Source organism: Cupressus sempervirens, chromosome 9, assembly GCF_028749045.1.
Source record: "Cupressus sempervirens isolate cs-2001-9-10 chromosome 9, ASM2874904v1, whole genome shotgun sequence".
Classification (NCBI taxonomy): Eukaryota; Viridiplantae; Streptophyta; class Pinopsida; order Cupressales; family Cupressaceae; genus Cupressus; species Cupressus sempervirens.
The window spans coordinates 112,776,030-112,920,208 of record NC_143126.1 but is presented as its reverse complement, the minus strand read 5'-3'; the positions used below and the strand labels follow the sequence as shown (position 1 = coordinate 112,920,208).

Below are 144,179 nucleotides of genomic sequence, written 5' to 3'. Positions count from 1 at the left end.
AACCATGTCATTTTGGTTGTTTTCCTTTCTTGTTTATGTTTGCAATTTTGAGTTTTTCCTTGCATGGGTGTTTTGGTATTACTCACCCTTGGAGAGGGCAGAAGTGACCAATTTTGGGAGAGGTTTGTTTAGTTGGACTCCAACCAGTGTAGAGTCTCTTCTCAGAATGAGAAGAGGGATAAAGGGTAGGGTGTTATGGGCCCCTACCCGTCAGCACAAACCTGGTATGAGTATGGCATGTTTAAATGAAAGAACGGGAGTTCTTGGTTATTAGCCCCGATTGGGCATCTAAATTAGTGTTGTGCTTGACTTCTCCTGTTGGAAGAATCCACCTTTCCCTAGTCTTGATTCATTGTGAATCCTATTGTGTAAACCATGTATGATTATGCATGTTTGATTTTCTTTTGGTTCTGCTTGGTTGTCACCCGATCAGATATTGGTTTCCTCCATGGTTCTTGAAATGAGATTCAGAAAACATTACAAATTCCTTGACTTTGATCATGAGAAACAATTTGATTTAATTGTTGAAATTTGGGATTGAGATCCTATTGTAAATTGTATTTTAAACCTTATTGTAAATGGCAACAAAGCCGGGTTTTCTTCCTGATTCTTTCCCGGCTGAGCCTTTGAATCAGGTTTGCTAATAAAATTGGTGTTAAGCATATTTGGTTATCATGTGATTTAATTGTGTATTAAATTTAATATGGTTGCACATTAAAAAAAATAAGAATAATGGATAATTTCATGAATTGTGATATTTCAAGTTCTTAAATTGTTAAGGAAGAGCAATTTGATAGAATGAAATTTCCAAGTGGATGTATAAGTATTAGATGAATTAGGATTCCTACCTTGAGAACTCAAATTATCTTTTCTTTGTTAAATTTCCTTATGAAAGAATCAATTGGACTAAGAGACTGAGTATCTCCTTAAATTTTTAAAGCATAAATCAGTTAGTTATCTTTAACCTTGCTATGGATTGCTTATCGGCTGCATTAAGTTTTATGTTGGTTGTTATATGAATTATCATCCTAAACTATACTTAGTCCAATGAGTAACTCACACTATCATTGTAATATCTTATCATGATTAACTTAGACTATTGGAGTAGGAAACCAAATAGGAAGGAATTGATGATGTTAAATTTGACAAAATTCCAAGCTTTCATATATGTTGAAAACGAAAACTATGATCATGCATGCAGTTTCACTTTTTATGATTGTTAGATCCAAATGATAAAGTATTGCATTATTGAATGAAACGAATAATTCAAACTCTTGATAGGTTATGGTTGTATCAAGTCATTATAGATTTTCCTATAAAGAAAATTAATGACTTATTTAGTCCTTGAATCAGTCTATTTTAGAGGTGATAGAAATTGTATTGAATCCTACCTTAATCATCTAGTAGATTTAAGAGATGCTCTATTAGTTTTGTAAGCCATAAGAAATTTTAAGAATTAACTTGGGATAATGTTTGCAATATGTTAGCTCTTCAAATTTTGATCCAACTTAAAGAGGATTAAATCTACTTTTCATACCATCCCTAAGAAAAAAAATTTCCAAAACACCCACCTACAAGATGCTGGAAATTGTATGGAGAAATAATTTATTCTCTTGTTGAACAGAGAATATTCCATTTTGATCCTTTATTTCAAATTTAATTAATAATCAATAAATTAATTGTGAATAACCAAAGTAACTTATTATGGTCTTTAATATCCTAAATATCTAATTTTGCAACCATAAAACTTTGTTACATAAATGCCTTACCTCCTTCTTTAACATCAGTATCGAGGGAGGAATAAAGTAATGTTTAAAATTTATATGTAAGTCTAAGTCATCATAAACGATGACGTCACCCCCCGTCCCCTCATCTCGCCTTGGGCCAAGCGTCCTGGAAAAATGCTAGTTCATGTTTCCTTTGGGCTTGGAATGCATTAGTTTAAACTTATTCTTTTTTACCCCCCCTTGTTTATCGCCTATCTTGGAGGCTCGTCCTTGCTTGGATGGGATGGTGTACCACTGACGCAGGTCAGTGAGCTTGGGCAGCGTGCTCAGCTTTTGGTAAGAGCGCAGGCCTTGGGTAGAGGGGGTAGGGGGTGACGTGGCGGCTGGGGGGGGTTTGGTAGGGTTAGTAGGGTTGAGGGCAAGGGAGTTAGTAGGTTAGAGTTAGTTGTGTTAGTTTAGGTTAGATGTTGTGTTATTTTAAAGTTAGTAGAAAATTAAGTTAGCTTACTAGTATATTGTTTAATATAATAAAGTTTAGATTTTAATTAGTTGGTAGTGTTTCTTTTTATATATGCATTCGTAATTTAATGATTATGTAGCTAAGTGTTAATCGATTAAGTTTTAAATCTGTTTAGTAAAGTAGCTTAATTTAAGGGTCATTGGTTAAATAAAACAAGTTTTTGTTTTTTAGTAGAATTTAATTGCTTAGATATTTGACCCAACAATCTCGTAGTCATCTACACTTTTAATTTAAACAATTTTAGCTATGATGTTGTATAGACACGTAAGAACATAAGTTATCATTATCAATCTTAAAACAACGTTTTAATATCTTATCGATATAATCGTCCTCATGTTTATAATCTTAGGATGTAATGTAAAGAACCTGTACTAAAACTTCTATCTCAATCATTTCAAACTTAGAGCATGTTTAATTATTAGTTATTATATTTAAAAAAAAAAAAATTGTGTGTGTTTTTCCCTTGTAGTCTGGGCATGACAGATATGTTATTTTGTGAGAGAAAACCATCAATGTTGTAAAGATAGTGCATAAATGTGAGAGAGATTTGAATGATTTAAATGGAGGCAAAATAGAAGTTTGAAAATCAAATAAAAATTTTGAGACCATTCCTAAGATCTATGTAGGTTGGCAGAGGCATCGTGTCACGAAAATGTAGGTAGCACAACACTTCAATGGTTAGTGTAGTTACATGGATGTTTGTGCATAGCACTATTAGTGGGGGAAATTCAAACTTAGTAGTCGAGAATCATACATGTTTATCAAATATGAGCATTTTATTATTATATTAAGGATTATATTGCGTAATTTGAAGCGGAGGCGTACATTATGTGAACTTATAGGCGATTTAGGACATTGCATTATGCCTTGTGTTCTATCAAATATGTGAGCTGAAGTAGAAAATGGTGTCAGAGAGGATTCTACTCAGGATATGAAGGGCATTGCAAGTCTTCTTTCAATATAATGTATTGGAACAATTTAGAGTCCTAGTAAAGTCTTCTTACACTTAATCACTGCCGTACTGGGAGGGGATGCTCTTATATATATTTGTTGTTGCAGTAAAAAATGATTGAACAAAAAAAAAAAAAATTCGAGATAATAGGAACCTTAATTTCAGCAAGCCTTGTCTGGTTCTTTTCGCAAGAGGATGTAAGTATTGTACTTTGTTTTCTCATGGCCTTTTGTAGTTTGTTCTCCTTCCAACAGTGAAGAGTTTGTGCTATCCTATACCCAAATCATTTGGAATCTTTTGTTTTTCATTGTTTTATTTTACATTTATGTAATTCTTGGCACTAAAAATATCAAGCACAAATTCAAACCATTCTTACACTCTTAAGATTGTTGTATATCAAATGGTTGCTCTGAATCACATTATGCTCTATAAGAAGGAAAATTTAATTTAATTTTAGCACGTCCTCTTGTTGTTAAATTTCTTTTAGCATTTATCTTCCCTTTTAGAAAGTCCAAGAATACCAGAAAAATTAAGTTATTTTTAAATCACGATGTTTTGTAAATTGTAATCCCACATTTGTGAAACTTTCTAATTAAATAGCAGAAGTATTAAGTTATTTTTAAATCACGATGTTTTGTAAATTGTAATCCCATATTTGTGAAACTTTCTAATTAAATAGCAGAAGTATTAAGTTATATTTAAAATTACGATGTTTTGTAAATTCTAATCCCACATTTGTGAAACTTTCTAATTGTGATTTCTTTAGTGTGTGCTTTAAGAATCAACAATATGTTCCTTGTGTTTTGAAGTTCTCTCACACCCAATTTGTCGGTGTGACTATGGTATGAATCTAATAAGTATCCCAACACTTTATTCAATACAAATTATATTCTAAGTAGCCACTTCCTTTTTTTGTCTAAAAGTTTGTAAATTTAGAGAAGGATTATTAAGAAAACTTGGGTTTTAATATTATGCCTCTTTGTTATTTCTTTTTTTTTTTTCCCTTTTTTTTCGTTTTTTTTTTCACTTTTTTGGTTAAATACCACTTTGTGAGATTAATGAAGCAATGAAATTGAAAACCTTGACTCTCCCCACAATAAAATTAAAGAAATATTTCACTAGTAGTTTAGGATTAACATATAGGTTCATATGTATTCCATGTTCAATTTTATACCCACTGATTAATATTCAGTGAACACTATTAATTTTTATTTTGGCAAATCATGGTTTACATGTTTGTGTCAACTTAGTGAGGTTCACAACAATATATTAGCATTTTTTGTAGTGATAGAGTTTGGGGTCAAGGTGTGCATTTGAATTGTAGTTTACTTATAAGCATAATATATTTAGTTAGAACCAATTCTTGTTAACTATTACTTCTAAGAACACCCTCATGAATCTACCCGGCCCTTAAGTGAAGGATAGTTTTTTCTACTCGTAAATTGCATGTTATCACCCAATCTTTGCTAATGAGAACATTTGTCCACCACTAAGAATAACATATCCCTAGCCTTGAGTTGAAGAATTTCTTCTATCTGTGTGTGATGTAATTTTAGGATGCAACACCTAGCATGAAATACTAAAGGTCTACTTACTTTCGTAGTACCACACATTACATGAGGATTCGTCTCCAATGTTGGACACTTATCTCTTCCACAAGTCATAGCAAAAGACTTAATCCTTCTTATTGAATACTTACATGAGATTGTGAATCACTGTGTAATTCACTATATTACAAAGGAAAGTATCATGCTTAGACTACATGTCTTTTCATTCATAAATACATCACTTAACAAACTCCAATTTTTGTGACCTTTTATCAATAGTTGATTGGGTCAATCAAACCAAGTGTCAATTTAAAAATTAAAATAAAGGGATATCCTACCTTGTTTCTTGAACAAATTACTACTATGAAGAGTACTTCAATGGAAGTGTTAAAGGTTTTTAACAATGAACTTAAAAAACCTAATGATAAAGTTCAATCAAGCTGTGTTTTGATTAAGTAAAAACACGTTTTGAAAGGACCTGAAACCTTTTACAAAGGAAAATAAAGATACAACAATGACGATCTTTAAAAAAAAGTGGAAAACCACCCGACAAACTAGAGGGACACACCAGAGTTCCCAACAAGAGGGCAAACATCCTAAGAAGCCAAAGACCATCAAGATTTACATTTTGGTGCAGTCTTTTGAGAACGTAAAGACATATCAAATGAATGTTTGGAAGATTTGTCTTTTTCCCTTTAATTGATGTTCAACCATCCACCACCTTCCCAACAACCTTCTGCCAATCCCCACTACCCCCCAAAACCCTCATAGCAGGAGAAGCACCAATAACAGTGTTCTGGACAGAGTTAGCATCAGAAAAAGGGACATCATCAACATTCTGACCCGAAGCCGCCAAAGGGACAACAAATGAATCAACAAAAACAACAGCAAGCAATGAGTTAGAAACAACATTTTGATTCAAATCCGTTGTGGGGACAACATTTGAATCATCGGAAACAACAACTGAATCCTCAGCTAAAGTGAGATCAATATGAGAAGAGTTATCTGGCCCATCCTCGTCTGTGGATACTTTTTGAACCATACAGTGATCATCTGAAACCCCCAACCACCAAGAAGGTGATTTCTTTGATCTAACCTTGTCAGAGGAGCAGTGCACAACGAGATGGATGGTCATATGAAATTTCCTACATCTGAAAAGAATACCCTCATAATCAAGAAGCTGAATCCAAGAACCATTTGGAGAAGCCAACTTCAACATTATCGGGAGCCCCTTGGAGACATCCATCCATTCAATCAAGTTATGTTATTAAGTATGGAGTCATAATAAAAGGAAAGATGTAGCAATATTGTGATGATAATTAAGTTGAACAACAAACCTTTATGCTAGATGAATATGGTGTGAGCATTTCCACTAAGAATGACAAAAGATTAGATTGGAAGTTGGACCTCACCCACCCACTCCGTTGTTCCATAACATCCCCCCTAATGTTGATTTTCACACTCATATTGACGATGAATTCATCCCCATAAGATCATTGTTGGATAACTATTTTTTTGAATTTTGAACTCATAGCAAACTTTATTTGTTGAAAAGTTAGCTAAAAACTATGTTTAATGAGGGACTTTTCATCAAAGGTCGACAAAACAATGAATATAGACCATAATATTCCTATAATCAACATCCCTAAATCCAACCATTAACCATCTATCCAACAAGGTATTTTAACTTTTCTAGAATGACCAAGAATCCAAGTAAAGGGCAATCCATGTTCGAATTGATTGCCAACTAGTTTAGGTTAAACAACAAACATAGTAGATCTCATGTAATCTTAAATAAAGATCTAGTTGTTGACCAATTAACTATTTATTAGAAGCATTTTTTGTGTGTTACCCTTATTCAATATGTCATACCACTATCATGTCTTGAAACTTTCAAATCCAACTTTTGTTTTGCTTTGGCTATAATTTAGTTGGTTATCAAGTCACCTAACATCCTCTGGTAAAGAAAAACCTAGAACATCAAAAATTGTAGTGTGCTTAAATAATATATTGAATATAGTGAATCCTATATAGTAATTTATCCCACCATAATTGATAAACCCTTTTAATGCCTTTTTTATTGTTGTGCTAATCTTTTAATCCTATAAGGACTACTGAATTTTCATATGAAGTACATAATACTTTTGAATGTTTATGACCTTCATTAGGCCTGATGGATGTCTATATGCATGTCTTTGTTTATTGGTATACAAAATGAAATGTGGTGATTATCTTGATGTTGAATGTTTGTCTGGTTAACATGTTTTACAACAATAAACAATCAAGGGAATGACAATGTAGACTTCTTGTAGTGGAGTGAAGCGTACAAGCAAGGATGTTCCAATAGTTGAAAAAAAAACATAAACCTACAACGATAGAAGTATTGAATCCCACATTGATTTATGAAGACATTGATATAAGAGGCCTATTATGGATTGATTGCAACATTATGATCTCATTTTTAAAAAAATTATTGATGTTGATGTTTAGTTGTGTTCTTGTTTTCATCATCACATCCTCTTCTATGACGATCAATAGATTTCCTATAGGAATTTATTTTCATCTTTTAATTTTTCTCTTCCAATATATAATCCTCATCCCTATTGATAAGGATGGGTGATAGATTAAGTCAAGCTAATTAAAATAGTAAGTAATTTTGTACAATTTTTGACTTATTTATTTCTAATTAAAAATTTTCAAGTATTTTCTCATGGATGAATTTGCATGAAGCATTGGGGTTGTATTTTGATCATTTAGCCTTATGATACTACTTAGGTGCTAGTCATAGTAATTTGTTTAAAAATTTACATTTTGTTATTCAATATATTTAGTTATTGATAGTAGAAGTCATTTAGCAATTAGTAAAAATGCACTCTATGTGTCTTTAATTAAAATTGTAATTTGTTGCAACTATCATTCATTTTCACTCATAACTTGCATTTGCATATAATTGAGAATTGTAGCTTATAAGTTTTGGTTATTCATTGTAGTCATTTACCAACATAATTTAGACTTAGATTAACGAGTTCTTGATTTTTAGAAGCCTAAAAAAATCTCAAGGATACCCTGATGTATAATGTATGCCTCATTTTTTTAAACAAGTGATTGGTGGCATTGGCATGACAAATCCTTTGACCCCACTTGAAACATATTTTACCTACAACTATAAGCAGTTGAGGTCAAATACAAGGGACCTCATCCCGTTGAGGCTCGATGTTTGACCAAGGCACAACCTTGCAATTATAGTGATCCAATTTGGTTTTGAACCTTCGTGATCATAATAACAACATAATATGGGAAGGACCTACTACAAGTTTCATCTTGAACTTACATGTTTGGTTGATAGCTTAATGTATCTTATCTTATAATAATGAAGATTTCTTAATATAGGATTTTCATTTCCCCCTAAGTTGCAGCATTAGAATATACAACTCTAGATTGTTAGTTGTAATAAGAGACCATATTTTTTTTACACTGCTACTGGGATGGTGTCAAGCTAGGAGAGTGTTTAGGTCTTTACAAATCATTTCTATTTTTATATAGAAATAATTACTTTTATTTCCCACACTAAGGACCAATAGTTATCACATCACATATCAAACTCTCTTCTAACATCATGCAAGAAACGAGGCCATGACATACACTTCTCTTAAATAATCTACCCTATCAATGTTAACTATCAACCCCTAAATCTAGTCTCAATTCTAGTACCTTGTTTTTGACTTCTCTATTATCTACTTTATTCCACCTTACAATATAAGACTATGAAAATGTGCACCAAGATATTAAAATAGTTACATCCCACTTCCCATTATTAACCAACATAGGAATTTTTCCATGAAGATTATACAATCCTCAACTTTCCAAATTTTCATGGTCGTATGAGAGGATTCTAATGCATTTAAAAAAATTGATGTCTTCTATAGAAGTTATGCTTATACCATAGATGCACATATATTGAAATTGTTTCCTACTACACTTGAGGAATGAACATTAATATGTGGTTCGAGGGACTAAGTAGAGATGCAATGGATGTCATGCCCAAAAAAAATTAGGGTAAAACCACACCAACAATTTTTTTTTTTAAATGCTTAATAGCACCACTAAGTTTGATATGTTTAACTGCATGTGCTAAAGTATAAGTTTAATGAGGAGCAAATATAGGATCTCCTAGCAATGTCTTGACCTCCTAATTAAGTTAATAATCGTGAGTAGGAATAGATCGCTAAATTTAAACTTTCGTTATTAAATCGATCGATTAAATTAAACATCCCAATTTCAATAAATCAAAGGTTTAACACATTATCACATTTATTCTCCTTTGAAGTATGAATGAACAATACATTTAAATTATATGGGAATCAATTAAATAATAAACAAAATAGATTTAATTATTTCAAAGGATTACAATCATAGCACTAACTCTAATTATTTGAACATTTGATATAAAACGAACCCATCGAGTAAAATAGTATCTAACATCCAATTACTCGACTTGATTTCCAACTGACCTAATAATGTCATCATTACCCTAAGGCTAAATAATAATTCAATTTAAACAACTAACTAATATTTGTCATTAACTAAATTATATCCACTTCAAGTTTAAATATTAAGACAAAAACTATATCCTGTAATACTAACAATGTTAATTTAAAACATTTTAAAGATAACTAATCTAACAAAATCTAAATACTTACTATACTAAATTTAACTTAAAACATTTGAACTTAAATCCAATTAATATCCTAAAACTAAATACTACATAACAATTACTTAATAATTAGAAATAAAAAATCTAACTACCTTTAATTAACAAAATTTAAAATGACATATACTAACTACATCACCTTTTTATCATTCAGTGATCTCCCATTATCTATTAACTTAACGTATTAAATTTTATAGATTAATTAAAACACTTAACTATATTCACATCAAAATATTAAAAAAAACAAACTAAACAAAAAAAAACACATAGCCAATTATACTAACTAAATAAAATGGATAACAAAACTAACATTTAACACAATATTAAAATTTGGACTAATTTAAATAACTTTTACTATAACTAAAAGAATATAATTATTAACATTGCTAAAATCTAATGCTACTAATCTCCTAATTCTGACTAAATAACATAATACTAATATTTAATATAACAACCAAAATAAAATTATTTAAACTAACTAATAAATAAACTACACCTATACATACTTACATAAAAATAATAACTAACAAATATCTAACAACTTACTATTCTAACATCATGACACCTACTCGTTTACAACTTAATCCCTAACTACACCATCTAACTTAATCTTCTAACATCATCTAATCTTAACAGGTAATGCTAACCTAAAACTGATTTAAAACCTAACAGTAAAATTAAAAGGATCAATGACTAACTTTATCCTAAACTAACTTTTACTAACATATAGCTTCTACCTAAAAACTAACATACTAGCCCATACCATTTCCAAGCAACACCATGCTGCCCAAGGCCCTAGGTTGGCCCAATCAAGAGCTAGGGCACATGGCCCAAAAATTGACACAATCTGCCCAAAGATATGATGCCAAAGAAGGGAGGTACACCAGGTTTAGAAGGCAGAAAGGTAAGAAGGAAAAGGGGTTTAAGTCTTACAATCAAATCTACAAACAAAACAATATCATTTGCTTTGAAAAGAGTATGTCAGACAATCCATCTGCCACCAAGTACACGTGATCCAAGTCAAGTCGACTTGTGTTGCAAGGAGTAAACACATGGGGATAGATATTAAGTTTTAAAAGTCAAATCTACCTTTTTACCTTTTTCATGGTAGGTGAAGACTTAGGAAACCCCTAAAGTTTAATTTGAAGAATCACCTTACACCAAGGCAAGTGCCTAGAAAGGTGGGAATGGAGGTTTGGGGTCCCAAAAAGAAGTTTATTTTAAAACAATGTCACAACCCCACTTGCCAAATCGCCTAGGGAGCAATGATTATAGCTTGGGAAATACTTTAGGAGATAGGATAGGTAGTAATTGCCAAAAGTTTTGTTGTTGAATCTAGGATACTTAGGAATATATTAAGGATATTTAGATACAAAAAGTATTTTCTTTTTCTAAATTTTTTTTTAAAGCAAAATTAGATTTTAAACTAAAGGATCCAGGGAATATTCTCTGTTACAAACATGGGTCTTAAATCATTTTGCCCATACAAATTCCAGAGAGTGTTTTTGCTCTTAGGGAATTTTTTTTTTTTTTTCAACACCATATTTTTCTCTAAGTGTTAAATTTTTTTAATGTAATTTCATCTTTGACAAGGGAATATATATACTTTTGTTTTCTAAATAGATTTAAGCCAACTATTTCTAATAAATCAAGGGCCATATTATTGATTTTCCTTCTAATGTTGATTACGTTCATCGAGTTCAATTATTGTGCTTTAAACCAAGACATAGGATTACTTTGATTTCTGAGAAATTACAAAATTACAATGAAGTCCAAATCAATCATCGAATTTTCTTTAACATACTTTGAACCTTAAATTGTATAACAGTACATTGTCATTCTATCAAATTAGTCTAGACTAAATGAATATGATTACCAATCATGAAAATGCCGCAGTGAGGTAGAATTCTCATCACCTCTAATATCAAGTAAACGTATGCAAATTGAATATGAAAATCTCATATGCAAGAAACATTTCTCAATCTTTTCTCTTCTATTAATCAACCTGATTCAAGGCTCCGTCAGGAAACAACTAGTAAGAAAACCCGACATCCTTGCCACTTCAACAAGAGTTTAAACACATTTTTGCATAATATTACAATACAATTTGAATTCACTTCTAAGTCCTTATCAAGGGATCCTTTTCAATATCTTCAATGCATCATGGGGATCATGGAGAAGACGAGAACTGACCCGGAGGTAAAACAAACATAACATGAAGAACAAATCAAGCATGCATTCCCATCCCAGTTTGCACAATAGGTTCAACATTGAACCAGACTAGGGAGAAGGTGGATTTTCCCAATAGGAGATGTCGACCACAATACCATAACATAGCCCTTTTGAGGCTAAAATCTCAAGAACTTCCGTTCTTCAACAAATGCCCTTTCGAGGCCAATGATACAATGATTTTCATTCTTTCACTTCTTCAAATTTCACAATTTCAAAACATGGTATGTGATGACAAGTAGGGGCCCATAACACTCTATCCTCTTTCCCTCTTCTCGTCATGAGAAGAGACTCTACACTATAGGAGTCCAACTAAAGCCCTTCCCCCATACATGGCCACTTCTTCCCTATCCAAGGGTGAGTAATGCCAAAACAACCCACAAAATCCCTTTGAAAATCAACAAAACATGAAGGAAAAACACTCAAGGAACATGTTTCAATCCCTCCCAAGCATACCCAACATACATACATACATACCAATGAAAAAACAATAACATATGCATGAACAAAGCATGAACAACATAACAAAATGAGCCAAAGAATCCTACCTTCACAACAAGGTTATGGCCAAATGAACTAGTTTGAGATGAGCTTTCTTTCCTTCCTTCAATCTTGAGAATCTCTCTCTAAAACTAGAGATTGGGTAACAACCCAAAACTTCTCCAAAAATGCATCTAAATATTATCCTAACTCAACTAGACATTAGGTAAACCTCAAGGTGAGGTTTAAGTCACCAACTCATGAAGGAGGCAATCAATTTTCGCAATCAAGCAAAAGTGGAGTTTTTGAGTGATCATAAAAGTCAACAAAAGGGGCTAAGGGGGTGGAAAATGTCCCCAACCCATACCCATACCCCTTGGGTACTTAGATTTCATGATTTTAGGCTTTTAGGATTAATTGGAGACCTATCAAAAGCTAGGAATATTTTACGATTTAATAGAAACCCTTAAAATGCAAATTAAATGCTAATATGGATTAGGGGTAATTAATCTCAAATACTAACTAATTAGCAAAAAGGTCACTAACTAGTTCGACTTAGATCTTTAGGTCACTCGGTTAACCCTAACTATCATGTTGGAATGCATAAACAATTTACGAGAGTCAAGTGACACTATAAAATCACTGTTACGAAACATTAACATTTGCTGAATATAGAATGATACATTCATTCAATCCACAACACAAATAAATTACGAACAACGAGGTTTGCATCTTTCATCAAATTTAACCCTAGTTTCCATAATTAATACATAGGGTTTAGTTTTGTTTCTCTATTAGATTTCCCCACTAAAATATTTTGCACACTCATTGCACACATCAATAACTCAAGAAAATCACATGCATGTATTCAAAACCTATTTGGATAGTTACATAAATCAAAATATGAATCTTTCATATAATTAACTATTTAATTCATTTCGACTCACATTTAATCATCAGAAATCACATATTCTATATAACATAACATATTCATTAATTTAGATTAAAATACTAGAATAATCGTCAAGGTATCAAGTCAACATCCTTATCATCAAGTGAAAATGCTTCGTATCATCGTTAGTGAAATGTTAATGTTTTAACAATCGAGATAATGTAGTAGTTCTTGAATCACTAAGTATTAAAACATGGCTATATCAACTACTCTAAATTTCTTTAGGACATTCACAACATATGCATTACTTCATATCCAATTAAATCTTCTATAACAGTTTTTTTTTAACAAAGAATTCATATTTTATAATTACATATGAGGAGGGTCCTTACAATCGATACTTGGGATACCTAGAAGGATAAGTCTTTGAAGAAGTATAACTATTCTTGTAGAGGAAACATGAGAGGTGATGTCATCTTTAGGATGAGATAAAAATACGATGAACCTTTGAAAGATTATTTTGAAGGTTCATGTTTCTCCTTCACAAATTCAAGCAAAGGTATATGATAGGGGGCTTAAAGTAATCTTACGAAGGGGAGCTAATGTGGAGTGTTTGGATGTCTTGGACTTGTTAGAGTAAGGTATATAATTCTTTTATCCCATTCAATATTGGTTAAAGACTATAGCCATTCAAGATCAAGGGACTCCATGAAATACAAAGTGAGATTTTAAAAAATGACTAAGTAATGATATTTTACCAAGGATGAAAAAGATTCAACATAATGAGATAGATTATGTTGCAAATGGGACCCCATGGTAATATAGGCCAAGATGAACATGAGATGGCATAAGATTATGACACGGGTCTAAATTATAGTGACTCAAGACATAAAGTGATAGCTTATCATTCATTTAAGTTGAAAAAGTGATAATATGATAACTATGCATTAAAAGTGAAGGTTCTTATGTGTTCCTAATGCAAATTAAGTAACACATTTAATTTAGGACTTAAGTGTTGAACCACACTAGGTACAATACCTCTTCTATACCAACAACCCCCCTTTAGTGCAACTTAGGAGAATGTATACAAATATAAACATGCACAATGCAAGATGGGTCTTGGCTAACATGTCATGTTAGGTATACATGTACAAATGATGTGAGATCTCTCACAAACAAAGAAGAGGAGAGAATCGAGTGGGTCATATCTCCCCTTAAAAGGAGATGAAAATACAAAATACTCTTAATGAAGAATGAGATGAACGAAACCCCATGTAAGAAAAAGCTCCCCAACAAGAGAGTAGGAGAGAGACCGTGCAACACCCCAAATATAGATTCTTTTGCAATGATGGTAGATTGTTAACATGGAATGTTGAAGATGATATAATGTTGTTAAACAATGTCCCTCCCATTAGGAAGAAACAAAACCAAGTTGATATGCAAGATGTCTTCCCATTTATGCAAGGAAGATAAAGGAAGGAGGATGTGATGTGATGCCTTAGGAGTATGCTCTAGTGTCTCCATGTGGATGGCAAAAGTTGTCACCATCTAATGAGGTGTTCTAGACCACATTGCTGAAATGACAATCCAGAATCTCCTAGAAATGAATGTAGAACATCACCCAAAGATTCTAAAGATAAAGATACCTTCTCCATATGGTGTACATAAGTATCCATTTTTGTATCATACTCGAAAGAATGACCATTCATAGAATGAACAAGAGGTCAAATTGTTCCCTTGCACCAAGTAAAGAAGGATCATGTCCCTCAAAGAGAAGATGAATGTGATTAACAATGTCTCCAAATTTTCAAATGTGATATTCTACAACCAAACTTGCAATGCATGCTTGGTGAGCATCCCATGAAGCCACATTTAGATGACTAGGTGTGTCATATTGTGTTGAACCATAAGGAGTTTGAATTGTAGCAACACAAGTGTCATGAAATGCAACAATAAATGGGGATAGAATCTCAACACATCTCTAGAACCACAAAATATGAAATAATTATAAGCTTTAAAGCTATATCTCCTCAATTATGTTCACCCTAGATGGTATAATGGGTACATCACTTGAATCAAAAATAGGACAAAAATAAGAAAATGTGTAGATTCATGATTGGTGGTTAACTCCCTAATTGTACAAATATCTCTACTTTGCAAATCACATATTTTGATAGAATCTAGTGTAAGCTCAACACTATTTTCTACTACACCATGTATGATTTGATAGATATAAATTATATTGGCTGACAATGAAGATAGTCAAATAACACCATTAAACATCTTTTCATCCATGTTAGTAGATGCCTTCGCACAAACACGCACACACACACACACACACACACACACACACACACACACACACACACACACACACACACATATATATGTAGTTAGCCATCAAGTTGTGAAGTCACAAACACGATCCAATGAAGAGAAAATACTCTTTGAAGAAGCCATATGATATGAGTAAACCCTTAATCACATATCCATCTATCTAAATTGGAATCTTTAGTTGCAAAAAAATTTCTTTCACCTTATGTTTCTCTAGCTTAGAAGATGACAAAGAAGAAGGAAGCCCTTGACATAGTTGAAGGCACATTGCTTTGAGTCCTTTTAAGAAGTTGCTTCAACTAATCAATTTCTTTTAAATTAAAATTGTTATTCATCATGGCATAATTTCTTGCTCTATGCACATTTAGACTTTTCATTCTTTGGTGATTCCCCTTGAGAGGGAGATGATTCATATTATTTGTTTAGCTTGTTCTTTTTCATCTTATTAGAATACCTTATTTCTTATTGTACCTTTGGATCAATTGCAATCAATGCCTAGTGTCTGGAAGACATGGTTAGATCTGGATGTGAAATAACTTTTCTTTTTCTTGGATTATGAGATTCACAAAATTACCAAACTTAGGATCGATATATGTTGCTTCCATAGAATATCGATAGGTATGATAGCCAAAAACAAACACCAAAACTTAGGACTAAGTTTAGAGAGCACATTAAGAATCAAAATTAGTCCTTTTTTTTTCAATATTGCACTCTATTAGCTATGTTCTTAATTTCTATATATAGTTGTTGTCAAAACTTCTTGGATCAAGATTCATCAAATCATTATCAATTTGATATCCCATAATCTCATAACTTTTACCATATATTTTTTCAAGAATCTCCCATGGTTCCTTAGGTGTTTTACATGATTTAATTTGAAACTAAAAATCAAATGAAACTAATTAACATATATATCCAAGTGTCTTTTGCCTTTCAATCTCTCATCTTGTAATTGTGTTAGGACGAGGTGTTGAGAAGTTGTTTCCTTTATAAAGATAGCTAACATAACTCTTTGCCATGATATTATTTGATATTGATTTCTCCTATGATGCATATGTATGTGATGGTTGGAGTTCAGTATGTGATTTCCCCAACATTTAAACACATAATCATGCAAAAGAATGCAATCAATAGTTGGAATATACTCCCCATTGCCAGATTACACAAACAAGAACTCCCCAAATAAAAATGATTTGGCACTTGGTTCTCACTACATTTAGAGGTTCTAGATGCCAAAATTCTAGAATTGATCTTAGTACGCACAAATGCTTTAATATTCTAGATAACAATAAATGTGTCGAGTTTAGGAAAGTGCCTACAACACAACGGTAAATTGTGAGCCTCTCATCTAGGAGGTTTTGGGTTTGAGTCTCCTCAAGCTTAATACTTACTAATAATTAATTTCAACAAATAATAATATATAAATAAATAATACTCAAGGCTTTGGCCCATTACCGATCCAAAAAAAATTGAACTTGTCAATGTTATCCCTTCCTCTATGTTTCATCATTATCTTATTAAACATACTATAATTATGAAAGCTAATAGTTATTCATAAGAATGTAAGGAAGATAGTACTTGTATAAAGTGAATTTGAATTTTTTTTTAAATCTTGATTGCAAATGGATGGTGTTGTTACTAATAGAAACAATAATAAAGATTTGTTTTGCTTGGACTCCAATAGTGAACATCAAAATATTGTAAATGGATTGAACAATTAAGTTAATAATATAGGTAAGAATATGACTTTTGGTAGAAGAAAATTTGAAAAAAAATTACGTAAAGAACTTGTCTTTTGGGAAATACGACTTCAAGATGATCTTAACAATGAATTTTTAATTAATAATTCATTGGTATTTTTGTAAAGTTTTCAAATCAAGGGGCTAACATAAGAGCTAAGATAAATTGATTGGAAAATGAGGATAAAAGAATAAAATATCTTTTAATATCTTTAAATTAAAAATATATAAAAAAATCTATTGGTCCAACGTAGAGTAATGGATATTTATTTGATGATTTAGAACATATGAAGAATATGTTCTAGTATTTTAATAGTTATACCTTTTTGGTTCTAAGAAATGAAAATTTTGAATAGGATAAAGATGATAGAGAGTTATGTTCAAAGACTTCCCAAGATGCTCAATAAAGAGGAAATTTAAGAACTCAGATTAGATTTAGTCAAAAGTGATTATAAAAGAATAAATAAATAAAGTGTGGATTAGGGCTTGAGAATTTGAAAATAGAAGATATTATCCTCATTTAGAAGATTATCAATGCTCTCAATGAAATTGTGAGGAAGAAAAGGTAGGCGAAATTTCTTCCTACACAAATCTTGAAATGATGATTATGCAAATTTCAACTTTACTATAACAAAGATTTCAAGAGACAAATAAGAGCATAAATGGAATAACAATGAACACATAACACAATGATTATCATGGGAAAGGCCTTAGGGGAGAAAAATCTTACATTGTAAGACCTTCATAATGTATTATCAAATCAATGGAGATTGCAATACACTTGCAATGTAAGTTCCTATTAGAGTATTACCTCAACCCAAACTTGGAGGAACTTTACAAGCATCGTTCTAACACCCGATCTTGCTAACAAAACTCCAACTCCTCCCCAAGCCCTTCTTTTATAGGTTTCACAAGGTGGAAACCACTTATTGTTTTACAATGCCATGTGCAAAACCTCTTTGACATATGTTGCACATCCTTGACTTGTGTTGCCCAAGATAAGCATGAATTGGGTTGAAAATATTGTCTCACATCCAAAATCTTAGCCCCTATTTACAACTCTCATAATTTCCATGACATGTGTATAATAACTTCTAAAAATGACCCATAATATATTATACTATGGACATGACATCTTTAGACAACTAATTTTACCTTTCCAAGGCATCACATGAAAAACTCCTAACTACATTTTGAAACCAGCTAGAAGTTATCGCAAGGTTGAGACACATGTTTTTCCAAAAAAAAATTGATCCTTGATTTTTTTGTTATGAATGTTGTGAAAATTATTGTCTCGGAATAGCTAACCAATGGAAAGGGGTGCACCCATATGATATATTGTTTGGAGGACATAAGAGGTAGTTAAACTCTTTTAAAATGCCATCATGCACTTATCAAAATTAAGGTTATTCTTTTTTAACTTTAGGTCCATTTTGTAAATCTTTATTGGCATAGCTATTGCTATCTATTTTACAATAGTTTTCTTCTTAATCTTGGGTTGGTAAGGGGGTTAATAAATTTAAATCATATTTTAAATTTTAAATAGTTGAGAAAAAGGGAATTCTTCCAAATCTCTTATTCTTTGTTGTGATATTCAAAATAAAGCCATATTCAATGATATACTTCTTATTAATTTAAAGTCTATTATTGAAGTCTTAGATAACATAAGTTGGTAAGGTGGGGCCATTATTTATATTAGTGCTAGCAATATTTATAGTATGTTAGCTAACTTATATTCTTTTAGTTCTAATACCTAGTGGAATATGAATGTTGATATCAATTAGTGCTTATTTATTATTAATATTTGTTGTTAAAGTTTTTGAATGAAGCAAAAACAAGTTTTGAAGGGCCATCAAAGCCCTATATAAAAAAGGGGGGTAAGAATGAACCATACAAAGACAAAATGTTTCCACACACACGTGCACGCACGCACGCACGCACACACACACGCACGCACGCATGCACGCACGCACGCACACACACACACACACACACACACACACACACACACACACACACACACACACACACACACACACACACACACACATGTTTTCCCACCTAACAGCCCTAAACTAACGAAACAAAGAAAAGAAAGGATGTAACAACAAAGCACCATCTACTTTGAACATCAACAATAGGTAGTCAAAAGTAAGACATCTAAAGCCCAAACTAGCTCTGAGGGTTTGGATTGTAGGCTCCCATGACTTGTAATAAAATGAGTCCAAAAGAGGCCCCTTGAGATTTACCTTTGGCACCCTTCTTATGGGAATAAAGGGTCATGTCAAATGAAGGTGAAGACCTCTTAGAATGTTTGCCTTAACTGAAATCAACCATCTAAATTTTTTGCACCATCTCCTGCCAAGCCGATGAACCCCTCACAGAGAGCCCATCACCCCTAGAGAGGCAACTATGTTGAGAAATTCCAACAAGACTAGGGCCAGACTAAGGCCCAAAGACAACACCAATCTCTTGCATAGAACCATTAGATTTACCAACAAGAGCACTATCAACTACCAAAGTAGGAGAACCTAGAGAGGATTCAACAAAAAACAACATACACCATAATTTATTGGTAAAGTTGTATTTATCTTGAAATATCTTATTTCAGAGGATTTTTGTTACTAAAAATTTCTTGTTGGTTTTTCTTTCTGATTAATGCCTAAATCCTCTTTTTTTTTAGTTTTTACAATGTTGATGTGACTCATTATACTTTAGGAAATAGTGAGGTGTCCTAGGCCATGGGAAGGTACTTTATGGAGTCTTCTAGTATACTCACCTTACAAAGTCCTCTAGTTGAGTCATATATTTTGAGGTGGTCTTGACTACTATAATGTAAGACATTTTTCTACATTGCTAGATGAAGGTTCAACCATTATCTACAATTTTTTAAAGAAACCAATGCTCACTTCTAACCTCATCATACAAGGAATCTCAACCAAGAAGTTTCTTACAAACATGTAGAGTTGTAGAAAGATCACATGTAAAAATACACAATGTGTTATTCTTAAACATGATTAACATAGTAATCCACCTATTAATATGGAAATTATAAATCAAAATTATACAATAATGAATCCATACCTTCCTATCAGTACCTTGGAGTTTGATACATACTTCAAGACTAATAATTTCAATAATTGTTGCGATTTAAAAAAATCTTTAGGTCTCATTTCAATGTTGAGTATTACACTATTGTTTTGTTGAATATGCTATATTTGTATACACAATTTTGAAAATTGATCTCTCTAGTTCAAGTTACCTTTTCATTGAGGTTGTTGGTATAGTCTAATTCACATAGCTTGCATTAATATGCTTGTTTTAGTAATCTATTAACAATTAAAAATAATGTTTTTGATTAAGTAAAACAATTTTTGAAGGGTGCCTGAAACCCTATACAAGTGTAAAGATTTTCAATGAGTGCATAAACAAAAGGTACAACAAACCAATGCGGAACTGGTCACCCCCCAAACTAAGGTTAACCAAGGTGACAAAAAGCTAGTCACCAACCAAAAGAAAAGATCCAATAAGGAGGCAGGGCTAGATACATCACGATTTTCCCTTTGATTTAGAGCCTCCCTTGCATGATCGTAGATTCATTTCTAAAGGACGAGCGGATGGCCTAGTTTTCTTTCTTTTTGCCGCAGTCTAGCCATCCTCCGCCTTAGCTACCTCAGCAATCTAATCCCCTGAAGAAACAGAACAATGGATCCCAGGGGAATCCAAGAAAACAACAATCTCCCTAGAAGAGCCCAAAGCCAACTGGCCCCCCACTGAAACAGGAGGAAAGTCCAATACAGGGGCGGGGGCAGGAGAGGGAATAGGGTCCTGGCTCCCAATAGGACCAGGAGGAACATCTAGAATAGGGGCAAACTCCTTCTCTACCAAAGGATCATTGGTAGAGGAAACATTTGCAGACAAGGGTAGAACAGAGGAGGTCTCCAATGAAGGGGCAACAGGAGAGCCATCTGGGACAATAGTCGTGGCAACCACCAGAGTGTCCTGAGAAGAGTCACCATCCCCAACATATGGGACTTTGAGAACAATGTAATGATCAACCGAAACATTCTTCCACCAAGAAGGAGTCTTCTTCAGTCTAGGTTTTTCAGAGGAGCAGCGAGCAGCAAGGTGACTGGTCTTGTGGCACTTCCTGCATCGGAAAGGGATTCCTTTATAATCAAGACACTGGATCCAAGATCTAATTGGAGAGGCCAAACAAATTATCACTGGGAGACCCTTGGAGATGTCAACCTCAACTAGGATCTGGGGATATGTGGTGCGATACACATTGGAAGAAGCATAATCTACTAGCAAGAAATCCTCAAGGGCCTCTCCCACTGCCTTCAGGACAAAATCCACCCAAAGGTGAAGGGGAAGATTTGGCAACCTGACCCACAAAGGGACCTTGTTAAAGGATTCCATCGATGTGTCAAAATCCTTGAACCAGGGTTTAGCCATCAAGGGATATTTCTCTTCCCAAGAGAAACCCCAACGTAGAATAGCATTTCTATCTTCAGTAGAATCAAACTTCACAATGAAAAACCACTGGCAATTGGGTATATCTGAGTTGTACCTAAAATGAATTGTTCCCATACACGACCAATCCATGCGTACAGGTCCAAAAGGGAGGGCCAAAAACCCTTAAAGCCAAAAATGACAGCAGTAGAGGAGAAACTATCCAATTGTTTAGAAATATCCTCAACAATGTCCAGATCTAACTCCAATACCAACAAGTTGCCAACAGCAATAGGCTCAACAACCCGGGACCCCGACCTCACACTCGGACTACTAATGCCGCCCGGGAAGCCCGTCCTCACATTCTAACCACCTAAGTTAGCCTTGTAAGCTAAACATCTGCATAAGATAAGGCAGATCTACGAGCCTCAGTCGTCGACCCAGTAGGATCAACCAGAGGAGGGGTTAGGGCACCACCGCGCAACCCAAAAGCCGAGGCAAAAAATGATTTCAGGGTAGAAGTGGCAAGGCCAGGGCCAGAAGCAGGTGAATGATTCCTGAGCTTCAAAGGCCCATGCACTGGCAATGTGGACATAACAGGCCCGTCCACATTCTGCGCAGGCGAAGCGGGCAATGAGAGCAGCGAAGGGAGCTTCTTCACCATAGGATTGTCAATATTGCAACACGATTAAAAATAATGTTACAAAAACTTAATAAGCTAGTTGAGAAGATTGTTAAACTTGAGGCAAGACAAGGAGAGATGCAAGCATACATTTTAATGCACATGTGGTTCATTAAAAATATCTTCCATTTGAACAACAATAATGGACTTTAGAAATAGGAGGCATCCACTAGGAGTATAGTTTCTATTTTTATTGAAGTGTTTGGTAAACTTTTTATTGTGATTGGTAATGTTGGTACCAACACACCTTATGGGTCCATGTGAAGTGCTTTTGACTTGGAGCTATGAACCAACGAGGCCACAACTGAGGGACCTTACCCCCTTATTACAAAGTTGAGGCCCAAACCCGCAAGCAAATTGGATCAACGAAGGCTCAAGCCTGTGATCACAATGACCTAGTGGAGGTTTGAACTTGGGTGGGGACAACAACACCACCGCCACTTAACCAAACCACTAAGTGGTGAACCCCACGAGTATGATAAATTTATTTATGCTATGCACAATATTGGAGTTTCTTTAATACCCAAAATAAACATTTTAACTTACATATAGAAGATTGTTTATATATAGTAAATGATAAAAAATTGTTTGAAGGTGAGGAAACTACCAGGTAGGGTTCCCAATGGTCTGTGTACACACTCATTTCTTAGAAGAATAATAGGGTTTAATTTAATTTTTCTTTGAACGCTAAGTTGTTTTCTTTGTAGCATACTCCTCATATAGATTTGTGTCCTTTGTCTTCCTTGTAGTTCTTTCTAAGCTTCTCTTCTTTCTTTAAAACATCTTCTATTTTTCCTTTCTCTTTTGCTTCTTTGATTTGTGAGTGGAAAATATGTCACAACTTGTTTTATGTGTTGTTTCTCCATAGATTACAAAAAAAAAATTAGTGAAAAATCTTTTTGAAAATTGTAGCTACATAAAAACTATAAACTTAAATTATGCTTTGTGTGTACGATGGACGTTGTCAGTGTAGAGTGATAATATTCATCAAATGAGATTCTCTAGGGGAAAACATTTGTTAGTGTTGCATCCCAACTTTGTGTCACTCAAACTTATAAGTGGTTATTGGAAATGATAATTATGCTGAGTAGCTTACTTCACATGTTCATTATGAAACCTAAGAATTCAAGTATGCATCACCAATTATTATTTGATGTTGTGTCTACAAGTCTAACTATGAATATAATTTCTTATTATCATAATGTGGTATTTTTGTGCTTAAAACTGACTAATATATCTAATACAATACAATATTCTCTAGTATACATTTTACTTTGAATAAATACATATATTAACATCTAAACATTAAATTTAATATTATATATAAAAATGAAAGTTTATAATTATTATCATATAATTTTAAAAACATATACTTCAATCAAATATCAAGTAATACTTATCTAAGACAAATCTAGAAATATCAACTCTCACCTAAGGAACATGTAGAAGAATTGAGCCTTCCTAGCTATGATACTACAAAAAGATTGTAATTATAAAAATACACTCGTTCATCAAATTGATGCCCATGAACAACACCCTTTGCAGATATATGCTTAAGTGTATATGACACCCCAAATTGGATCTACATTGTATACCCTTTCTTCAGTATCTATAGCCTACAAAATTATCTTCTTTATTGAGTAATTTCCATGTTGTCTTTATGTCTCACATTACTTATTTATATAACACATCAAAGTGTAGTTTTCAAACAATCACACTCTTTCCTAAATAATTATATTCTTTTTTAGTATTCAATCTTTATTTTTTACTTTTAATCATTTACTTGTCAAGCTTTTTTTAAAAATTATTAAACAATTTCCCCATTATTCCTCTTTTCTTTACATATAACATTTCTTTTACCTCACCCTTCAAACCGTCTCTCTTTCTTTTATATTTTTTTTATTAGTAAACTCTTTTGGTTAGAGCTATGGACTAGTGACGCACAAATTGGGGAACCTCATCCCTAAACAATCTAGACCCTTGAGCATGGAAACCTAGGAGGCACCCTAAGCTCATAGGAGCAAAAGACTTGCATAGGTCAAATATATAAACACTAGCAATGGAAGGGTCTGACCAAAGTTCACAACAACACCTACCAAGGAAAATTCAGATCCTTAAGCAACACAAACCTACAAAGTTTGGTTCAAGATCTGCAAGCACTCCAACCTAGTGAGAGTCTAGCCTAGTTAATCCTTAAGATCCTCCACACCTCCTCATGCAACCACCACCTTTGAATTCCTCTTGCACAGCAGCTAGTACAACTGCTAATGCCTTACCTATCATCAACCTCCTTGAAGCCCACGAAGGTGGGCTGAAACTAGTATTAACATTAGTTTTGGGCTAAGTGACAATTTGAAGCTTTGATTCACAATTAATAATGCAATTGATTGACAAGTACACCACAAAATGACACTCTTTGAACTTATTTCTCTTTTAACAATATACATAAACAATATATTTTTATCTTATGAAAAAGTTGAGATAATGTTATTTTTTACTTGGAGCAAAAAGCTACTTAACAAGTTCAATAATGATATTAATGTATTTTCATCTTGGTATGATAAATATAATGCTAATTAGTAAATGTCTTAGCTTACATTTCCATATCAAGTATTTATGTTAATTGCACTATATCATAATTGTGTTTGATAACAAATTTACAATATTAAGTAAATAGTACAATTTATAAATACATTACATGTTTCTATATATCTCAAATACCTTTAAAATGATCATCAAAGTTTATAAATATGATTTACTAAATAAAAATAAATAAATATATACAAAGTGACAATAACTAATTAATAACATTTGTAGATATTAATACTAATTTGAAACGTACATACTTATACCACCACTAATTGTGCAAGTTTTTTTCATAATCCACCTCTACAATGTTGTAAAAATATAAAAATTAATCAATAAAATATAATGTATTATATAAATTTGTATTTTTATAATCCTACTACTTTATTTTATATAAAAATATATATAAACCATATAAAACAAGAGCTCTAGGAGAGCTTGAGTCTCTCTTATTGGTGAAAGATATTATAATTTTTTAATATAATATAATAATAAATCTAAACCAATAGTTGTACGCTTTTGTGCTTGCAACAATAAGCTGATAGGTGCTCATTAATAAAATTATTTTAAAAAATATAATCTTATGTGAACAAATTAGATTATTAATAAATTTTAACTTAAATAACATAATATTTACTAAAATATTTTAAATGGATTAATAAATATTATTTATTTAAATTCAATTTACTAAATATGAAATTTATAATCATTTTAACAAATCCCATCAAAAAATCTATTATAAAAAATTAATAAGAGACACAACAAAAAAATGTAAAAATAACATCTCTAACAAATATTCTATTAGCTAAATAAATTATAGAAATAAAAAAACATTTAAAGAAAAACTAAACTAATATAAAAACTAAAACCTAAATCATTTTTTTTCTATTAGATATAAGAGATTCAGAAAAATACAAAGCAACCAAAGTAACACCACAAAAATCAACAAGGAGGCCAAGCCTCACTATGGAGGAACAGAATCAGTTGTACAACATAACAAAAAGAGGAGAAGGACTATCTAACTAAGAACATCATAGTAATTGACCACCCAAGCAATCCAACCTAAGGGACCCTCCATCCAAACGATACTTTTACGTTCTTGAATTTGCATTAGCCTGAATAATTCTTCTTTTCTAGTAGTAACTTTTTTACTGATTTCCCTGTTCAGCCTAATGCAAGCTTGCTCAAAAGCTTACAGATCATCCAAGGTTCTACGCCATTGGTATCCATGCTTCAACTCATAGTAGAAAAAAGTAGCATGCCCATCATGAAGGAACCTTCTCATCTTGTCTCGCTCGATCAGCATAGTAGCTTGCACCTGCAAAAAAAAAATTAAAATAAGTGAGTTTTCGAAAAAACTCAATAAGATCCCTTGGCTTACCTTAGTACCTTTCCTCATTCCTGCACTTTCAGATCTGCTAGAGAATGTTAGACGATAATATATTGCAAAATAAATTGGTATCTTTAGGAAGACCATTAATATGACCAATGATAATATCAAGAATATTAACATCAATAGGATAAACAATGCCAAACATTCTCCATATTTCTTTAGCAAAAGTACAATCTAAAAGAATATGTCAACTAGTTTCAGGAACTCTGCATAAATTACAAATATCAGAATTAGATAAATCTCTCTTAATAGGCAGCTTGTCCGACATGACTAACCATCTGAAGCATCTAATTTTAGGCTCAACAGAATTCTTCCATAAGATATCAAAGTAATTTTTTCCAAACATCAGCATCATAAGAAGAATACCAAACAACATTGACATGATCAACAATATCCATATTACAATCAAGGATTCTATATATATTCTTGGCCTTAAGCAAATTTGTGACAACTCCACCAGGCCAGTTACATTTAAGGTGCCTTTGAGAATCAACATGGCATATAGTGGGACGACCATTAATGGCTTGCATAATCATGTTATAAGTTCTTTTATGGGAATCAAGGATATCATATTTATTTTTAAGCTCATTCCAAGGAGTGATTTGATTATGCTCAAAGAGGTCTATGAGCTGCTTAATACCTTTCTTAGCCCACAGTCTGGCAGAACACCCTTGGGTAAGGACCAAAGGTTTACCATTTAGGTGAAGGTTCCACCAAATGGATCTTTCACCATGGAGTTGATTATTACAATGAAAATCCTTGTTAGTGATGAATTTCCCAACATGGTCCCAAGCCTTCCAAATAGATCTAAAAACCACGAAACCTTGGACCATGACAAGAAAATTACCAATAATGAAGTTGCAAAAGGGGAGATTAGTCCAAGATTTGACTTTCTTTAAATAAATAAAGATTACAATATAAGCTAATTTAAAATATGATCTTATGTGAACAACTTAGATTATTAATAATTTTCAATTTAAATAACATAATATTTACTAATATTATATTCAGTGGTTTGCCCACTTTTGCCAAAAAATAATAATAATATTTATTGGTTCTTTCGCAGTTGAGCACTTGAATCAAATTCTTTTAATAATATATATTCAGTGGTTCACCCACTTTTGTCAAAATATATATATATATATATATATATATATATATATATATATATATATACTAAAATCTTTTGAATAGATTAATAGATATTATTTATTTAAATTCAATTTATCAAATATTAAAAAAATAATCATTTTTAAAAATCCATCAAAAAATCTATTATGAAAAATTAATAAGAGATACAAAAAAATAATATTAAAAAATGTCTCTAACAAATATTTTATTTATTAGGCGGACTGATGAAACTTTTAATAGGTTTGATGCTCTTGAAAACATGGACCAAGAGGCAGGTATCCCAATTGAGCTCTCCCTAGAGGCCATTATTCAGCAGGAGACTCATGAAGGAGATATGCAGAGAGAGGGTCAGCTTCTTGATACAGGGGACCTACAGGGCAAGCAGTGGGATAATGATGGACCTCCTCTAGTTCAGAATATGGGGGATCTTAGCGGAGCACAAGGCTTATAGGGACCAGCAGGGGTGTTCAATGAATCCCACAAGCCTAAAGGGGCATCTGATTCTGTTAAGAGTAATAAGGCTTCTCTTGCTTTAGGCATTCAACATAAGTCCTTCAAAAAGGGGCCTTTAGATAAACCAATAAAAAGTGGTAGGAAGACTAATCAGGAGAAAGTGAAGATAATGGGTGAAAATTTGATGGAGTCTAGGTCGGTACGTCCCATTGATTCTCATTTCTCTCAGCCTCATAAATGATTGTGCTATCATGGAATGTAAGGGGGTTGAATAGCATCCCCAGACAAAAGGTTGTTCGTAGATTAATTGAATCTCAGTCTCTTGATATGGTTTTTATTCAGGAAACTAAGCTTTCTTTGGATGGTTTGGCTAAGTGTGCTGCATATATTTGGCCTCGTGGCTCTTGGCAGGGGGTGGGGGCCTTGAAAAGTTCTGGAGGGGTGGCTTGCTTCTGGGATCCTAGGAAAGTCTCCCCTTTATGGTGGTTCTCCAGTCGGTCATCCATTTCTTTGATAGCCACTAGCTTTGAAAATGGTGAAAGGAGCTTCTTATCCAATATTTATGCTCCTACAGACTTTGCAGGTAAAGTTCAGTTATGGGCCCATATTAGATTCATTCAGTCTTTGGAACCTCTTCTTCCATGGATTATGGCGGGAGACTTCAATGCAATTATTTGCCTGGAGGAAAAAAAGGGGTGGGCTAGCAAAGCTGGATCAATGTTCTAATCTGCTCAGAGATATGATTGGCTTATTATTTCTCATTGATGTGAAGCCAAATAATGGAGTCTTTACATGGAATAATCAGAGATGTGGTAGTGAGGCTATCTCAGAAAGGCTTGATAGATTTCTGGTCTCTTGCTATTGGATGGACAACAGGTGGGTTACCAGTTCTGAAATTCTTGATTGGAGGGGATCGAACCACTGGCCTATTAAGCTTTCCATCATTTCAAACAGGATTACCAAGAATCCCTCTTTCAAATTCCAGTTGATGTGGTTACGAGACTCATCTTTACCTAATCTAATGGTTGACTGGTGGTATGAGGGGATGCTTGATCATGGTACAACAATGTATACTTTTAGTAAGAGGCTCCAACATGTGAAGTACAGGCTTAAGAGATGGAATAAATAATGTTTCGGCTATCTACAGGTTCAAAAGACTGCGGCTCAAACCAAGCTCGATAGTATTACCTGGCAGATTCGGGACCATGGGTTGAGCTCTGAGATGAGTGAAGCTGAGACTCTAGCCCTTAAAGAGCTGGAAGAATGGGAGCTTCGGGAGGAAATTTTCTAGAAGCAGAAATCTCATATTGATTGGCTTCAGGAGGGGGATAGGAACACTGCTTTCTTCCACAACTCAGTTAAGGCACGACGGCAAGGAAATTCTCTTTTCTCTCTTGTTTTATCAGATGGAAGTCAGATCTATTCTCGTGAAGCTATCTCTAGGGAAGCAGTCAAGTACTTCTCTATTCTCTAAATGAATGAAGCCCTATTATCTCCTATCTCGCTTTCGAAACTAGAGAAAATTGTGTTCAATATGAAGAAGGGTAAAGCCCCTGGTCTAGATGGGTTTCCAATTGAATTTTTCCAAGAATCTTGGGAGGTAATAAAGTATGATCTTCTAGATGTGGTCCAGGAATCACACAGGAATAAATAGATGTTGAAGTCTTTGAACTTGACCTTCTTGGCCCTTATAGCTAAGAAGGAAGGTGCTGATAGGTTGGATTAGTTCAGGCCCATAGCTTTGTGTAATGTGGTCTATAAGATCATCACCAAGCTGATTGCTGAGAGGCTCAAACCATTCCTCGGTCCTTTAATCTCTGTGAAATAGGGTGGCTTTGTGGACAGAAGACAAATTTTGGATGGAGTTGTGTTAGCAACGAAGGCTATCCATTCTATGGCCAACTCTAAGGAGAAAGCTATGTTTATAAAACTCAACATGGCCAAGGCTTATGATCGGGTGAGTTGGGAGTTCTTACAACAAATTCTTTTGAATTTTGGGTTTGCAGTGGAATGGGTTGAATGGGTTCTCAGATGCTTGACCTCATCCTCCTTCTCTGTTCTCATTAATGGAGAATCTTCAGAGCTGTTTGGTGCCTCTCGAGGACTTAGGCAAGGCGACCCTTTATCTCCCTATTTATTCATTATCATGGTAGAAGGGCTTGGCAGATTTTTAAAAGCTCAGGTTCGGCAGGGGTTTATCCAAGGGTGGAGTTGGAGCAATAACCTTCCTTCGTATTCTCATCTTCAATTTTTGGATGACACTAGACTTCTAGGTAGGGCTAGTATCAGCGAGGTAGTTAATATCAGGAAAGCCCTAGATATCTATTTGAAGGCCTCAGGTAAGAAAATTAATGATGATAAGTCTTCTATATTTTTCTTTAACACTCCAAGGCTTATTCAGAACAGGATTGCTAGAATTCTTAGGTTCCAGATTGGTTCACTCCCCTTGATGTATCTTGGGGTCCCTCTGTCCTTGGGTGCTCAGTGGAGAGATTATTGGTAGGGGATTTTGGATAAATTTAGAAGTAAGGTTAGTCATTGGACTTATAGATGGCTTTCTTCTGCTTAAGACTGTGGTGCAGTCTCTTCCCATTTACAGGTGTGGTGTCTTGATCCCCCCTTCTAGTTTTGTGAGAGAGTTTGATGCTTTATCTCTGCAATTCCTTTGGTCTGGCAATCTTTTGTCCTCAAAGTGGAGTTTAGTCAAGTGGGAGACTGTGTGTAGGCGAAAGCATGCAGGTGGCCTCGAGCTTCGTTCGATGGATCTTGTTGTCACTGTGTTGGCTACCAAATTATACTGGTGTTGGTGTAATAATCAAGACCAAGAGTGGGCCAAGATTATCACTCACAAGTACCTTCTTGGTGCGGATTGCTCTGAGGTGCAACGACTTCCTTTGGTGGGTAAAGACTCCTGTATTTGGAATACTCTCAAGAGGGGAGCAAAAATTGTTAAGGAGGGGCTCTTCTGGATTTGTAATAGAGGCTCGGAAACTCTGTTTTGGTAGGACTCATGGGATGGCCATCCTCTTATTCTCTCTAGCTTTCCCCAGCTTATCCCCCTCTCCCAAACCTTTTCTAATGATGGGTGGATTAAGGTGGAGCATTTTAAGATGGTTAAGCACCTAGGTTAGGTTGAGATAACTTGCTGGAAGGATCCTTGGGAGTGGCTGATGGGTGGATCTGTTGAGGATCGGGCTCTCCTCTCTCGGGTTCTGGAGGGTAGGTTGTGTAGCTCTCTCAATGGGAGGGACAACTTAGCTTGGAGTCCAAGTCCAAAAGGCAAATTTATAGTGGCTCAAGGCTATGCTATTCTTGACAGGAACCTTCATGGGCAGGCTGAAGTGCACTGGTGGAAGAAAGTTTGGAGTAGCTTTTCGTGGCCCAAGTATAACTTTTTTCTTATGGGTGTTGGCTCAGAAGAAATGCCTTACTTGGGAGAATCTTTGCAAACGAGATTTTCGAGGCCCCTCGATTTGCTTTCTTTGTAGGCATAATGAGGAGTGTGTCTCACACTTGTTTTTCCTCTACCCCTTCTCAAGAGAGATATGGCACAGATGGTGGGAGGCTTGGGGTCATGGTTGCTTTCATGCTAACTCTCTTATCAAATTCTGGAAAAGCTTGGGTAGACCTCCTGCGAAGACTTCTTTCTTACAGGTGGCCTAGTTGGTTGGTCTAGTCTTCATTCTCTGGAATCTTTGGCTAGAAAGGAATCACAAGATTTTTTGTGATGCCAAATCTAGCAGCTCTCAATTGTGGAAGTTGATTCTTAATAGGATTCAGGAGACGATATATGCAAAGTGTGATATGTTTGTTAATATTGATCTTAGGGATCAAGTTATTGTGAAGAATTTGAACCTGAAGGATAGCAGGTGGGGTGGCAGTCTCAGAAATAGGCTGAGACATGGGAAGCAATGGGTGTGTAGAGATGGGAGGTCGTCCCCTCCCCCGACTAGGTTCTTGAAGATCAATAGGAATGGGTGTTCTCGGAGGAATCCTGGGCATGCCGGTATTGGGGCTATTGATAGAAGCGATGTTGGAGGTGCAGTTTTTCTCCTCTTTGTTTACAAGGGTATGCATTCTAATAGCCTGATGGAGGCCCTGGCCATTAAGGTTGCTATTGAGTGGGGTTGCTCTTTAGGGTGGCGAAATTTCATATGTGAGTCTGACTCACAGATTGTTGTGGATATGTTGAACAACCAGAAGCTGGATAATGTTAGTTGGCAACTTGCTTCTTTAGCTAGACAAATTCTTTGTCTTTGTAGGTCGGTGGACTCTATCTCCTTTCGTCATATTCCTCGTGAGTGGAACAGAGTGGCCGATTGTCTGGCTAAGTGGGCTTTAGAGAATGTGGGTGAGTAGAATATTAATGGTAGGGATGAGTTACCCGTTGAGTACTGTGAGATTATTGATCAGATGCTTTTGGAGGACAAGAGTTTGTAGTGTTCTGTTGGGCCTTGGGCCTTTGCTTTGTTCTTGATCTTTGATTGAATAAATTTTTAACCCTCTTTTTTCACAAAAAATAAAATAAAATAAAATAATTATTTATTAAATAAATTATAGAAACTAAAAAATAATATTTAAAGAAAAAGCTAAACTAATAAAAAAAATTAATTAAAATAATTTTAAAACTAAAATGTAAATCATTTTTAAAAATCAAAATTTAAGTAAATAGAGATCACAACATGAGCTAATGTGGAGATTACAAGTAATTATTTTTTAAAATAATATAAAATGAAAAACAATAGTTAAAAGTAGAAATAACAACTAATAAATATCAAAATAAGAGTTAAAAGTGGAGAGATAAAAATTGACCGAAAAGGATTTACAATTTTTTGACGAAACTGACAACTTTTTTGGGCAACTGACAACTTTTCCACCAATAATTCAATTTTCAAGAACAAAATTGCCTCAAATAACCTATCGGCTAAAAAATATTATTTATTTAAATTCAATTTATCAAATATGGAAAAAAAGTAATCATTAAAAAAAAATCCCATCAAAAAATCTATTATGAAAAATTAATAAGAGAAATACAAAGAAATAATATGATAAAATAAAGCATCTAACAAATATTCTATTGGCTAAATAAATTATACAAATTAAAAAATAATATTTAAAGAAAAAATGAACTAATATAAAAAATAAATTAAAATTATTTAAGAAGTTAAAACCTATTTGATTTTTAATTAAATAATTAGAGATCATAATATATACTAATTTAAAATATAATCTTATGTGAATAAATTAGATTATTAATAATTTTCAATTTAAATAACATAATATTTACTAAAATCTTTTGAATAGATTGATAAATATTATTTAACTAAATTCAAAATATGAAAAAATAACCATTTAAAAAAATCCATCAAAAAATCTATTATGAAAAACTAATAAGTGAAATACAAAGAAAAAATATTTAAAAACGTTTGTAACAAATATTCTATTGACTAAATAAATTATAGAAACTAAAATATAATATATAGAAAAAATTAAACTAATATTAAAAATAAATTAAAATAATTTAAATGCTAAAATTTAAATCAATTATAAAAATCAAAAGTTAAATAAATAGAGATCGCAAGATGAGCTAATGTGGAGATCACAAATAATTTTTTTTAAAAATAAATATAAAAAGAAAAACAATAGTTAAAAGTGGAGATAACAATTAATAAATATCAAAACAAGAGTTAAAAGTGTAATGAGATAAAAAAATGACTAGTAAATAATTAATTGGAAAGATTTATAATTTTTCAACCAAACTGACAACTTTTCCGTCAATAATTCAATTTTCGGGTACAAAGGTCCCGCAAATAGCCTATCGACTAAATAAAAAAAGAAGAAATTATTAGATGAATAATTAAAAATTAAATAAATTTTTAAAAAGTGCATTATGGATATAAGCAACTTTCTTAAAGGTCTAACTTAAGAATAAAGAAAGCAAGGAGAAATTTGATGGGAAATAATGGTTACGTAATGCAACACAATAATCTTTAAAAATGTAATTTGAAACAGTTAGGAAGTGTATTAATCAATTTGATTTTAATAAATTAATTATGAAGAATTGAACTGAATGAAGATATTGTCATTATAATTAATTTTACATCCTTGTTAATTATTTATCAATTATTTAACTCTTGTTTTGATATTTATTAGTTGTTATCTTCACTTTTAACTATTATTTTTATTTTTCTATTTATTTAAAAAAAATTACTTGTTATCTCGCATTAGCTCATGTTGTGATCTCTATTTATTTAACCCTTTAAATTTATTTTTTATACTAGTTTAGTTTTTTCTTTAAATATTATTTTTTAGTTTCTATAATTTATTTAGTTAATAGAATATTTGTTAGAGACGTTGCTATTTTTTCATATTATTTTTTTGTATTTTCTTATTAATTTTTCATAATAGATTTTTTGATGAATTTTTTTAAATGATTGTTTTTTTCATTTTTGATAAATTAAATTATTTAAAAGAGATTAGTAATTATTATGTTATTTAAATTAAAAATTATTAATAATCTAATTTGTTCACATAAGATTATATTTTAAATCTCCACTTTTAACTATTTTTTTATATTAATAATAGAGAAACCAAAAAAAGAGAAATATAGAATACAAAGATACCTCAGGGGGCAAGGCCTCACTTTTAACTATTGGTTTTATTTTCCTATTAATTTAAAAAATAATTACTTGTCAATGGGCCTTTGATCTACTGGTGAAGTTGAATGGCTCACAAAGAGCCCACTAGGGATCAAGTCTTGTTGAGTGCAAGGTCTAAAGATATCATAAGGAATGAGGTCGGGATTGTGCCTCAGGCAAATTTGGTAGCATGGATGCTCCTTAGTCCTTGGCGCTTAACAAAAGAGGTTTCAGGCACCCGTGGGCCCACATCGGGTACCAAAACTTGTTTGTGGATGACCTCCATAAAAATAAAAATAAAAATAATAACATATGATCTCCAGATTATTTTTTAGTTTCTATAGTTTATTTAGTGAATAGAATATTCGTTAGATACATTGTAATTTTTCATATTATTTTTCCATATTTCTCTTATTAATTTTTCATAATAGATTTTTTTATGGAGTTTTTTTAAATGATTTTTTTCATATTTGAGAAATTGAATTTAATAACAAACATTTATTAATCTATTTATAATATTATCTTTTTTAAATTGAAAATTATTAATAACCCAATTTGTTCACATAAGATTATTTAAAAATAATAATTTTATTATCGAACACCTATCGACTTATTATTGCAAGTACAAAAGCGTGCAACTGCTAGTAATAAATTAATTATGAAGAACTAAAACAAATTAAAATATTGTCATTATTATTAACTTTAGTCTCCATTTTTTTTTTACAATCATATTCTACTATTTTATGTAATTTATCATTTCTTTTATAGTTGAAAAATATGAAGTCATTTTCGTGAGATTTAATTAAGTTTTCAACTTTAAAAAAAAACCAAAAAATTCATGTGAGTGGAACTTTCTGCTTCTATCTTTTTAATTATTAGTTCTTGCCTAGGCAGGAATATTTATGGATTCATTTAGTTCCATATTTTCTAATTTGACTAGTCAATCACCCAATCAAAGTAGAATATTAAAATTTGTTGAACAAAAATACTAATGTTGATTATTATTCTTTATTTTGAAAAAGTTTTTAAAATGATTTATTTGATTTATCATTGGATAAAGCAAGGAGAAAAATTATTTATCTCCAAAGAAAATTCTATTTTTATTTTTTAACAATATGGCTACTAGGGAATGAAGATTTGGCAAGCATGGGAGCGATGGGCACGCACTGAAGAGTGGAAGAAAGCCCAAATACAACATTTGAGATTTGAAACCTTGACACGCTGAGGCGTTGAAACAATCATGAATTTCTAAAGGACTTGGCTTTAACCAGAGCCAAAGTAGAAACATGGGAATTAGTCATGGCCATGGTTGCTTGGTAGGCAATAAATTGTGCAAATTTGAACCAGCAAGAAACTCACACAGAGGGCATGTAATATAGAATGGGAAAATTTGGTAACTTTGTTGTTATGACAAGTATGACACTAAATTGTTGTTGAGGAAAAAACCCGCCCATCAAACAATTTGCCTACTACTCATTGAGCAATCTGCCCAATAATCCTTCAAGTAATCCGCTCCTCAACTAGCCACTTGTGTTCAACAATTAGTACATATTCCTGGTGAATTCTCTTTTCTCTCCTTTTCTCATAACTCAAAAATTTATATAAAATTTGTATTGGTTAATCAATCATTGGTTTTACATTTTCCAATGATGTGTTGCCTACCTCGGTGCCTAGGATGGGTGGAAAGTTGCACACGCGTCACATTAAATCAATTGCTGACTCTGTTGAGTGCTCACGTTGTTTTCGACTACAAACTATGCAAATCATGAAGATCAAATGCTAAACTTTTTAGAAAAATCCATGATGTTTTCAATTTTAACATTTTGGTCAATGGTACATTTTGTCTCGAGCTTAGCCTAGTTGCATCCCCATTTTAAAGGGCCAATGTCGGCTGCCCTAGTTATGCATCACATGGTACATTTCTTCAAAGCAATTTACAAAATTAAATTATCATATTATGCTTCGACACCAGTTCCAATGTGCCTTGTTATGCATCCAAGCATTTCTACGTAAATACCTAATATACTCCACTCTTTGATAATCAAGCGTTAATACATTTTCCCAGATAATCTATCATTATGTACCATATCAATCAAATCATTAACATAATTTGTAATTTTTAAATTATATTTTCATAATTTGTAAATTGTATAAGAGATAAGACTATGTCGATTTCACTAAAAGTTTACATTATTCGCTTACTTTTTATGTTCTCTTTTACTCGTTTTGATAACGATCACAAATATAGGCTAGTTTTCACAAAATACTTTTATACAAGAATGGATAATTGTGTTTTCATTTTACATATTAATAATTAAAATAAACCAAAACCAAGTTGTAAAAAAACTACAATTTTGTAAAACTCTTTACTTTCCAAAAAATTAAACTTAAAATTAAAATTAATTTCTGATTCAACACTAATTTATCATATTTTTTAATTTTATTTGAAAAATGTGACTTTTTATTCTACATTTTTTCTTTTCAATTTGGAATTAGAGTAAAATAAATTCACTTTGAAATTAAAAAGGTTACATACACAAATATTTATAATCCATTTACATAAAAGTGCATATTTTGATTATATAAATCCTTAAAACAGTCAATACTGTGGACTTTATGCATTTTGACAATATTTATGTTTGTCTCACAACTCATCAAATGCATGTAGTAAGGTCCAAATATGACTTGATCTAGATAGAATGATATATGGCAATCAAAGTGAAAACATAAAGTGAGTACTAACATTTAACGTGGAGTGTGAAGTGTGGTAAATGTAGAATAATAGAATATGAAGACAACCAGATGGGATACACTCATTACTTGTAGTTTCTTCCTAATCTCATCCTTAACAACTTGGAGTGCTCCATCTCTTGGCTATGGTTATCCTCTCCCTTTGTTTCTGCAAGATTGTGTATCTTCACCTCTATTGTATTTCGATGTTTGAACTTACTAAGTATATTATTAGAAATACTTGACCTTGGTCAAAGTTTTAGAAACTGGGGTATGCCCCTTTTACAAATGTATTCTAAAATGGACTTCGGTCTCGGGCAAGCCTAGAGATTTTCTTCTCCGTTCTTTCCTACCAATGCATGTTTGAATGAAGATTCTTGTAAAACATAAGATAAATATGGAGTATGATGAGTATAACTATGGATATGAGAAATGACAAAGTTAGAGGAATGTATTTAGGCTAATAGTCCTTCAGTCTAACTTCGTCTATCTCACACATTTTATAAGTTAAATGGTATATTTTCATTACTTAATTATTTTATTTTTTCAATTCAAAATAAATATATTATAAATAATTTATGAATTAAATCTATTTAATATATTTAGTTAAGAGAGATTATTTCATGATATTAAATTGGGAAAATCTAACAAAATTATTGATGAAAAAGGTAAGCTAATTAGCCAACTATAATCTATTCACATGTTTACGAATTCATTTGTAGAGTCACACAATGCAAGCCCACCAAACACGCAGGTTCCCCTTCATTCATCTGCATATATGTATTCAAATTTCCCATGTACATTTACAAATGTTGTATATTTCTCAATAAATTCAACATATATGTAATGTATCTTAAAGATGTAATCGTGACACAGATTTAAGGGCAATTTTTTATTTTGTAAATCTTAGTCATGTATACTTCTATTTTTTACAATTGTTCCTCCAATGCTTCACAGCTATGATCAATAACTATTTAACTACATTCTCACATTTCCAAATTACCTACTACCCACCTTCCTTTCAATTCTTCATTTTCCCAGCACAACACTTTGACAACTACACATATGGCAGGAACATTGGTGCTTGTGCCCCTTGTTTTTAAGTCTTTTTATTATTAACATCTATTCAATTCATTATAAACCATTGTTGAAAATGCAATACTTGGTAAATGTCTTTTGCTTGAAGATTGTGATAAGCAAAGTGCATGTGAGCCATAGATTGTGATTCTTTAGGCTAAATTTATCTAAAGTGTTTCAAATTGGATGCAATAGTTTTTGTTTCTTCTCAACTACAAATTCTTCATAATTCTCCTCTAATTTTTGCTCCCAAGAAGGTTTTGACCATTTCCCTATTAAAAATTCTTGATATTTGACTATGGAGAGTGTAATTGGGTATTCTAAGTTTTTGATGCCCAAAAAGAGTCATAGGGGAATGTAAGATAAATGTTGCTTTGAATAACATTACCGCTTATTCACACAACCTCATTGTTTTTTTGAAGATGTTAAAAAAAAAAAAAAAAATATATATATATATATATATATATATATATATATATATATGAAATTTAGTATTTATTCATGTTGGTGTAAATAAGTATTTACTTATTACACTTAAGTTTACTTAGGTTAATGCATTAGTTTATTATTTTGCATTATTTTATTATTTTTATTTGTGAGACACTTAGGAGTTTGCGCACCTATTTGAGTTGTCATGTAGACAACACAGGAGTATGCAACTCTATTTAAGCATATGGTGTCTACAACATTGATTTGCATGTCACACCCTTGTAGGCTTGTCCTCTCATCACCGCACTTACTTCCATGTTTAATGGAGGATAACCCATATCTGGTGGACATGTGCTTGGTTGTATGGCACATCATGTAGCTGATTATGAGGCATTCTAGATGTATCTTAGAGGCCTTTATATATAGGCACTCCTAGTGTACTCTCATGAATGGTATATTGAATACATCCTCATTCTGATCATACTCTTTCTCTCTTTGGTCTACTGTGTGCTTGTGTTTGAGTTCTTAGTTCCTGGGTGAATTTTGCCCTTAGGCAAATTCTTACATGGTATTAGAGCAACTTGGAGATTTTCTCATCACAAGCCGTTCGAGACCTCTTGCTTACTTCATCACCTCAGCCCGAATCTGGAGTGTTGTAGAAATTGGGAGTGTCTAGCACCATATCTGACCTCGCCATTGCGTTCAAAACGCTGAACCGATGAAAATCGACTATAAACTCGGCTACCTTGGCCCAAAGTTGATCGTGAGGCAAATTTTTTTTACAAATCAGAACCCGGAGGCCCCGATTTACAGTTCGGGTATGGTCTTTTTTAGATCTGTAATTTAATTTTCAGATCTATTTTTTCTCTATAATTTTCAAAATAATTTTTCGAATTCATTTTCCAGCAGAGAAGAGAAATTTTTTTTAGCAGACCCGGGCAGTGACATCCCAGATCTGCCATTTTTTGAGGTTTTAATTTATTGTCGCAGGCACTAGTACGGATTCAAACTGTGCAAAGGGAAATTACTTGCGAATTTCCCAGCATCTCGGCCGACAGCCACAATCTGAAACTCTCCAACAACTTACACTTTATTTAACAATTCGCGATCCTTTTCATTTATTTAGCACAAAGCGCTATCCCACAATACATGTGGGATTATACTACCACACATTTTAAAAAAAAATCGATGTAGTCTCCGAATTTTGGCAGTCGCAGACTTTCACCTGGCATTTTTGTGTGGTTTCCAACGCACTCTGAACAGTCCTGGCAACACCATTTGAAACTCTCACTCTGTTGCAGTTTCCCAACGTCGACATTGACAAATTCTAGACATTGCATTTGCTTCCCAGCATGCCTGTGATCTTCAACGTCAAACAAAAATTGGTGGTTGCTGTTGAAGATTCCCCCAGCTACGGTATATTCTAGCCGCAAATTTCCATTTGGCATCTACGAAGCAAAATTTGGAGTTTCTCGCTCGTGCCAGCTCACTGCGACAGTGTTTGGACACATGACAACACTTAAATCCCTGCCCTGCCACATCCGCGCCAGCAGAGCCCTCCACTCAACAGAAGGCCACGTGGACCTTTACACCGCCTGCAAGGGACATGTGTACACTTTGACATGCACCTCAACCCAAAATTACCACATCACCCGTGGATAGCTGGCCTTTTTGACACATCAGTATATTTTGACATGTGTACGATTCGTACAGTACAGACGACAACTTAGCGTGCCATGTCATCCCAAGGCACAATTTTTTGCTGACGTCATCTTTTGTTGAGGTTAAAATTGACGATCGTCTAACCGTCAAAACCAGACGTTTTACAACTGTAGTGACGGCTATTTGACCGTCAAATTTAGAGTTCCAATTTCTCCTCCAAACCCCTCTTCAGATTGCTTTTCAGTTTGGCAGCCTGACTTTGCGAGCCCATAACTCGGACATCCAGACTCCGATTCAGGTACAATTTTTTTTGAAATCAGGTAGAATTTCTTGAATTTTTTAGTAGTGTATTTTTTTTTGGTTTTGGTTCACAGATTTTGCAGAAATTGCATTTTTTGGCGACTGTACCTACATATTCCTGCATTTTGCAACTTCAAAAGCTCCGTATAGGCACATCTGGTCACTTTTTCAGGTTCCGTCTTTTTTGAAAGTGTGTATTTTTTTGTCTACTTTCTAGATCTGAAGTCAAATTCTAGGGTTGTGTGGACCAATTTCTCACTTTCAGAATTAGGCCTTCTTTGGCATTGTAAAGCTTTGGTTCTTTTTCAAAATTGTTGTAAAACAAAGCTATAGTGCTTAAGTGACAGATTTTAGCCTTATAAGGCAATTGTAAAAGGAAAATCAGAAAGTCCACTTTGTTCATTTTGACAAGTGGCTCATTGTAAACGCACTACTTATAAAGTGCCAACAACATCTTTTTTAGGGGGGTCTTTTGATTGAGTGAAAAGGAGGGGTGTGTATTGTGTTTTTGTGTCTCTATTTTGTGCTCTTTTCATTTTCTACATCATGGGTTTTAAATGTCCTCCTTTAACTTCACACAACTATTCTACATGGAAAGCTATTGCATGGAGTAGATTAATGGAAAAAGGATATAGTTTGTATGTTGATGGTACAATTACCAAACCTACTGATGCTAAAGAACTCATTGATTAGCAAAATCAAGACCGATAGGCTTTAGGTGTTATGAGGAGTTGTGTACATGGGGATCTTCTCTTTCACATTAAAAATTGTTCATAATCTAAAGAAGCTTGGGACAAACTTGAACAATTGTATGGTAAAGTGGATGAAGAAAAGGGATTTCAGATTGAAGATGATCTACTTCTCTTGGATCCTAAGAATTATGACACAATTCAAGATTACATCATCAAATTCAATGAGTATAAGGCACTTTTGAAAGATTGTGGAAATCCCATGAAAGATGACAGGTTGATTCATCACATCCTGAAGAGGTTACCTTCTGAGTATGCCAACTTTGTTTCGAGTTTTAATACTCATAGGTTAACCATGGGATTTTCTTATCAGAAGCCTTCCTTTGATGGATTTGCAGACATTTTGATTGTTGAACAATCTCACTTGGTGGATTTTGGACTTCTCAAGTCATCTAAGACCAAAGCCTTGGTGGCTAGTGATGCTCACAAATCTAGTCAAGGGGGAAAAAGCAACAACAACAAGAGGCAGTGGAAGCAGAAACAACAATCTGAGACACAACAATCCTCCTCTCAACAAGGTGGTTCTTCTTCAAACAAGAAGGGAAGTAATGAAAAGAAGGACAAACTCTTTTGTGCATACTGTAAAAAGCCAAATCATGATGAGCATCATTGCAAGACAAAAAGAATCAATGAGTTAGAAAATCTACTCAAGAAGAACAAGATTCAAGTGCCAGGTACTTCCCAGGATTCTACTCCTACCTCTTCAAAAGGTAAAGGTCAAGCACTTATGGCAAACACAAGTTCTTCAGAATGGATACTTGACTCAGGTGCCTCTTACCATATGGGTTCTTCAAGGGAAGACTTTTCTTCATTGAAGTAGTGAAAGGTACCACACATCTTCGTGGGAGATGATACTAAGATGGAAGTTGAAGGGAAAGGACATGTTGAAATGGAAAATGGAGAATTCAAAGATGTTCTCTACATTCCAAATCTAAGCTCCAATCTCCTATCAGTTTACCAAATCACTCACCTTGGAGATGGTCATAAGGTTGAGTTCCTTCCAGATTCAGTGATGGTGCGAAAGTCTAAAAGATGATTCATTGGTAGCAGTTGGGAAAGTCAATCATGACAAGAGGCTTTATTCATTCTCCCACTTTGTGCCTAAGAGTCCTTCCCAAGCCTTGTTAACTCACTCTAATTCTAACATCAACCTTTGGCATGAGTGGTTTGGTCACCTTGACTTTCGCTCTCTTCAACAACTTTGCTCAAGACACATGGTCAAAGGTCTACCTAATATCAACTTTTCTAAGGGAGAGTGTTCATCTAATTCAATGGATATGAATCTCAAGGAGAAGTATGATAAAAGGAAGTCTTCTCGAGCTCTAGTTGTTCTTCAGCTAGTTCACATGGTATTAGCTAGACCCTTTGCAGTGACTTCAGTTAGCCAAGGCCGCTACATACTCACATTTGTTGATGACTTTTCGAGATTCACTTGGGTCTTCTTCCTTCATCATAAGAATGAATTGGTTTATAAGATTCAAGACTTCAAGGCTCATGTTGAACACAAGTCAAGGAAAGCCATCAAAGTACTAAGGGTGGATAATGAGAATAGATATGTTGACAAAAGACTTAAGAACTTTTGCAAAATTGAGGGGATTGATTTTCAGAACTCACCAATATTTAGTATGCACAAGACAGATGTTGCAGCAATGAGGATTAGGACTCTCAAGACCACGGAAAGTTGCATGATAAAGGCCAAGTCTCTCGATCCTACACTTGAAGTTGAAGCCATTAGCAGTGCTACTCACATACTTAACAGGTCTCCTCATCCAACCTTAGATGGCAAGACTCCTTTTGAGGCATGGTGCGGCAGAAAACCAGTTGTGAGTCACCTTCGAGTCTTTGGTTGTCCAGCATGGGCAAACCTATCCTCCAAGAGTTGCAAGGCACCGACACCTAAGCCTTGTACCTTCATCGGTTATAAAGACAATGTGAAGGCTTACAGACTGATGGATCCAGAGACTCATGAGATTTTTGTGGAGAAGGATGTTCCCTTTGAGGAAAGTTCACTGAGCTTGTCCTCTACTCCTCTCTGCACATCATACACAGTGGAAACTGATAGTGACACCAACAATAGCACTTCAACAGGTTCAGACACGTGGGGTTTTGTCGACAGTTGCAGTGAGAGGTCACATCAGTTCAGTCCACGTGCTTACATTGCCACAGTGAAAGGTCCATCACATCATGATACATCTCGTCTTCTAGCTCCAGCTTTAGTTGACTTGAGAGACAGACTTGAGGACATACATCTTCTCATTGATGATGATTCCTCTACAGTTGTTGCGAGGGCTCACTCTGACCCTCATGTCCATTCTCTACATGATCAATCTTCACAGGTTGGTGTGATTGTGGATCCTTATGAACAACAATTAGTGGAGGTCTCTTTGTCAGTAGAGGAGACAGATGGTTCAGTGGAATAGGTTCAACAAACATCCTTGCCAGATCTGCATTCATTCTTTTCAGCACAGTTGGAAGGGATGAACTTCAGCATCAGTACAGGGATACTTGAGTAGGTTTCAGGGCCAAAACACATCTTCAGGACTGTACCTTTGGCATTGTTTCTTCCTAAGGGGAGGAACACATTTCTGCATTCTTGGACTAGCTTCTTCATCAGAGCAGCTTTCACTTGTTGGCATTCTTCTTTTGGGGGGGGGAAGCCTATTCTGTCTCTCTTCCTTCTCTCATTCTCTTATGTATATATTGGATGTATGTTGTAATGGGTGGGGGGGGGGGGGTGGGCGGGGGTTCTTGATTACTCCATCCATCGATGCATCCTTACTTATCTCTCTTTTGGGGGGAGGGTTTTTTTATGCATCTTCATCCTAGTTTGTAAGCTTAAGGGCATTCCCCTAAGATGCACTTAAGGGAGGGTGTTGGTGTAAATACGTATTTACTTATTACACTTACTTAAGTTTACTTAGGTTAATGCATTAGTTTATTATTTTGCATTATTTTATTATTTTTATTTGTGAGACACTTAGGAGTTTGCGCACCTTTTTGAGTTGTCATGTAGACAACATAGGAGTACATAACTCTATTTAAGCACATGGTGTCCACAACATTGATTTGCATGTCACACCTTTGTAGGCTTATCCTCTCATCACCACACTTACTTCTGTGCTTAATGGAAGATAACCCATATCTGGTGGACATGTGCTTGGTTGTATGACACATCATGTAGTTGATTACGAGGCATTCTAGATGTATCTCAGAGGCCTTTATATACAGGCACTCCTAGTGTACTCTCATGAATGGTATATTGAATACATCGTCATTCTGATCATACTCTTTCTCTCTTTGGTCTACTATGTGCTTGTGTTTGAGTTCTTAATTCTTGGGTGAATTTTTCCCTTAAGCAAATTCTTACAATTCATAATAAAATTTTCCATGGATTTTTTTTTTATGATATATAATACAAGTTTAGTTTAGTTTTTTATATATATTTGATAAGTGGTTTATAAATTTTGATAGATTATTTACTTATGATATAATAATTTATATATTAACACTATTAAATTTCCACAATCCATGATAATAGTAATATTGCTTCTGGTTTCAACCATGTGAGATCTTTTTATTTGTCATCACGATAACTAAAAGAGCATAAGGAGAAGACAATTTCTTTGATTAACATTATTTGTTTTACATTTAACAAATTGTAATGTCTTGTTTTATATATATATAGTTTTCTTTTATAAGAATTTGGTATAGCTCTGATACCATGTAAGAATTTGTCTAAGGCAAGAATGAAATGCCAAGATCTAGAAGCTCAAGAGATAGCACAAGAGAGACAGGATATGATCAAATAAGAATGGATTAATTAGATAATTAGATAAATACATCATAGAAGTGCCTTGTATATAAAGGCAACTGATATGACTAGGAGTCAACAAAGAGATAAGCATACCAACTAAGCACATGTCCGCCAAGAGTGGATTATCCTCCATTGTGCATGAATGTACATGCAACAATGAGAGAATAAAAATGTAGAGGTGTATCTTATAAAGAGATGTAGTAGACAACATGTGCTCAATTGGAGTGCAAACTATTGTGTTGTCAACATGACAACTCATATGAATATGCAAACTCATAGGTGTCTACATGACAACTAATATGAATATGCATTAACCTAAGTAAACTTAAGTAAAGTGTAAATAGTAAATACTTATTTACACTAACATCCTTATATTATTATAAATGGTCTAACTACAATATCTTTAATCATAAAAATGATAATCATAAAACAAAAGCTTACAAATTTTTGAATATTAGTGTTAGGCACAATATACTAGTACTTGTTGTATATGAGCAATGTTAGTATGCTAATAGAAACCAAATTTAAATAAAGCTTCTACAAACTAAACAAAATTCATAAACTTCAAGATAGACTAAGATGAGCTCTCAATTGAAAATATGAGCCATTAATGGGCTCTCTCAATGAGAAGCTCTCTTGTTGAGTGGCTTTATCTAAATGGATAGGATGTATGCTCAATATGCTTCCAAAGGCTTCAATGGATGATTGTGGATTTTTGGTGTGGATAGATGGCTTTAGTATGGATTTGGCTCTCAAAATAGCATTATAACTTTACTTCATGGATTGTGTTATTTTGCAAAGGGGAAGGATCCAATTTATAGGCAAGAGGCTTGAGGGATTGAGGGCTAAGATGCAAGGATGGGAAAAAGCTCATGGAGGGCTCAGATTGCATGAGAAGAGAGCACATTGATTGTGCTTCCTTATAGCCAATCAAGGAGTGACACATGTCACATGGTGAGAGGATGGAGGAAAGGGGAAAGATGAGTCAACAAAGGAGGCTCAAGGGATAAAATCTTCATAAAGACCCTCATAATGACTTGTAAGAGCAATAAAAGGGCTTGGAAAAGTCATTTATGACCTTGTGGGCTTCATAAAGTTTTATGGTTGAGATATTTTGAGGGAGATGAGAGCAATTTTGACTTGGACTTGATTAGGAGGGTTTTAAGCTTGCTTAGGCTTGTGCAAATGATTAGAGGAAGGGTTAGAGATGGCTTAGGACTAGGCAAGTGGATGGCAAGTGGATGGCATTTAATGAGGGTGGGTGAAGGAGGAGATATTTGTTAACTTTGGCTTGGGTTAGTAAGTTTTAACCCATGTTTAGAGAATGTGACAAGGTTAGGAGGGGATTAGGATTAGGGTTAAAGACATCTTATAGAAGAGTCTAGACTTTGGATGAGGATAAAGACTTTCTAGAATAGTCTAGAATTTCCTAGGATGAGGATGAAGACTTTCTAGAAGAGTCTAGAACTTCTTAGGATGAGGATAAATTAGATTTTTAGGAAATAAATAAAATTTTATTTATTTCAAGGGTTTGGGTTGAGGAGATATTTATTAAAACTTTTTTAATAAACATGAGGATTAATATTTAATCTTAATTAAATATTTTGAGTTGGGATTAGGAGTAGGAAATGATGGGATTAGCCTTTAATCGAAATTAAAGAAGGATTAGAAGATTTTGGAAAAGGTTATTGGTCATAAGGAAATTGGCCAAGTTTTGGGCAAAAAATAAATTTTTTATTTATTTTAGGATTTTTGGTCAATTTATTAATTAAATAATTAATAAATAAGGAAATAATGTTTAAATAAGATTTAAACATTTTTGGGAGGGATTCCTTAATTAAATATTTTAAATTAAGATAAAGGGATTTAATGGCATAAAAATTAATTAATTAATTAATTAATTAATTAATAAATGATGATGTCATCAGGGATTTTTTCAAAAAATAAAAATACTTTATTTTCTAAAGGATTTTTGGTCAATTTATTAATTAAATAATTAATAAATAAGGAAATAATGTTTAAATAAGATTTAAACATTTTTGGGAGGGATTCCTTAATTAAATATTTTTAATTAAGATAAAGGGATTTAATGGCATAAAAATTAATTAATTAATAAATGATGATGTCATCAAGACTTTTTCAAAAAATAAAAATACTTTATTTTCTAAAGGATTTTTAGGTGTCTACACTTGCAAGCTTTTGTGCATGCAACAATAAGCTAATAGGTGCTTTATAATAAATTATTTTTTAAAATATAATTTTATATGAATAAATTAAATTATGAGTAATTTTTTCATTCAAATAAAATTATATATAAAAATATTTTAAATAGATTAAGAAATATCATTTATTTATGTAATTTATCATATATGAATAAAATAATCATTTTAAAATAATTTACAAAAAATATATATTATGAAAAATTAATAAATAAATAGAAAAAAATAGTTAAAAACTACTTGTCCTATAAATATTTTATTGGCTAAATAAATTAAAAGAATTAAAAATTAATATTTAAAGTAAAGTGAAAACTAAACTAAATTAAAATAATTAAAAAATTAAAACCTAATTCAATTAAAAAAATCAAACTAAAACTAGGCAAGAGCTTACAACACAACGGTAAACTATGAGCCTCTCATCGGGGAGGTCTTGGGTTCGAATCTACTCAAGATTAATGCATAATAATAATTAATCTTAACAATAATAATAAATAAATAATAAATAATCTAGGCTTCAGTTGATTGCCTATCGAAAAAAAATCAAATGAAAATTTAAAACAAAATCATAGATGATATTTTAAAAACAGTGAATTATAACTTCTATTTTTAATTTTAAAGTTTTTTGTTAATTCTTTTTTGAAAGATAGGAAAAATATAGCCTAAAAAAAATTAGGAAGAGGGATGACAATAAGGGCCCATTTGGTAATAGGAATTAGGCAGGAATAGAAAAATCTAAATACTCGCATTCGTAAATTAGATGATTGTTTGTAAAATATAAATGTGGAATTAGAATTTGTGTTTCCAAATTTTTACCCCAAAATGGGCATACGTCTCTCCCTCAAAAAAGGTGGAATAAGAATAGCTTATTCCTATTCCACTTTTTAATAAATCCTATTTGATGGATTGTCGAGTATGTCTATAGCATTTCTGAGCGACAAAGAGACATTAATTCAGTTTTTTCTTAAAATAGTCATAGAGTAATAGCCTTTCATATAGTTGCAAAATATTGTGACTTGTCACTGGAGAAGCAAAATTCGTGAAAAGATTTAGTCTTTGGAGAAAGTCATACCCCAAGGTTTGAAACTAGACACGGCCATAATGCTGGATGAAGTTAAGGTTTTGGAAGATTATGTTGATTCAAAGCTAGGCCTCAAATCAAACCCTGACATTATAGACAATCATCTCGCAAATATTTATCTGGAGCAAAATTTTAAGCTTTGTCTACCATTTCTAGGCTTCTTCTAGCATTATTGACTTCGTCTAGAATTCAGAAACAACTCTTTTGCACAGGAAAAACAATGGTTATTTCACAACAGAAGGAAACACTTGCATCTACATGACCTAATCTATACAATAATTTCTCCAATTTCTTCATTGATTAATATTTTATAAGTATCTTATTTTTCTCCTCTCAATGCATAGATCTTCCGAATTTGATCTTCAACTTTGAATTGTAATATCAACATCGTGATTGTTCTCGTATGTGGGTGGAGATGTGAGGTTTCATATGATATCCTACTGTGAAAATTTGGTAGATGGAATTTTTGGATTCTAGGTCAACCAAACATGTCTAAGTGATATTCCAAAAAAATTGATAGAAGAAATTCAAACAACAAAGAAAAAAAAAAAACAACTCCCACAAATATACTATTGGTCAAATAAATAAAAAAAACTAAGAATCAATTTCTTAATAATATATATCAATGGTGGCACAAAGAAAATTTTGAAGGATCAATGATGTTTTGTTTCATAGCCAAATTGAAATCATTAAAAGAAAAAATAAACAAATGTGATAAAGATCATTTTAATAACATATTTAAAGAAAAATAGAGAATGAAGAAGAATTGAAAAACTTCGACGATTAACTCATTAGGGTAGGAATGAATAATGAAAAATATATCAAATAAAAAGAGCTTCTTGCTAAATAGGAAAATATCCTAGTAAAAGAAGAAATATTCTGGAAATAAAAATCAAGAGAACAATGGTTGTTAGAAGGTAATAGAAATGCAATTTTTTTCATAAGAGAAATTTTAATAAAATAACAAAATTTTGGAAGTCTTGGATTCTTCAATGTCTGGCTCAAGAGTTACTATTAAGGGAAGCAAAGAGATGATCCATGTCTCAACTTTAATTACTGTTGGGTGTGTGGACCTCACCTAGGACCAGTTCCTTGACATGGTGGAAAGAACCCCCTCTCCCATTATGGTGTCTTCACTTGTCAAGGTCTCACTTAAGGAAATGTTCACTTCTAACCCCCTAGTTAATTGACAAGGGCATGGTGGATGGTAATATGAGTGGTAAGCAGGAGGTCCTTGAGGTGACTCGCAAGCTGGCTGACGATGAGCTGAGGGAGAGAGTGCACGCCCTGAAGGAAACAATGAGACTGCTGGCTAAATTCACTATCAAAGTGACACATGCTACGACCACTACTATGTACCTGTTGAAAGAGAACCAGGGCGAGGACCTAATTCATGAAGACTCCAGGATGTTGTTTGATTTCCTGGCTAAGGACTGGGCTAACATTCTCCTTAAGGGGAAGGATGACAAGCAGCCCAATTAGGGCATGTCCCTCTTGGTTTCCTTTTTTTATGGTTTGCTTGTTATAAAACTTAGTTTGGTTTAAGGCTTCTCTACCTTTGTTGATAAACTTTTTCAGCTTAAGTAGCACTGTTACAAGCAATATTAGTTTGTTTCCTGGTAAGACTTTTATTATGTTTTTTTTATTAGTAAGAGGCTAAAGCCAAAGTTAATTATTATTATTTATTTCGATTCATTATTTCAATTATTAGATAATCTCGAGTAGATTCGAACCCAAGACCTCCCAATAAAGAGGCTCACAATTTACCATTGTGTTGTAGGCTCTTGCCTAAGACTTTTATTATGTTATTTCATATGTTATTTTTGGATTGATAGTAGTAGGGGGTAGTTTTGTGTGGTGGCAATCTGTTGGTTGTTACCAGTTTGTTTGTAAGGGTCAGACCCCTTGTTTGGCTGCTTTTTAATTCGAAAACAAAAATCAAGGATAATTTAGGAAGGGTAATTGAAAACCCAAATGAGATAATGGAAACCTTTGTGAATTATTATATAGATATCCTTAATGATTTTGAATCATCAAATATTATAGCTCAGAATAAGATGTTAGGATCTATTTTGAAAATAATAACAATTGAAAAATATAATATAAATTTAAAGTTCTTGAAATTTACCAAAGAAGAAATTAATGTTGTCATTTTTCAACTTAATCCTGATAAATCTCTGTGCCTTGATGACTTTCAAGCTTTTTTCTTTTAAAAATGTTGGGATATTCTGGGAGACGATCTTTGGAAGGTGATTGAGACAACTGGGAATTATGGATCCCTTCTAACTAAAATTAATAATACATTCCTAGCATTAATTCCAAAGAAAACTGAACATATGGATCCAAGAGATTTTAGGCCCATAGTATTGTGTAATACAATCTACAAAATACTCTCAAAAGCACTAGTCAACAAACTTAAAAAAGTACTACCAAAACTCATTTTAGAGGAACAAACATATTTTGTTCCCAATAGGTCAATTCTCAGTGGTAATATTATAATTTAAGATTTAATTCATTCTATACAAATTAACAAGGAAATTTGTATGCTAATGAAGCTAGATATCCAAAAGCCTACGATAAAATGGATTGGAGTTTTTTATGTAAACACTCAAAACTTTTGGGTTCTCTCGTCAATGGGTCAACTTAATATTTAATTATAGTTCAACACCTAAAATATCCCTCCTCATAAATGGCACCCCTTAATGGTTTTTTAGCATATTTAGAGGACTATGACAAGGGGATCTTATATCACCTTTTCTCTTCATTATTATGGAAGAAGCTTTTGGCATAGCTATAATAAAGGCTCAAACTGAAAGGAAAATTAGAGGAATCACAATAATTGAGGAGGTCCCAAAAATAACACATCAACAATTTGAAGACGATACAATTTTACTAGGAGAGAGAATTTTGGAAGAAACTCAAAATTTTGAGCAAATAATAAATAATTATATGAAAGCATTAGGTCAAAAAATAAATGCTAACAAGGCAAGAGCCTACACTGCATCAATAAGTTGCAAGCCTCTCATCAGGAAGGTCTTGGGTTTGAATATACTTGAGATTAACACATAATAATAATTAATCTAACAACAATAAAAAATAAATAATAAATAATCTAGGCTTCAGTCGATTACCTATCGAAAAGAAAAAATACTATCAAATCAAACATTTTCTTTATTAATACTAAAGAGGAAGTTGAGAGAAATTTGTAGAATAATGGAATTCATAAAAGGAACATTTCCATACAAATACCTTGGTATTCAACTTGAAAAAGGCATTAGAGAAAGTAATGCTTGGGATACGATTTTAGTAAAATTAGGAAGTTGGAAAGAGAAATGGTTAACTAAAGCTAGTAGATTGACCATGATCAATGTAGTACTTTTGGTCATCCCCAAATATCATATGTCATGTCTTCCCCTACCCAAAGGTTTAAAAAGGAAATTAGACTCTAAATTTAAAAACTACTTCTAGCAAGGTATCCGAGATAAGAAAAAAATAAGCTTTGATAAAATGGGAAAAAAATGTAGACCTAAAGGATTTGAAGACCTAGACATAAAAAAAATTTGAGTTCGTAAAATGAGGTGCCAGGGAAAAAACTTATTTGGAGAATGTTTAAAGAATGTAATACTAAATGAGCCAAAATTTTATTTCATAAATATTTATACAATAATAATTCTCTATTTTTGTTTAGAACTAAAAATCCTCCAAAAGTTTTAAGAATTTGGAACTTTATGTTGAATTGTCACCCATTAATAACTAATAACTAAACTTGGGATATCAGTTTAGGGTATGATTCTTTATTTTGGGAAGAGTCATGGGCTGGGTTCCCTTCTCCAGATAGTGTAAATCTACCTATCAACATAGAAAATTCTCTTTCAGCTTTGTGGGGTAAGAACGTTAGTGATTATAAAATTAAAATGAATGATAATCAGTATGGAGGTTGGCAATGGAAAACCCTAGAAGAAACTCCACTTTCATCAGAGGAAAAGTACATTTTAAATCAATTTTTAAAAAAGTAAACAGACAAATCATAAAAATAACTCGGAAGATAAACTAATTTGGGGAGCCTCAAAGGATGAAAATTATAACATCAAACAAGGGTACAAAAAGATAATAAATTCTCAATAATGGGATAAGATTAACATCACTCTAAATCTATGTTGAGATCTAGCACGCCTTCTAAAAGTAGGTATCTTCCTTTGGGCTACTCTTCAAAAGAGAATTCTAATAGCAAATGGGTTCTTCAAGATGGGTTTTGAAGAAACATTTAGATGCCCACTTTGTGAAAAAGAATAGGAAACTACCAAACACTTGTTTAATGAGTGTCCCTTTGCTAAGAATTGTTGGTATTCGTTATGTAAGAAATTAAATTGCTAAACCGCATTACCTGATAGCCTTTTTTTTTTTTTGAAAAGTTGGTCGAAACATGTTTGTTCTAAGGTTTATAGCAATTCATGGAAAATATCCCCTTCCATACTCCTATGGGAATTATGGAAAGAAAGGAATAGAATAATTTTTTTTACTGAAAAGATAGATTTAACATCCCTTTTTAATAAATTGGAGGCTAGTGTTATTGAGGTAGGTAACAATCATCTCAAAAATTCATAAAAGGAGGAAGATTCATTTTTAGACTTGGATGCATATATGCATAAAAATTGGTTTAAACTAATTAATCCACCAATGATATACATACAATCTAACAAGATTGTTAGGAAAGAATGTAAATGGGAACCTCCTTGTGCTGGATGGTCAAAGTTAAACTATGGTGGGCCCTCCAGAGGTAATCTAGAACCACTAGGCTTAGGATATATTATTTACTCAAATAATGGATCATACTTAACTAAATGTGCCAAACCTTTAGGAGTAATGTCTAATAACTTAGCTGAATTAGAGGCCTTGATAGGAGGCTTAACTCTAAGTAGAGAGATATGTATTAACAATTTAGTTATCAAAGGAGACTCACAAACTATTCTAAATGTGTTAGGAAAAAGAGAAACCCCAAATTGGATCCTTAATTCTAAACTTGAATATGCCCTAGCGATCATTGATCAATTTGAAGAAATGATCATAAAACATATTTATAGGGAAGTTAATAAAGAAGAAGATAATCTCACTAACAAATGAGTGGATGAAGAAGATATTCTATTAAGATAAGCTAATATGATAAGTATAAGTTAGACACTTGCTTTTGGAGCGAAATTGGTTCATAACTTCTACTGTCAAAATAAATATGTTAGTTTGTTTTGATAGGTTATGTATGTCTATGTTGTATGATTGACCAATTTAGTTGATATCATGGAAGTTTACTCTTAACAAGAGACATATTCTGGTTGTTCAAAACTTCTTCTCATATACCATTTGATTTTAAAATTAAAGTTAAAAGGAGATAAGTTTTCGTTTTTTTTTTTTTTTTTTTTTGAAGGTGAAAGTAGTCAAGGCTACTAAAATTATATATAAAATAATAAAATAGAATTCAAAGGCTCCACGGGGAAAGAACTAGGAAGAAAACCCCACATCCTAGCCCCATTTCAACAATTACATTGATTTATAATTCTCAAAGCGAGAACATATAACCCAATAAAAATATTCTACAAAAGATAAGTTTCTTTCTTGATTATGAAGCATACTTCATTTCATTCTAACAACTTGATTGTAGCCAAGTTTAATTTTTAGGTTATATTCACAAGGAATTATCAAGAGCAAAGCCATAAATTTGGAAATAAAAAATAGGAACTAAAAGTGGTTAAATTATTCTAAGATATTTAGGTGAGGGCTACACCAAGGATACCTATCCATCTCTGATCTTGGTGCCCAATTGAGATGATTTTAAATCTAAACACAATCTTGTGCCTCATGACTCTCACTTATTAAAAATAAAAGAAAAAACTAAGAATGAATATTAAAATTATAAAATTAAACTAATTTAAAAAATAAATTAAAATAGTTATAAAATTAAAACCTAAATGATAATTAAAAAATATTGAATTTAAATATGTCAAAAAAAAAGAGATTTTTTCTAATTTCAAAATTATTTGTTAATTTGAAAAAATCATAGTCGGAAAAGAAAGTTTTTTTTTTGGATAGGTAATTAGTTGAAGCCTAGATTATTTATTATTCAATTTTATTATTGTGAAGATTAATTATTATTATGTGTTAATTTTGAGTAGATTCGAACCCAAGACCTCCTCGATGAGAGGCTCACAATTTACCGATGCATTGTAGGCTCTTGCCTAGCCGGAAAAGAAAGTTATCTGGGAAAATGACTCACAATTTATGGCGAGAAAAAATTATTTTCGAGAATAAAGTTCCCACACAAAGCCTATTGACTTAAAAATAGATGATTTACAATAGCAATGATTTTAGGTTTTACAAACAAATAAATTGAACAATGTTAATATTTATGATTTAAAAGATATTATCATTTAATATTATTATAAAGACTATTGACAATAATTTTGACTTATAAATATTATATTTTCTTTGTACTACTAATAATATAATTTTATAAGTATAATATTTATACACTACTTGCATACACAATTAGAACTACATCCCTAGGGTCTTTCCACAAAAGACAAATCTAGACTATATTCCCCACAAAGGCAGGGATGCTAGCTCCTCAAAGGTTCTTGTTTGATTTTAAATTATTTTTACTTACTCTTTTACAAAAGACTTTGTTTATTAATGATTTGATTTTGCCCATATATTATTTGGAGGAAACATAAAATATGTCATAAATCATTTATGAAATAATTATGTAATTACCTAAAAGGGTGCTAATGTTGGGATGTATTAATTTTAATAAATTATCAACCAATCAAATAAATGGAAATGATGAGCCCTCACTTCCATGTAAAGGAGGTTTAAAAAGGTTTATGATTTGGTCATGACCTCCTAGCCACTAATCCCATGATGAATTGGGAAGCCCTAAATTGGATGGAGGAAAGCCTTTGGGTGGCACATATAATTATTGTATTGTACAAATGTATCTTTTAATATCCAGTTGGATTGCATGTTGAATATAACCTTTTCTAAAGTTTGTTTTAAATACCCCACCACCCCCGCCCCCACAATGTGTGATGCATCTCATATTCAAATCACTTGATCATCAATTTTAAACAGTTGTTAAACATTATTTCAAGGCCAAATTGTTCCCAACGTTGAGTTTAAAATAATTGATATGTCCAGTTCTAATTATTGTGTTTTTTGAGTCCAAGTATTTTGCTATTATTTTACAATAATTGCCTTAGCTCTCTCATCTTGATGATGGATCATTGAAAATGATCCGAAACGTTGATGCTGATAAACTCACACACAATCTCACCTAGAAGCATGAACATAATAATTGCCTTACTTATGAAAATAGTTAGCCCGAGGCATGTCATCTACCACAAAAAATGCAACAATTATAAAATAATATAAAGTTGGTCACAAGGCCTGTTAAAAGAATTTAAACGATTGTTACGTACTCTAGCCAAAATGTCTTCAGTTTATTTGGAGTAATTTTAGAGGAGGTCTTGACAACCTACTATAGAACTGATAAACTACCTAGTTATGTTTTTAAGAAAGCAAAAAGCAAAAGTTGCACCAGTGTCCCCTTTTTTAGCCCCTCTCTCCTATTTGCTATTCTCTTTTGATCAACTTCTACATAGCTAGATTTGAGGTGATAAAGAGGAACGTGCAGAAAGCAGACATTTTATTTGGTTTAGCTAGGAAGGTGCGCCTCTGCTCTCCCAACAATCACCTAGGTGCTGCTGATTATTTCTAGAAACAAGGAGTGTTTAGAAAAACTTCTTAAATTTTATTATTGTTATTTTTGAATGAGAAATATAATAAAACCCCTAAAAAATTTAAGACTAACCATTCAAAACGAATAATTAATAGCTAAAAATTAATTTAAAAATGAATCAATATAAATCTATTCTCATATTTAAAAATTTCAAATATTCAATGTGACAACTAATTAATTAAATATAAGCAAATGATATGAGGGGGGACTAACAACCCTCCTAAAATTTATAGGTGAGAAGAATATAACCCTTGAAAACGACCTACACTATTTCCTAGTGGGGACAACCGGGTGGACGGTTTGGAAAAATAAATGAAGCCGACCATACTTTTAATAAAAAATAAATGATGCGAAAATAGGAAAATAGAAGAGCCGATCTCTTGGCGCTATTTTTATCGAAAGCAAAAAGATCCCAACAAAACCCTCGCGTCAAGGAAGCGAGGTGATTGAAATGGAAGTGTACATTGTAAAGGTAAACGAATAACAACGACACGTGAGCGCTTCATGCCTTCATTAATTTCCTCCAATACTGGTTAGATCACAACTTGGCAGGCTAGTTTTGTTGAAACATTCCGCTATTTTACACCCGGAATTCTCCAGCCGTTCAAACAATTGTGCCTGCTGTTGAGACCTCGCCAACGCAATGTTTCAACCCTTCTGGTTCGATTTCTTAGCTTTAATTCTATTTCAAATTTATCAGAATATGATGGAATGCAACGTGGACGGCTTAGATGTGTATCGTTGGGTATTTCCAGCCTTTTTAAAAATTCTTTGTTTGAGGACTGTAATTTTGGCTTCACGATTTCGTTAGGTCTTATCACCTTTTTTGTTGTTTTGTGCAATTGGAAAACTGTATTGTGCAATGAGAAAACACGTAATTTTATAGTTTTCTGAGCCCTAGTGACTGGACCACGAGAGTTAGTGTTGTATGGGAGCCAGACTAGGAGCGGCACACACTTAAGTATCGCATGAGGGGTTGTTGGAAGAACAGGTTTCACTTGAAATTATAGTTAGCATATTTGTGGGACTGCTTTTGGAAGAACAATTTGCACGTGCAGTTTAACTTCAGGAAGTGAATAGAATAGCAATTCAGTTGTCGAGGACCGAGAAAGAATTGGAAGAACATTGAACGCTCCAGGGTTTGAAGGAATCGGTGTTTTTAGTAGTATAGTAATCCGCGTTCCAGGCAGTAAAAGAACTAGTGGCGCAGTTGTAGGGCATCTTGGAGGACTTGGAAGATCAGTGTATGCTCCATTCTGTTAAGGCTCTAGAGTACCTTGGCCTTGGAGGAATTGAAAGAGCAACAGACACTCTAGGCTGCAGTGCACCCCAGAGGATGTAGAAGTACAATTGTCACTCCGGGCTTTATAGGCACCAGCGTGTTAATGTTAAGAGTGATCTGTTCTCCTTGGGCTAAAGAAAATAGCAGCTTCATTGTAAAGAGCAACCTAGAAAGATTTGAAAGAATAATCTATACTCCATGCTGTAGAACACCTAGTGGAATTAGAATCACAATCTAAATTCCTTTTTTTTTTTTGGATCAGTAAGAGGCCAAAGCCAACAAATCACAATCTATATTCTTGGCAACAAAGGTACCTATATATTAAATGAAGAGCAATCTACACTTCAGGATGACAAAACAATGAGTAGAGCCGTTGTTGATCATCCTAGAGGAATTGAAATAGCAATCTGGGCCATATAACGAACAATAGCTTTGTGGAAGAGCATCCTAGGGGCAAATGGGATATTCTAGGTTTCAGCTCTAGCCGGTAAACCTAAATTAATGCTACCTTTTCTTTTAATTTCTACCTTTTATTCTAAAATGCTGCGGGGATCATGCTACATCTCTCAAATTAAATTTCTTGCTGTCACTGCTGAAATTTGGTTCCAACTACACGGTTAGGGTTTTGTACCTTTTCATGCTGTTATTTCTACCCTTCAAAGGTGCATGATTTTGTATGAATCTTGAAGAGATCATTGCTTGAAGAATTAATATTAGCTTAATTGGATATCTTAGGTTAACCCAATATTTGTATATTTTACATTAATCTGATTTCATATTTAGTTAAATTGTTGCTTGTTGAATGATATCTGGACATAATTTTCCCACACTGATTAAATCAGTTTATAACTTTATTGTGCTCATTGTGTGGAAATATATTTTTCCATTTTTCGCAATATGATCAAATTGCAGTATAATCGATGGAGACACACCCCTGTTCCTGTAGACATTAACACCATGTCTAATTCCTTTGATCGTGTCTAATTCCTTTGATCCAGCAACTTGTATCTGCACATTGAAAACTAATTCTTATATAATACAAAAAATATATCTTTACTTAGAATAACAAAAAAAAAACATGCAATCCTGTAGCTATCTGATGTCTCAGTATATAGTAATGAAAGGATGTAGAGAAAATATGTTTGTAATGGAACATGCAGCCTGGAATATTAAACTCAAAAACCAACACCCAATTTTCAGCCAAAGCTCTATAATAAAGTAGAATACCAATTTCAAAATTTCATTGCTTCTTGTGATATAGTAGGTAACAAGCTACTCCTATGGTTTCTTTATACAATTTTTTTATAGCTCATTGATACAAGTGACAAGGCTGACATTTGCATGTCTCTTTTACTTTCCATGGTTTTGAGAAATGCTTCTTTCTTTTGTGTTGTACCTCACGAGTACTCTAACAACCATAATGAATTCCATTCCAGTCGTATTTTATGGTAAACGGTGTTGTTGTATTTATCAAAGGGGATGAAAGCTATGTAAGTAGGTTTACAAAGATGATGTTTTTTAATATGAAACAATCCTAAACGAAAGATGAAAATAAAATAGTAAACTATTTAATAAACTAAAGACTAACCAAGATGATCATTAAAGTAACATTATAATATTCTAATACCCTCCCTTAATGGTCATTTTTTAATTGCTCTCTTTTGGTCACAAATTCTTTAGAACATTCTGCTACTACTGAGACCCTTCTTTTGCTCAATGTTAATGACCAAGAAGCCATCCAAGGTATTATTCCCTGTAGCTATAGACATCGACATGAAATTGAAACCATGATTTCGAGGAAAAGTGCCAAACCCTTTTGCATATGTACACTACACCACAAAACAAACTATAAGATGATTCAACAAGAACTTTTGCAAATGATCACTACGACTAAAACCAAATTGTTTAGGAGAAAAATTGAGAAAACTAGAGATAATTTTTGAGGAATCGATCAAAACCAAAGAATAGAATCCGAGACATGGATCAAAGAATGCAAAATTTCATTTTTGAGGTAAAATGGTAAAACCCAACATTTTTTTTGTGGAAAAAAAACTTATTAAAACCCAACAAATAATTTTTGAGGAAAATGTTATTAAAACCCACCCGTAATTTCTTAAGAGGAAAATATGAAAACCCATTAGAAGTATTTTAAGGGAAAAAAATTGAAAGCCCATCAGAGTAACCTTCATGTGTCGAAACATGAGACTGTGTGATTAACCATCACATGCAAGTACATGTAACTCACAAAATACCTTAGTTACCCGGGTTCGTTGGTTTGCCCTCAGAACCATGTCTGGATTCGAACCAGTTCGAAATACTTGTCTGGTTTGACCCGAATTTGAGCATGATTCCATTTGGAAGGGGCTGGTTCAAACCCGTAGGTTGGAAATTCGAACTCGGGTGAATTTGATGTGCCCAGATTGAATTTGCATTGAACCGAGGCAAGTTTCTTGCGATAGACAGCGTTTAAGTCATTTTTTATAACATATGTGATATTGTTTTGAGTTCCGCAGCCCTAAAAAGTGAATGTAAATAGGTTATTTTGGTGTCTAACATCATGATTCATGGATCATGATCTAATTTTAATGTTTTGAATCTTTTATGTTGAACTTGAAAATTGAAATATATGATGGTGTGATCTTGATTCATGATGCTATGATTACAACTTACATGTTTAAAGTTTATGCCTATGGTGTTTTTGTTGTTTAAATCATATAATTATATGATACTCCATGCTTCTAGGCCACACACATGCACGCGCACACACACGCACATCCACGTGCGTGCACGAGCACACACGTTTATAATTTTAACATGTTTTTGTATGAGTGAACCCAAAACTCTTTCCTAAATTTTGCCGTACCAGCAAACTGGTTCTTCGAACTTGTATTTAGAATTGAACTCGAATTAGTAACTAAGTATTTTGAAATGCAAGCAACATGCAAGTACAATCAACAAACATGCAACCCTCAAAAATCAGCGACTTCTGCTCAAACGAGGAAATCATGCATCAAAAACCTCTAACAATTTCTATTTAAAAAAAATTTAAAAAACAGATTTTTGTGAAAAACTCTTAGATCAGAAGAAGCTCAATTAAAAAAAAAAATCGCCAAATTTTATGAAATCCCTTTGACTCGCTCTAAATACCATGTTGTGATAAATCGATGTTATTGTATTAAAAAAAGGAGATGAAGGCTCCTTATATAGATTTACAAAGACATGTTTCTATTATGAAACAGTCCTAAAGTAAAGATGAAAATAGAAACTACCTAATCAATGAAAGACTAACTAAGATGACCATTAAAGAGACATCTATAATATTCTAATAATATTGATAGGGACTATTAGCAACTTTCATGCATCCATCAACACCATGTCAATGACACTTACATCCACATAAAGGTCAATTTTGAAAACAACGAGAGAATATTTTTCTGTAAGTGCAATATGAGTTTTCTTCAACCAAGAGACCTAGTAAGTGTTAGATTTTTGGATGTGAGCAAGCTGCAATTACTAACCAATTTTGTGCTTACTAGATTTTTTGTAGACCCACCATCAATGGCCATTTGGCACATGTTTCTACCTTGCAATTATCTTTCACCTTCAAGGCTTTTGTTGTCTCAATGTCAAGGCTTTTCTTACCCTCAGGGTTTCTCTTGTCTCTATTTCAACTTCTTGTGTCAAGGGTTCTTTTTCTTTTGGGCCACCGTCACTTTTGGGGTTTGATGACAATTGGTAGCTTCGTGCGATTCATTACATATAAATCATCTAAGTGATTCTTGTTATGTAAGTGGAAGCATTAACCCATAAATAATGAATTTACAACACATATTAGATGCAAACTAGTGGTGAGAAAAGTAAAGAAGAATAACAAAACAATCGACAATACACAGATATACGTGGTAAAACCTTGGCAATATGTTAAGGAAACATCTACAGGATAAGTATTGGCAATCTTTTTTTTTTAACGGCCAAAGCCTAGATTAATTATTGTTATTTTTTTTATGGGTTAAGCAAATTTGAATCCAAAACCTCCCACATGAGAGGCTCACAAGCTACCGTTGTGTTGTAGGCTCTTGCCTAAGTATTGGCAATCTTATTGCTTAAAGGAAAAACAATTCCATATGCAAACTTCACAGCTGCTGCTGCAATATTTCTCTTGAAAACATTATATGTATGCCAATACATATAACCTCTTGAAGATAACAACAATCCTTCAATGTAGAATAAAACCCTATTTATTCCTTCAAAAAAACTAAGAAGTTTTCTTTTGAAAATAATATTTTTTTTTCTAAAATAAGAGAAAGATTGTTTTCACAATCCTTTATTTTTCTGTTTTATTCTTGTTGTCATTATCTAACAATTCCAACCTTTGAACCTTCCCTTTCTTGATAGTTTGGCTTCTTGTTGTCTTCTAATTCTTCTTCTATGTATGGTTTGGAGGTGTACTTTCTCATTTTGTGTTTTGGTTGCCATTACCCCTTTTAGTCATAATTTTACATTTTGGTTTAGTTTCTGCTTTCCTTCTAAGAATAATTATATGCCTTGCTGACATTAGGAACCTTCACTAAGATAAGCTCATTTAGAAGTTTATACTCAAGGCCATTGACATAATTTGAATTTGAAGCATCATGAATTAGGGAACACGGGGACATGCAAAATATATACCATTAACAAAGCATTGATGGAGAACTTAGGAGATTAGAAGCTATTGAGGTTAGACTACATTTGGACGAGTTTGAAAAGGAACAAAAGAACTTGAAAAATGCTTCTAGGGTAGTAGATCCTATAGAAAAGCTTGTTGAAGTTGTGATATGGTTTGTTAATACTATAACTTTGATCGTCATACAGATATGACTGTGCAGATCACATAGACCTTATCTTTCATATAATACCTTATGATGGCTTATAAATACATTGCTCCTTGACTATGATCGGCGATTTCCTAGATGATTGTGTGTTAGCAGTTACCTTAACTAATTTTAGTTATACTTGTTTGCTAAAACAATATCTCCTTGGGTGCTGATTATGAGAATGCAGTGATTGGGCTGACCTAGATAGGGTCATGTCCCTTCAAGGGACATGCCCTTTGGTTAAGATATTTATACAAGGTGCAGTTGTAGTTAAAGGACACACAAGAAGAATGAGTCTGCTCCTTTAAGCAATTCTGCCTAGACTCGAATACTTGCTGAGACAGATACATTTCAGAATAACAATTGATATTGACATCTCCTTTCAAGTCAGATAGAAGGAAGATCAAGAACAACAAACAATATAGAAGCTACTATCAAAGTCTGATCACATAAATTTGCAGAAACTTTACATGGTCAGACTCCAAAATATAAAAGTTTACATATGAAACTTCAAAACTCAATCCACATTTATTTCTAGCCTTGGGTTCAAAGTTTGGAGAATTATTTCAAGATGGAAGACATTAAGAATTTTTAAATTCCCGAGGACTGCTGCAAATGTAATTACACTGCCATTATATTTGGTATGTGTATTCCAAAGACAGCTCTCCTCTTATTAATAAGCATAAGCCATGAATTTGTTAATTTAATAATTAATATTATAACATATTTATAATATTATTATTATATAAATAATATAACCATAGTTATATATATTATTATAATATTAATTTATTTCTTATAATAAACACATATATAATTATACCTCATGATATATATATATAAAGACATCTGAATTGACTAAAACTTTAACACTCCCTCTTAGTCAAGAAGGATAAAGACAATTTGATAATCAAGGATAATGGTCTCTCACTATTTTACTCAACTCATAGACATTCAATGATATGTAAGCTCTTAGTTGGTAAAACACTTAGTATGCATTTATACAAATAACTCAAAGACATTATAATTAATGTCTAAGCTCTTAGTCATAAGTCTCACAAAATGCATACTTATATCTCTAATATGTATTTGTACAAACAACTCAAAGATAGTCAATGAAATCTAAGCACATAGTTGTAGGTCTCACAAAATACATTTTTAGATGATTTAAGTACATCACTTACTCAAAATGTATATCACAAAATTTTAGTCAACTAAAGCTGCCACACGTCAACACTCCCTCTTAGCTAAGGAGAGGACAAACACAAGACATATATTACACCATTGGTAATATTTAGGAATGACAAATTTTAAGATCTCTTTGATTAGAAGATATCCATCATTATGATATCACATTTGATATCATGAGTATTGGTCTCCCATCATTCATGATATTCACCAATTACTCAAACGAATGATATCACATTTGATATCAAGAGTATTAGCATCCCATAATATCAATGATATTCACCAAGTACTCAAATTAAGGTTTGATGTCACATAATACAAGTTATTGTAAGATTGTCACCTTATAGTAGCTTTTGCAAATACATGTGACATCATTTGGAAGTTGTCACTTCCTCATGATGTACACAGGGGGTAGGCCCATTAAAATCACATACGAACAAGGAATATTCCTTAATCACAATCCTCTTGTCTGATACAATTTATTGATCACTGTAGAGTCCATCTCAAAATGGCTTACTCCCTCTTAATCAATATGATCGAGATTACTGAAGGTTGGCTGAATCATATCATCTATCTGCTCTCTCTCTTTTAAAGTTGCTTGAAATGTTAGTCTCCCTCTGAATCAGTCTTCCTCTTCTTCCTACAAGAACATTCTCAGAGGAAAAGATCAAGGTACATAGCTCTTATAGTGCATATAGAAATATAAATAAGAATGTTAATTTGAATGTTAGTAATTTAACTCATGTCTTTTACTAACAATAACATTATAACATCTCTCTTTATTCTCAATAATAGAATTAAGATAACACAATACTTAATTTCTATATATGACTTCCCCTAAGGTGACATATTCTCCTAGAAGTTCAATATTTATAAATATAGTTAAATTTCATTTCATTTCATTTATGTTTCAATAACAATATTAAAAACTCACAATAATACTAATAACTTGTATTGATTAACATATTTATATGTAACAAAACATAATATTAAGTTATTAAATATCATTCTTAAATTAAGATATTCTCCTTATAAGTTCTCATTTATAAACTAGATATAACTAAGTTCTCATTTATAAATTAAGATATGCAACACAACTAATGATAACTATACTTATCGATGTGACGTGCCAAGTCAAATCGATGTGTTCCATTGTTCAAAAATTTGATCGTCTACGTTTGATGGCATCCACATGATGATCTTAATTTCCATTTACTATTGAAGGGACCCATGTATAATGGTGGTTGCATAGTCATTTTTAGGGTTATGCTTCTCGTACGCCTCCTTGAGTTACTCTTGTCTTTCCATTGTGGCAGAAATAGAAAATGTCAGGTATGTTGAATGAGGTGTTCACCCCTTCATTTTTTATTCGGTGGCAATGCTTAATACTCGAAGGCAATGTATTGCCTGGTTTGACCAAAGTGATTATGACATCCCCATTTTCCCTTATATCTCCCATTTGCTAGTCGACTCCATGCTAGTACTCAAGATAGTGGATATCCTTCACTTTGGAATATCTATGAACTCCACACAACTCTGTTTTCTGCCAGTGTTATTTATGGTTTAGGTGAAATCAATTTGTCTCTCTCTGACTTATCTGCTGTTGCATGCCTGATATTATCTGTTTTACCAGATGTTGTGGACTCGTTTGCAACTTCATGAAAAAATCTTCCACCTTGCACCCTTTAACATTGTATGTATATCAGAAACTGTCATACAAGCTGTGCATAGAACATCCACAGTTGTTATCGAGGCATTATTAATAATAATGTTTTAGTGTGAATCCAAACAGGGTTGATGGTTACTATTCAACATGACATATGTGATTTTGCACAATTTGTAACTGTCCCTTTACTTTCAGCTTGCTTGCTGAGAGTTTAACAAAATTCTTCTATTCCACTTGTCTGATTGATGTTGAGGTTGAATCACCTGCTGTTCGCTCCTTCCAATAACCATATTGTTGATTTCATCTGCCCTTACATAGGTGTCATATGGTTTCAAATTATTATTTATTTTATTTTATTATGATTTTGATTTTGATTTAACCAAGTTGATGCCACCATACTACAAAGTACAAATCATATTTGCTGACATGGAAAGTTGTTATCGATGACTAATAATTATTTCTCTATCAATATTGATTAATATCAACTGGCTCCTTCATATGTGTTGATGTAAATAAGTATTTACTAATTACACTTTACTTAAGTTTACTTAGGTTAATGCATTAGCATATTAGTTGTCATGTAGACTCCTAGGAGTTTTCATATTCATATGAGTTGTCATGTAGACAACACAATAGTTTGCACTCCAATTGAGCACATGTTGTCTACTACATCTCTTTATGAGATACACCTTTGCATTCTTATCCTTTCATTGTTGCACATACATTCATGCACAATGGAGGATAATCCACTCTTGGTGGACATGTGCTTAGTTGTTATGCTTATCTCTTTGCTGACTCCTAGTCATATTAGTTGCCTTTATATACAAGGCACTTCTATAATGTATTCATCCAATTATCTGATATCCAATTATCTGATTAATCCAATCATCTGATATCCATTCTCATTTGATCATCATTTGTCTCTCTTGTGCTATCTATTGAGCTTCTTGATCTTGGTGTTGAATTATTGCCGTAGGCGAATTCTTACATGGTATCAGAGCTATACCAAATTCTTACAATATGTGATTACGTATATTCTAGTTGTTGTGTAAGGAATAGTATAGGTTATTTGGGATTTCAACGTCTTATTTTGAGTCATTGATTTATTGTATGTAATCATAGCCTGAACATAAAGTAAAGAAGAGACCTGCAGGTTTCAAATCATCCTCTTTATATAATAATTTGACTCCTTCAGCAATAATAGTGACCATTTGAGCGATGTAGAAAGGGAAATAAATGTCAAAGACCAAGGACATCCACAGATGTCTGATCAAACTACACAAAGGTTTCTTAAAAAAAACTTGTGCGGTTCTATACTCTACATAGAGTATCTCTGTCTTTTCATTGCCACTCTCAGATATTTCTTATGGATAGCAGATAAGAATGAGGTCCACGGCTCCAAAATAATCATTGACCTTTGTGTGTACAGGCAACAGTGAATTATCACCCTTGAGCATGGATTCTTCAATGGAGAAAGAGTCTACAAACAATAATCATCTTCATTTGATCGCTTGATGCTATTATTCATTCACTCACTAGTTAGTTGTGCGGACCTCTATAATTTGACTCCTTTATCTATTTGCAGTTCTCGAGGCTCAATGATTGTTCTTAGTCATATGAAAGAGAATCCTTCCGATGTCCTCAATCTCCAGTATGTTAACGTTATCTCTGTGCAGTATTATATCTTCATCTTTGTTGACTTGAATGTCTGCCTCTTTTCGCTATTGATTTTCCTATTGTATGATGAATTCCTCCAATGCTTAAAATAGAATCCTTAGATACCTTATACCATATTTATCTTTTCCCTCAGTTCAACTATCCTTCATCCTGGGATCGAACCCCTTCACATCCTTCATGACCAAAGGTGTTTCTATTTGATGGCCGATGATAAAGGGAGGAGGATTAACTGATATTGGAAAGTCAGGAATAGGGGTTCTTTGAGACGTTGCATAGAGTTTTGGAGAATTCAGATTCTTAGGCTTCTTCGAGGAAATATTTATACTTCAATTTTTGAATCTTAGCCTTGCCAGGTGCATTGTCATTATTATCATTTCTACTCCCATTAATATTATTCGTAGTAGACACCAAAACTAACTTTTCTACATTTGTCTATGTTATTAAAATTTTAAACCTTCATGACTTTGTAATCCACATGAACAAAAATGACAACAGAGGGACTGCATAAGTAGGTCCATCTATTTTCAGGATGATAGGTCTTGACTCTGTAGGATCTCTTTCTTGAATAGATACTCCCCGTTGCGAAGCTTTCGAAGAATCCATGGTTGTGTCATTTTCCATATGTGTTATTCTCCAGCATTGTCTTTATTGTTGCAGATAGTTACTCTTTAGCATATAGTGTTTATATTGACTGCTTGTCCATATCAAATCCTTGCTACTATGTATTTTTTCATTTTAGCCAACGAAAACCAAATCATTCAGATTCTCAAGAGTTCAACTTGGCTCTAATAACATGTTAAATTCCTGAGGGCTGCTGCAAATGCAATTGCATTGCCATCATATTTGGTATGTGTATTCCAAAGGTAGCTCTCCTCATATTAATAAGCATAAGCCAGGAATAGACATGTCCCTTAAAGGGACATGTCTATATGTTAATTTAATAATTTATATATATAGCATATTTATAAATTTATTATTATATAAATAATATAACCGTAGTTATATATATTATTATTATATTAATTTATCTCTTATAATAAACACACATATAATTATATATCATGAGGTATAATTATATGTGTGTGTTTATTATAAGAGATAAATTAATATAATAATAATATATATAACTATGGTTATATTATTTATATAATAATAAATTTATAAATATGCTATATATATATATATATATATAAAGAAATGTGAATTGACTAAAACCTTAACAAGAATGATCCAAAAAGAGTGAAATTGGCAGCCTCTAAATTGAAGACACGTGCAAGTCTATGTTGGGAGAACATGCAAATTATGATAAGCAAACAAGTAAAGGTGTCATGTCCCTTTTTCCAAAATCAGGAGAAAGACTATTTTCTCAAGGAGTTGTTGGAGTTTAGGGGTTGGGACTACTGGTTGATTCATGCTACGAGACATTGATGATTGAAGATGTTGCTCAACAGTTCCAAACAGCTATTGGAAGTCACGGTTGGTCATGTTGCATGACCCATGTTAGAAAGATGTTATGCTAGGGATTGAAGATACCTTAGGATTTATGGAAAACAACCATTAGTGGTTAAGAATTGGGGTGTTGGCCCGATGAATGCTAGGTTGGGAGGGAAGGGAACGTGCAAAGCTTTGATAGGTGAAGCCTGTAAGGGCAACTTGTAATTTGATGTGTAGGATTTAAATTTGGGCCTTGGTGTCATTTTGTGGTTGTTAGCTATGGATCTTGATCATAGGTTCTTGAACACCAACTTGGGGTCTAAGGAAATTGTGGCCCGATGGGGTTTTAGGGCGATGCCCTTGAAACCTCCTCTTTATATATTATTTTTTGTTCTTAATCTGGATTGTTGATCATTAGGTCATAGTTCTAACTCTAGAGAATATGCGGTATTTTATTGCTCCCTTATGTGTAGCCATGGTGTTAAAATGGTGTTTTGTATGTGGAGACTATTATGATAGAGAGGAGGGTTCTTAGAGTGGGAGCAATGGTAGAAGAAAAGTTTAAGGTTGAGAAGTTTAATGGCCAAAAATTATTAGCTATGAAAGATGCAAATTGGAAGAATATCTATATTAGAATGATCTTTTCTTATCATTTGGTGGACAGTAAAAAAAGCTGACAAATATGATAGATGAAGGGTCCTTGATAGAAAGGCACAATACGGCTGTGCTTGGCAGCATCAATGGCTTTCAATTTATCAAAACAAATGACAACAGTGGATATAATGTTGATGCTGTTAGATTAGGCACGTTTGTCATTGATGTCAAAAGGTGCTATCTCAGACTGTTGTTTGTGAGATGTTCAGAATGCCTTCACTAGCTATACCATGTTATCAGGATGATAAGTCTTGGGCAGTGTTTGTGTGTTTCAAAGGTGTTCATGACAATATGGAGACAATGTGAAAAGTTTGTTTCGATATTGTTCATGGCAATATGGTAACATGGTGATGGAAAGACAGGATCATTGGATGGTTGTCAATGGTGTTGAAAACACAATTTGTTTACCACATGATGTGTTCTTATTGAAGTCAAAATCAATAGTTCTCGACAAAAGATGAATGGACAACTGTTGATTATTTTCAAATTCCAAAAATTAGCAGTTGAAGAGTCTCATGGTCATAAGGTTTCAACAGAAGCTCTATTAATTTTTGTTGACAGAAGTTGAATGGATATTTGTTCATTCTTTTCAGATTCCAATGGTCAACTGTTGTTAGCAGAATTTGAAAACTCAGTTGTTGGTTCAATTTATTGCTATAACAGTTTATTCCTACTATTTTTGCAATGCATGGAAAATGATGAAGGTCTGAGTGTGTCTGTGAGAGAGAATCCATCAAATAAAAAAAGAGAGTTTATGGATAGAATAAAAAGGTATATTAATTTGTTAAAATGTTTACCTCTGCAGATATGATGCAATGAGTTTGATGTTACAGGAAAAAGTTTGTGAAGGTTCCAGTAAATTTTGCGTCAAGAGACTTTGTTGGCTTTTGTGTAAGATTGATGAATTACAGTTTCATTCTTTGCAATCTTTGAATACATATAAGAAGATTATGCAGATTGTTACAAATATGAGACAGTAAATTTATTGTTTTGAAATGAAATAGAGTATCCTTCTGTGTTTTAGTCATTCTTCTTTGACTAGTGTACAGGGGTTGGTGGCTTGATTGTAATTAGTAAGACTCTTGTAGTGCCAATGAGGCTTGTTGTCAGTGAGACTTATATTATATAACAATTTCTTGTTTATTTGTTTGGTTTTTTAGCTTTGTATGTATTTTGTTTGCAACAAAGTTGCTTTCTTTTTATTTTTTATTTGTTTGACACATGGACAGCTTGGTCCTGTATCAGTATATTGTGATATGGCCCAGATGAGAGCTCATTGTCAGGCAAGTAGATAGCTGTGCTAATTCATATACGAATCCATATCTGATATGCTTGTGTGTGTATTTGGGTGTGTTGGGGGGTGGGGAGGAAGTGGCTATATTTGAATTAATCAAATGGTCTACACTTGTCTGTTTTTTGGCATATGTTGTATTTCAGCTGTATTGTATCTGGGCTTTTATAAAAGATTGTTCTCTCTATGTTCAATGCCCTTCTGATATCTATATGCCCATGTGACATAGATAACAGGCCATTGAATAAAATGGTCATATAGTATAAATATACCTTTTTAGCCTGGTGCTTAACAATTGCAAAGTTATTTGATTACGTTAAGGCCCTTAATGTAAAAGAGGATATCTATCTCATGAAGATCAATATATTTAAACGTTGAAGACAATGCCATCCAGGCTTGCCAATGCCAAGTCACCAAGCACAATGTGATTGTCTCCCGTTGCATGATTTTCTAATGTTTTTCTAAGAAAATATCTACTTATATTGCATTTACATTCTTTCTGTTTTATCTTGTCATCTTTGCAGTTCACGTGTTCATGACTTTTTACAGGATTTCTAAGTAATCAGTTGGTTTCTCCTTGTTTTTATTTTGTAGTCTGAGAAGCATTTTGCTGTAAGATTTGTCACTTCTCTTTTTTCCCCCCTTAAGCAACCTGAATTATTATTTTGTTCTATCCTTTTGGTTTTGACTATGTTTGTTTTTGTGATTTTCAGGGGAGTGCAACACCCAACTGAACAAACTTTTCCAAACATCTCAGCTCAGTCATGGTATCCACCTCCTGTATTACCGCTATTGACAGAAACAGGTTACCCGCCACTACCAAATACTTTAATTTCAGCTGGGCCCAATTCATTCCAGAGAGCAGGTGAATGCACAAATACATGTCCTGCACCCCGACCGCAATCTCCATTTTCTTCTGATACTTCTTCAGAGTCAGGAGGAGTCGCATTTTGTCTTCTTGCAGATAAAAGGTGAGCTTAAAAAGCTTGCTAAACATATCAAATGGAATCATGAATGCTCTAAGATGTTAGTCTTATAATCTGGTCGTGGGTGCTGCTTAATTTCAATTTTCGTTTAATTATTTTTTACCTATTAAACAGAAAATCTGTCCATAATTGGCCTCAAATCTATGTGATCTGAAAGTCGCTATTAGTCTAAACAAGTCCAAACAATTTTTGTTTTCTCTGTGGTCCTTTTGTTGGAATGTTAAATACTGTGTCCTCTGCATGGGAGATCAGTATCACAATGAAGAACCAGGTGCAATGGAACTCTTCATTCCCATTTAGAGTTATGCTTGTGAATTGGGCTGTCACAAAGAACATGGCATGAGGAAAGTGAATTGGTGTAGAAATGTCAATTGCATAAGAAAGGTGATATGACTTGGAATCCCTATTGAAAATATTAATAAATATAGCGGCAGTGTATAGTCTAATCAAACATTTTAGCCTTCTATATGTTATAATATAACACTCTTAGGAGTCAATGCTCCCGACTTCATTACACTTTTACTATTGAGGGAAAGGATTGCTGCAAATGTAATAACACTTTTTATTATTTTTGTGTATTCCAAGTGCAGATTTGAATGTATATAAATACAAGTAGAGGAGACATGTCCCTATGGTAATTTATAAGTTAATAACCAATTAGACAATTATATATATATATATATATATATATATATATATATATATATATATATATATATATGCATGAAAATTTGTCTAATTAATGATTGACCAATAACCAAAAAAGGATTATCTCCAGGTCAATTCAATCCGACTGAAGCTACAACATTAACACTCCCTCATAGCTAGGGAGGATTATAGAACACATTATGCTCTCAAGCATATAGAGAGGTAAATCATCTCAATATGATATTCTTGGAATGACATATTTAAGGATATTATCTTCATCAAAATAGATGTTATCTTTTGATATCATCCAAAGTATGATTCAGCAAGGAATATCAACCATATGATATTCATCATACCCATATTCTCTTGGTATGCGCATTGGCATCATGATGCCTAGCAAGAGAATATGTCATATCCTAGGGTGATATGTGTTATTGGATCTCCAAGACAGCAGCTTAATGTAGTCTATCAAAATAACAAGTGGTTATCATGATCTTTGGGACAACAACTGAATGTAGTCCATCATGAATAGGAGATAGGTTGTCATGACCTCGGGGACAACAACTTAATCTAGTCCATCATGACAGGTAGGTTATCATGATCTCTGGGACAACAACTTAATGTAGTCCATAATGATAACAAGTCAAGCAATTGTTAAGATTGTCACTTACAACAACAACCATAATCAAACACCAATGAAAGATCGTTACCTCTAATGATTTTTTCCAACAGAATCATGTAGTAACTCACATGATATCCACTACAAATAATATTAGAGGCTGGATCCACCATAGCTGCTCCTAGAGGGCAGAACAAAGGGTTTTACTTCAAAATTCTCTCTCATAGGGAAGAATGCAGTACAAAGATTTTCACCTCGAACTTCTTCCTCATTAAGAAGATCTTAATCTATTGGCTTCTTCATCCAAGGTCGCTTGCAGACTACCTCTGAAACAAAATGTCTAAGATCCTCCGATGTCAGCGAAAGGAGATACTCTAGTTACTCACTCTCGAACTTACTCACTCCTGAACTACTATCATAAGATCATCTGAACAACCAATCTTGATCTTAGAACAAAATTCCATCACTATTTGCTTCCTCCTAATGGAAGAGTCCCTTGTCTTGTTTTTATTTTATAGTCCCATATGTTATCACTCAACAACATTTCTAATGCATCATTCATCTTTTCCTAGAAGAATATTCCTCTATGCATCCTTGATACTGTTGACAATTTGGCTAAGGTAATCATTTAATGTTGTCATTTATGGCCACATATCAGCTATATGAAGAGGGCAGGTCATGGAGATGCAATTATGACAATTATACTTAGAAAAGTGTCTAAGTATCATACGTTTATCTGACAGAACAATTACAGTTTTGGTTAGCAAGGTTTATTGAGGCACGGTGGACAATGTGTGGACACTTGATGTCATGATGATGACATATGTGAGTGCACAAGACAATACGACAGTACAAAAGAAGCTATAATAGTTTTACCAGTCACACCAAAGAACAGACAAGAACAAAGTATGATTGGAAATGGATAACTACGATTTAAGGAATTATTTTGTTTACAAAATAATTACTTAATTAATTAGGGCCTAGATGTTACCCCTAAGACAAGTAGTAGTAATAATGTATTTTGTCAAGTGTGTGAAAGCTTGAAGGCTGACTGGATAGTATTTTGAGAATTGCAAAAGTATAAAGGAAAGTTTGTAAGTGCAAAGTAAAGTATGCTTGGGAAGACTATGTGAACTTTATGTGATGTGAATTGTGATATATGATCAGAGGTATGCGAGTTTTGAGAGCAACAAGAGTTATATCAAATATTGAAGATATCAGCAACGCGCAAGAGGTTTTTGTATCTATCTTTTGTATCAAGGAATTACATTGTATATTGCATGTTTGGGTAGTGGGCTTGTCTTGCATACATTTTGTATCTGTACACAACGAGGCTTCTAATAAGGCCTAAGTCCCCTCTAATAAGGACTGAGACACTATATGTATGTAATATGTAACGCCCCGCCAAGGGATCCAAAAGAATTAACCTAAAGTTTTACTAAGTTCGCTAAACATTTTTTTTTTTTTTTTAATAAGAAAGTATAACATACACATCAAACACATAGTAGCGGAAGCAATAACATGTAATCATCGACAAACATAAGTTACATTTCTTAAGGATCCCAAGACGTTGAGTCACGTTTAAATTTAATTAATTCTAAGTCTAACAACTATCACATACATATGAAAGAATAATCAAAAGTCCCATGTCCATATAATACATTTGTTCCGAATGCCTCTTGGCAAATTAATTCAGAATGCTCAATCATCCACTATACAAGTCACAGGGTATGAAAGGCTTAAAAGAATTATACATATGTAAAAATAGAAATGCATCAATCTCCACGAATCCATGATACAAAGTACAGTAAAAATATATGAAACTATTCACCATACATGATACATCCATACATCCATAATGATAAAACATCTATCATAAAATCTAACCATCCATCATAATAATCCAAGAACATAGTGATGATAAATGCCAATCACGAAAACTCCAGCCACGGTGACCACGGAACGAATCTCAAGGGTAAGAGTAAAAAGCACTACCACCCGACCGCGTGGAACCTAAATGGTCCACTCCCACCGCGCTGAGGAGATAGTCTCAAGTCCCAAATAGGATAACAAAACCTATAATCATAAATACTCTCTAAGTCCAGGAAATCCTATAAGTATGCTAACTCAAGGGTTCCTAAAAAGATCGACATCTAAACCCAAAGGTACCACAAGACACGTAGGAAACCTAATATGCAAACGGGAAAGTGTCATCGCAGAAGTCACGTAGAAGTTACCTGAGCAATCCCTTAGGAATCTCGGGTCCCTACTGATCCTTGCGGCCACTAGTATCCTCTCGTACTGACGAGGCATACTACGGAATGCAAGGTCGTAACCAAGCGTTCTCTCTACCCTATCCTAGTCTGTACTAGCACTCAAGGCATGGGAGAGAACATACAATTATCTTGTTAGGTTCATTTTCTCTCATTTAGTGTAAATGTTTTCACTTATTAAAACAACTTACAATGGGTTACTCCAGGCAGCCTCTTAGGGCCCCGATCCCCATTGCAAGCCACTTCCCGACACTACACATAGATAACCTACCCTAGGCTCATGAAATCACGAATCAAAGAATCATAATAAAATCACCTCAGTCCTATACAAGCAACTGAAAAACATCATAAAAGATAAGCCACAAAATTACATCAGTTCTTCATGAGCAACAGATAAGCATCAAATAAATATCATATGATCACGACAGTTCTCTATCAGCAACTGAAGGCATCAATGATAAATCACAAAATCCAATGGTCCTCCAATGAGCAACCAGAAAGTATCCCAATAGTAAATTACAATACTGATCGAAGACTCCAAAATGGTCAAGTCAAAACATGACATCATCAAGAACATAACAAACACTTCAATCCTCTCAAGCGACCGAAAAGCAATCCAAGTATAATTGATCGAGACTCAAAAATGGTTATCAAATATCTCTGATCGAGACTCGAAAATGGTTAAGTCAAGTATCTCAAATACATACATCTCAGCTTCACAGAAGGAAACTGGAAAGCAATAACAAACAGTAAATACCTCCATCATAGAGCATACAATCACATTACCTTGGTTTGAAAAGATCGAGAACAAATCATCATAACATCACATTCACAACCCCGAGCCTCTGGTAACAACCTAAACTGGTCAATACTAGAACAACCCCAAAACACAGAGAACACATAGAAAACATCAAAGTCTCAGAGATTGGATTTGAAAGTATATTATTGAGTTAAGGTAAGGTTTATGTTTCAGTTTAACGTCGATTTTCAAGTAACTAGGTTTTCACCACGACCCCTTACGATTTACCCATTTCTATAATAACTTTCATTAAAACAATAATCCAATTCTACAATTTAATCAAATAATATTCATTATTAATTAACTTTTAATTAAACTAATTTTAATTAAATTAATCAATAATTACTGTTTGAATTACTTATACTAATCTATTCATTAAATGTTAATTTATTAATATTTAACCAAAATTATTAATAAATTAATATTTACAAACTATGTTAAATGCATTAATATTTAATTATTAAATATTAATAAAGATTAAAATATTTATTAATTAATATATATTAAAAATATATATTAATTTAAAAATTTTAAATAATAATAAAATTTGTTTTTATAAATAATAAAAATTATATTAAAAAAAAAACGAAATAAACAAAACCTTATATCATACGTTTTAAAGCCCGTCGGCTTAAAAGACCTCTGCGGTCTGCCGCAGGCCTGCGATCGCAGGGCCTGCGGCGGCAGGTACTCTGTACCTGCCGTCACAATACCTGCGACGTAGGTACTGTCGGCTCCGCCGACAGTGGGGGTGGGCACGGATAATTCCCTCCCCCCCACTAATTACATTATTATATATATTTTTTTAAAACCATTTTTATTAAATCCGACTTGTATACTTAAATTTGTTAATTAAAAAATTTACATATATGTATATGTATTTTTTTTTTCTCAACAAAATATAATCATTATAATACAATTTATTGATAATCAATCTATTAAATATATGTATATATAAAATAATTCTTTTTAATATATATATAAATATATTGAAAGCTTGTTTACTTCCTTATATTAATATAGAAAATATAGCCAACCATCCGAACTTCTAACTTAGAATTTCAGTCTTAAATTCAACCCTTCCCATTTAAATTTTGTATACAGAAGTTTATAGACAAGCATCTGATAAATTCTAATATCGTAATGTTTAAACATTCATCACAGAGAATTCAGATTTACAAACCCCAGACACAAAGAAGACAGGAAAGGATAATTGCGTATTTAATGGATAATAAAAAACACAAGACCCTACCTGATCCTGATGCTATTATGCAATCTCCAGGAATTGTAAGAGAATTCGCTCCCCTCAATAACCTTCTTCTGGAAAACTTTCTTGGTATCAGCCTTCTGAAATTTGCTTCCAAAAGTTGTCTTCCAAAAATTCCCGTCCAAATTTGTGTGTCCAAAAATGAACCCCCAAAGTTGTGATAAGAAGTTTTCTCCTCAAATCGGGGCACTAATTGTGCGTTCACCCGAGACGACTCTTTGCACAACTCAGTTAACTCCCAAACTAACCTTTATTATCTTTTCTTTTATTTTGCATTCAACTTTCATGCACATTAAGTTGAATTATTAAATAACTTTATTTAATATTCCACTTGACTTCTATTTTAAATTAATTTATTACTTTAATCTCATGTGCACTTCATGAAATTAAAATAACATTATTAATTTCTATTATTTAATCTTTTAATTTAATTCTCATATTTAAACTCATGCTTAGATCATGCGATCTATAATTCTTAATAATTTTATATCTTGTGATATGAATATCAGGATTTAACTGTGTGATTTTGAGTCAAACTCGATGACCCATATTTCATGAGTAGTGATTCAACATGAATCCATCTCTCACGAGAATAAATGGAACACTTAGCACTCATTGGATCTAGGTGATGCTCATAGGGGTGAAGCACCGAGACTTCCCGGGAGGTCACCCATCCCAGTACTATTCCAGCCTGAGCGCGCTTAACTACGGAGTTTCCTCCATAGTTAAACTCAAAGCTTGCAACCCCATTTGCAAGCTTTATAGTTAATTATCTCCTACTTATCAATTTTATATCTTTCAACTTTTAATTTATTTTAGAAACTTAATTGATAACATATTTAATTAATTTAAATAACAATAATATTTAGCATTTATTTAAAAATGAACTCGAAATATATTAAATTCTCCAAATTTAATTCTTTTATTTAATTAATTTCTCAATTAATTAAATATTAAAGATATCATAATAATTCTCCATTAAATTAAATCATTAATTAATCTTTTTAATTAGACTTAATTAATAGAAAACACATTAAGGACTCATATAACAACATACAAAAACCCATCATAGAAAAATATATACTAAATCAAACAAAAAGTGTTATAATCACGAAATTACATCATTTGATGCATTCGGAGGGTACTTGACTTAGATACTTGCCCTAATTATCAATTAGGACAATTGGCTAAAGGGTTTAGGAATTGGACTTAAGAGTTTATCTCCCCTCTCTTACCATTGAGACAATGCGATAGGGTATGCTCATCCTGGCAATTCAGGGAAATCGATACCCGGTACCTGCAACCTGCATAAAATTCACGCATGTACAAACACAATATTCTAAGCGAAACAGACAATGGCAGGAAGTGGTGCATTGTGTAGATCCCGACTAGCAGGTGACTACGACTCCCTTCCTTAACCACATCAGAAACACCATACATAAATAAAACAAACACGCACACCATACACATGCAGTATGGGGTAAGTATCCATAAGAAGGCACATGTGATAATAAACCATCTAACTAATCGTCATCGATAACTGATAACATTGAATAATCATCATACATGCATGAAATATAGAGTACCAAGTAATCTCATCATATAATAAACTGAGTGTAAAACAACATCTGATAATCTTTAAAATAATAATACTAATCATCAAACATAAATTGGCCTAAAAGAGTTTGGCAATGATAACAGAAATGTGACTTAGGGGCGGGCACTACATCCACCCCCCCTAGACTTAGGCTTACTCTTGGAAGCCTACAACAAAAGAAAAGCTAAGGACTCACTGTGCGGGTCCCATTGGACCCTTTCCCCTTTTAGGAGGATATGACTCCACTGAGTACACTCTTTGGGCTGTATCCATGCCACCAACTGTAGGTTCTGAAGTTGCAGGTCTCTGGCCTGAGAACTGTGGTTTCCCTTGAGGGCAACGAGATGACTTGTGTCCGCATTGTCCACATGAGAAACACTCTCCATTGAAGCTCCTCCGAACTCTAGGTGCAGTAGACTGCTGGAAACTACCCCCACTAGGATAAGACTGAACACTCTGAGATGGTTGGTCATACTGGATGTGCTTGTTGCGCTGAGCGTTATGATAGTTCCTAGTATTGGAACCACCGCCACCACTCTGTGCTGGAGGATAAGTACCTTCCTGCCGCTGATTACCCCTAGAAGGAGGTTTCCTATTGCCACCTGCTCCCTGACCACCCTTCGATCCTGATGCTGAAGGTGCTCCTACAAAACCCCCATGTCCTAAGTTCACACTCTGCTCTACAAGGACGGCTCGATGTACTGCATCCTTGAGGGTTTTAGGTTCAAACACCTTAACACCCCCAATTAAACGTAGACTCCTAACAGGGTCAATATCTTTAACCAAATACTTTTGATTAGTGGATCATTTTGTGGGTACCATTTCCTTCGGAGTTTTCCCTTGGCCAGGGTTTCCCTAGTTAACAAAATATGGTGTTATGAGCTCTCTTATTGCATGGTTATGTTTACTGTTCAATATAATTAGTTTTCTTTCATATGCAAGTTATAAGGCAATTAATAATATCCAGTTTTGGGCTAAATTTTGTAGAATACTGATTCACCCCCACTCTTAATATTCTCTATTTTTAACAATTGGTATCAGAGCACAGTTACTCAGAAGAGGCTTAATAGCTTGAGTGAAATTTCTATGAATATGGAACAATTATAGAAGAACCTAGAAGAAGCTCTTGATCAAATCGATATCCTCACTAAAGAAAGAGATAACCTAAAAGAAAGATATAAAATGCAAAAGATTACATTGGTAAGTTAAAAGACAAGATTGATCATCTCAAATCTAGAAAGGAACCTAAAGATCAAATAAAAGATAGTGATGAAGTTTTAAGGCTGAAGAAGGAAAATGAGATCCTAAAACATGAATTAAAGATCACTAAATTGACGTTGAGTTTAAAGAAAGATGATAGCAAAATTGAGTCAGATTTGAAATCTGAGAATGCAAATCTAAGATCCCATTTTACAAAAGTTACATCTGAAGTTGGATCCACCAAGTTAGAATATGTAGAACTTGAGAATTACAACACTATTGTGAAAGGAGAGCTAACCTAGACTAAGCAACGATTAGAGAAGTTATATTCTAGTAGTGAGAAAATTGGTGAGCAATTATATTTTCAGAGACCTTCCTATGATAAGATTGGTCTTGGATATTTTATTGGAGAGAAGTTAGCCAAGAAATCTGAAGCTAGAAAGGAAATTAGTTCAGAGATTCGTCAACCTACAGAAGAGAAATAAGAACTAAACAAAGTTGAGACAAATCAATGTGATAATTCACCTAAGGAGATTGAACAAGTTGAACAACCTAAACAAATTGATGAATCCAAGCAACTTGAGTAGATTGAATCACCCTAGGAAATAAGGTATGAATTTAAAGGTAGATGCTTTGTATGCAATGAAATTGGTCATATGAAAAGGGACTGTACAGGTAAGTCATTTAAACCTATTTCTAATTTCTATTTTTTATAATTGTTATGGTTTTGGTCATAGAGCAATTGATTGTAAGAAACCAAAATTTGATAGTAATAGTAGCAATGGTAGAACGTTTAGAGGTACTAACCTTGCAAGAAGAAGAAGGAGATCAAGTGAAAGAACTAATGGAGAAAGGAACAACATTGTGTGTTACAAATGCAACAACCTTGGACACATTACCAGAAGTTGCAGAGCACTTGTTAACCAACCTGGACCTAATTACAGAAACAATGCACTGGTATGTCAGCTATGCAATAACTTGGTCATATAGCAAGATTTTGTAGAATGGATGAGGAACATCAACAAGAACCCAAATTTCAGAAATAACACCAATAGAAATGTCAGAGGGAATGATAGCAACAAATAACAATTAGAAATATGAGTTGAGAAATCATATAGAAGAATTCAAAGAAGTATTTGTCAAAGCAAAAGATCCATTAAGCTCGCATGTAGTATTGGAAGAACAATCACTTGATGCGCTAGAAGGAAGATTGAGGTCAACATGTGATTCATCCTATTTGAATTCAGCATCATTTATAATTGAAATAAGCATCAAAAAGACAGAAAAGTCAAAAGTTGGTGAATTAAGACTTGCGTAGTTAGTATGAAGTATTTCGTGATATGTTGAAGCTGTGGTTAAGTGTGCATATGATTTAGAGATCGCATGAGGTTATACGAATCAAAACAAGTTATTGGTAAAGAATAGACAATTTTTCGTGTATTGCATACTTGCGCAATTAATGCAGTTGGTAAATGAAAAGATTAAAAGGGTCAGAATTGAGATTGTTAACATCATTCGAGTGTGTGATGAGTTGAGTGAATTGAGTGTGAATCTAAAGCAATCTAAGCAACATTGAATCGAGTTCATCCAAAAAACCCTACATTCCACACAATTAAGGTATTTATTGAATTTTAAGAAGTTCATCTGTGGATTTGAAACAAAATTTGTGGTAATCATGGATAGGAGTTTGACACATAATGTTGAGAATGAGACAAAACCAAAATTGAAGATAAACCCAATTCTGCCCTTAGAAGAAAACCATACCGTAGCTTTTTCTGCCATTCCAAGCAGAGTTTTATACCAAGAAGATATTGGAAGTTATCTAAGAAGCAAGTTTAGACAATAGGTGAAATGTAATGTCCCCTTTCTAGCATTCATAGCATGATGTTGTCGTTAGCCTATTTTCCCACAGTCCCGTAGGCTAACTAGGACATTAAAGGGGCTTAGAGGCCATTTGGCCTAGACAATTTCAGTTGCAGGTCTTTCTAAGGGGTTCTGAGGCAACTTTGGGCATACTTACTATTTATAGTAAGTCATCTTGGACATGGCCGGACATTCAGTCACAGTGGTATGTTGATGGTAATTGTTTAAAATTGACAGGAAGACTTATTTATCATTGATAAGATTTGTTATGCATTGATAAAGCCATTTTATAAAGTTAAATTTAAATATTTAACTTTATTAATGCATAGACTATAGTTTGTGGGAAATATTTAAATTAAAAGAGTTCCTTTTATTTTTATAACACATTGGAGACATAAGGTACATAAAGGGAGTTATGTTTTATCCCACATTGAGAAAACGAAGGATTGAGCTCTTGTGAGAACACTATAAAAGAAATGGAAGAGTTTTTTTTTTGTATGCTTGGATGAAGATTAATGTTATGTTGCTGGATATCTGATTATCGGGCTTAGAGGACGGAATCCCTCTTTGCTAGCATTCTCTTCGCTGTTGGAAGACACAGTCAGGAGGATCAAGGGTGTTTTCACTTCAGGAAATACACTGGGTTTCATTTGGGGCGTTTGCATAAAGAAATTTACAAGGGTTTGAGGTGCAGATCTGAAGTTAGTTATTGCTATAGTGCTGCATGAACAGTATTTTGCTACAGTCGGCATGAACAGTATTTTGCTACAGTACGGCGTGAACAATGTTGGTATCAAGTTTACTTGTTTTTCCGACTGATTAGAAGTTTGGAGGGCGGGCCGACTACATCTGCAAAATACTATGGCAACTAATTCCAGGTTTCTTCTGTCAAATTTTGATATTTTGCATAATAATTGTTGAATACAAGTCTAAATAGTTGTTGCAGCCTTTAAGGCAGCTGTAAGTGCACATCTACATTTAAAAATCACCCTTTATTAGTAGATTGAAAGAGTTTCCAGATTTTTCATATACTATTGAATGTGTGCCTAGTGTTTGTGAAAATGTTATGATGTGTATTATGCATTTTAATGTCACTTCATAGTTGTTCGTAAATCTACTCATTGGAAAGCAATTTATTGAGGAAATCAGCTTTATGAGTTTGCATACAAAGTGTCTGACAATATTCCTTAAGTTAAATTTCTGCAAGTCAAAGTTCAAATCAGGGGAGGATATTACAGTGGTATCAGAGCTATAAGTCCTGCCATCCTGTGGAGGTCTTATAGGAAATTTGGAACTGGCGGATAGAGGGGAAAGTGTTTGATGAAATGTCAAAATACTAAAATCAGAGCATTTATGTTTGAGCATGCGACAGGGGCCTTATAATTTCCGCAATACCAGAGCAAGACAAAGTAGGAGTTCAGACCTGCAAAGCAAACAATCTAGTTCATCCGTACAGGGGGGTATAGAATCCAGTCATACAGACACAGCGGAGGTATTCTTTGATCAAGACAGCAATATGGGTGACTGAGATGACAGGAATACAAGATTAGGTGGAGGCGGGAATGCCGGTCCAGAGCTTGGAGAGGAAAGATTCTTACAGTTATTAGAGACCTTGGTACAGGGTTAGCGAGTAGCAGAACAAAGGGCACAGGAACAGAATCAGAGATTGGATCTTATGATGCAGATGATGGCTCGTCAAATGGGGTTGAATGCTAACATGGGTGGAGGAAATAATCAGAATGGTAACAATCAGAATGGAAATGATCAGGATGGGACACATAATGGAGATGAACAAGTTGGGAACAATTTTGGTCATGCACCCTAGCGAGCTAGGACAGTGAGTTCAAGGTCCATGATTCCTACATTTCCTCCTAGAGCTCCAGAGCAGCTCGTACCAGAGCCCCAGATTACTGATATACAGGAGCAGTTGAGGAGAGATTGGGAAGCCGGAGGGCCAGATTTTACTGCTGCAATTACCTTTAGGGAGTATATGGATGTGCGGATGAAACATATGCCATGTGGACATGACAAGAACTAGAGCTATGAGCTACGGAAGAAAGTAGGGAGACTTGAGTTACCATATTATGATGGCTCAGGAAAGTCTACGGCAAGAGCTTGGGTTCAAAAGCTTGACACATACTTTCAATTGAACCCTATGCCCGAGGAAGAAGCTATTAAGTACGCAGCAATTCATCTGGATGGGTTAGCACACGAGTGGTGGCATCATGGTATGGTCACTATGGGACATGCACACATTACCTCATATGTGGAGTTTACAGAGAGGTTGATTGAATGTTTTGATAGGAAGGATCCAGAACTCCATTTCAAGGAGTTAGCTCAGCTTAAACAGTGGGGATCATTGGAAACATACATTTCAGAGTTTCAGAAACTTGTAGTGTTAGTAACAGATGTATCTAAACAGAGGATACTAGTTCTATTTATGGATGGGTTAGCTGATCCGTTGAGAGGGTGGATTAAAGCTCTCAACCCTCCCACTTTGCAGGAAGCCATTAAGAAAGCTCGTGACATGGATTCCTTTTCATCTACAAAAAATAAATTCCAGGCAAAGAGTTTCCCTTCAAGGAAAGATAAGGACAGGAAATCTTTTCATAAAGAGGTTCAGCCAGCTAAGGAGGAAAGTAAGAGGTTGGACAATGAGACACTTAATGATCTTAGGAAGAAGAAGCTTTGTTTTCATTGCAGGGAGCCTTGGGATTTGTCACATAAGTGTCCATTGAAAGCAAAAACTAAGCAGATGGAGTACTTTTCAGCCGAAGAGTCAGTAGATGGAGATTCAGAGCAGTCATCCGAATCAGATGGAGATGATGATAGTTCTTCACAGGAGGAAGCACGCGGTGATAGCACAATAGCTCAGTTGTCAAGTATACAGGAGGCCGTCACTTTCAGAGTTAGGGGAACCTTGGATGGACAGAGAGTTGTGGCACTCATTGATACAGGGGCGACACATAACTTCATTGATGAGAAGTTTGTGACACGCAGAGGGCTACATACAGAGGAGCATAGGGGATTTAAGGTGATGGTTGCCGATGGCTTCAAAATTGAATGTACCAAGAAAATCTCCAACTTGCAGCTTCGTTTGGGAGATTATGACATGACAGGAGATTTCTTTGTGGTCAACATTGGTGATCAGGATATGGTGCTTGGGATGAACTGGATGAAGTCTCTGGTAGAGTTTACATTTAACCTTGAGAAAATGGAAATGAGGTTTGAGGCAAATGGTAAGAAGATAGTGCTCAGAGGTTTGTTAGATGGGAGACTTCGAGTGGTGTCACTCAAGCAGATGCAGAGTTTCTTTAGACATGATCAGGTGCAGTGGGCAGCAGAGTTTAGAGTAATGCCTGAGATGACAGAGCAGCATAAACTAGAGTATCCACCTGATGTACAAAAAATAATAACCAAACATACTAAGGTGTTTGGTGAGATACCTCCAGGGAGACCCCCGGATAGGGGAATCGAGCATGTTATTGAATTAGAGGAAGGGGCTAAGCCAGTTATCATCACACCTTACCGCCATCCGAAGAGATATAAGGATGAAATAGAAAAGGCAATTAAGGAGTTGATTGACATGGGGCACATACGACCAAGCAAAAGTCCTTTCGCTTCTTCAGTAGTATTGGTGAAGAAGAAGGATGGTACAATGAGGATGTGCATTGATTATAGGGAGCTAAACAAGAAGACAATCAAGAACCGATACCCTATCCCGCGCATCAATGAGCTTATTGATGAATTGCATGGTGCATGCTACTTCTACAAGATTGATTTGAGATCCGGCTACCATCAGATACGGGTTAGAGAGGTGGATGTGGAGAAGACAACTTTTAGATGCCACTATGGACATTTTGAGTTCTTAGTCATGCCCTTTGGGTTGACAAATGCCCCTGCCACTTTCCAGTCCTGTATGAATAGAGTGTTCAGAGATCAGTTGAGGAAGTTTGTGTTGATATTTTTTGATGATATACTGATATACAGCCGTACTTGGGAGGAACATTTGAAGCATATTGATACAGTGCTCAGTATTCTAGAGAGGGAGTCATTATATGCCAAGATGAGTAAATGTGAGTTTGGGATGACAGAGTTGCTCTATCTAGGGCATATTATTAGTGCAGGAAGTGTTCGGGTTGACCCAGACAAGATCAGGGCCATTCTGGATTGGCCACCACCGAGGAACACTTCACAACTCAAGGGATTTCTTGGGCTTTGTGGGTTCTACCGCAGATTTGTGAAGGGATTTTCACAGATAGCAGCACCACTTACAAATTTGACACGAAAAGATAGTTTCAAGTGGTCAGAGAGGGCTCAGGATTGTTTTGACAGGTTTAAGGAGCTGATGAGTACATGTCCTGTTTTAGCCATTCCAGATTTCACCAGGCCTTTTGAGCTGCAGTGTGATGCCTCGGGAGAGGGCATAGGAGCTGTTCTCATGCAAGACAAACATGCCATCGCATATGAGAGTAGAAAATTACGAGGTGTGGAGAGAACCTACAGCATCTACGACAAAGAGATGCTAGCAATCATGCACGTGCTAGCTAAGTTCAGGTAGTACTTAGTGTGAAGCCGGTTCATAGTAAAAACAGATCATAATAGCTTGAAACATTTCCTTGGACAGAAGGACCTTAATGACAGGCAAGAAAAATGGGTGAGTAAATTACAGGCCTATGATTTCGACATAGCCTATGTCAAAGGGAAGAAAAATATTGTTGCAGATGCTTTATCTAGAAGGCCTCATTTGCTTGCTGTTGGGATAGTCATGGATGATTGGAGAGAGATGATCTTGGCAGAATATGCTAAGGATAGTTGGGCCTCTAGCATTATTGAGGGAGCTATTCAAGATAGTCGATACATTGTCGTAAATGATCTGATCATCTACAAGGAAACGATTTATTTAGTACCCGGGTCTGCTATGAAGCAGAAGATTTTGAGGGCATTTCATGATTCACCAATAGCAAGACATCCCGGATTCTTTAAGACATATCGGCAGTTGAGAGAGCGCTTCACTTGGAAAGGACTCAAATCAGAGGTGCTTCAGTTTGTTAGGGAATGCCTTGTGTGTTAGCAGAACAAACAGGAACATTCTTTTCCGGGTGGTTTACTACAGCCCCTACCCATACCAGAGAAGAAGTGGGATAGCATTTCCATGGATTTTATCACAGGCCTCCCCAAGGCACAAGGTCGGGATTGTATCTTTGTTGTGGTAGACAGATTGACGAAATTTGCACATTTCTTTTCAATTTCGTCTACATATTCAGCAGCACAAACAACATAACTATTTTTTCGAGAGGTATTCAGACTACATGGGATACCACGGAGCATAGTCAGTGACAGAGATAGTAGATTTATGAGCCACTTTTGGCAGGAGTTGTTCAGGTTATGTGGAACAGAGCTCACTCCGAGTACCAGCTACCACCCCCAAACTGATGGGCAGACAGAGATAGTGAACAAATGGGTTGAGGGGTACCTTCGAAACTACATTGCAGGAGAGCAGAAGGCTTGGGTGAAGTGGCTACATCTAGGGGAGTACTGCTATAATACCTCTTTCCATATGTCTATTCAAATGTCCCCTTTTATGGCACTGTACGGGTATGATGCTCCTAATTTTTTGGATTTGTTATTTGGGGACAGCAGGGTGCCTAAGGCCAAGGATACTTTGCAGGAGTGTCAGGATATTATGCGATCCTTGAAGGAAAATTTGCAAAAGGCACAAAATCAGCAGAAGCAATATGCTGATCAGCACAGGGTTGAGAGGTCTTTTGAGGTGGGAGATATGGTGTACCTCATGTTACAGCCGTATAGACAGTCCTCTCTCAAGAAGAGTGGAGCAGAGAAATTGAAACCATGCTACTATGGACCATTCAAAGTAATCAGGAGAGTGGGCGAAGTAGCTTATGAGTTGGAGTTGCTTGCAGACAGTAAAGTGCATAATGTGTTCCATGTGTCACGCCTTAAGAAGGCATTGGGTCACAATGTGGTGCCTTCAGTAGTATTGCCACCTCTTGACGATGAGGGAAAGCTTATCTTGGTTCCCGAGGCCATACTTGACTCCAGGGAGAGGGTGCTTCGCAGGAGGACTATCAGGGAGTATCTAGTGAAGTGGAGGAACCTACTTGTCGAGGATGCTACTTGGGAAAATGAGCAGATATTGCAGCATCCAGAGCTGAAATTGCTTGAGGACAAGCAATTTTGGGAAGGGCGGACTGTAATGTCCCCTTTCCAGCATTCATAGCATGATGTTGTCGTTAGCCTATTTCCCCACAGTCCCGTAGGCTAACTAGGACATTAAAGGGGCTTAGAGGCCATTTGGCCTAGACAATTTCAGTTGCAGGTCTTTCTAAGGGGTTCTGAGGCAACTTTGGGCATACTTACTATTTATAGTAAGTCATCTTGGACATGGCCAGACATTCAGTCACAGTGGTATGTTGATAGTAATTGTTTAAAATCGACAGGAAGACTTATTTATCATTGATAAGATTTGTTTTGCATTGATAAAGCCATTTTATAAAGTTAAATTTAAATATTTAACTTTATTAATGCATAGACTATAGTTTGTGGGAAATATTTAAATTAAAAGAGTTCCTTTTATTTTTATAACACATTGGAGACATAAGGTACATAAAGGGAGTTATGTTTTATCCCACATTGAGAAAACGAAGGATTGAGCTCTTGTGAGAACACTATAAAAGAAATGGAAGAGTTTTTTTTTTGTATGCTTGGATGAAGATTAATATTATGTTGCTGGATATCTGATTATCGGGCTTGGAGGACGGAATCCCTCTTTGCTAGTATTCTCTTCGCTGTTGGAAGACACAGTCAGGAGGATCAAGGGTGTTTTCACTTCAAGAAACACACTGGGTTTCATTTGGGGCGTTTGCATAAAGAAATTTGCAAGGGTTTGAGGTGCAGATCTGAAGTTAGTTATTGCTATAGTGCCGCATGAACAGTATTTTGCTACAGTCGGCATGAACAGTATTTTGCTACAGTACGGCGTGAACAGTGTTGGTATCAAGTTTACTTGTTTTTCCGGCTGATTAGAAGTTTGGAGGGTGGGCTGACTACATCTGCAAAATACTACGGCAACTAATTCCAGGTTTCTTCTGTCAAATTTTGATATTTTGCATAATAATTGTTGAATACAAGTCTGAATAGTTGTTGCAGCCTTTAAGGCAGCTGTAAGGGCGCATCTACATTTAAAAATCACCCTTTATTAGCAGATTGAAAGAGTTTCCAGATTTTTCATATACTATTGAATGTGTGCCAAGTGTTTGTGAAAATGTTATGATGTGTATTATGCATTTTAATGTCACTTCATAGTTGTTCGTAAATCTACTCATTGGAAAGCAATTTATTGAGGAAATCAGCTTTATGAGTTTGCATACAAAGTGTTTGACAATATTCCTTAAGTTAAATTTCTGCAAGTCAAAGTTCAAATCAGGGGAGGATATTACATGAAACAAGGATATTAAAAGAGTTTGAACACACTTATAATCAAGAAATGAGTTTCAAAACTGGTTTTGAGCACTTAGAGCAGAACGAGATGACAAGGTTTCTATTTTCACATGAGTTTGATAATGAAGATTGGATGAAGATTATATTGAGCAGAATTCATGATGGACAATTCTGATTAGGAGACAATGTAGTTGACATATCAGCTAATCTAATTCATGAGGTAACTAGATTGTGCAATGAAGGATCTACTCCTGTGAATGAAAAGAATGCAAAGAAGCTTGTATTGGAGAACATAAAATCCGAGTACAATGGAAAAGGTATAGTCATTAGCAAGATAAAGCAACATGATGTAAGATTCAGAAGTAGAATCATGACATCCAAGATTTGTGTCAGTTCTAGAGATGATGACATGGCAACAGGTTTCATCCATGTAGCCTATATGATGTGTGTTGAGAAAGAGAAGGTAAACATGTGTGAAATCTTGAGAGTGCAATTGTTAGAGAACTTGGAGAAGATAAAGAAAGTGAAGAACAGTCAGTTCAGATTTAAGTCATTGATTGTATACGTGTTTTTCCACTTAATTAAGAGATTCCATTTTTGTCAGTTATTGATTTGCTTAACAGTGACAATTGCACAATTGAGAAGATAATGAATATGGATGTAAGATATCCAGTTGATAAGGTTGATAGCACTGCAGATCTTATTATGAAAACCTTTCAAGCAGAGATGAAACGAAAGTACAGAATCCAACCTTTTGTTGTAAGGAAATTTAAGGATGATATATGTTTTACGGTTGATACAGATTTTACCTACATAGTATCAGTTGAGCCAAGAATGAATTATGTTGAACGTCTTGGTTAGGAGATCAGTGAAGAGAAGATTGAAGGCTATATAGAGATAATTCTAAAATCAGCTAGGCATGAAGAGTTTAATAGGTTTGGAACCTATGAAGAGATTATGCAAGCAACATTTCAAGCTCAGCTTGAGAAATCTTCAAAGAAAAAGGTTGAAGCAACGATGAGGAAGATAATGGAGGAAGCTAAGATGACACTTGATGAGATTGCAACGGTGAGACAAATTGTTTCTGGAATGAAATAAAGTTGGCAACAAGGTATTATGTATGCACATCCACTTGCAGCAGTAGGACCATCAGAAGGGATAACTGTAGTGGAACCTTAGGCAACAACATCAACTATTCCTTATACAACTGTGTCACATGAGCAAGTAGCTAGAACACCAATCATGAAATCAGTTGAGTCCAGTGGCGAAGAAGAGGAAGTAAAGACCATGGAAACAAAGAGAAAACCAGCTGGATTAGCTGAAGTCAAACAAGAGCAAGCTGAAGGACCAAAGCACAAAAGAGTCAAACATATGGCAAGCAGCCCTAGTAAAAGGCAGAAGACCTTAATGACTTCTGAAGGAACAAAGATGCGAGGACAAGTGGAATCACCTATAAAGGCAAAAGACTCAGAACCATCTAAGTAGACAAAACCAGAGTCAATGAGCAAGGGTAGGCAACCATGGAAGCCTAAAATTGAGAAATTACAAAATGCGATTACCAATAAAGTAGCTTTTCTCTATTAAACAAGTTTTATGATTTGTATAGCAACTTCGATAAGTTACAGTTAAAGTAATTTTTCTCTATTAAACAAGTTTTATGATTTGTATAGCAACTTGGATAAGTTACAGTTAGAAAATGCCACAATAAGGTATATGATTTTGAATAAGAAGAAGATTGAGGACATTAAGGAACAGATTCCTAATGATCTATATGAGAGGTTAATAAATAGAAAAGGAGAGAAAGAAGAGGACAAACATATAAGAGAAAACATGATTAGGAAGTTGTGTTGTAGAAAGTGAAGAGCACTGTTACATATTTTGTCTCCTGCCAAAAATTCAAATTTGTATGCCCAGCTAGTCCAACGGCCACTTCCAGTTTAATATTATTTAATCCCTTGGAAATATCAAAAAATCAACGACCAAAGCCTTAGGTTATTTCTTTATTTCCTAAGTGACTGCGCTTTAACATTTCTGCGGACCCACAACTCTCCTGCCTTGCCATGTCGCTATGAGAAAATGCTCGACCTTTAACTCTAGCGACATAACGAGTGCTTGCCACGTGGATTGGCAGGCCCAGTTTGGCAGTGGTGGTGTTTTGTTTCTCTGGCGCCGAGTTTTGATAAAGCCCTGGCACTCGCTATCTCGCTATCAAAAAAATCAAACATCTCGCCGTTAGCGACATAGCGAGTCATCGTGAAATGAGTGATGGTGGGACCTCATGCAACGTGGAAGGGTGACAATGCTTAAGTGGGATTCTGACTGTCGGATCAATGCAAAATCAACAGTCCTTGCTATCTCGCTATGGAAAGTTGCAAGTTGTTTACCCATAGCGACATAGCGAGTATGAGACCCACCAATCTTCAGAATGCTTGATGCAGTTTCTTCACCCCTGGATTGACCTCAGATCAATGGCTTTTGCTATCTCGCTATGGGAAGTTGCTTGAAAGATATGTATAGCGAGATAGCGATTCGCTGTCGCGTGTCTTTGTGGGGCCAGGTTTGTTCCATAAGCCACAGGGTGGATCCTGAACCAGTGATGCGTTAGGAATGAGTGTACAGATTAATGACACGTTGGCAGTTGGTTGATTTCTCATTGGCTAGGGTGATGACAGTGCAAAATGTGGGCCAGTCCCTTCAGCGAGTCTTTCACTATCATCAAATCAGCATGGATCTATGGTCCTCGCTAACTCGCTATGGGAAGATGCACGCTATTTAGGTATAGCGAGTTAGCGACCTGGCGACACATGGATTGTGGGCCTTGTTTTCCTTGGCGGGCTGCAAAAGCAAGAACTTACTGGACAAGTTGGAAAAAGGCCAGGTTTTTATTGGTCAGTACACCGACAGATCGGGTGTATCTTCAGGGCCGTCGGATGGTGGAAGATCGATGTTTCTCGCTATGTCATTATGAAAAAATGCTCGATCTTTAGCTATAGCGACATAGGGAGGATTTGCCACGTATCCTCAGAGTTCTATGGGTCCAGTTGAGGCAGTAACGATTAGATGCGGCTGACAGTTATTGTGACCGTCGCGGTCAGGGTTTGCAAGGTGGCGCGATTAGTAATGAAAAACATGGTCAACTCAGGGAGACTTTGTGGGGTGGCGAAAAGATAAAAGACTGTTGGTCCACGTGGCTCATCCCAGTGCCGAGATAGGTTGATTTGCTGACTCTGCTGATTCATGCACCAAAAGTGATAAGAGATCAAGGGTTTTGCGTGAATCTGATCTTCATGATCGTTTCCAACCACCAGAAGTGAATGCGAGACAAGGAGGAACACTCCACCTCCAATCCAATCCATCTACTTGGTCAAAGCACAGTTATGGCGCCGTTTCTGTCTTCTCAAGACATTATTTGACACAGAGGGTCGGATATCATTATATCTGGATCTGTACCCAGATCAGATTTTCTCCATGATTGTTCTCTGTAGGCCTTCAATGCAGTGGTTATAGAATAACTACAGTTAGAGGACATCTTAGTTATGCTTGCACTATAAAGGCAAATTTTGTAGATTTTGTTTAGGTCGATCATTCTCTGTTGTTCTCTGCTATTGCTCTACAATTCTCAGTGTAAATTCCCCTGTGCCTTTGAACTGTATGATTCTCTACTTTATCTCCTTCAGCCATTGGTATGAAAGTGCAAGAACTCTTTGCCTTTGCCATTGTTTTGTGGAAGTCTGTAATCTGCATGACTGTATCTCTTCTGGTCTGTGAATGATATATAAGTGAATCTTCTCTTTCCTTGTGTCATTCATTCTGGTTTTTTGATCTGCATGTGATTATTTGATTAAAGCAAGTCTGAATGTGTATATCCTTAGTTTCATTCTGGTTCAATAGTGCATATATGGGCAGAGATTGGTCTGAACACTCTATTTTGGTGCATCACCTCTTTAGATTAGGTTAGGTAGATTTGCTTTCATGCTCTCCTTCTCCCTTTTCCTCTCCAAGAGTAGTTAGGTACATCCTGATAGTAAGAGGAAGCCGACCTTCTCCGGAGACTCAACCTCACAGTTCAAGTCCCACAGCTTGGAGGTTGTTTTCATGTTTCACTAGGTTGTCCTCATGCATAGGCTTTGGACAAGGGTGCAAACCTAAGTGACAACAAGCACCTAAAAAATTTGTTACAAAGTCTTGAACCCTTTCTAAGGAACAATACTAGGGCTATATTGATAATGGGTGGAAACTATGAGGAGGTGAAAGAAGAAACACAGGAATATTTTGTGCAAATGATGAAGAGTTACACACCTACCAGCCACCAGACCATGTAGCCACATTAGAAGCACCACAAGTAACAGTAGGAATGGACACTATGCAGATAGATAGCACAAATGTTACTATAGATATTGAAGAAGATCCCTTCAAGAACTTCGGTGCAAATGTTGATAATTTGGTCAGCTATGAAAGTTCTGAAGTAGAAAAAGAGGAAAAAGAAAAAGTAGAAAAAGAAGAGGAAGAAAAAGAAATGAAACAAGAAAGAAAGAAAGAAGAAGAAAAGAAGAAAGAACATGAGAAGAAAGAAAAAGAAGAGAAGAAGAAAGTTGAAGAGGAAAAAAGAGGAAGGAAGAAGAAGAGACAAAGAGGAAGGAAGAGGAAAAGAAGAAGAAAGAAGAGGAAGAAAAGAAAAGAAGAAGAAGAAGAGCCTAACAGATGATGATGATCAGCAAGGATGAATCTCATCATTAAGTAAGTTGTTTGAGAGGAACAAGAAAGTCAAGAGTTTGGAAAAGACCTTAAGTGAGGTATCTAACAAACTGCAAGAAGTTGTATCTGTTACAGTAATAGATATTAATCCTCAGACAAGGGCATCAAAACTGATAAGTTCATTTGATAATGAGTTTACTCAGTTGTTAGAAGTTGCAACCAGTCAAGCGCAAATAAAACATGATGCATAATTATTTGATACTATTTGCACTAATGTGAGTAACGACCTACAATCACTTGATGCTTGCATCAAGGAGCTGAGAAGATGTGTAGAAGAAGGAAGAAAGTTGTATGGACAGTGCACCCTGTCATACAATATATTAAAGATACGAATAATGAGTTTAGTGCCAAACTGAGATGTCCCTCTCCAGTTTTAATCATATCTGATAAATACATATTCTTCTTATCTCCCGTCCTAGCTCTAGTCTCTCACTTATTGACAGTTATATGTTTCCTTAGAATGCTAAATTTAAATATCTGTTGTGTTTCGTGATCGTCCTTTTTTTCCATGTTGCTTGAAGTGATACAGATGTTATTTATAGCTTGTTCTCAAATATCCAATAGATATGACTCTTTGGTTGTAAACTTAATATGGCACCCTTTTGATAACAGATTTCTTAACATAATCAAAATCAAATTGTTATAAAATTTTTATTTACTTTAATTATTAAAATAGTGTGGTTATATAATTTCGTATGTTATAATCACTATCTTATTATATTATTATTCATTTTATCTATAAAAATGTAAATACATATATGTTATCATTTTATATTAATATGATATTACATAAATAATATATTATTATTTTGATGCTATATTATTAATTAGCTAATTATTCTAATATCATATTTAATATTTATTATTATTAAATTTGGTTTTTAAAATAGGGGACATTACACAAACTGAACGAATTGCAAGTTCTAACATCTAGATTGCAGCAGCCAGACACGAACATAGAAGACTTAGAGGCAGAAATTGCACAAGTACATGATGAGATAAGAATCATTGAGCTAAAGAAAGAGAGAGTGATCAAGAGGTTCTCTTTGCTAAGAGAACATCTAACACTAAAGATCAGTAATGTGCAGAAACAACTTCAGGAGTGTCTTGCAGCTAAGACATTCTATGACAAGTTTGTATACACATATTTGAAACCAGTAGAGGTGGCATCCTATGGCCTGTGCGCATTACAGAGCATTTCAGAGGAAATAAGGGACACCTGGCAGAAGGAATTTGAGAGCTTGAAGAAAGCCTTGCAGACTGTTTATCCAAAATCTCAAATTCAGCATAGATCAGAGGTAATACAATTTTGACCTGTATATAAGGTTTGACACCTTTGTAATCGATATCAAAGGGGGAGAGAAATAAGGAAAATTACATAGAAGTTGTATATGTTTTAAAGGGAGAGAGAGGTAAAAACATTGTATATGTATAAAGGATATAAGATAGGGGGAGTAATGTAACAGCTTGGAACCATAATCAAAGGGGGAGTTATATAATGTATTTGGAGATATAAGGAAAGATGGTTAAAATATGATGATCCGCAAGTTTTGAATTTAGTAAATTTTGACAAGGCCAAATTTTGTAAATTTTTGAAGTTATAAGTTTTTGGGACTTAGCCAATTTTTCCACATGTTGCCATCAATGCCAAAGGGGGAGATTGTTGACAATTTGGCAAAGTTAATCATTTGATAATCAAATTTACTCTCTTCAATATGAAGAGAGATAATTTGCTTGGTGATGATAGGCCCTTTGCCTCTTTTATGATTAAATGGAACTCCTTGTATTGATTTTGTTTAATTATGTGTAGAATATCTCCTCAACTAATAACCATATGAAGTTTGCTTCAACTAATATATGTGGAAATTGATGATTCTACTTGATAAATTGGTAAAGTAGGGATCCTAGTTGACCAATACTTTCTTCTTTTTTGAATATCAACTTTTATATTTATAGCATATATATAATATAGCTGCTCTCTCCTTTACGCTGATTAGAATTGGAATTGGTTCATTCCTTATACCTATGTTTAAGGATTGGGCAAAGCTTTTTAGGATATTGGTACTCGCAGTATTATGAGGAGAACTACTGAATATCCTCTCTATTATTTATCATCTGCGAATCAGAGGGATGATCGTTCTAATAGACACTAACTGTGTATTTCATTGATTGATTATAATATATCTGTTGATCACATTTATAACCTGATGCCAATAATGTGAAACCTTCCATAGTCAAATATTTTTATGGAAGCATATTAAGATGCACTGACAGGGTCTCTGGTTACACCTGATACTGATGGCTGCTGAGTATTGAATATGTATCCACAAATTTTCAGAGTATACACTGCACAAGTCTTTAAAGTCAATAAGTCACTAAATTCCCGTAGAAATATTAAAGCTTCCCGCATTTGAAACAGGGATCCCTGCAGTAGTCAATGCTGTATGAGTGTTGTGTCCTTCATCGTGTAAATTCCCTCTCCAATGAGTTTGTTGTTGAAACTGGATAGATTGAAATCTTATGCAGTCTGACAGAGTCCTTTTGACCCGGAAGTCACTGTACCAATATTGATGTCTAGTGTAAACCAAGGGTTCTCTGACTACATGTCACTATCTAGTACGCCAACATATGGCGTCGATGCTCTTGTTCTATCTTCACCACAATCACTGGCAAGAGTCAAGGCCCTTTGAAGTATATGTTGTCTACAAGATTAGCATCCAATTAAGATATGATCCACAAAACTTGTATTGGGCATAAAAGCCAGTCATGAAATTGTCATACGCATGGAAAAATGTCTGGGGCAGACACAACCATCACAGTCACAATCTTTTGAAACAAAAACTTCATGTATCCACATAACGATCTGAAGAACAACTCTTGATACCTTCAACCTGGTCTCTGTTCTTCTCAATTTTGTTGTGATGTATAACTATACTTGGACAATATACTGATTTCTCTTCTTGTTATATTCCTAGCAGATAACCTGGCTTTGATACCATGCTGAGGGATATGATCACTGCAAATGTAATAACACTTCTTATTATTTCTGTGCATTCCAAGTGCAGATTTGAATTTATATTAATATGAGTAGAGGAGACATGTCCACGTCTCATGAAGAGACATGTCTCTATGGTATAAGTTAATGTCCAATTAGACTATATATATATATATATATGAAAGTTTGTCTAATTGATGATTAACCATATATCATAGTTACACCACCCTGGGGGACGGGGGGACGGCGAAACGAGGGGACAAGTTTCCGGGACGGGGGGACAGAGGGGCCTTAATTTGGGGACGGCGGGGGGATGGTGGGGGGACGGCGGCAGGGGACAAGAGCGGTGTATATATCTATGCATATGGTATTTAAAAATGTTAGTTATGAAAATATGTATTGCAATATAGGATGTAAAGATGTAAAAGAGTGAATACTTGAAACATTGCATTGAATTGGAACATCGAACATTAAACATAAATAGTCGAATTTGCAAATAGTGAATAGCAGGATGTCCCCCATCCTCGGTGGAGGTGGTGGAATCTAGTGGCACCGCTGGGGACGGGGAGACGGAGTCCCCAAGTCTCCGGTGCGTTGAAGTCTCCGAGACGTCGGGCAAAAAGGGGGGGGACGCGTCCCCGTGTTACTATGCCATATATATATATGAAAGTTTTGTCTAATTGATGATTAACCAATAACAATAAAAAGATTATCTCTAGGTCAATTCAATTCGACTGAAGCTACAACATTAACATTTACCATATCCAACCATTTACTCAAAATTCTTAGTTTTTCAACATTTATCTCCTTTTGCTTAAATAATTTTTCTGACATAATGGCTACGCTATGTATCAGAGCTTTTGCAAAATTTGTGGTGAAAACTACCTGTAGATTGAAGATTCCCTTTTCCAAAGAGAAGACCATGAAACAATAAGAGTATTACAAGAAAATTTTAAAAAGCCTAAAAAACTTAAGAGTTCTAAGGCAAGAGCAGGATTCTAGATTTTAATTTTCAATTGAGATTGTCAGCACTAAATTTTGTTTTATATCTAAATTACTAGTTTTGATACATATCTTGGTTCAGGTTTGTGGATCCGGCCATATTTTTTGGAGTTGGGTTTATGCATGAAGAAAAAAATGCACATGTATATGCAACCTAGAAGTAGGAATTAGGATCAGAACACTACATAGCATCATATAAACAACAAAACTGCCATAATCTCAAATGCCATTTAAAATGTAAATTTTATAATATATTTAATGTTCAAACTTAAAGTTCAATATGAAAATAATGATACCAAGTTCAGCAATCAGTTTTTAACATCAAATTGATTGTTTAAATTATCAATATTGTCATTGGATGATGTAGAAATATTTGAAGAACCACAATCAGTGCAACTACCACTTGCACTAGAAATGTTCTTCCTTTTAAACTCCTCAATCGCAATATGTTGGGAAGTGGAAGTCCCCTTTCCTGTAGCCATGTTACTTGTGTGAAATGAGACACGAATTGAAATTCACACAAGCTAAGTTCTCTGCCCTTTTTGAGGAAGATATGTTGCACGTTACTGAGAGGATGAAAGAGTGTGTGCTCCAATATCTCTCTTAGATATAGGTGAACTAACAATCTATGAAGACAAAGTGGAGATATATAGCTATACATCATAAAAATGAAAAACTGAAATATCTAGCACTGGAACTTAAAAAATCGCAATTTAACTTATTTACAAGAAAACATCAAGATTAGGGGAGAGTATATGAAATGCGGCCTTGTACCCTTCAGCAATTTCAAAATATCTAAATGGGGTAGTTTTCATTAGCACAAAAAGAATCTCAACATGTTAGTATTTTGGACTCATACGAAAGTAAGATGTAGTTGGGTCGTCATTGTGTCTGATCCTCCTTTAGTAATGCATTTGTTTGAAGAAAGTTTCTTTAGGGTCTTGCTCTTTCTCATTTACAATGGCCTTTATTTTCTCAATGATTGAGTTGATGGCATCATATATCTCAAAGAAGCAAGACTTGTCCATGTTAGTAAGATGAATTATACTTCAAATGGACTAGGATGAAACTAAGTTAATACTTTGTAGAATCATACCAAGAGTCATCTAAGAGAATTTGTTGAAACTTTGTTAATCTTTTAGTTTTACTTTACCTCCATTTTGACGAAGCTTGGCTAATGACCATGCTAGAAAGTGCCTCTTGATCCTCGCAAGTAGTCTGAAGACGATTTGTTAGAGGTAAATGGGTCTCAACTATTCAAAAATAAAATAAAATAATAAAAAAGAAATGACTAAAGTTACCAAGTTTAAAATGAATAATCCTATAAAGTGAAATTAATTTAGAAAGTTTTATACCTCACTTATTTTCAATAACTCCAATCGTTGAAAATGATCTAAAATATGCCTTGCAACATGTGTTGGTGGGTGACAAACATTTGGATCTTATTTTTGCATACGGGTCTTTGATATAATCAATTTAATTTTTTCAACCTTTTGTGGCTTAAAATTGAGGAGTGGATTGCATAATGTGTTCAAAAGTTATGAGAATAACATTCCTCAATTAACAACCTAGCGACTCTTTCAATTCTTCACATTGTTTATTATGCTTTGAACAATCTAAAAGGGTCCCACTAATATATGTTTGATGGTTGTTGGATGAATTATTGTGTTGTCATTGGTGTCAACTTTATGATTGGCTATAAATTGTTTAACGAGAAGTTAAATTCTATGTTGTGCACGTGACAAATCAAGTGTCCAATTGATTTATGCGATGAGTTAGTGTGCACACTAGATATGGGAAACCCAGAGATGTTTGTAGTTGTTGCATATGCAATTTCATGTACTACACATAAGTATTGAGTGAGTTATAATTGATTGAAGTGAGATAGTGCAGCTAGGTTAATTAGTTTATGACAGAAAGTGAATGATTTGATTGGTCTATCAAATCTATGATGTTTGAAAAGATGAAATTCATGATTTATGATGTTTACTCAGTTGTTTGATCATGGTTACAATGTGTATGATTTGGCTTATAGAAGGCATGTTTTGGATCGATTAAAGACAATTCATAAAAAAAAATGAAGAACAAGTTGAATGTTTGTGTTTGACCTTGAACTAGTAATGTGTAGGCCATTTTTGATAGATCTTTTGCGATGGAAAGTTGGTTGATGATGTCGTAATGACACGTCACAAAAAAGTTATGAAGGATGAGTTATACATTGGTAGGTGTGATGAAATTTCTTGAAAGTGTGTATGCTTATTCGAAAAAAGTGATATTTCCAGATGTTCTTTGTTGGATCAATGTGCGATTCAAATTGATGATTGAGTGGTACCAACTAATGATGGATTAGGGTTTGGTAATATGTTTTGGTCAAGTATGGTTGATTTTAGGTGCATGTTTAGGTTAAGGTGGTGTATCAACCTGATGTTGAGTTGTATATGTATATGGTAAAATGTTATTTTTGCAAGAGTGAGAGCGGATAGTGAGATCGTAAAGGGTTGTGTCATCAAGCTAGTGGTTGAATGTATTAAAATAATGTTTATTTATTTATTTAATGCTCTATAATGTACTTTATTATAATTATAGGTGATAAGATCATCTCAGAGCTTATCTGCTAGTTTCTTTTTAGAAACTTGTTTATTTTGTAAATACTGTAAACTTATTTATTGAGTGTCTTTGCTCATTGTTAATACATCAAATAATTTACCAACTACTTGTGCAATATGGTATCAGAGCCAGCTTAAAAACATAAGTTCATTTTTATTTGAAATTTTTCCTTTTCTCTTGAAAAGCAATTTTATTTGGGCAGTGATTTTTCTAAAACCTTGAGTAGGGTCTTTGTGACTGGCGTTGCTTTGAATTTGATTTTTCGGGTGTCTTTCCTCTAGCTCATGTGTTCTTCTTCCTAATACTTGCGGGACTATATTTCCTTCATTTTCGTGACCATTTTTCTGCAAGTTGTCTATGTTGATGTCATTTATGGGCTACAATATGTAGAGATTTGACACCAAGACACAAATGATGGTTTCTAATCGTTTTTTGCCTGCATTCGATGGTTTCTCAAGTCTACTTTCCAAATTGTTGTTAATTTGGAGATTTTCAACCCAATTAATGGTCGTTTTCTGCCCTTTTGGAGGCTATTGTTTCTGCCATTTTTTTCCAGTTCAAACTACCATTCTTTTGGTTTTAAAAAAACTAGGGTTTTTTGTAACACTCAGATTATTTGCCATTTTGAAAAACTATTTGCAATTTTTTGCTGGGTTATTCGAGAGCTCAACTGGGTTGGTCTCAAATTGTCTTGGGTACCGTGTTTTCCATGCCTTGATTTCTGTGTCAATGAATTTTTATTCTGATTATAGGTTCTATTTGGGTTTGTTGAGATCTCTTCTGGGTCTTTATTGGAATCCATACCTATCTCAGTGCATTGAAATTCGTGTAATCATCTACATACTGCCTTGTTTTTTGTTATAAGTACAATCACATGAAGATGAGATAAGATAATGTTATTAATGTCCAACAAGAGACCAACTAAAGGGTCCAAGGGACTGGAAGATACAATAGGGATGAAGAGGAACCTAACAGGAACACCAAAGGGTGTTTGAGAAAGAATGAACTAGAAAACAAAGAAAGAAAACAACCAACAGACGAGAGGAGGACCAAATATCCTTTCTTGGTAAGAAGAACTCCATCACCGAAGGATTGCTATCAATGATTGGCTTCTGAATAGAAGAAGCAAGGAGGGTTTCAGTAGAAAGCGCGTGTAGCCGAGCACACTTAAAAGAAAGAATCTGCCTTTTATGCCTCTTCATGGTTGAAAACCCTGTAGATCATGTGAAGCCTTCTGCTTGTACATTGACTCAAGTGCTTCGTGTCACTTTACTAATCAATGCGATTGGTTTATAGACTTCTCTCCGTTTACTGACTTAGTTGTTTTTAGAGGAGGAGAAAAATACAGAGTTATTAGTAAGGGCATTGTTTAGTACTTTTTTGTGGGAGGAGGGATCTCATATTCCTCAATGTGTACTATGTTCCTGGCATGGAACTATATCTTCTCTTTGTTAGTAATATCATGTAGAATTCTCCTCTGTTGGATGTTGTCTTTACATCATACAAGTGCTTGATTGTTAATTGGGAGACACACTATTGTAGCTATTGGTATTGAGGATCATGGTCTTTTCCAACTTGTGGATATTGGTGATTCTTCGGAGTTAGCCATGAAAGCCAAAAGTTCTTCCATTACTTGTCTTTGGCACTCTCTCTCTCAATTGGCTCAGGAGGAACTTATAGCTAGTATTCTTGAGATCTAGAGTCATCATGGTGTTTGCAGAGCTTGTCAGATTGGGAAGCAACATAGGATACCGTTCACGGATGGTGACTCATGGCGAGCCTCTAAGGTACTCCAGTTGATTCATGATAATATTTGTGGGCCAATGCAAACACCTTCTGGTACTAGTTGCAGGTATTTCTTTCTTTTTGTTGATGATTTAAGTCATAAAATATGGGTACTTTCTTAGATTGAAATCATATGCTTTTATCGTATTTCAGAAGTTCAAGGCCTTGGTAGAAAAAGTGTCTGGCTTTTGTATAATCACTCTTAGGTCAGATAACATGGGGGATTTGTTCTACTGCATTCTCCAACTTCTGTGATACACATGTATAAAATGTTACTTAACCACACCCCACACTCCTCAACAAAATGGTGTTGTAGAGCAGTGTAATTGTACTGTTGTTGAGATGGCTCATTCCATGTTACAACACATGAGTATTCCTAATAAGTTTTGGGTACAAGCAATTTTCACTATGGTCTATCTCCTTAATTGGTCCCCTAACCAGCTATTAATGGAAAGACTCTAGAAGAAGTTTGGGCTGGTCACAAATTTAGGATTAGTCATCTCAAAATCTTTGGCTTTTTAGCTTATATATGGATTCCATATGCCAAGCACTCCAAGTTGGATTCCATGAGTCAAAAGCTTATGTTCATAGGGTACAACGACAATCATAAGGCTTACTGATTGAAAGATGTAGACATTGATCGTCTTGTCTTCAACAGGGATGTTGTCTTTGATGAAACATGTGGACCTTTTCACCTATCCTCATCTGTGCAAAATTCTGAGGATCAGCATTTGAAGGCTTTTGATTTAGGTGTCCATCTTCCACTAGGTCTACCAGATGGGAGGGATGATGCAACTTCTGAGTTTTAAGATGCTCAACTTGAGTTTCCCCTGGATGATGGTCATCTTCAACCTGTTAAAACTGTTCCAAATCCAGTACTAGCTCTAGCTCCTACATCCAATGTTGGTTCTACTCTCCAGCCTACATTGTGGGCTAAGACTATTGGTGATCTTCATCATGATGAGCTCATTGAGGGTAGATCCAGAAACAAGAGCAAACAACAATATACAATTAATTTTTCTCTCATGGCCAACGTCTAGAGTGTTTGTAAGCCTAAAACATATTCAAAGGCTTTGGGATTCTTGAGTGGGAAAAGGCTATGGAAGTCGAGTATCAGAGCCTTTAGAAGAATCATACTTGGGTCCTTTCTGATCTTCTTTCAAGGAAGAAGCCCATTAGCTACAAATGGGTGTATAAGGTGAAATACATAGCTGATAGAACCTTGACAAGTACAAAACTTGCCTTGTTGCTAAGGGTTTCTCAAAGAAGGAAGGCATTGACTATGAGGAGACTTTTGCTTCTACAACCCAGATGAGTACCATTTAGCTTGTCCTTGACTTAGCAGCCCAGTTTGGTTGGAAAGTTCATCAGATGGATGTGAAGAGTTCTTTTCTCAATGGTGAGTTGAAGGAAGAAGTCTATCTAACTCAACCTCTAGGGTTCAAGGTTGCTGATCAACAACACAAGGTGTGCCGCGTGGTAAAAGCACTTGATGGCTTGAAACAAGCTCCTCAGGCTTGGCACATCAAGATTGATAAGTACCTTACAGATCAAGGCTATTGGAGGTGTCCATTTGATCCTAATTTATATGTCAAATTGGTTGTTGTTTATGTTGATGACTTGATCACTACTGACAATTCAGAATAGTTGATGGGTGAGCTCAAACAGAGTTTTTGCAACTCATTTGTGTTGATGTTTTGGTAGCTCTAGTGGGATAAACCAGTGAGATCAAAGAGAAATTAATGTGTGTATATACACACACACACACACACACACACACACACAAAACTATAATTAAGTTTTCCATTATATTAATTATATTGATGAATAGACATGTCTCATGAAGAGACATGTATGTTCTCTTGGTTTATTCCTCATACAAATACAAGAGGACGCTACCATTTGGAAAACACATACCCAACATTATGATAGTGCTTAGTACATTTGCAGCGATCCTCAGAAACTCAACATGGTATTAGAGCCTAGTTGCAAATGTAAGAAATAATGAGATTTAGATTTATTATTATCTGCATATTGAGCGAATATATATTATATCGATATAAATTGAAGTGCATTGTCGGAGAAACTATGGAGTGGGTCTGCCCCATGGAGATCTTTCATTTTCCATTCCACTATTGGCAGAGGCGAGCGTATGTTTGATTTGCACGATAAACTAGGTTTTATTGTTTTATATTGAATCCATTCATCAGCGAAATCAAGGCATTTGTATCACAACAAAGTTTTAGTTGGTTGCATGATGGAGGAATGATGCAACATAGGCTTGTTCTCTACTGAACATAAAGAAACTTGAGCCTTGGAAAGAATTGATTGGTTGAAGAAGAGAGTAGTTGTGAAGCAGGTTCTTGCCACCAATGAGATTATTTAATGTTGGCCTCTTTTCCATTGGGGAAATATTTTTTGTTTTGAATCTTCGGCACGATTTGGAATTACTAAAGATCGAGTGGATGAAAGAAATAGACTCATTCATATATTGAATGTAGTTAAAATATTCATGGGAGGTGGAGTACTTAAGTATCAATTTGTAGCTTAATGTAGGAAGCCACGTGGAGTCCTCAGGATCAGTACCCTAGATGGGAAAGTGTAAGCATAGCTGGAATGTTGCCTCATTTTATCAAGATAGAACATTAATGTTGATTGTGTGAGCGACAAATTTCTCTCAGCATTGTTTAAAGTTGCAACAATAGTTCTTAGGCGTTAAGCAGTAACTCACAAGTATAATATACTATCTAAGAAATTCTTCTACAACATCTGGACTTTCGCATTTAGCAGCTTCATGTAGTGGCGTGCTATAATCTCCATTTGGAGCTTTAGCCAGAGATGGTTTCTCTACAAGAATCTATTAAGCAAGATCTAGATGCACTTTCCTTGCAGCAATATGTAGAGAAGTATCTCCTTCGAAAGTACGATCAAGAAGAACATCACCAGATTTTGTAGCATCATCGAAAGAGGGATTTAGATGGTAAATTTACACATTATTGTTGACATCAGTTAACGTGGACATGATTGCAAATGTATTTGTGGCGTTGTTGGACAAGACAATGCTCGACATCCTGTATAGGATTCTGCATATAGTTGTGCAAGGAGGACACATTGAGATCTGAAAGGTAATGCTAAATCATTCTTTGTGGCGAGATGACTCAATGATGAAGAGAGATAATTACAGTCAATGCGCAATTCATGTGGTAGAAACCAAAGGTTGTTAGGAGATAATCAACGAGTTTAAGTCGAGAATGCTAGACTTCGTCTAGATCCATAGTTTGGATGAGAAATTTGTTGTACACTTTATCATCAAATATGATCAATTTGATGTAGTGAATGGTTTACTTGAAAACACATAACGGTCTGAAATATTCTTGTCTAGATTGCAGAGATATCAAGAAGAGTCCAAGACCAAATGGACGTCAGTGTGGGTAAGGATTGTATGCAAAAATAGTAAGGAATTTGATAACAAAAAAATTTAAATTTGGCATCACTTAACAAAGCATTGGTTAGGCATGGTCTTCAATTTTGCATGATCATGGGTGCATATAGATCCTTTGCGTTTAGTTTGCACTCTTTATGATCTGATGAGATTAGTACCTCCCAAAACCAGGGAATGCATAGATAAAATACCGTGAGAAATTGCAGTAAATTAGGTTGCATATGTCCTATCGTGGAAATTATTACATGGTCCTTTGTGTGCTAGAAGTGTATCCCAAAGCTTGTTGTAGAAAAAGCTTACAAGCTTTGACAACTAATAAAAGAAACTCCTTCCAAAGGGCATCCAGAGATAGAAGTAATGGGAAAGGAGTCCAAGGCACATTGGTATGGGTGACATCAATCCAAACAAGGAGTTTGGTGACAGTGATTTCTGCAGAAATGACATGCCAAACACTGTGAGCATGGAGACCCCACCACTCCCCTCACTCATTGACCACAAAAGCACAAGATTGTAGAGAGTAGGTATAATGAGAAGATGCACCCAATTCTCAATGTGTTTGGGTTGGTCAAAAATAGTGTATAAGCGGCTAAAGTTGAGAGGTCAGCGGGCGCCAAACTGACGAGTAAGGTATGATTAATATAATAATCTTCTCTTGTAAGTATAATATTATTTTTAGTAATAATTACTTCTATATATATATATGCTATTATGGCTTTACGAATTCTCATTTTATAGATGTGAAACTCTCTTCTCATAGTTGTAGACTATTGTATATAAATCTATATAAAGTGTATATATGAATTTATACAATTGAGAATAATAATGTGAATCATGATAATAATGAGAATTTTCGTTGTTAGTAACAAACATGAGTTAAACTATTGATATTCTTATTTATACTATAAGAGTTATGTGCCTTGATCTTTGCCTCCGAGAATGTTATTGTAAGAAGCGGGAGATTGAGATTCGGAGGGAGTCTAACATTTCATTAGAGGCATCCTTGAAAGAGAAGGAGCAGATAGAGGATATGATTCAGTCAACCTTCAGTGATCTCATTCATATTGATTCAGTGGGAGTAAACCATGTTGAGATGGATTCTTCAGTGATCAATAAATTGTATGAGTCAGGAGGACTAAGATTCACGAATATACCTTGTGACTATGTTATTTTAATGGGCTTACCCCCTATGTACATCATGAGGAAGTGACAACTTCCAAATGATGTCATTTGTATTTGTAGGAGTTATTGAAAGGTGACAATCGTACAATAACTTAATTTTCTATTATGATGGATATGTTACGATGTCTATGCAGAACATGATAGATTATATTTTGGATTGTGGATGTTTATATGGTAAGCATTATGAAAATGCGTGTGCACATACCTTATAAACATTTTTTGAGAACTTGGCAAATGTAATGCAAATTGATGTCTTGGAGGCCATTACATAGAGCACTTGGTGAATATCATGCAACTTGGTGTTCAGGAGATAATTACTCACAGTACTTGGTGAATATCTTGCACCTTAACATTTTGAAGGCCATTATGTAAAGAGTATTTGGTGAATATCATATATTGCTATTCTGGAGACCAATACTAAAATGTGATATCAAAATGGTGAATATCATATATTGATATTCTGGAGATAATTGCCTTATTGAGAACATGGTGAAAATCAAGTGTTGATATTTTGGAGACCGTTACTCAGAGATGCTGAATATCATAGGTTGATATTTTGAAGGCTAATACTCTTGATATCGTATGTGATATGAAAATAATGGATATCTTTTGATCAAAGATATCTTTAAAATTTTTCATACCTACCAATGCTGTAATACGTTTCTTGTGTTTATCCTCCTTAGCTAAGAGGGAGTGTTGATGTTTTGATAGCTTTAGTAGGATAAACTTGTGAGAGCAAATATTAAAAAAAATAAAAAAAAATAAAAATAAAAATAAATAAATAAATAAATAAATAAATATATATATATATATATATATATATATATATATATATATATATATATATATATATATATATATATATATATATATATATATATATATATACAACTATAATTAAATTTGCCATTATATTAATTATATTGATGAATAGACATGTCTAATTGAGGGACATGTCTCTTCTCTTGGTTTATTCCTCATACAAATACAAGAGGACACTACCATTTGGAAAGCACATACCGAACATTATATATATATCTATATATATCTATATATAGACACAACTATAATTGAGTTTTCCATTATATTAATTATATTGATGAATAGACATGTCTCATGAAGGGACATGTCTCTTCTCTTGGTTTATTCCTCATACAAATACAAGAGGACACTGCCATTTGGAAAGCACATACCAAACATTATGGCAGTGCTTAGTACGTTTGCAGCGATCCTCGAAAACTCAACAATTTGCCATGACAGATTTGAGACATCATTATTGTTTAGGTGTTGAGGTTTGAGAGACAGAGTAGTATCTTCGTCTCCCAATCGAAGCATGCTCGAAGTCTCTTGGCTAAGTTCTGCATACAAGAGTGCAAACCTGCCTCCACACCCATGGAAAAAGGCCTTAAGTTGTCAGCTAAGTCTGATTCACCTATAGTAGATGAATCTTTGTTCAGGCAACTACTGGATAGTCTCATCTATCTCACTGCCACATATCATTCTTATAAATTCTATCTTATGTGACCTTATGTGACCTTATAACAACAACAAATAAAGAATATCACAACCACAAGATAGAAGCAATGAGACACAAATAAGCAACATAGGAACATCCATAACACGAGATTTACATGGAGAAACCCTTGCGGTAAAAAACTCCGCGAAGAAGAAAGGTCAAGTGTGCATTGTTAACAACAAAGGTGATTCTATTCTCTTTTTTGCCTCCAAAATTGAAGCACTTGTGTGCCTATGAACAACCTTGTTATGTCTCCTGCGTGTCCTTATTTTTGTAAAGTAACTCTACATTCAACTGTTCCTCATACATTCAAAGAGCTGAATTTATAGAATGGAAAGAGTTCTAAAACCACCAAACAAGGTGCCCAAAGAAGGCCTATTGTAACAAAAGTTTGCACCCTTGCCTAAAGTTTGACCTAAAGGCAACCTTGTGAAACATGGAAACAATCTCCAAGTTGTGGGACTTGAACAATGAGATTGAGTCTCTGGAGAAGGCTGACTTCCTCACTATCAGGATGCACCTAACTACTTTAAAGGAAAAGGGAGAAGAAAATGCGTGAAATCAAACTACCTAGTCTAATCTAGAGGGGTGATACACCAAATAGTACGTTTAGTCTTATCTCTACCTAGTAGTGCACAGTTCATCAATATAATTGCAAAGTACACAGATTCAAACCTTGTTTTAGCTCAACAACCACATGTAGATCATAAACCAATAGAATGTTATAAGGAAGGAGCTTCACTCTATATCATTCAAAGGAAAAATAGATACAACATACAACTTGAAGAACAAAAGCAATACATTAACAGAAGGCAAGAAGACATTGCACAATATATTAATGGAAGAAAGAGGTACAACAGAGAAGTATATTCACTCAGAGGCAAAGGGAATTACACTAGCCGAGTATGCAATACAACTGATACAAAATCAGAGAAAAGACCGACCCTTTAAAAGAGTTACAAAATCTGCCTATATAGCTTAGGCATAATTGAGAAGACTTCAATTGAAACCCTAAAACTCAACCACTGTCTTCAAGTTGCAGAGAACAATAATTACTGATCCGAGGAAGATTTGATCTGATGCATGTCCATATGCAAAAAAGATCTAATTTTCTACATACAACTCGGGCCCTGAAGAGATAGAAACAATGACCTTAACTGCTCTGACTAGTAGATGGATAACCATGGCGGCGGTAGAATGAAATTTGCATTTATCAAGCGTTAAGAACACCCCTTTGATTGCCTGCAACCACCTTTCTCCTTAATCTCTCCAACTGCCTCCAAGACATTTATTTCTCTCTCGGTGGGCCGTTCAGTGCATCTGATTTTATCTAAATCTCTTACTGCCTTACTCCACGTCAAAATTAGATCCCCATCATTGCTATGTCAACGCTCATCCTTTTGGCTCTGTTTAGTGGCCTGTGCCTTGTTCTATTCTACATCATTTAGAAATCAAACTCAGTGTCTTCTGTCATGTCAATGGAATGTCGACATAACTATCTAGCTTTGCATGCTCTGCACCTTTCTCAAATTTTAGTGGCCGAGGGCCTTCTGTTGTTCTCCAACTCAGAAAAGCAAAACACACTTTTTATGTCAAACTTAGGATTTACGATCTTACGATCGCTTTGAAATCAAAACCCTTAGTATTCTCGCAAGCTTGGAATTTGGCCTTTACGATCTTACGATCACCTCCCTATTGCATGATCATGGGTTCCTTTCAAGTCTTTCGTGATCTTACGATCAACAGTTTATCGTAAGATTGGAACATCAATTGCAATGGCCTCTTCATAGCTACGATCTTATGCTCAGTGGTTTACAAACCTTTTCGTAGCATTGTTGGCATGTACTTCAATCCCTACGATCTTACGATCCTAGCTTTGCGTAACATCGGGCCTCACCTTTCCCTGTCTTACGATCCTACGATCGCAATCGACCAACTCTTATCGTGACATCGGAAGCCTTAACCGCTGCCTTTGCCTTCCGATCATACGCTGGCCGCTATCTCCCCTTTTTCGTAACTTCAGAGACTCTTGAATTCACTTTACATTATCCATACGACCATATGTTGACTATAGCCTCGTAGCTTCAGTAGCCTTCACTGTTTGCTCCTGCGATCTTACGATCAACAACTTATTGTAAGATTGAAAGATCTTATTGACATGTGCTTATTTCTCTTACGCCTATGCGCTGGCCCCATTTAGCTTTAACATTTCCTGCTTACGATCTTACGATCCCTTGCTTTGCATGCTTCCTTTTAAGCCTTTATGCTTATATGCCCTTCATTCATCGTAAGATCGTAACTACTTACTATCCATCGCAAAACACTTTCGATGATATGCTGTTGGGACAATCGTGAGATCGAAACCTTCATAACAAACCCCTACAATGCTACGATAACACTGGCTATCGTAACATTGAGAGACCCAAAAATCACCCTCACAATCCTTCGCTAGCCTTCACTTCGTAACATCGGGAACCTTCATTGCTTGCTCTTGTGATCTTACCATCAACAACTTATCATAAGATCGAAAGATTCAATTGCCATGTGGAATAATTCTTTATGTTCATGTGCTTGGCCCCACCATTTCCACGTGTCGTACGTTTGCTTTCTCGATTTGGCTATCCTTCGCGCAACTTCAGAAAGTGAGAATATGACAAGCGTTGATTTGCATCTGATCAACAGCTTGGAAAATGTATCATTTATAGTGCTTGGAGAGGGGCCCACAGGGATAGGTGTCAACTCGTTGCTTCCTCGCTTTAGCTAATCTTCATGCAACTTTAGAAAGTGAGAAAGTGACAATCATCGATCATTTGAGATCTGACGATCACAAAATTAAAAACTCCCTTGGGTTAAGAAACTGAAATGAAACAAACAACGGGCTAACCAAAGGTAAATCTAGGTTGGAGATGGGTTAGGTGCTAAGGCAAACAAACTTTCGCAAAAATATTTAAAAGGGCTGCGCGAAACTTTATAATAAAAGGTTTTTTAAAAAGGTTTTGGAGGTTTATTTTAAAAACCTTCCACGCATATTTGAAAATGCGAACAACATCAACCAATCATAGAGACCTAGGGCATAAATGACATTGGGACAATACAGTTAGGCGTTGGCTAAAATGATTAACAAGCCCCTTTATTCCAAATGATCACCCCCCATGGATTACATCCACAAAGGCCAAAATAACACTGATTTTGGCTCCAGCACTTTCCCTCTAACTTGGGCATACAATTATGCAAGATAAACATCATATTAAATGTAATAAATGATGGAATACCAAGAGATGCTAGTTGCCTCTTCCAAGCAGCCACTTGGGGAATCCCAAAGGTCACTCATTTGTCCACTTGTCAAGTCATTAATATTCTTATTCTAGGTGCCTACATAGGGGGGAAACAATATTAATTATTGTGTGCACAACCCACCTTTACCATTGCTAGTGACAATAAATATTACAAAATATCTTTCCAATATACCTTAAGTGCTATAGGACTCTTTCCAAGGATGTTGGAACCATGATATAGGATTCACAAGGTAGATGATACCTTAATCCTAACATTCTCTCACATGACATCATACATTGTAAACCATAGGATTCACAAACAAGAGAAGAGCATCCCTTGCTCATCCATTTACCATCTGAATCATCACCATGTTCTCATGCTCCAACAAGACACATGCCAAAGCAACCATCAAACAAAACAAACTACTTCCTTCCACATCCCAAGCACTTTATCAACCCTTGATTCAGGATTTGGTTTTCAATTACTAATAATTTTCTTGACCCTTTCTTATTTGCTTTAAAAAATGAAAAATTGCCTTATTGGTTTTATCATACTGTTTGATTTCTAAAGTTTGTAGTGTAGATGCTTTAGGTTTTTCATGAATCAATAAATTGCATGGCCTGTATTATGTGGTGCCAATTTTGCATAAAGTTTCTTATAACCTGTTGTGGGTTGATCACATTCTTTCAAATCTTAATTGTGGCCACTGAATCCTGTTGTTTGGTATTATGGAGGGCATAATAGGGACGTGATTTTAAAGAGGGCTGTTTTGAGTGTTTGTCGGCAAAGTACTTTGTGCAAATTTTCACCAAAATATTTTTCTTCTTTCCTTGTATTTATCCATTTTTACAGCTCATCACTGCACTCCATGTCCTCCAGTATTCTTGAAAAGATCCATTAGGCATCTGTTATTCAGAAGCTAAAATCCTAGTGTATTTTTTTCCCTCCAGGGGATTTTATAGGGTTGAATTTATCCATCAGAATTAGCTATTTTCTATAGAGAGATGCACTCATGTCCTTTAAACTTTCTAAGTCATTAATCCTCAAGTTTCCTTTTGGGGAGAGAGGAAGGGAGAATGATGTCCTGTGTAATGGACCAAAAAAAGGAATCTGAACCTCAATTTTTATAATAGAACACAACTGTTGCAGAGAATTGGTATTTTCTTTAATAAGGTTTTCTCGCCTCTGTAGATGACTATGTATTTAATATTTAATAAATTTTGAGCTCTTGTTGTTTTCTGGAGGTGTATTGAATCGATCCTCTTTGAATGTTCTGAGAGCAGTTGTATGTTGAGGGCAGTGATTCCACCAACGTTTGAACAAAGAATATAGAATGCATTGGGTTTAGTAGGGTGCTCATCCTCTTCATAGATTTCCATTGCTATGAACTTAAGTCTCTAGATGCACATTGATCTCTTGATAGTTGGTCACCATGCATCACAACTTATATCCAAAAATTGATTAGTTTTTATGGATTGTTTTCTTTCTTTGTACTTGGTTGCTTTGGGTTCTTTGAGTTCCATGGTATCAATTATATTAGAATGCCAAGACCTTAGCAAGCTTTGAAATATGTTCCCTCAAGTCCTGGGTGCTATTTGCACTAGATCATAGTCTTGGAAAGGTTGCTTGGATATGGTGGTTTTGAGTAAGGATTTATAGGTTCATTTCAGGACATATATATCCGAGTACAAGTCTTCAGTTGTTCTAGCAATGCACACTAGTACATTTACAGGGGAAAAGCTTTTGTTAATGAGAGCCAAAACCTGGTTAATATACATTATGATTATTTTGCAAAAGGTGGAAAACAATGGGTTGGTTAGAGGTATGCAAGAGAAGGAAAATTGGTTTACAGATAATGTTATTTATATGCTTGTACTGGATCAAATTCCTAGTCGTATAGACTTGTGAAGTTAATAATTTTTGCAAACCAAGTTTGGCTCTGCATTATTAATTTCAGTAAGAAACAATGAGGTAAATTTTTTGTATACCATTTTTGTGAAATTTTAATGAAAATGTGTTTGTCTTGCTGAGTTTGACTTCTGAACCACAAACTAGACATTCTCATTTTTGGAAACACCCAGCTTTTGCATTACTAAGTTCCCTGACTTTTTGGCAATATTTATTAGAAGTTATCTGCAGCTTATTTAGAATTGTTGATGAAATATAGCCTAAAAGATATTGTCAGCAGTTGAGTAACTAAGTTTGATTTCCTGTATGCTTGGAGAAAAGCTCCCCGCATTCTAAGCCTTATTCATTGCCTAAACTTATCATGCAGTTTGGTTTTTGAGGTGCAATACTAGTGAGCAACATTGGCATGGCTTTTGAGATCCATGCTGACATGATGAAATTGCTGGCTTTGCATTATCTAATAACCAAAAGAATATTTTCATGTAGTCTGGAATTCTTTTTTATAAGATAATCTTGACATTTAATAGACAAATATTCATCAAATAACAAAGTCCTCAGTATGGCTATATTCTTTGCAACATTTTCTGATATTTTTTCCCTGTTATTCAGTGAGGATGAGTTAAGGACATATTTGACAGACAAAGATGCTTACAACAAAATTCTACACTCTATAGGCGAAGTGAAGCATATGGACTATGTAATTTTTCTCAACCATATTCCTGTAATGTATTTATAGATGTTCTATGCATAATGTATGGTGATCTGAATCTATATGTGGGGATATATTGGGAATAATTGATAATGCATTTTCCAACTGTTAAGTTTTGTCATGGAAAAATGATTGATTAATTCATTGGCAGTGTATATGTAAGTAACAATGTTTTAATAATTAATAGGTATTGGGATTGCCGTATGGAAGTAATGCATAAAACAAGCAATAAGATGAGTAATAGAGAAGTTCCATAAGCACACTCCCTTTGCGTTGATACTCAAATCTGCATAGTGGCACAAGTTCTTAAACAATATGGCCTGAATACTTTGTAGGAGCGTATAGGTATAACATTCTGCATCAGTTGCACCCAGATATAATTACTCAGTCATCCAGAGATACATGAAGAAAATAATTTTTAAAACAAAGAAGTAGAACAAAGTGGATAAATCCCATGAAATTATTTGTGCCCCTCCTGAAACTCATTTGCAGACATAAGAGTAGATTGAGAATTGGGATGTAAGAGTTGATGCTGAATGGCTGATGGATTTGGAAGGAGTGGAGATGCCATTTGCAAGCACATTTTCTAATATGCCCTTTTGGGATATACCTGAGTTTTGAGAGAAAATAACAATTCCAACAAATATAATTTATTTCCAAATAGAATTCTTTGGTAAAATTACATAAACATAATGCCATTTTTGGGACAGTCCAACGTAGGTCCTATAAACAATATTTATTAACATCAAAGCAATAATCTTAAGAATCTATTATTGTATACAAGTAATCTGTATTAGTAGTGTAAAATCATTCATATCTATTTCATAGCATATTCCTATAGTGAACTATATTACGAATCTGATGGAAAAACTAGATAGGGTGCCAAGAGACTGCCCCCTCCAACCAAACCTAAGTCATTTGGCCCCTTTGACCACAAGTATGACAGGACCTCCTGTCCATCCATCTTGGGGTTGGCGTACTTGATGAGGAAAGGCTGGTGCTTCTGCATCTTACCATCAAACATTTCACATTGATTCTCCGAACAGATTTATGTTGAGATAAATAAATACAATAATATTTTCATACCATTTGCTTCCCTTAATATTAAAAATTACTGTATTTAATTTCCGAATTCTTTTTCCAAATCAGACTTGATACTTTGATGTTTGACTTATTGATTGATTGAATTCCTTTGCTTAGATGATATGAGGCATTGGTGAGTAATAATTAAGTGATTGTTGATTAAATAGTTGTTGAGTGGCTATGTAATAAATGCTACTTTGATGTGATGGTGGGTGATGATTGAATGAATGTTGATTTGATGGAGTAATAGGCTTGATTGCTGAACTGTATGTTTTCTTGATCCCAAGATGAAGTGATGGTTGATGTGGACTTGATGTTTGTTTGCTTGATCTTGCTGATTTCTTGAGGGATAGATGGTTGATGGATCAATGGAAGATTTGTTTGATGAGGGATGATTAATGAGAGATGATTGAATGTCGATCCTTGAGTGTGTTTGGAATGATTATTCCTTTATACTATGTTGGTGAAATGGTCACCACCTTTCATAAGAATTGATAATAATAACTTATTTCCAAAATTGATATCCCTTACATGTCCCCCTCAAATTAAACCCTTCCATTGTATCTCCCATTGTGAGGGAGAAGTTATTGATATCCCTTACATGCCCTCTTCAAATTAAACCTTTCCTCTTCATTATGTCCGTCCTTTCCATGCATCACAACCTTTTACAATTTCCACGCTTTGAAAGAGTGCAACCTTTCATAATTTCTGCCCTTTGAAATAGTCACTTCCTTATTTTCTACTCATTCCTTTTCCTTGATTCGTATGCTCCATTCATTTTTCCTTGACTATTGTGGGATGAATGATTCATAGGTGTCTTCAAATGAAATGATCTCCCTTTTATATCTCATGTTTCAATGAGTCATAACTCTTCATTTTGTACCCTTTGATTATTCATTAAACATAATTATATTTTAATTATATCATATTATATATGTATATTTAAATATTTTAAGTTATTATTTTATAATATCAGATAACATTTCAAAAAGGGGACACTACACACTTGTTGGATGTATAGGAGTAGGATTACATATATACAAGTTTGTTGGTAGGTGTTACAGCATCAGAGGAACGGAGAGAACTTACCCTGTTTTAGGACTCTAGGAATCCAATGCATGAGTCGCTCAGACATCTGCCCAAGTTTCAGTTAAAACCACTTAGAAACTTAAATAAAAACCAAAAGGTAAGAACACTACAAAAATTTAAATACAAACCAGCTTACATTCAATCATTGAACATTTTTTTTTCTTATTACTGAATATAAAATTAATAAGAAAAGAAAGGAGTATAAAGTATGAACTAAATATATAATGAATATACCTATGAAATTTCAGAAATCATTTCCTTAACTATTTTTAAATATTTACATGTGAGTAAATGCATTTCACGCACACAAAAAAGTGCAACATAAATGATTGCTGAATTAATTACCACCAATTAACTTCCATATTTTGTCTCAAATGGTAACAATACTTTCTGGAATTACTATTGCTTATTTTATAACAAATGACAGAAAATGAAGCAGCGAATTCTGGAACTATAAACAAATGCACAATACATATTTTATGTTGGCACAACAGCGCATCATTGCATTGAAAGAGGCTATAGAAAGGTACAACTGTTCCCACTCTGCCATTGGGAGATCTTATGTCTCTGCCTCTCTTCCTGCTGCACTGCTGGAAATGGTAAACATCTGGCTTGGGAGCAGGGGGATGATATGTACTCTGGCTGCAACGGCCCCTGAATGAGCATGGGCCAAAACACACCAAGAAAGTAGGAACAGCCTGGAATGCACAAAAACCCAGAGCAAGGCCCCTACCTACGAAGGTGACCAGATAAGCTATACTATAGATATGTACCAAAAGCTGGAACAGTTGAGAAAACAAAAGTATATCATGTTGCAAAGCTAAATTATCTCCATCAATTAACTGAGTCTAGCATTAATATGAAACTAAATATAAAAGTTTTCAGCTGGTTACATGTATGCCAACCATTTCACCTTATGGGTTTCAGAAAATAACACTTTTTCCCGCTTTAAGATCTTTATGAGTCTGACTAGTCATTACATAAATAACTGATACCTGTGATATTTGTGCTATTAACACTTGGCACTTTTCTATGCATAAATCCATTTAGGTCACATCAATTATGGGATGCCACTCCCTGGTCTCCTCTAACATCTTGGCATGCTTGGCTTTCACGTAATTTTCTCAACCCATTGTGCAGAAATCACTATCAAATCTTGTGCCACTTCTAAGTTTCTGCTATTGCTCTTCTTTGGTGTGTTAGAAAAAGATAACATTGAATCACAACCAAATTATAAAATCCGCTTGTGAAATTAACTTCCCCTGCATGGTGGGGACTGGAGCAAATTGACTTGAAAGACAAATGCGTCAACTTTAAAAATGACTTTTGAAGTGCTTCTTAGTGTTTATCCATTGAAGTATGTGTTCCTTAAGTCTTAGTATTCATCTGTCTGGTAATGAAGTTTACTGCCTAGGTTCCTACGTAGGCAAGAAACAGAAATGTCACTTTTACTGAAGCTTTGGTTCTGGTTATAAAGTGATTTCCCTCTGGACAAGACTGCATAACTGACCCTTTTTCATGGCAACATTGCTGAATACTGTTGACCAAGGAACTTGAGAAGTTATCATCTACTGCTAGGAAATTATCAGCTCTACAACTACTGATAAATCCCTTTCTAGCCACAGGTTCAAACCAGTTATGATTTTTAGTTGTGAGTTACATTGGCCCTGGATGTTAGGAAATATTCTAGAAGAAAGTGCCTTGCTTTTATAGATTTTCTCCGTGAGTGGCCACACAATGCTACCCCCGCAAGTGTTCCCACGATCGACGACAACTTTCCTCCTTGTTACCTCCTCGTTGGCCTCCATGATGATGATGTTGTTTGACGGTTGGCTGCTAGTTTCGTCAATTGTTGTCTCTGTTTCTTGTGCACGTGTTTGTCCCCTCGTCGTCTATTGTTTGTGTTGGTTTGTGGCTTTGTCTAAGGCTCCCTTTGCTTTGACCAGCTCGTGCCTCCTCGCCAACTTTTGCTTGTACCTGCTTAAGCCTGTTTGATTTTGTTTGAACTTGTTTTTGTCTGCCTGTCTTGTGCATTTGTGTGCGTTGAGTGACTGCGGGCTTTTCTTCCTTGCTGCTGTAGACACTTGCCCTGAGTTAGGAGGACATGTGCACGTTTGACCTGGCTCTCTGCTGTCGACTGACCCTTCCAACACAACTTGTTGCTGTTTTTTCGAAGCTTTGGTCGTTGACAGATGTGGCTCACCTCTGGGCTGTTCAAGCTCTTCTTGTTGTTTCTGTGCTACCATCTGTTCTCAGGCTTCCTTGCCATCTGATCTCCTTTGTGGCTACCATCTCTGCCTGCGATTGTCCCTGAGTTCCTCTCACCTCTCACAGGCTCTCTTTGTTGCTTAGGTTTTACTTCTGGTTGCCCGTCAGTTGAGAATTCCTATTGCAGACCATTGTTTGTATAGCCAGACTGGTGGAAGGTTATTCTGGTCTAGACTTTGCTCCCAATGCCTTACAAACACCATCTATGACAGTGACCTAGTAGTGGATGGTTGATAGGATCACAGAACTAGAACTTGAAAATTGCTACTTGCGAGAGACTGTGCATTTCCTTTTTGAGATGACAACAAATACGAGAGAACAATTGAGTCTAATGCCCAACATGTCTTGGAGATTTCTGCTAAACTAAAAATCACCCTTACTGATATTGCTGATCTCAGAATCCAAGTTGACTGTAACATAACGCATTTATTAGAAATTCACAAGTTGATGGAGAGGCAGTCCGAACATGATAACAAGCAATGTTACCTTGAGTCTGAAGTTGAGAAGCAGTTGACTTCTTGGGCTTCAATTTGTAACAAAATTAATCTAGCTCCCCTCTCCAGAGTGGAAGAGTTGGTTCAAGCCAAGATGGCGGATTAACGGGTCAGAAGAGCTTGGGAGCTCAACATGTGGGTCTGAGGCCTTCCTCCTCTTACTTCTCCCTTCGAACCACTTACTCCAGATTACTCCGTTCTTAGTGATCAACTCGACATCAAAGACATTACACTTGACAGGGCTTGGATTAGACATGACAGCACAATCTTTTTTCGTTTCCTTCCACCCGCTGACTGCCTTTGTGTCCTTAGAGGAGGAGGAATCTCTTCTTTCTTCCCACTAAGATCTACCTTGACGAGGGCCTCACAAGATCACAAGTTGTAGAGCTGAAATATTCTCGGACCCTTATGGTTGAGGCTTGGCGCAGTGGGAGTTGGGCTACCATTAGGAATCATAGGGCTGTTATTTAGGATTCTTTCCTTCCAGGGTGGGAATCAAGACTAGCCTCCAAGACCAAGTGATAGTTAAAGAGGTAGTTGGGCATGAGGGAGCCTTTGAGCTCCTCCCTGCGTGTCAACTGTTGGAACGGTAGTGGTATTGTGTGGTCCATACTAGATCTTCTCCATGATGTTATGGATTATGTTAACACTCTCTTGGTTATAGAGATGCATGAGAGCTGTGTTCGTCCTCTCCCAAGGGTTACCGACTTTCAGTGGTTGTCAGCTTTTAGGGATGAGGTCAGGGGGTTAGGTGGGGTTAGAGGCTCTAGTGGGGTGGCCTATTCAGTTAGTGATCGCCTGGTGGGTATGAATTCCATGGTGTATTCTAACAGCTCCACTAGATTTATGTGGATTTGGGTTGGCTAGTCGACTACACATACGAGGGACATCTACATTGCTATGTGCTACTTCCCACCTTCCTCATCTTATGCTAGTCACGGTGATCAAGATGGGGATCCTTTTGGGGACTTGTGTAATTTCACCTCTCGTTTCTTGGCCACAGGAGACATAATCATTATAGGGGACTTTAGTGCCCGAGCCAGAGATCACTCGACCCCCCTCCATGATATGGAGATGGATTTGGTTTGTACTTATGAGTTAGACCCATCCACCTTGGGCTTGCAACGTTCTTCGGAGGATAGTGAGGGACCCTTGATGATATATGGTTGTCCTAATCCAGTTGTGCGATTCGTCGAGCATGGTGATCTTAATGGTCTCTCTTGTCTTCTTGGGTCTTACCTTTTCACTTGTTGGCCTGATTGTAGTAGTCCAAGCATTGTAGACTATGCCTTCAGCTGTGCTTCCCTCCCCCTCTCCCCCTTGATTCTCTGAGTAGAAAAATCTAGCACAATTGTTGAGGAGAAAAATCGATCAAAATCTAAGACAAAATCTAAGACATAAATCAAAATACAATTGGCTTCGAGGAAAAATGGTAAAACCTTTTTACAAAACGCTTTGGAGGCAAAAGAATGTACAAAGCCCACAATAGATTTTTTCATGGACAAAAAATATATAACGCTCCTAGAATTTTTAAGGGAAAATTTCCAAAAACCCACAATATAATTTGAGGACAAAATTATTAATACCTAACAATTTTTTAAAAAGGGAAATGTTATTAAAACCTACCCACTAAAATTTAAAGGGAAAAAATTAGAAAACCCAAATACTAATATTTTTCAGACGAAAAAAGGAAACCCATCAATTTTTTTTGAAGGACAAATTTTTAAAAATCCCTTTGGAAAATTTGTCCATCACAAGGCACAAACATAAAATGACACTAAACAGATAGAATGAAATTTCTATCACAATCTACAGAGGAGAACAATGCAAGCCCTAGCATTTCCTTTGAAAAATGATACAATCACATGAAAACAAAAACCCCATCTCAACAAAAAAAGGGCTAACAAGCTTCCGTGAGAGAAGACCACTAGATACATGCTTTTAAAAACATGAACAAGGTTTCAAAGATGACCGTCAAATTGGAAGATTGGATGCACAAAAGAAGTCGCAGCCACAAACAATAGGATCATGAAGGTCGTGGCCACAAAAAGGGTATTGCTTAAAACGTGTTGTGCTAAACAAAACTATCAATTCTATAGAGGCAAAGAGGTTTAAAAAACCATAATCCTTTTATAAAAAGGACCCTACAACCTCACAAAATCTTGAGCGCTTCCTTGAGTGAGACCTAGACTGGCTCCAACTCTGATACCACGTTATAAAATTTGGTAGTTTGATATTATACAGAGAAGTAAAAAACAATGTTTTTAAATGAAACACTCGTTAATTGAATACGACAATAGAAACTAACTAATAAAGTAAACTCAATGAAGATGACCATTAGAACCATTAGATTATTACTTTAATATGTTCGAGGGGTTTTTTAGGTCAAACCTGAGTTTAGGATTTAACATTGAAGTTGAAATGAAATATACTTGGAAGGAAAGTATTTTGATATCTAGTAGAGGCTAGATCTGAAAATGGAATGCTTATACCTTCATAAACCTTCTTGGTGTTGAAATGCTCATGAATATACTTGATGTTGACTTGGTATCAACTTTAGGATAAGAAGATCATGTATGCCTTCACAAATGCTTAGATCTAGAAATTAAAGCTTGTCTTCAATGTCTTGAATTATTGATCTCTTGCCTTAGGTATTGAAATGCAATATTGTAGTTGAGAGCTTGATTTGAAATTGTGACATTGAAATTGAGTTACCAAAATGAGGGAGGTGGCTTGCTTTTATACCACTCCTAACTATTTTGGGTGCGAAACTTGAAGAAAGTCAACACAGGTATAAAACACCTGCTAAAACCAAGTGACCACTGCACTGTTTCAATTTGTGGCCAAACATTAGGAAGCTGGTCCCAAATGAGGACTAGAGGTCCTAATTGGAGAAAGAATGTTGAAATTAGGTGTGGAATTGGGCTAGACCAAACATTTTGGGCACTGAAGCCAAGATAACTAAAATAGGGCCTAACTAAGCAAAAAATGCATTGGGATGCAATTTAGGATACTATATGTGTCTGTGTGTGTGTGTCAGAAACAAGAAGTAATAGTCCTATGTCTATGCAATTCTATAATCTAGGAGGCAATACTTGTTTTTGAACATCACTTAGATTGGCTTGTGGGCCATGTGGATCTCCTTGACTTGTAATTATTGTCAATGAATTTTTGTTTAAACTTTAAACTCATGATTAAGATTATTCCAACAATATATAAACTACCTCTGACTGATAATTTTGTTTGGTTACATATTCTTTCCACTCTTAATAAACCTTTTTTAAAAGGTTGTTTGTTGTATGTGTTTATCCAATGTGGGTAATGGTTGTTAGACAAGGAAGACTTATAAGGCACCACAGACACTAAAACCTTTACCAACCTGGAAGCAGACTGTGGGGTACAAGTATCCATGTTGATGTGTTAGCATCTGCCTGCTAAGTACTAAGTACTAACGTATCCTAGAGATGCTTCAGTGCTTTGTGGATCTTCTTACCCAGTGGTTATTACCAATGTAAGTGTTCTTAAAAATTACAAATTTGTTCTCGAAAGAGTAACACCTCCAACCAGTTGAGGATTTGGTTCTGATATAGTATCTGACTATAAACTTGTACTCTCTGTAGTGAATTGGGCTTAATTGGATTGACATTTGCAATCGTAAATTAGTTGTGTTTGTTGGCAATTATTTATTTTCAAGCGTTGTTTGCATTAATTCATCAGGTGCCAGCTGCAGATTGTAAAATTATTGGTAGCTGTTTGATTTTAAAATCTTTTGACATTAATTTATTATTGGTATGTTTCAGCTTCGGGATGACCTTTGCTTGAAGACAACACAATTAGCAAGTATACTTTTTGAACTTTATCTTCTCAATTTTGATGCCTAGTATAGATCTAGATCTTAAATTAAAGTATTGGACGGTAAAGCTGGTGGTGAGATGGTGACATAAAAGGGAGGTAGAAAGGTGCATTTGGTTAGACAAAATAACTATTACTTGCTAAGATCAATTTATGATATAGAGAGATGAAATGCAAACAATCACGTTTTTACCAAACGCTTGAGTTTGAATTATTCTTTGTATTTACTCTAATTTTGAAGCTGTTTTATGCTCAAATTTCAGGAAAAAATATAGAAAATGCAACCCAAATTGCGGAGCTCAAAAATCAGGTTAGTTTTGAGGACTGCAGAACTTTGTTTTACATCACATGGCACCAGATAAAACTTTCATTCATAAACTTAGGCTGGATATGTATTAGGCAAAATAATTTGCTTCACATTATTACTGAACAGTTTCATTATTAGGTTTTCTTCAAATGTATTCATTGACAAAGTTTTTTGTTCTTTACTTTTCTCTTATGTGCATTTTGAAAAATGCAGGAATCATACCATATGCATCATATGTCAAAGTATTGGAACAGCTAAAATTTAACTTAAGACTTGCAAAAAACTTTTCTCAATAAATCACTTTTTCACATTTGAGATCCAACATAATGATAAATGATTTTGTTCTTGCCATAATTTCTAAAACTTTACCCCTCTTATCAAAGTGGGGATTTTGATATCATGTAATCTATGTAGACTTTCAACAATCAGCTGTAAACCAATCTGACTGGTCTACATTGGACAAATATGAGTCTAATTCCTCCAACTTAGAGAGAATGGCATTTGGTAATTTTATGGTCTTTAATTGTAAACCAATTATATCGAGCCAATTTCCTATTTCCTTTTCTCTCTGCAAGTCTCTTAGTAGTTCATCTTTAAATGTGTCATTAAATTCTTTTGAGAAGAGAACGCTTTTGATCTGCCATTGTTTTCATCTTGCTTATAGTTATATGAATTTCAATTTTTTTGTGAACTGTAAAAAACCCCGACCAGTTCCAACTTCAATTCTAGCAGTTTGACAATTTGTCAAACAGTTATCATGCAAGCTTTGATACCACTGTGAAGAGCCTTGCTTGCTCACTCCCAAAGTATGCTGAAGAATGGTTCTTTTACTTTGCAAGTTTTATTTGTTTCTTGTGTTTTGAGATATATAATTTTTTGAAATTTCCAGAATATATAAATGCTCATAAAGAATAACATGAAATGAAACAATTGATAATGCCACAACAATTCTATGAATTGCAATTATAACATTTGCAGATTATTACAAACAATTCACATGAAAGAACAATTTTCATAGGAACCTGAATATCTGCCGGCATCCAATATATATTGCAGCCATGTCTCAGAAAACTCCATGCCAAACTTGCTTGTAGCAGCCTTATGCAAACACTGCTTAACAGAGGCGAATCACAACTCTGTATGTGTAGACACAACTCCTAGAAACCCACGCTATTTTCACTAAATCTGACTGCCTACGATAGATAAATAATTGCAGACAATAAGCGCCCATTTGCAGCCTACCAATTACCCTCATAGCAACAATATGTAACATGATTTGCAGGTTGAATGTGTGGCATTTGAATCAATAAACCCTTTGATAAATATTGCAACAATTAAACAACAAAATTGGTATACTTCAATACTGATTTGCTAAACCAGAATTCAGAAATGATCTTCAAAAATTCAGATACAATTCACCATGTATTTCAATGACTCAAAGTGTAACAGCAGACGGAGGAATCAGCTCTCACAAAAACCCAATGTAAACCCTCAACAATTCACAAAATATACTAAAATCAAATGGCAAAGCAATGAACAATCTTCATAAGGAAGTCCTTTTTATAACATAAAATGAAGTGTAGCTTCATCCACACCAAATGCCCAAGAGCTTTATGAATACACTTTTCACTTAAATCCCCTTTGCTTTATACCTAGGCGCATATTTGAATAATATAATTTATTAACTCCCTTTGTCTCTGAAAATGACCATTTCATCAATATCATAATATTTTGACACACAAGGTCATTGTTTTTTGTGCCCAAGATTTAAAACATTCCAACCCGGTTCCAATGAGCTATGGCACTAAGGTGGCCAATTTACAATAATAGCAAAAATAACAACCTTAGCATATTTAATTAAATAATAATTATAATTCACCTCTCTTGCAAAAATGACTGAAGAAGCATCATAATCGAAATTTGACAACATGAGTGATCTTGTTGAAGAAGGATGAGGAATGAACTTGATGGGTTGACTTATAAAAAATAAATGATGCCTCCAAGATTCTGGAGCCCAAACCAAAAGTCAGAAATAAAAATTGAAAGCATCACTCAACTCCTCTAATTCATTTCAGCTCATTGAAACCAACTGCTGACTTACTATAAATAGTAAGTCCCTCAAAATGGAGCCAATACCCACCATTGGCCACTGGAGAGCCTAATAACTCCACAACAAGGTTGTTTAAACATCACTATCAGCCTACAAGGACCCAATGATGGACTGAATCCATCAATTCTGCCGCAACTCAAAACTGGGGACATTACAATAACGTTGGCCAAATCTGTTTTGTAGTATGAAGCCCTGTTTGTAGTTAGCTGATAAAGTTATTTTTCAAACAATTTGTTTGAATTGAATGATAGTGGTAATTTTGTCGGTGCTCAAAATTGTAGAGTTGTTTGTAGCTTGATACAGAAAACCCATAAATTTGTATCAGTTCTTAAAGATGGCGACCAACATTATGAGCAACAGAAGAATTGGGCAATAACCAAATTAAACTCTGGCAGTTTTCTCACAACAGCGAGTCCCTTTACCACTGTAAAGTCTTTACGCTAGTTAAACTTCAAGACTTATTGTTAAACAGTTTTCATTGGAATCTATTGAAACTTGATTTCATGAAGGGACAATACTTTTAAGCTGTGATAAAGAACAATGATTGCTGCTTGCATAAAGAAATTACACTATTAATTCCCATTCCACAAATGGTTGAATTTATAAGAGTTTCAGATTACAAAGATAAGTAGAGTTTTCAGACCTCTTTTGCACACTGAAATGGAGTTGTTTCAGTTCTTAGAGACCAAAGCACTACTATGACCACCTTTGCCGACATGTCATTTCTCTTTAAACTCAACTCTGTTCCAAGATAGTATGCTTGTACAAAGGAGGCTCTTAGTACTTCCTGGTACAATTCCAGAATTTCTGCACTGGTTTTCTCCCAATTTGGTTAAAAAACCTCAAGATTGTGATACATATTGCCAAGCCTTCCATAGTAATCATCCCTCTAGTACGGAGTCCCTCATTTATCACACAGCTTGTTAGTCAGAAAGAGTCTCAAAAACTATTCATAGGCCAAATAATCTCTTCAATCTGCATACAGAAACACAGGTAGACAGAATTATTCTCCGCAATCTTAATTTGTTGGTTCTCAGACGGAAGAAATGGAGTAGCTATTGTCATGTGAAGGGTCTATTTCACTCTGCACAGAGGAAGAATGTTCATATGGAGTTTCAGGCAGCTGTAATGTTAGAGTTACAATATCTATAGAGTTTTAGGGAATAACGGACCAAGATTTTAGCATATAAATAATTGTGGCTGTGCCAACATGAACCATTAAAATTTCCTCCAACAGATGAGTTCGGCTGATGATGGTTTTGTGACATCTTGCTTAGTCGAATGTTCAATACAAATTCCTGTCTTTTGCAGATTTCCTGCCACTGTTATAAATCAGTTGGCTTGCTTGTTGTAAGTGTACGAGGAGGGTAGTTGTTTTAAACAACCTTGTAAATGGATGACTCTATCGAATGCTATCATAGAATAACAACGCTTCATAAATATTTCCCATTCCTCCAATAGAATTGTTAAATATATTACAGTTTATAACCATGACAAGTTCCCTCAATATTTTTTGCACCTCTATCGAATTCAGAGTTGAACATAGGAAATATTCATTCAACAATTTGTTTTTTATAAAGTTGAACTTAAGTTTGGTGCATTGTTTTTGAACACCTCTCATAAGTCTTCTGTCTGCTGCTTCAAATACCCAATACTTGGCCACAACATTAGGTAAATGATTAATTGCCTCATTTTTTACCACAAGAAGATACTCCAGGACAATTTTCAATATTTAAAGCACTATCAATATCCCTGACCTCAATATTATTTGTTGAGATCTATTCCTTCAAGACTTAATAATAGTGCCATTGATAAGTCTCAGTGAGGCTCACTTGATTAAACAAAATAGTGGCCCAAGTCACATATACTGTTAGTGTTTGTTAAAATATAATTAACTACTCATATCCCACCAATATTATGACAATAATATTCAGAGGTTAAACCACAATAAAATTCTCAGGGTAAAATATTCCATTATTTTCTCAAATTAGATAAAAGCAGCTCAGAATTGCAAATCTTTAATTTCTCCAAATTTGTCTCTAGCAGACTTCACAAATTGCCCATTTGCACTTTTTTAAATCATGAAACCTGACAGGTTGGTAGAATACACTGCTCTGATGCCACTGAAATATCACCCTAGGATATTTGCTTCCGTTTTTTCAAATGTTCCATAGAAATTTATGCAAATATTTTGCAATAAAATTAATTTCTTCATTTAGCAGATTATATTGAAAAACCATATAATATCAGCCTGAAATAGAGTTCTGAAATTAAATATGGATATTGCCTCAAGATTATAATCTTATTCACCAAACATATATGAAATACCTCTATTGTGGCAAGTATGACTTAAGATGAAATCTTCAGAATATGTCCAAAATGCACTGAGAAATCTTGAAGGTTTCTGTCCTCAGGTTTTCAAAATTGAAAGTAAAAGCTTCCCAAAATTCTCCAAGAGAAAACTATAACCAAACATAAACCAAACATATTAGAATGAACTTCTCAATGTTCTTTCATAGCGCTTTCTTGTGACTCTTGGTTTCCTTATGTCCATCTCTTCATCCTCCTTTTCCATCTCTTTGTTTTCCCTCTTCAACTTAAAATGACTTTATGAATTTTTCACTAGATTACATTAAATTCATTTTAACACTTTATTAAATAATTAAACTAAGTTCTCATTTAATTTGATACAATTTGACAATACACAATCTAATTATTTAATTGACTTCTAGTGCCCCAAAAACGGGACATTACAATCAATCATTTCTGTCATCAATCATCTGTTCCTTAATTCTGTCATCAATCATCTGTTCCTTAATTCTGTCATCAATCATCTGTTTCTGCATTGACTTGTTTCCAAAAACTGATAGAAGACTTTCCTCTCAAGTGTTCATTGACAAGATAGGTCATTACTCAAGGCTGGCATACCAGTTATTTTAATTTATATTAGGAAATGTGAGGATAAGAGAGTTGAACATTACTTTATCATTCTATGCTAGACAGTGAGGTTATACGAAATACAGAAACATTGGATTACCTATTTATTTCAATCATGCTACTATCAATCACCATGTTAACATTCAGTTAGAATGAAAACAGAGAGGTGATGCTATGCTTTCATGGATCTATTTTGGAAGGAACATCCATCTTGAAATACAGGGAAATAACGATAATTCTTTATGAGAAAATATCCCAAATCTTCTAGACTAATTTCTTTTAAAGTATTTTGTTTTAGGATTAAGCTAGGGTTAGAACTGTCGTGGGTCAACATTAATCCTCTGTTAAGGTTAAACTCTAGCCTTTAATATGCATGCCCTAAGACAGAGAAACTGTCATCTTTTTCAATTTGAATATGATTTTGTACCATAGTATATATAGCTAGTTATATATAAATACATTATTTGATCTGAAAACCCCTGTTTTGTTTTCTTTATCATTTCACCCATATCTAATTGTTGGCAACTAAATTTTGCACATCCTACTGATAATGTGGCTTTTGCATTGGAACCCATGGATTTACTCTCATATTCAGTTCTATATCATTGTTGGAGGCATCTTGTGCATATTTTCAGTCGAATCTAATATTATCATTCAGGTTTTCATAGGTAAGGATGACATGGCATTTTCTTGAGGCAAACTTGAACTTTTCAATTTGATATTCATTGGGAAGATTGTACAACCCTTCATTGAACTCAGCGAGTCATCTACCAGTTTATTTGGTGGTCCACTATTTCTAGCAGTTTTATCAAAATCTAGTCCTAAAGTTGTGAGAGAATTTTGCAGAATTTGGTTGAACTTTAAGTTCGGGTAACATGGAGGCCGTCTAAATTTATCTCAATGTCTGCCACCCTTGGCTATTTTATTGGCAGAGTTCCTAAATCTGGCAGAATCTTGCTAAATTTGGCTGAGTTTCTAAGTTTCTAAATTAGTACAATTGTTATTTGTCTGTGGAGTAGGCTGAACCATGGGGCTTTAAACACTTTGCACCCGATTTTGAAATGGTCTTGAACATATGAGCTACGTTTTCAATGCAATATTTGAATAAAGGATGTGCAAGAGCCTAGATAACTACTATGAATTGGATCTGGAACTGGAGTAGCTCTCCATGGTATAACCTTGTCCAGTTGGTTAAGCTGAAGCAAGTATTTAAAGTTCAAATCCCAAATTGCTCATGCCAATGTTTATGATGCAATGAAAGGCAGGAGAATCCCCAAAGGAGATGTCCTAGCCCCCAGCAAATAACCATGCATTGGAAACACAATACCAAGAAGCAATAGTGCAAGATTTGATACCAAATTACAATAATATATTCATAAAATATAACTGATTACATGCAATGTGCCAGGCTGTAATGTCTTCCCGGTTACGGCCAAATAAATAGCAATTACAATAACAGTTTTGCAAGATCCCTCAAGATCCAATCCAAACACTAGCTAGTCCAAATCCACACTCTGGTAGAAACTCCCAAGGAAGACCTCAACTTGTGCTCGTAAGCCCAGCAAGCAATCTCCTTGTTTTCCAAGCCGCAACTACTAGCTCTTCTCCAAATTTGCTCTTCAGCTGCTCCCACATTCACTCCTTTGAATGAATTACTAAAAGACTCCACAAGACCCCTACTTATACCAATCTAAGCCACAAGTCGGCCCAAAACACAAATTAAATACAAATACATAAATTAAATGCCACAAGTTGGCCTGCAACAACAATTAAATGTCCATAAATCCATATCTGAGTAAAATCGCGATATCTCCTAGTTCCGATTGAATTATAACTCGTGCTTCAAAGTGTAAGTAGAAATATAGGTCCTCTACAATCCCTTAAATGCGCGAAGGCTGATTCCCCAAGGAAAAGTGCGCATCCATCCTAAAAGTCACACATAGCAGACTGTTGCACGAAACTGCCAGAAATTGATACTCAAGGAGAATTGCCATATCTCCCAACCTATAATGAATTAGGACTTGCGCTCTTGACACAAGGAAGTACTCTAGGCCCTCTTCAATCCCTGAAGTGCGCAACCTCTCATTCATTAAGGATAATTAGTTATATGCTCTGCAATAGGCACCCAAAAACTAGAAAAATGCAGTTCCAACAGCAAGGTAAAAACAATTCAAACTTCAACACAATCCATCCAATCTATGAAATCATGAGGAAAGGTTCCCCAATGTGTGTCTCCAACACATCCCTAACCATGAAAACATAACTCCATCAAATCCAAGCTCGATGCTCCTGCATCAGACTCCCTAGGTAAATAAAAAAGTGTGTTGCACACTTTGATGCCAAAAGAAAGATCTGCAACCATCTTCATCTTCACCAAAGGTTTCCACTCCAATAGGGACAAGAGAACCAATCTACACATCATCCACATCTGCATCATTATATCAAACACCAGAATCTCAACTATCCAATCAGCATGCTCACTCGTAGGAACAAACTGAACAGAATGCTTCATCAGCAAACCCTCATCCACATCAGTAACTAGTGAATCCACACCAGCAACAACAAACCCCACATCAGCAACAAAATGTAGATTCAAATACCCAATAAAAAGAACATGTAAATCCTTAGCCATGTCAACCATAGGCAAATTAGCAACATACAGATCCATAGTATCATGTAGATCCAAAACCAAATTGGCAATCTCAACAATCTCATTGCTCACAACAAGATGCTCTGCAACACATAACTCATCACCAACAACAACTAGATCATCCATGACCAAGTGCTCTTCAATTTCCATGTCAGATTCAGCCAATTGATCATGAAAACCAACCTCTATCCCAGCATCAACAAAGTTAGGAATATCTTCAGCAACAACCTCCAGCTACTTTGCAAGTTCTGTATCAGACTTCACAAATTGATTAGCAAAACCAACCTTGGCCACCTCGACCTTGTCATGTCATCTTCTCTCTCGAACAAGTCTCTTAACCGGCTAGACAACTCTCTTTCGGATCGGTAGACTCTAGCTCCACAAACATCTACGGAATGCCTTCCTTATCCTATCCTTATCTCGATCATCTGAACTAGTTTCAAACTGAGCAACCACCTTCTTAGTTCAATCAACCAAACTAGCTTCAAACTGAGTAGACATCTTAGAAAAATTCCTCTCCACCACATCACGGAGATTTGCAATCATCTCAGGGTCCCATCCTCTTAGAGCCATCTCCCAAGATCTTCGTAAACCCTCTGCAACAAACCCTTCCTACGCTCCTTGTGACAAACCCAAATTGTTTGCAAGTCAGATCGTAACCTGCCACCTCACATGAACAATCAGGAACCAAATCACAAGTCCAGGACCACAGATCTGCAATCCACAACTCTCTACAACCATGCCACAACAAGATCAGTCTTCCATCTTCGCATCCATCGACCCATTTGCAAGCCCTTCGCAATTGCAAGTGAGATCCACGATCTGTCACCTCACAACCAAGAGATCTAGGACTCTAGAAAGAACAATACACCACCAGATCAAGATCTTCTCAGATCTACTTCTCCAACCCAAGTCCTGGTGCAAACTGCCACAACTTCGGTGATCTGTCTACATACTCAGGAACAACCTTTGCTTTGATACGACCTAACGCAGTGCAAGGTAGGAGAATCCCCAAAGAAGATGTCCTAGCCCCCAGAAAATAATCACGAAGCGGAAACACAACAGCAAGAAGCAATAATGCAAGATTTGATACCAAATTACAATAATATATTCATAAAATATAACTGATTACATGCAATGTGTCGGGCTGTAAGGCCTTCCTGGTTACGGTCAAATACAATAGCAATTACAATAACAGTTCTGCAAGATCCTAAAGATCCAATCCAAACACTAGCTAGTCCAGATCCACACTCTGGTAGAAACCCCCAAGGAAGATCTCAACTTGTTCTCGCAAGCCCACCAAGCAATCCCCTTGTTTTCCAAGCTGCAGCTACTAGCTCTTCTCCAAATTTGCTCTTTAGATACTCCCACATTCACTCCTCCGAATGAATGACTAAAAGACTCTACAAGACCCCTACTTATACCAATCTAAGCCACAAGTGGGCCCAGAAAACAAATTAAATACAAATACATAAATTAAATGCCACAAGTCGGCCCGCAACAACAATTAAATGTCCAGAGATCGATATCCAAGTAAAATCGCGATATCTCCTAGCTCCGATTGAATTAGAACTCGTGCTTCAAACCGTAGGTAGAAATATAGGTCCTCTACAACCCCTTAAATGCGCAAAGGCTGATTCCCCAAGGAAAAGTGCGCATCCATCCTGAAAGTCACCCACAACAGACTGTTGTGCAAAACTGCCAGAAATTAATACTCCAGGAGAATTGCCATATCTCCCAACCTATGATGAATTAGGACTTGCGCTTTTGACACAAGGAAGTACTCTAGGCCCTCTTCAATCCTTGAAGTGCGCAGCCTCTCATTCATTAAGGATAATTAGTTATACGCTTTGTAACAAGCACCCAGAAACCAGAAAAACGGAGTTCCAACGGCAAGGTAAAAATAGTTCAAACTTCAACACAATCCATCCAATCTCTATCAAATCATGAGGAAAGGTTTCCCAATGTGTCTCCAACACATCCCTAACCATGAAAACATAACTCCATCAAAATCCAACCTCGATGCTCCTGCATCAGTTTACCTCATCAGAATGAGAGAGAAGTGCAGTTGAAGGAGAATCATGATTTTTTTTTGAAAAAAATCATATAGCTGAGACTCGTGATTCGGTTTCTCAATTTTCATTGTAGAACTACCATACATCTCTTAAATAAGACTTGGACTAACCCCCCGACCCCCCCAGAAGCACAATTCAGGTGGGTGAAAGAGACAACCTGATGAATGAAGCTTAATAAGTTATCCATGTACACATAAAGCTTGTAAGTGAATTAACTTGCTTTCTATTAAGGCTACGTTGAGGATGTTGGCGATTTACTTTGTCAGAGATTAATAATCTGTCCATGAATAAGCTCTTGGATATGGTGCATACGAACCTCTATGTGCTTTGTCCCATGATGGTAGACTGAATTTTATGAGATCTAAATTGTAATCTATTTATCATATGTAAGATGACCATTGGATTTGGATGCCAATCTTATTAAGAATATGTTCAATTGAAATGGTATCAGTGCCAACATTACAGCTCCTTGATACTTGACCTCTATGGAAGATAAAGCAGTTACATGTTGCTTCTTGTTGGACCAACACACGAGACTTGAACCAATTGAGAAGCTCCAGATTAAAGTAAACTTGTGATCTTAAAAATCACTTGCTTTTTCAGAATTTGTATAGCACACAGAGAGAATACATTTGGTTACTTTCTAGCCGAGCTTGTGGGGTTTTTGTATACATGAGATTATGCCAATGAAAATAAATTTTTTTGGTCCGTGTGAGTCAAATATACAAGGCTGTCAATTATCTATCAATACAAAGTAACATCAACCAATAGTGAAGATTAGTATGCCTCATTGATCCCAAAAAGGAGTGTTGGGACACACTTGCAGTCATGCAGAATTGTGAGAGCAAGTCAATTGAATACTCAGATTATGTAATGCTCATCTTTGAATTAGATTCAGATATCTCAATCCCTAGATATTAATGCAGCAAATATAAGTCAGCCATAGAAAACTTGCCACAAAGGGTAGTTTTCACTACCACACTAGAGGATAAAGAGCTTCTTATGATTAGTAAGTTATCAACATGCAGAATTAAAAGTAGGAGTGAATTGTTTTTCTGCAGAATGTAGATGTGTGGATCATAATGGCACTTGGAGATCACACATTTAAGGAGTCCATTTTGGTGTACCAGGCCTAAGGGGCTGTTTGAAGCCATAGATGGATTTCCTAAGTTTGCAAACCATAGAAGAATATTGTAGACAAGCTTGTGGTCGCTCTATGTATATTTTCTCTCAATTTTTACAAATAATAACACTTTTCACATCAATTTGATAAACCTCCCAGTAATGTGCTGCAGCCATAGCAAGTGAGAGTCAAATAAGGTTTATTTTTGAACTAGTGCAAATATTGTGAAGTTAAACTAGGAATTCGTTAAAACCCATGCATGATCAGCCATGCACTGACCCATACATGCAAATATTGTTTGATTTATCTACATTTGTCAAATAAGATTCCTTTCCTTAGGAGAGGGATTGATTCCCAAGTATGGTTCTAATCAATGAACTATATTCTTCCTAAATAGTTGCCTCCCACTTTGTAATGCCATTTGCATTTTGAAGAGGCAATTCAAGGGGAGCAGAAATCTTTTGCTCCAAGAAATCTTTTGCTGTACCAGTGCACTTGAACTTTACCTTGTACTAGAACTGGTAAACTTTGCTCCAGAGGTTATCTTTTTCAAGTTGGCTTTTTTGTCTTTGGCCAAAAAGCTTCAATGAAATGAATGGATGTTTATAGTGGCAGGGTTAAGTTTGGCTTTGGATAATGGTTGTAAAATAGTTATTGTTGAAGGAGATCTGGGCAATGTTATTTTTGGGCTTTTGAAAAAGGTTTTTGTCAGTTGGAATCCCTAGTGTTCATTTTTCAGCTTTGGTGAGTGGCTTGAGTGACACATGGCCTCTTTTAAAAAGAGTAAGACTTGATTCCCTTGAGATCTTTTGGAGGACCCTTATTATCCTCCTTTCATGATTTGGAACATTTAGTATTTACACCTATTATCTCCTTTATGATAGTGTTGTTGATTAATCCCCACCATTGTTCCTTTTGGGTTGTATTGGTGTCTCCTTTTTCTGCAAGGTATTTTTATAGTTCATCCTCTTGCATGTGTTGGTACATGCTCTCCTGCTTGTTTATAGCATGACAATGTTTGGTTGTTTTGTGGTTCTGTGTGGGTTCTTGATATCATCTTGTTTGCCCCCCTGAAAATTCTCTAAGGTTAGGTGGCATTTCATTTGCATTTATTTTTCTTTCTTATGGCAATTAGATGTCATTTGGGGCTTCAAGGGACCATCTTGTTGTGGTGAAGTTTCTGATCATTTATTGCCCTTTAGTTTTTGCTGCCCTAATTTCTTGCGGTTGGATTTGGATAAGATTATCTTCAGTCATGATTGTTTGGTTGAAATGGAAGCTTCATTTGATGACCTAAGTTTTGGCAGATCTCAAGTTAGAGTTAGAGGTTGTGGTGTTATTAGAAGTTGAAGAGGTACAATTTTTAGTCTGGTGTTCCATCCTAAGGATATGGGTGCTTCTCAGTCTACTGTAGTTGGCTTTGGTAGATCCCAGTGGAGAGCAAGGAGTAGTTTCTGTTGGTGAAGGAAGGTACGCTTAATCTTTAATCTGTTAAAGGTTCTTAGGACTTGTTGTTGGAGGTGGGAGTTCTAGCTTTTTAGAGTGACGAATTAGGAGTTCCATGTTCTTTCCTCTTTCTGTCTTACTCTTGATCTAGAATTGTTTTGAAAATGTTGTTGTCGTCCAATAGAAACAGAACCCTGGAAGTGGTAGTTTCTTTTACACTCCCTTCTATCTCCAGGGATGTGCTGGTTTATGGCAGGAAAAGGCAGGGGGTCATAAATGCTTTTGATTCCCTGACAAATTTTGGTGACGATGGCAATCCAGCTCCTATACAAGTGGCACTGGTTGCACAAGGGTGTAATGGATGTTAGGTGTATTGGCTGTTTTGGTTGATATTGGTGGTTGGAGGCCAGGTGCTCACCACCTTTTAGTTCTATGCTTTGATATATTTTTTTGTTTATGCTTTTCTGGTTGCCCTGTATTGCTATGGGCTTTTGTATGCTTTATGTCTGCTGGTTCAGCCTATTGTATGCATTTTGTGTAGTTATGCTTGTCCGCTTCAGACTATTTTTAAAAGTTCTTTGATATTTTAATATTGAGGTCCTAATACATCCTTCTCTATGACTATCAGAGAACATTTATTAATACGTTTTTATATTATCTAATTAACACTAGCATTGGTATTTATCAATATTTTATTCAGTAACTATTAATATTACACAATTTACACTGGCACGGATAGCTTAAATACCTTAATATATAATATATATATAGACATTAAGATATTCAATTTTTCACATAGGTTAGATGGGCCCTTTCAGATTTATATCGCTTCAGTCATGTAGATAGATATTTTTAAGCTAACAATGCTACTATGGTTGGAAAGGGTTTTCATATTTCAATTATTATGTCGAATGTTATAATTTTTCATGATTCATAGCGTTTGTATGTATGCAGCTTTTGATAATCTATACATATTCTATATGATATAATCAACAAATTATTGAGTCCAATACATTTGGCATTTGTTATACATGCTAACTCGAATTAGACAACATCTAGAAAATTGTTACAAAATGTAAATACAATAGAATATTCCACTCACTAACTGAAAGTCAAAGAGGCATACCAATCAACTGCATTGATTTTGTGGGAATACTGCTGTGGATGCAGTGTGCAATTATAAGGACCACTGAGTTGGCAGTTGCTGAGGAAAAGTTCTCCGAGCTTGAGAAGCAAGGACATGAGCTCTCTGGCCTTTCACCTATGATTCTTTTAGAAAAGCTTAGAGGCAAGTTCTGATATAAGCTTTTTAATCTTTTAGGCAGAGTAATGCTATTGGCTGTTTAAGACAAGTAGATTTTGTAGTCTCTAGCTTTCATTCTGACTTAAAAAATACTACTTTTGCAGATGCTGCTAATATAATTGATGAAGAATCAGAAAATCTATATCATCTCATCATGTCTGGTGAAGTTGAATTATCAGATTTTATTCAAAACTACAAAAAGATGCGCACGGTCTATCACACACGGACATTGCTTCGTTTAGCAGCTATGGCATCAATGGCTCCTTGATAAAGCTGTCACTGTACAACAAAATGTCATAATGCTGGCCGGGACGAGAAGTTGAGGATGTATCCTTCTGAATTTTAATGAAAGCATTTCCAGAGGAATTTCCTTTTTCAATGCAAGCTGGAAGGATTCGTGTGCCTCGGTGCAGAAAATTCTTTCATATTTGAGTGGGTAAGGCTTATTTGTAAAAAGATGTGATTTTAGTTTCTAAAGCAAGCATTGAAATGGACCTCTGGACTTGCATTGGTCCAGGCGTTGTTCATCATATTCTATACACTGTACGATATGTCTAGTTGATACAAATCTATCTTTCATGCTGTACAGACTGCAGATGCACATGAATACTTACAAATTTGAAGGTATTTTCAGTGATACAAATTGCAAGGATTGAGTGGTTTTGGGGATATCTAACCTGACATAAGTTTTAAATAATGTTGATGGTTGGTGAACTTGTTTACATAATTGAATTTTTATGCGTAAAGGTTGGATACCTTTGCCAGTTTAAAAGATGACTTACCAGTTACAGCTTTTATGGAGCTTTGACTTATCTCCTGTGCCCCTTTTGAGTAATGAACATGTGGATTTAGCAGTCTTCTCTACTTATTCTCTAAGCTATGCCTGGCATGAATTTTGAGTAAAACATATTGAATGATTAAGAGTCATGGCGATTTTTCTGTCAGTTATCTGATTACAAGGAATACAAACAAAAAATATCTCACACTTTTTGGTACATCATGTACGTTGACTAGCTACGCCCTTTCTTATGTTATATAATTTCCTGTCATTGTTGATCTCATTAAATATTCTCTACCAGTAAACTGTCATTAGGCTCCCTCATAGAAGGATTTGGGGGTTGGATATAATGCTAATGCCTAGCATGAATTTGATTACAGGGATGCTCCTGGGCAGCAAATAAAAGAGATGGAAACATTGGTTAGTATCGTAAGCATAAATTAGTTATTGACAATTTGTTTATTAGGGATGCAAGAGGTGGAGGTTCATCGAAATAGTAACTTGCATCGGCAAATGATTAATAGTTAACAATTCCATTGTCATAAGACATTAATGACCACTTGGCACGATTGGAATGAAACAAGTGTAACATGTTGAAATTATACACAGTCAAATTAAAATTGTCATTGACCGTGGGATTTATTTGTTCTAAATGCAATCATATGTTAATAAATAAAAATATAAGAGAACAAAAATGATTGACATGGAGGAATTGATTTTTTAAGTTATTTAAAAGATGAGGTATTTATTAATTGTGGTATGGGTTGTTAGTTGTTACATGTGTTACAATATTTAAGTTTAGTGTTTGGAGAGCTATAGTATAGTTCTGAGAACCCACAGAAGCATGTACATTAATCGATTCATGCACAAAATTTTATTTTCATGCTAATTCATCAACTCTAATTAAAATATTCATGAATTCTGGTATAATTTTTTTGATTGCTGCCACTTCAGATACTTAGCTTGGAAAAATTCTTCATAAGAGTAGTGGTGTTTTAAGTGCTAGAAATTCATTTGTATTGATTTGAGATATCAGACTGGATCATGGATTAGTGCTGAGATGGCGGGATAATGAGAAATTGAGTATCTGAAACATAATAACAGCAGCAATCTTGTCTTCTTAGCAGTGTGGTCCTTTTAGTACTTGTGATCTCCTCTGTAGAAATGGTGTTTCTGATGCTTGAAGTTCTGTTCAAACATTCATATCTAACATAAGGATTTTCATGTATGTTGAGGCCGAGGATTGAATTATTAGTGATAGTACAAGAGAATGAAAAGCAGTTTATGGATGGCAGTGAATATTGTTGAGTTGAATGTAGATGCAAGTCAACTTCTGATCCTGCTAGAGTTTACTTTCGATATGCCTTGATGATGAATGGTGATTGTTGTTTTTGATTGTTTTGTTGATGTTTGACCAGTGGCAATGGTTAGTGTACCTCTAGGATACATGATTTTATGAATGTGACTTAATGACGTGTTATGCTGTGCAAGTTACCTTGGATGATACTTTGAAATGCATGACCATATATTCATTAATTTAAATCAGTGTTACCCAGGAGTGTGTCCCTGGTATTTTTCCCAGCCGTCCCTGTCCTGGAACTGTTTCGGGGATAGGGGACTTTGACTTTGATTTTGAGAGGAAATTTGACTGTTGACTTTCAAAGTAACACAAATTTGATGTTTGAATATTTTAAGATTTTATTATGTATTAGTACATGCTTTATCCATGTTTTCATATGAATATTTTAAATTTCTTTAATTTTTTAAAATTTTCCTTAATTGTTATATAGTCCACCTGTACTTGTCTCCAAAATTGGCAATTTTTTTTGGTGTCCCAAAACTTGTCCCCCTGTTCCCTGCCATAGCCATCCTAAAATTTCGTGGAAACACTAATTTAAATTCTTGACACATCTCAATGGGCAGCTATGAGGTCTTTGGAATGTTAGCCTTGTAATTTGAGATTTAGGGCTTTGGAACTGGTGGAAGCGATGATGCCAATAATGACATGGTTGCAATTATAATCTTGTGATAATGCTATCAGGATTCAACTATGTAGTTTGAGTTAAATTCATTGACTCATATATCATGAGTAATGATCAACACATTAATCCATCTCTCATGGGAATAAATGGAACACTTACCACTCATTGGATCTAGGTGATGCTCACAGAAGTGAAGCGCGAAGATTTTCTGGGAGGTCACCCATCCCACCACTACATCTCGAGCACGCTTAACTATGGAGTTCCCTCCATGGTTAAAACCACTCCGCTTGCAACCCTATTTGTAATATCACAATTTGACTTGCTGTGGAAAATATCTCCTACTTATCAATTACAATCTTGGCTAACGTAAGTTAATTTCAAGGAACTAAATTATGATGTTTTTGAACATGGCAAAATGGCGTATTTGTGTGATGGAACAGGACTGGACTAGTGAGTGCACCAAGATAGTCAAAGTATGTTATATATCTATGCAACCTAAAAATCGATCTTTAAGTCACGAAAATAGCGTGGAATATTTCTCAGGTATGGGTTTTTTCTGCTCTATCATTTTGTTGCTGTGTGCAAACCCGTGTGTACATAAATGACATGGTAAATACATGAGAGGGACTAAGAAGCCAATAATTAAAATGGTAAATACATAAGAGCGATTAAGAAGCCAATAACTAAAAGAGGATAGTGGCTCTATTAATTTTGGTGAAGTTGAACCATTGAAGCATGCTTCTGACCTATGAAATTTAGGTATAGACTTAAAAAATTGGACAAATAGATAATATCACATAAAAATAGGATTGGTAGGTATTATGGCCTTTGGTTTGTTTTACAATGAAGGGATGCACAATAATGAGGAGTGGAAATATATGACCAAAAAGTGAGCATAAATACATAATTTTGAAATTATACTTTTGGGAAAAAAAATAAAAATGCAGTGACCAGAATAAAATGCTTGCTCAAAGTGTACTTAACTACATGTTCAGAAAATGTTGGAAATATGCCTTCATTTTTGCTTCAAGAACAGCCTAATATGAGAGAATCATAAAAGTAGTGGTAATTATTTAAAATGATTAGTAATGTTACTCTACTTGCATAAATACTCATGAGGTCCAAAAGAGGAATGATAAGGAACATGACCAACCCATGTGAGAGACATTTCAATGGATGTGTAATTGTAAAGACATGAATTACTGCAGACGTATTTTGTTAAACCTGTATCATGTTGATTTCTTTTACACTTGAATATAAGTTTCATTGGAGCGCTCAAGTCACAACCCTAATACTACCGCATATTATGTCATTTATGCTCCAAGGTATGTATGACATTAGTTCTCGTGTTTTATGATGTTCTTGATAGATCTTTCATTGTTTAATAGATGTAACATATTTGGGTGATGGAATAGATATTGGGCTAGTGAATGCACCAATATAGTCAAAAGTATGTTCTATAATAATGCAACCAATAAATTTATGTAAAGTGGCCTAAAAACTAGAGTGGAGCACTTCTCAAGTATGAACATTTTTTATTTTGTATTTTCCTTCATTTGTTGTATGTGCAAACCAGTGTGTATCTAAATGATGAGGTAAATACATAATATGTAGTAACAAGCCAATAATTAAAAAGGATATTGATTTTCTTTAATTTGGTGTCTACACCATTGAAGCATGTGCTTCCAACCTATATAAACTAAAAAAATGGGATCCTTGATAATATCACACAAAAATAGGATTAATAGATAATGAGAGCTTTGTTTTTTTTATTAAGAAGAGATGCACACAAATTGAGGAGAGTAGATATCTGAGTAAATATGAAAATGGATATTTAATTTTGAAATTATACTTTTGAAAAAAATAAAAATAGAAATAAACAACAAAATTTGGGGCCAACAATAAAATGTTTGCTCAAAGTGTACTTAACTAATTTGTCGAGAGTGTTGGAAAGAGGGCCCCATTTTTGCCCCAAGAAGACAAAGTATGAGAAAATCATAAATCAAAATAATCATAAATGTTAGCTCTTTCATCAATGCTCACAAAGGTCAAAAAGAGGTACAATTATAAAAACATGACCCCCCATGTGAGAGAGCCAAAGATACTAGAGTTACATATGTGAGGGTGGAAATTTAGGCTCATAATTTGTTACTTTGTGAACAAAAATATTTCAATAGATGTTTAATTCTCTTACCATGAATCATAAACTCTAGACATATTTGTTAAAAAATTTTACATTGATTTTTTCTATACTTGTTTAAAATAATTTGCATTGGAACACATAAGTCACAACCCTCACACCACCACATATTATGTTATTTATGTTTCAATATATGCATATCCTTTCATTGTTATGATATGAATAGCTAGCTAAAGATGCATCTTATAAAATAATTGTCTAATATTCATATTTTCTACAAACTAGTTTTTAAAATAATCTAAAGCATTAGAGTACAACAGTTGAAAATAGAAAAATAATAAATTTAAAATCCCCTCTTGTGTTTTAAATGTGGAGAATATTTTAACCAAGAATATCCTCCATGAAACCTTATTTGTAGGGCATTAAATACAGTAAACCTGTATTTTCTATAGCTGTAGCGTAAATAACTAGTTTTAATTTCCATTTAACAAATGTATCGTGCTTGATTTTCCTTCACGAATACTCTCTGTTGTGTGTTTGAGGCATGCAATCCTTGTGACCTTTTCTGATAAAGAAATGGAAAAATAGTTGGCAAAAATGATCTATTAATCAACTAACCATGTATATAAATTCTTGTAAAATAGGCATTAGAAAAATCTGACAGGTGACAGGAAGTCTATCAGGAAACAAGACATCTGATAGGTGACAGGGCCTATCCAACAAGCGATAGGAAGTCTGAATATTGATAAGGATTCTCAATTTTCTCCTTCCATATGAAATATTGATTTTGTTGGCACAATAAATGTTAGTAAATACAATAAAATACAATTCATATATTTAATCTAAGAACTAAAATAAATATTACTTATGTATATTGAAATATATGCAACATAAAATGTGTAAATGGAATGTGAAAATGAGGATGAAGGCTTATGTAGAGGGTAAAATATGGGATTATTTAGGACATAAATAACTCTAATCATTTCCCCCAACTTAGTATATTGCACGTCCTCGTGCAATCGGTATGATCAAGTGGTCTTTGGTTTGAACTAGAAGCACTTAGGATTTATGGATTTGGCTTCATTTGCAACCTGAACCATGATAACTCATATATAAACACAAAGCCCTTTCATTGCTTTATATGACACGATTTGTTGTTTTCTCTTGTTTTCTATTTTCTATTTCCAATATTGATTCACTTTTCATAATTTTTTTTCTCTTTTCTTCTTTTTCTTTTCTTTTCATTTTTTATAGCATCATGGTTCAGAAGGTTACACATAGGAGAAATTTATCTCACTTTTGTTAAGAGGATTGTAAATGGGCGAACTAGGAGACAAAACAAAGGATTGTGCATGATGGAAATAATGGATAGTATGATGGGATGATTTAGGATGATGGATGGAGGATATATGATAGCATGGGATATCTCCCCAATTGAAAGGGTTGACCATCCATGGGAAACATGGAGAGGTGAGGTAAGGGTGTTGCATGAAGATCAATATAATAAGCAATATAAATAAAGTTAAGAGATAAAAAAATAAAAAATAAAATTGACTTCTTTACCAACATGAATGTGCAGAGAGGCCAAGGCATTGGAACACATAGCATTTTATTTAGCAACAAAAATGAGGACTCAACAAAAAGGAATCAGGAACTGCACCAAGAACTGCAACACCACAAAATATTTCCACTAGAGCTAAAGCACTAGAGAGAAACCATTAGAAGGAACCAAAAATTTTATCAGAGACTACAATTTTAGGAGCCACCATCACCTGACTAGAATGACCATTGTATTAAAGATCACCATCTAGAGGAAGCAATATAGATCACATGAAAGAGAGATGGAGCCATTTTCCATAGCACCTCGATTGAATGTGTAGCATGAACTGCAGTTGATAAAAATCATGGTGACCACTAGAAATTGAAGCACAATTAAGCAACAGGATATGTGAGAAATACTGTGAGAGAGAGAGCCGAAGAAGCAACCGACTGCCCCTAAAAAATGGTTAGCTCGACCCAATTATTGCATATCTCTTTTTTTCTCTCTCTCCCTTTTTTTTTTCCAATTTTGATAACAACAAGTAACCGCTGGCAAACCAATTTTTAATCACTTACTGCTTAATGGTGTTGTAAAAATAGTTTTCACCATTAAGAATTTATTTTATAGTTTACATTTTTGAAAAATCAGTTTTCAGATATTAACTGGCCAACAACGTCCGGAGGTTTTCATTGTTGGATCTTTTATTGCCCTTTTCTTTTCTTTTTCTATAACTGCATAGAATGACAAAGAAAAATAA

At 34.7% G+C, this 144,179-nt stretch overlaps 1 protein-coding gene and 1 long non-coding RNA gene across 2 annotated transcripts; both read left to right on the top strand.

Moving 5' to 3' along the window:
• The first annotated feature begins 56,655 nt into the window (after window positions 1-56,655).
• LOC149537803 (vacuolar protein-sorting-associated protein 37 homolog 1-like) lies at window positions 56,656-137,846 on the top strand. The gene is made up of 7 exons (XM_089799182.1): window positions 56,656-56,973; window positions 71,072-71,329; window positions 114,146-114,233; window positions 122,980-123,019; window positions 123,295-123,341; window positions 136,850-136,967; window positions 137,087-137,846. The coding sequence occupies exons 1-7, from the start codon at window positions 56,957-56,959 to the stop codon at window positions 137,248-137,250; spliced, it is 732 nt and encodes a 243-aa protein (XP_089655308.1). The 5' UTR covers window positions 56,656-56,956; the 3' UTR covers window positions 137,251-137,846.
• LOC149537802 (uncharacterized) lies at window positions 137,846-138,343 on the top strand. Its single transcript, XR_016355891.1, has 2 exons — window positions 137,846-137,983; window positions 138,141-138,343. It is a non-coding gene; the product is annotated as an uncharacterized LOC149537802 (long non-coding RNA).
• The last annotated feature ends 5,836 nt before the right edge of the window (window positions 138,344-144,179 follow it).

Coding starts and splice junctions, on each gene's coding strand:
- LOC149537803 (XM_089799182.1), top strand. Junction 114,234..122,979: donor AAGTGAAGCATATGGACTAT/GTAATTTTTCTC, acceptor GGTATGTTTCAG/CTTCGGGATGACCTTTGCTT. Junction 123,342..136,849: donor TTGCGGAGCTCAAAAATCAG/GTTAGTTTTGAG, acceptor CTGTGGATGCAG/TGTGCAATTATAAGGACCAC.